This window comes from Marmota monax, unplaced genomic scaffold, assembly GCF_021218885.2.
Source record: "Marmota monax isolate L192 unplaced genomic scaffold, Marmota_monax_Labrador192_F-V1.1 WCK01_AAM20220418_F8-fsc00126, whole genome shotgun sequence".
NCBI lineage: Eukaryota > Metazoa > Chordata > Mammalia > Rodentia > Sciuridae > Marmota > Marmota monax.
Genome location: NW_026695245.1, coordinates 5098677 through 5220572, shown reverse-complemented (window position 1 = coordinate 5220572; position 121896 = coordinate 5098677). Strand labels below are relative to the sequence as shown.

The 121896-nt window shown below is 42.6% G+C and overlaps 1 protein-coding gene and 1 long non-coding RNA gene across 7 annotated transcripts; one reads left to right on the top strand and one right to left on the bottom strand.

Annotated features, from left to right (window-relative positions):
* Positions 1–288: 288 nt before the first annotated feature.
* On the bottom strand, positions 289–11577 carry LOC124085848 (uncharacterized). 5 transcript variants are annotated; one of them, XR_006849597.2, is made up of 7 exons: positions 11454–11577; positions 10228–10316; positions 9179–9230; positions 7423–8540; positions 7025–7297; positions 5446–5568; positions 289–1014 (listed from the first exon to the last, which is right to left on the bottom strand). It is a non-coding gene; the product is annotated as an uncharacterized LOC124085848 (long non-coding RNA). The 5 variants fall into 5 exon arrangements; XR_006849599.2 differs by lacking the exon at positions 11454–11577 and adding an exon at positions 10626–11282; XR_009226482.1 differs by lacking the exon at positions 11454–11577 and adding an exon at positions 9541–9769 and having other exon boundaries at positions 10228–10600.
* A 23-nt stretch (positions 11578–11600) lies between these two features.
* Gata6 (GATA binding protein 6) lies at positions 11601–41384 on the top strand. Of its 2 annotated transcripts, none has more exons than XM_046433845.2 (7): positions 11601–11726; positions 13070–14235; positions 18777–18943; positions 22377–22502; positions 23394–23481; positions 23576–23679; positions 40028–41384. In XM_046433845.2, exons 2-7 carry the CDS (start codon positions 13107–13109, stop codon positions 40193–40195), a joined length of 1782 nt encoding a protein of 593 aa, XP_046289801.1. In that variant the 5' UTR covers positions 11601–11726; positions 13070–13106; the 3' UTR covers positions 40196–41384. The 2 variants fall into 2 exon arrangements, with proteins under 2 accessions (XP_046289801.1, XP_046289809.1); XM_046433853.2 differs by lacking the exon at positions 11601–11726 and adding an exon at positions 11982–12388.
* The last annotated feature ends 80512 nt before the right edge of the window (positions 41385–121896 follow it).

The following is a 121896-nucleotide window of genomic DNA, read 5'->3' as shown; positions in this document are numbered from 1 at the left end:
AAGACCACAGTAATGTCATCCCCATTACCAAAAACACATTAAATGCTCGAATGTTCAGGATGTACAGGACTTTGTACTAGCTGTTGCCCACCAGACCCCCTGAGCTGTCTATCAGGAAGAAAACAAAGAAATCAACGCATTGATTACTGCTGGCTGTTGGGTTAGCAAGAGGGAAATGATCAGAGACACGCACATAGAGCCTTCAAAGATATTGATAATATTTTATTTCTTAAATTGGATGATGGCTACACTTTGTTTCAGTATCATAGACCACACATCATAGTCAGATAGACTCATATATATATTCATATTTATTAATATAGTTTCAGGCTGTTACATGAGACAGAAATGACTTCCAACTTGTTTTGATAACAATTATTTTGATCTGAGACAAAGTGATCCTCTTCTAAAGCTCCATGGTCTCTGAGACCGAAACTCTCTATTTTGCTGTCATTTGGTGCAACATGTGGCTGTTGTCCCCTCGTAGTACATGACTGCTTCAGTACCTGCCATCACATCTAAATTCTATCCCACAGTTTGAGAAACAGAGTCAGGCATGGTGGTGTACGCCTGTAATCTCAGCAGCTCAGGAGGCTTAGGTAGGAGGATTGCAAGTTGGAGGCCAGCTTCAGCAACTCCACTCAGTGAGAACCTGTCTCAAAATAAAATAAGGAAAAAAAAAAAAAAAGAAAAGAAAAGAAAAGAAGGGCCCAGAAGGTAGCTCAGTGGTTGAGCATTTGCCTAACATGTGCCTGGGTTGAAATTGCAGCACCCTCACCCCTACATGAAAAAGAAAGAACGAACAAATGAATGAACAGGTGGGACAGTGAGGAGGATTGGGGTGAGAATCAGGCCTCAGGAGATAGAGAGAGGGACTTCCAAAGTAGAGGTGATGACTCATCAGTCAAGTCTGAATGCCAGGTAGATTTACTTGCTGCTCCAACATCAGGATCCTGCACTCAAATCTCTGCTTTCTGGGAGGCCTGCATAGTCCAGGGAAGAGATGGCCAGGGACTGGAGAGATAAACAAAAGTAAGGTAAACAAAAGTAAGCAACAGTGGCTTGGGATTGATTTGTCAATGGCCTGGGTGTGCAGAGCAGGGCTGCTGGTAAGTGAGAATTACTATTAGTGGCAGTCTTCGTTTGTTTTCTGTGGCTATAACTGAATGCTGGAGATGGAATACTTTTTAATGAATAAAAGTTTGTCTGGCTCAGGGTTCTGGAGGCTGCGAGGTCTAAGAACTCAGGCTTGCATCTGCTAAGGGACCCTGCAGATGACATCTGACACAAGGTTGTCACATGTCCAGACAAGAGCCAGCCGCTAGCTCTGTTCTCTTTTGCATGAGCTCATGGAATCCTAATTACCCCTCAAAGCCCCACCTCTGAAACTCATCAACATATGCATTTTGGGATCAAGTTTCCAACAGGTAAATTTCGATACACACCCAAACCATAGCTGATGGCACATCCAGGAGGCTGGTGATGTTTCTAGGTCAGAGAAGTGAGGGGCAAGTTTACGGAGAATGTTCCATGAGTTCTCATGGCCATGCATGAGTCTTCACATATGTGAATGAGGCCCTAAGAAACTCAGTACCAAAAAGAAAAGAAAAATTCCAGCTTTGTAGAGCTTACACTCTAGTATTCTGTACTAGTTTTATTAGTTTTGGGTCCACTTTAATGCCTAAAATCTCACTTTCATTTGCTTTGAGAGATTCAGTCATTACTTGGCCCTCGTACTACCCAACAGTGATCTCTTTGTTGGAAAAGGTTTTCATCCTTGAGGCCCATCTTCTAGTGAATGTACTCAGGGATAATTTCCTTCCTCATTGGCAATTCTCAGGACCACCTTCCTACCTCACAGTTTTGAACCCTTGATGCCTTCCCTATTCTCCTTACTTCCCTCTCCTTAACAAATGACCTGAAATAGAAGTTCATGTTTTTGCTGGGTGTGGTGTCACATGCCTATAATCCCAGTGGTCTGGGAGGCTGAGGCAGGAGGATCTCAAGTTCAAACACAGCCTCAGCAATTTAGAGAGGCCCTAAGCAACTAAGCAAGCCTGGTCTCAAAATTCAAAAAATGAAAAGGGCTAGGGATGTGGCTCGGGTGGTTAGGTGCCTCTGGGTTCAATCCCAGGTACACCCCCCCCCCCAAAAAAAAAAACCCAAAACCAAAAACAAGAAAAAGAAGAAAAGAAATTTATGTTTTTACCTATCAAATACTTCAAATGGCCTGCCAATCCTATGAATCAGCTACTGTTACTACCACCCTCTTTTTTACAGATGAGGAAAATGAGAAGTAGGGAGATTAAGGATTTGCATAAGGTTGCATAAACTAAAGAGGGACAGGGAGATGCATGGCTGAGATTTGAACTCATGCCTGCAGGCTGCCTATTTCATTGATGCCAGAGAATGTTGAGGGTTTTTTTGGTTTGTTTTGTTTTTTGTGGTGCTGGGGATGGAACCCAGCACCACTGAGCCACGCCCCCAATCAGAATGTTGAGCTCTGACAGAAAGATGCCTTTGAAATGGAAAGGTGGACAGCTTTACTAGTGTATCCACAGGGTGGTTTTTGGCTGGACTTTGCTGGGCCCAAGCTCCAAGGTGGTCAGTCTTTTAAAAGGATGGAATATTCACACTGTTTTTGTTGGATAATTGCATGCCTTTAATTTGTGGTAGTATAAACAGAGTAGTAATCTAGCTTAGAAGTAGCCAGAAAAAGTTATTGGATATTATTTGCTTAGGTAGAAATGAATAATATTATGATCAGGAAAAGGTAACTTTGTAATATATTCTAATGGGCATCTCCTGACCAGACAGGTTTAAAAAAAAAAATGCCTTATGGAACAGGTGACAACTGCTTCCTTCCCTGATTAATATACTTGTTCCCTTAGATATTATGACAGTTAACATCTTAAGAGGAGATTGTAATTTTTTTTTAAATTTACAGACTTGAAACAGTGATATCTCTCTCTCTCTCTCTCACACACACACACACATACACACACACACAGAGAGATAAATGCTACTACTTAAGGTGTCTACCTTAATCAGAAAATTCTTCTCCTTCTTTTGGTGGTTCTGGGGATTGAACTCAGGGCCTTGCATGTGCTAAACATGCATTCTACCACTGAGCTACAGACCGGAAAATTCTAATACTTCAAGATACATGCAAATGTCAACTCATGCAAAAGAATGACTTACTTAGTAAATATGAAGTTCTCATATAGGATCCATATTGAGAATAAAGTTGTCCATCCTTGGTGGTGGCTTTTGGTCAGTGTAATGTGATTTAGTGTATTTCTATATGTACAAGCACAGGATAAATTATTTAAGATAGCATTTTCCATCAGGAGATATTTCAGTGGCTTGAAAACGTGAGTCTAAGTTAACTGTTCGGCCTTTGGAGATGAATCATTCCATTTGTTTGGCCCACTGGTAGAGTATTTAGATTAATGACTAAGTTTGTATTTAACCTGACAGAAACCAAAGAGCCAGATCAGATAGATGCACATGGTCTTCCTGAAACCCTGACAGAGGACAGAGTATGGGAAGGAGCACCCGAGTCATTAGTTTGTGATGAATGTTTGCAGAAAGTAATATTTCTGCCATTTTATGGATGGAGCAACTGAGGCACAAGAGGTTAAGTGCCTTGCCCTAGATCACAGGCGGTTTGGTAGATCCAGCAAAATCCAGCACTCATGCAGGCCCTGATTTTGCACTTGATTTTAAACATTTGTAAATGTTGCAAGTTACAGTTCTTGTATTTGCCCACAGGTAGGTTATAAACTAGATGCTGACAATCTGCCTAGGGGAAGGAAGCTACCAAGGTTTGCTGTGGAGAACAGCAAATAGGAGCTCAGGCTTCCTGTCCCATGAGCATGACCCTCCTGGACCGGCTGGCTCTTTGCTGATCCCCAGTGGCTTCTGTCCATGAGGATTCAATCAGCCTCAGGGGCCGGCTGGCCAGGGTGGGGGGCAGGAGGACTGTGACTCTGGGAGAGCTGCAAGTATTCAAGGTCTTGAACTTTATCAGGTTTGAATGTGTGATTGTGAAAGTAAAGAGCAGAGAAATGACAGCACTCTGTAAATCAAACGTAGAGAAGATCAAGACTGTCAAAGAGAGAAAAACAGGCTCTGTGCACAAACCCGGCTGGAAATCTACAGCGGGGAGAAGACTTTTATGTTCCCTCCAGATTTTGCTTTCTGGAAAACAAATCTCTTTCTCTGTCGTTTTTTCTAGAGAAACAGTATTCTTTGTTATGTTTCACAGATTTCTCTTTTAAAGTATTCATTGTTGAGGTTTAGATCTTGTTTTAGAAGACAAAGTAGAAGGAGAGGAGGAAGAAACCAGAAAGAAAAATAAGATGGAAAATATCTGAAGTGGTCTAGATTTTTCCCTATCAATAATGTGTTCTGGCTCAGAGGGTGTAGCTTCGTGGTAGAACATTTGCCTAGTATGGAAAAGGCCCTGGGTTCAATCACCAGCACCAAACAATAAATTAAATAAATAAGTTAGGATCAGATCAATTTACTTAGTTCTTTTTCTTCTTTTTTCCCCCTAATGTCAAATGCTAGTCATCAAGGCTGCCCTCCTTAATGACTTTCAGTTAATTCCATCCTATCTACTCCCAGTGAAGGTACTGCAGAGGGCTGGGATTCTTCTGTTGGAGCAAGAAGAAGCCTCAAGATTACTATCTTTGTCCTATGGAAGACACTGGAGTCTGCTGCTGGTATTTGCCAGAAACAGCAAGGAATGTTTCCTTGTTTCCTCTTCAAAGGAAGCAAAAACAAGTAAAGGACTTATGCCCCCACCCCTGTGCTTTCCTACCAGAATGTAATAAATGAAACCTTCACTACTGCTACTCAGAGGAGGCTTAAAGTCTCGTGGATGGTGGGTCCCAAAATTAAATAGGCACTCGAAGAAGTTCTTTCCCAGGAACTATTTTAACTCAGGGAACAGTTAGGTTATACGTGACATTGCATTGGGCATAGCATGCAAGTCTATTAGTCATAACAGATCCCACTAATACAGTGTTTACTATGTGCCAGGTACTGTGAGTGCCTTCCATTGAAGACATTTTTTTTTTTAAATCTTGTCAACAATCCTGTGAAAGAGGTACTTTAATTATCCTCATTTTACAGAGGAGGAAACTGTGGTACAAAAAATTAGGCAACTTGAATTGATCACAAAGCAAGTGGTAACATTCAAACCCAGGTAGGCTGGCCCAGAGTCCTGTGCTGATCCAGTGGCACCTAGAAATTTCATCAATACATGAGCCAGAGTGAATGCCATCTTTTCAAAACCACCATGAAGCCTAGAAAAAAATCAGTACTCGAGTGTTTTTCTAGCCTTCCATCTTGGAAGCTGTCTGTGGAACTTTGCCTAATAGGCTTTATAGAGGTGCCAACCTTCTAGACTGTAAACACTTCAAAACTAGGACCTACCTCTTATTTTTTTTCTTCATGCAATGCATACTCAGTGAATGTCAGGCAAGTGGCAGGAAGCTGGGGGCCTTTATAATGGTAGACAAGTCTTCAGTCCTAATTCTCTGCATATTTGCAACATAGCTGAAAAGAGAGGTCATATTTCTGAGTGTCCAATGTAGCAACTTTTAAGAATTTCTTGGGTACTTTTTCCTTCTAAGATCAACTTAAAGAGGGGTATATGCAATGTAACAAATCTCCAAAAGCTCATTTCCTCTACTTTTCTGCTTCTCTTTAGCAATTACTGCTGCTTCTTTGAAAACAAAAATGAAAACAAAAACACTACCAAATGGCAAGGAAGATCTCTGAGCCAAGAGCTCTGGGGCAGTGGTAGCTGGACCCTGACCTTAGACTTGGCATGACTGTAGCAAATTCCAAGAAGGGCCCAGTTCCTACCTGCCTAGGGTGTTGGGAATTTCTGTCTCTTTCACCTTCTTAGGAATATAAATGGTACTTTTTCTTCTGATGCCCTGATTGTTCCCATCCCTAGAAGCTGTATTAGGGGTACAGATTAGATAAAGGGGATGATTGTGGAGTTCACCTTATTTGGAGGGGACCAGGAGAGAAGAGGGGCATCTTTAACTTCCTGTCTCAGCATGAGGTGACAGACATCCTGGATTGCCTTTTGGAATTAAAAGTCCTGTCTCCAACATTTTCCAGAGAACTGTTTTGGAGAGTAGAGGAGTGGGAAGGAGTCACTGGCAGGGACCCCAAGGGGTCTCAGCTGCACCTCCATGCTCCCCTAACTTCTCATCTGTCCTATTTCAAGGAGGCAGAATAGGCTTCTGCTTTTAGTGGCCTGGAGTATGGGGGAATTCTCCATCTACAGAAAGGGAGGAGAAAATATCAAAAATACTGGAATCTGATCCCCCAAGTCCACTTTCAGAGTCCTTGAATCAGGAAACTTAACTGGATATTCCCTCCCTTTGGTGAGGAAAGCCATTGCTCCAGGAGCAGGGCCTCCACCCAGCTGGCAGCCCCAGGCTTTATGTAGCCATGCCAGTGGTAATTAATAATGATAATAAATACCACACTTCATAACCAAACCCAACCTGAGCATGACTGAATGATTGGACCTCTGCCTCCCACCTGCACGCTGTTAGCCTGCGAGTCCACACCCTTAGTCTCTGGCGAATCCAACTGCCCAGTTCCACCCACAAGGTCCTGCGTGGGGTTCAAAGGACAATCTATTCACCACCACCACCACCACCGCGAGATGCGGGGCACCATAGTGCTCCTACGCAGAACCCCAGGGAGTGGGATGGGGACTTAGGGGGTGCTCTGGCTTTGTCTTTACTTAATTTTGGAACATAATCAAAATAGGACAGTAATTTAGGGCCCGATAACCTCGCTTTAGTTTTTCAGCCAAATGCAGGAGGGGAGGACGTTTGATTCAACAACCCCAGCTCGGACCTGGAGTCCGCAGCTCCCAGGGGACCCCAATGTCCGTCCCGCCCCCAAGTCCTGGCATTCCTGATCGAGGTGGCCCGGGCGTCTCCACTCCCCCTCCTCCAGCGGCCACTAGTCCCCCTGGGCCTACCCGAGCTCTGCGGTCGCCGAAGTCGGGATCGCAGGGTCTCTGGACTCAAGCAGGCCGCGGGGAGGGAGGCCGGCGCCGGTGTGGAATTTCTTTATCGGACTTTGAGAGCTGCAAGCTTCTCCTTCGCTTCTTTAAGCGATCACAGAAAGACACCTTTCGATCTTTTGTCAGACATCTTGGCCCTTAATAGCTAAATTTATTTGGTTTAAGCGGCCACGGGAGAAGCAGGGAGGGAAGATCTTTCGTCGGTCATTGGGTGGCCTAGATAACAAGCTTTAAGGGAGAGGGGAAGAAGAAAGTAAAAAGGTTAATGGATGCGGGGTGGGCGAGCGGCGCCCAGCGTGGGGCTTTTATAGCGACCCTCCCCCGGTCGCCCCCTTATCGCGGCCCTAACTTACCCGCGGCGTATGAAGTACATTAAGTCACGTAAACAGCGCGCGGAGAGGAATGCCACCGCGGTGACCTTTCGTGCGCCGCTGCAGTGAGCCCACCTCCGCGCCGTGCTGGCGGCCGCCGGCGGCGCGCGGGGTCGGCCCCGGGCAGCGCCGGGAGAGGGGCCGCCGGGTCCCGCGCACCCTGGGACGTGATTCCCACCGCCTTGGGGACCTCGGCGTTGGATCTGCGTGGTCTTTACCCCAAGCCACACGCGGGGAAGGGGGGGGGGCGGAGAGCCGGGACAGGGAGTTGGGGCGACCTTCGCGCTTCCGCCACCACCTGACATTTCTAGAATATGTTGGATTTTTTTTTTTTTGAGAATTAAAAATAAAAGGAGGGAAGGAAAAGAGGAAAGAAACAAAAGGAAGGAAGAGAGGGAGAGAGAAGAAAGAATAAGATCAGAAGGAAGGAAGGGAGGTAAGAAGGGAGCAACGAAGGAAAAGAGAACTCTTTGCCTGTGGGGACTCTGGCCTGCGCTAGACTGAAGGTCGCTGAGAGTAGGGGGACAAGCCGTCCGGACCCGGCGACTGGCGCCTGACGCTGGGGGTTGGGGGCGCGCCAAGGTGACCCTGTGTCTTTGGACGAAAAGCGTCCCAGGGACAAAATGGATTATGGCATAAGCGAGAGGCCCCATAAAACCGGTTTAAAAAAAATCTTTAGTTAGAACCATGTTTTCTTTTCTCTCTTTTTTTTTTCTTTCTCTCTTTTTCTTTCTGAAAAGGCGCTGGAACGACAATGAAATGACAATATAAGGCACTTGATTTTGCGGGGGTAAAGGTGACGCAAGTCTTTGCCTGGGTCTCGCCGCTCCTCCGGAAGCAGCGCACCACAAAGTCCCCAAACACCCCTTCCGTTTTGGCAGCAGAGCCCCCGCCCCCTGCCCAATTGGCTCTTGTGTTCTGGTTGGATTCGAATCGCGTCTAGTGGCGTGGCGCGGCCCAAATAAATCAGCCCTCGGGACCGGCCGCGCCCCAGGGCCAGCCCTCTCCAAGGGTGAGGAGTACGGCTCGTTTTTGGAATGGTCGCTTTTGGGGTCTAAATAGTCTTGAGATAAACGGTTTCGTTCAATATTAGCAGGTTCCTAAAGAGGAGACAGGAGAAGCGAAAAGAAAAAAATATATTTTTTTTAAAGAAAAAATAGGAGGAAAAAAAAACAAGAAGAAAAAAGAAATTCTTAAGAGAATTATCTGTTTATGTGGGCACTATTGGGTTTTATACAGCTCTTGGGTTCCTCCTTAGTTTGGGGTGTGCCTCTTTCCTCTGCACCCCGGATTCTGCTGACATTTCAGACCGGATTAGAGGAATCTCAGTGCCCGGGGCCTGGAGCCCATGGGGGCTGGCTCTGAAAACCCGCCTCTGTCGGTGGTTGTTTGTCCCCAGCGCCAAAGTCTTTGCCTCGGAAAAAGGCAAATTGGGGCGGCCAGACAACCTGGTTTTCTGTCTTAATCGACTGTTCAGGTTTAATAGTTTTGTTTTATTTTAAAAATAACTTATATGGAAAGCATTTCTTTATCCATTCCCTCGTTTGATTGGAAAACCAATGTTTATTATAAAAAGGTATAACTTGTGGCCTGAAAAGGAACAATTACTTATTTTTCCCTTTGGTTTGGGCATTCTTAAGTGATGGGGAATATTAAGGTTAAAATGCTGGGTTCTCTCTCGAACCCTTACAGCAGCCCGAACATTGTTGAATTGGTCAATATCCGTCCAGCAGCTCACCTCTGTCGCATGGGCGCCGAGGTCAGTGCGCCCTCCTAATGCTGCAGGGGAGCTGCAAGAAAGGCAGGACAGTGGGGGTTAGCTATCTCCCAGGAAATCCACACCGATATCATCATATTTGCAAATATAAAGAATCATAGAGGATAGGTAGGAATCAAGCTCGTGCCAGGGCTTGATCTCCTCCAGGGCTCAGCTTGGAGGCCATTCACAGCATGGATGCAAACCTAACCAAAGCATTTATTTTTTTTTAGCAAGCATGGACTTTAAAAAAATTTACTTTTAATAGTAAATCTGAGAAACATTTCAAAAACAATTGGACTCAAAGGAAAATAAATGTCCAGAACATTAAAATAACCGCTCACAAAAGAACTCTGCAAAACCCAGTCCATTTGGTCGGAACTCAGCAAAGAACCGAGTGCAAGACATCTGAAGCCATGGTGGGAATTGAGCGGCCGGCCAACGTTACTCCGGTAGTTGCATTCGATCGAACTCAGGTTAAACTTTAAAGGCCCTGGATCCTGCTCCGGTCACCAATCTCTCCATTCCAGAGTTTTCTACCTTCAGCGTTTCCGAAATGCGGCCACGCTGAAACTGGGAGCCGAAGTAGTGATTGGGGGAGGCAAAGAGGAATGTAATAAAAGTGACTAAATTGAACGAGAACGGTTTATGGACCTTCTCTGTAGCAATTTAAAATTCAGAAGTGTTTAGCAACAGTTTACAACGAAGAATTTAAAAAATGGAGAATTTTACCCAACTTCCTAGAGTCCGCGCCCCCCCCCCTCCGGGTCAACGCGAAACTCTTTCCCCCTCCCCCGTCCCCTAGGGATCCACAGGTTCACCACTCACTGTTATATTGCCAGGAAACCTACCCTTCGCAACCAGATCTCACAATCAATCGAAACCATATTTTACAATGCACCTATCTATCCCTGTTCAACTCTGATTAGGTTCCTCTTCCTTCCCCAATGAAAAACAAAACAAAACAAAAACACACAGCCCAAACGCTTTCAGGGAGACTGACCTTTGGAAAATCATTTATTTTGATTTACCTCGGGGGTGTGTGTGTAAAAATCCAATCCCACAAGACAACTCCTTCTGCTTAGTTAAATGCTCTCTCCGCAGCCTTCTGGGGTCACGCCTGTCGGAAGAAATCCGTTTTGTGAGCGAAAGGGAGCGAGACATATATCACGGCTCCTGCCGCGGACGAGCCTGCGGCCGTGCGACTCGCTGCTGACAGATCGGCACTGATAACCCCGCGATGTTCATTTCCAGTCCCTTGGCTGAGGACCGTATCAGTTTGTACATAGTTGTGATAATCTTTTAGAGGGAGAGAAGGTGTGTGTGTGCCTGCGCGTGTGTGAGGATGGGGGTGGGGAACCAATATTTTGCGCTGTGTCCAGGGAAGGTACCACCCCACCCCCTTTCCAACTACTTATTTGCAACCTACCTGATGCCCAGGAAAAGCTCTGAGTAAACATGACAACAAAACTGAACGTGCGCCCTAGGACACGACTGGAAGGGAACCCCTCTTCCATCCTGCGCATCGCACAGCCTAACCTTGCCTTACTTGACAACTCCAGGGTTAAAAGTTCCCTAAGGTTGGCTAGAGAGTATCCTCGAAAACTTCCCGAAACTTCTCAGGAATTTAGTATATATTTTAAGAACTGGGGAGAGGTAGGGAGTTGGACATCCAGGCCCCTTCTTTCCCAAGTCCTAGGAGCCCGGATCCCCAAAGGCCACTACGACCTGAACTCTAGCATCCCGAAATAGGGTCGGGGAAAGTTTAAGGTCAGTTACACACAACTGCGGAGCAAAAACTTATTTAACGTGGAGGGAGGAGTGAGGAGCGCCAGAGAAGCAAAGCACTTTCCCGGCTCATTTTGGGGGCGCGCTGACCCAGGAGCTGGCGCGCCCCTCCCTCAGCGGTGGCGGCGCGAGACAGGTTCTCCGTGCCAAGGTTCCCTCCCCTACTCCAGGGTGTGTGTGTGTGTGTAACTGGGGGCGCGAGAGGGTGCTCTGTGGCAGGATGGGTGTGGGTCGCCAGCCAGGTCAGGCGTTCTGTCGCCTCCGCCCCTCCCCCGGCTCCCTAGGCTCGGCGCCCCCTGGGTGGAATCTCCCCAGCTACGGGGACGGTGCTAGCCACTCAGCCCACGCCAGTAGGCTGCGCGGCGCTTATTGTCTGCCGGGGCGGCGCGCTCCCCTCCCCCCCCTCCCCACCCTCTTTTCTCTCCTCCCCTCGATCCCTCCTCCTCCTCCTCCTCCTCCTCCTCTTCACCTCCGCGCCCAGCTGCTTCCAGAGCGCAGTTCCGACCCACAGCCTGGCACCCTCCGGCGAGCGCTGTTTGTTTAGGGCTCGGTGAGTCCAATCAGGAGCGCAGGCTGCAGTTTTCCGGCAGAGCAGTAAGAGGCGCCTCCTCTCTCCTTTTTATTCACCAGCAGCGCCGCGCAGACCCCGGACTCGTGCTCTCTCACCGGCGCCCTCGGCCTCTCTCTGAGCCCGGGAGCACCCTCCGCCGCGGCCGTTCTCCATGCTCAGCGCTCGCCCGAGGTTCGGCTGCTTCCTCCTTTGCTTGTTGTCTCCCTACTTTCCTCCCTTCTACCCCTACCAGTCGCGGGCCTCTCGGCCTCCGGCCCTCTCCCGCCCGCGGTCGGCTCCGAGGGTGTCTCCCTCCTCCTCTCTGGGAGGGCTGCAGCGGCTCCCAGGTTCCCGGGACACCACGGACCAACTTCTGGTGTCTTTTCCTCTCCCCTAAGTGCTTATCTGCGCGCAGCCTTATCTCCGAGTTATCTCAGTGCAAAGGGGCGGGAGCCGGTAGTCAGGCTGGTAGAGAAACTTCTGGCTATCTTGCCCGGGTCTGTGTGTGGGCATTATAATTTTTAGTGTGGTTATCTCTGATGAGCCGAAGCGATTTGGAAAAGCAGCCTCGAGGAGGCCCGCCTGGCAGCTTTTTGCTTCCTTCCCCACCCCCTCTAAGTCTCCCTGTCATTCTTCCTGCTCTCCCCTTTGGGGTGGCCTCGACTGCGGGGCGGTCTCCCGCCCCCTCCCTTGCGTTTCCCCCTCCTTTTCTCGGCTCTCTGCTCCACCCCGCTACGTCCTATTCCGGAACGGTCTGGCCTTTCCCTGGCTGGGGATAACCGCGGGGTGGGCCCGGGTGGCCCGGCCGGCGTGAGATCGCTCGCTGGTGGCTGCAGACGCGGGCTGTGGCTAAGGTGTGCGGGCCCGCAGGGACGCCTGTGGGGCGTGAGGCTCCTGCCCCATAGTTTTTCCTTACTATTCCTGCCAGGAAGATCTTGAACTGCCATCCCAGCCCTGACACCCCAGTTTCCCTAGGCTGAGTGCATTTCTCTGGGGTTTGTGTTGGGTCTGGTCAGCACGGTTCGGAAAGCTCTGGGGACAAGCGGCGGTTTCGTTTTCAGGAGCAGGTTGCCTTCCTTGAGCTAGCGATTTCCACTTGGAGAACAGGGAGGCATTCCCGGAGAAGGGCACCCTGAGTGAGGCGGGATGAGACACGCAAAGCTACTATTCTTTTGTGTGTCATCAGCCCGGAGGGAGCCACTCTGGGGCGGAAGGAAAACCTCGGCCAGTTTGGCGGTCACTCCTAGCAACTGGCGCGCGTGCAGAGGAAGGATGCTGCGGAGAGGGTGGGCAGAGAGGGCTAGGGGGACCAAAGCCGTGCGGGTGAAAGAAGGAGGGTATCCTTGGAGGACCCTGTGGCTGCTGCGCAGGCTCCATTCTCCCTCCTCGACGCCGGGGTCCAGAGTAGAAAGGGACCTTTGAGGGATCTAGAAGAGCTAGAAGAAGGAGTGGAGGTGAGGTGGTGCACTGCCTAAACCTTTAGTAAGGCCTCTTTAATCTCTTTTACCGTCCCTGCCCTCCCAACCCCGCCTCAGGAGCTAAAAGCTAGCTAGAAGCAGCGCCGGACCGTGGATGGCCTTGACTGACGGCGGCTGGTGTCTGCCGAAGCGCTTTGGAGCCGCGACTGCGGACGCGGGCGACTCCGGGACCTTTCCATCGCGGGACCTCTCCACGCCGCCTTCCCCCATCTCTTCCTCGTCCTCGTCCTCCTGCTCCCGCGGCGGGGATCGTGGCCCCGGCGGCGCCAGCAACTGCAGGACGCCACAACTCGACACACAGGCGGTGGCGGGACCTGCGGCCCGCTCGTTGCTGCTCAGCCCCTACGCCTCGCACCCTTTCGGGGCTCCCCACGGACCTTCGGCTCCCGGGGTCGCTGGCCCCGGGAGTGCCTTGTCGAGCTGGGAGGACCTGTTGCTCTTCACTGACCTCGACCAGGCCGCGACCGCCAGCAAGTTGCTGTGGTCCAGCCGTGGCGCCAAGCTGAGCCCCTTTACACCCGAGCAGCCCGAGGAGATGTACCAGACCCTCGCCGCCCTCTCCAGCCAGGGACCCGCCGCTTATGATGGCGCGCCCGGGGGCTTCGTACATTCTGCAGCAGCTGCAGCTGCAGCCGCGGCGGCAGCCAGTTCCCCAGTCTACGTGCCCACCACCCGCGTGGGTTCCATGCTGCCAGGCCTGCCGTACCTGCAAGGCGCGGGCAGCGGGCCCTCCAACCATGCGGGTAGCACGGGGGCGCACCCTGGCTGGCCCCAGGCCTCAGCCGACAGTCCCCCATACGGCAGCGGAGGCGGCGCGGCGGGCGGTGGGGCCGGGGGCCCTGGCAGCGCCGGCTCCGCCTCGGCGCATGCCTCTGCGCGCTTCCCCTACTCGCCGAGCCCTCCCATGGCCAACGGCGCAGCGCGGGAGCCTGGGGGCTACACTGCAGCGGGCAGCGGGGGAGCGGGCAGCGTGAGCGGCGGCGGCGGGGGCAGCCTGGCGGCCATGGGCGGCCGGGAGCACCAGTACAGCTCGCTGACGGCGGCGCGGCCGCTGAACGGGACGTACCACCATCACCACCACCACCATCCGAGTCCTTACTCGCCCTACATGGGAGCGCCATTGACGCCTGCCTGGCCGGCTGGACCCTTTGAGACTCCGGTGCTGCACAGCCTGCAGAGCCGCGCCGGAGCTCCGCTCCCGGTGCCTCGGGGCCCCAGTACAGGTAAGGGTCGCGCCGCAGTGTAGGGGTGCGTGACCGAGGTGCTGGAACACAAGGGGGTCTGGAGCAGCTACTTGACTGGTGTCCCGGAATGGATTTGCAGGACTGTGGCAGAATGACCAGAGACTAGTGTTTTTTATTGTGCGAACTATCCCAGTTTCTTTCTAGGAAAAAGACTAACTTGCACTTACGTGTCTCTGAGTCTTGCAGAAGTTGGGGGGTCTTTGATGAATATTGAGTGGGCAATTGGGAAAAATTGAAGTTGGGAGGGAACTGCCAGAGCCTTGCCTTGAGTTTTACCGCATACCCCAGTTTGGACAAACGGAATAGTGAGATTCTGCTCTGGGATAAGTTTGGAGGAAATGTTAGGTGCTTGATTTACTCTCTCCCCAAATACACACGTATTTATGTACAAGCACTCGTGTGGTGTATTTTCCTCTTGGGAATGGGGATTGAATCCAGGGGCGCTTTACCACTAAGCTACACTCCCTGCCCGCTTAAAAATATTATTTAAAAATAACATTGCTTAGTTGCTGAGGCTGGCCTCAAACCTGGCTGCCCTCCTGCCTAAGCCTCCCAAGTGGCTGGGATTACAGGCCTACACTATGGGACTAGGGAAGAAGGTATTTAAACAAGTTCCAGGAGAGTAAAGGAACCCGGGATCCAGTGGACATTCCTGCCCCCTCAAGTGAGAGGAAAAAGATGAGAGGACACCTAGATTAGACAGCCTTGTGACTTTATACTGATGGTCGGCTAGTGGATATGTGTTAGGGTGGGTGGGGGTCTGGGGCTGCTACTTCCACGTGGCCAGGCTGGGATCCAGGGATCCAGGAGCAGGGCCACCTATTTTATTCTTCCTCCAGAGTTTAGCCCACCATTTTTGCAGTTGTTCCATTCATATTCTCATTCCTGTGTCTGGGGACCATTTTAGGATAAAGTGGGAAAACAAAATTGTCAAATACGGAGAAATAGAGAAATACCTTATTTTGGAAAGTGTTTGGTTCTGCCCTAGCAGGAGAAGGTCTGAGTCAGATTGTTTGACTGCTTTTCTCAGCCCCAGCATTCTGAGTCCTTGGTGCATTCACGGGTCTTTTTGGTTTCACCTGTTGTTTCTAAAGAAAAGCAGAACTTTTACTGTTTGTTGGAGGTGAGTTGTGGGGAGAACTCAGCAACAGAAGTGACAAGAAAGGAGGCATATCAGTCCAAAGTGTCCTATCTTGGTGTCTTTTGTGCCCCAAGTCTGGGCTTCTCCTAGGAGCTTCCATTTAAGGATATGGAGGACTTTTAGGGATTCTAATTAGGTAAAAAGGGGCCTGAAAGTGAAAGAAGGGATTTGAACAGCCCCCCTTGTAACATTAGGGACAGGGCAAGACTTTTTGGTAACAAGTGCTTTCTCTTTTCCTTGAGGTGCTGGAGATTGAACCCGCAGCCTCAAACATGCCGGGCAAGCACTGCTCTCCTCTAAACCACATCCCCAGCCTTTTTTTTTTTTTTTTTTAACATATAGGCTTTTTCATTTTAATTTAATTAATTTGCCAGGTACTGGGATTGAACCCAGAGCCTGGCGTGTGCTAGGCTAGTGCTGTACCACTGCACATCCCCAGCCACTCTTTTCACTTCTTTCAAGACTGACCTAACTTCTCCAGTCCTGCAACGATGGCCCTAGGGACCATCTTTACCAACAGTATGCGGAGCAGAGGCAGAGGACTCTGCTGAGATTTGCCCTGTTGGGTTAGGTCTTGAGAGATCCAAAGATTGTCACCCTTTCTTCCAAAGAGGAACCCATGTTTGGCTCCCAGAAACAGAGAGACTGCATGTAAGGGATCTTCAAAGAATGAGAAGCGGGTGGTGGTTAGGTTGTGAAGCTGCGGTCCTGTTGAGAAAGCGGTAACTGCAGTTTGAGCAGGATCCTGCAACTCTGCCTGTTGATTGACATACCCTAACTTGATCTCCAGATTCCTTTCCTCCAGGCTTCTAACAGGTCTCGTCAAGGTGGGGGGGGGGGAGAGAAAGAGAGAGAGAGAGAGAGAGAGAGAGAGAGAGAGAGAGAGAACACAAACACTCTAGTCTTCAGATGTTGACAATAACTTGATTCTGTATGAAAAATCATTTTTAGAGTATAATGTGGTCACAGGCAAGTTAGAGGTTTCTTTTGGTTTTAAACTTAGCCTATTCTTTTCCTAATTTTTACACCTTCTGGGCTTGACACTATAAAGAAATCTGCAGACAGAATGTTTAAAAAAAAAAATCAGGGTTGGAGGTGAAGGGATTTGAAACACCCAGATTTTGCAGTCTTCTAAGAAAGTAGGAAGCGTCAGGGACCAAGTCAGTATTTGAGGTGAGAGGGTGAGTGGCCCTAACTTTGCTTGTCCTCACAGGTGTTCTAATGCCAGCTTCTATCTAGATTTCCTGTTCTCTTTTAATTGACTTGAGCAAACATCAGGGCTAAAACCTGAGTGCTGAGCTTTATCAAGCTGTACAGTTTAGAGGCTTTTGGAAACCCACTCCCCCTACACCTTTCCCTGATTGTTGGTGGATGGGTTGGGCTCATTCTGGGATGAGCTCTGAGTACTCACAGCCCCTCTTTCCCTGGTTCTCAATTCCCCAGAACTGTGCTCCATTTGCTGGGTGATGGAATCTGTCACTTCCCAAGAGCATCTCAAACAGCCATCTCAGGAGAGCAGATGCAAGCTTCCAGCACAATTAGATTTTTGCAAAATTTAGGCAGTGTCCCGCCTCTCATTTAGAGTTAGAAAAGTCTACCTGCCTGGGTGTGAGTAAGAGGTAGAAAGGGAAGGAAAGAGAGAAATTTTATTTAATTTTTAAAAAGCAAATTTCCTAGATTTTATTTTTCCAAAAAGGACTTTAAATTTTTGTTTTTGGATTTTCAGGTAACTAAAGAGGTCTACCTGGGGAGTTCACACTCTTTTCCAGGGAATCTGTTTTTATTGTTCCCAGGAGAGGGGAAGAGGCCAGGCACCTAGCAAGTCGGGTTTTCCAGGGAATGCCCCACTCTTCTATGGAGAGGGGCTCTGATAGGTAACATTTTAAAGTCAACAACAAAGACAAATACCTTGTTTAACTTCAGCGTCCTTGAAGTCCTGAGGATTTTACTGATTACCGCAGTCAATAGTGGCTTTTAGGGCGGAGAAGAATAAATCTTTGTGTTGTGTTGTAAGTTGCAGTATCCCAACGACAACTTTGAACTCGGCTGGTGTAGGATGCTAGTTTAAACCTAAGAAATAACTTGAAATGAGGAAGGCCACTTGTTTTGTAGGGTAAATATTACTAATGGATTAAAGCATTTTAATGCTAAAGTCATGCTCAAATGTCTTTACTGCACAATCGCTGGTAGAAGCAAACTATCAGCTGCAGGAGAATGAGAAGGAATAGAAAGGTTTGCTAGCACACTTCATCTTCAAATAAAACCTCAAGTGTAATATTTATTTACTTTAAACAGTAATTCAGAAACATGCTTCACGAATGCAAAATTAGAACATTTGAACCCTCTATAACATAAAGAGCCCTAAACAGTAGGAAACATTTGTTTTTCAAGAGTATATTTAGTAAGTACTTATCTAATTTTAGAGGATATTTATTATTTCATATTTAACCTTCTCAAAGGGAAGTAATAAATGTACAACCATTTACCCTTAATTCAGATTTGTTTTTAATTAGCAGATCTAGGGTACTGCAAATTCCAAAATCCAATCAATGATTAATTAATGTAAAGTAATCACATTTAAAATAGATTGCATAAATTAAAATTTTAGTGTAGAAAAAAAGGTGGTTTTATTTATCGCTGAGAAGTTCTTAGTAGTTTCTCAACCAGTAAAGTATTGACCTTTTGTAAAAAAAATTTCAGAATGGAATAAAAATATTTTAGCGTTTGATCTTTGTGGCAAGTGAATAAAACTTTTGTCTCAGCGCCTTTCCCCCCTTGAGAAGACCTGAGTTACTTTCTCATTGACGTTAAGTGTCTTCAGAACGGTACTTGTACTTTAACTCATCTATTTTTTATTGGGGAAAAGCCGTGTAAGAAGGAAAGGTTGTAGACTTAGAAAATACTTTAAAAATTACTTGATAAATATAAGGCAGCGTGTCCTGGGGCATTTGTGGGTTGCAGCAGGGGTGAGTAATCATTGTTAACACTGCGGCTTGCTCGGTTTGGCAAGCGGGAAATTGTAATTATGATGAATTTTAGTTTTAAAAATCGAGGGGACAGCCTGAGAGTTAGGGGTCAGGCTGACCTTCCCGTAGCTCATCTCAGACTCTAGCACTGCCCACGACTTTCCCGGGAATTTCTACCGGGGGCACCGCGAGGGTACAGAAGTGTGGGACTAATGGTCAGCAAATCCAGGGCGACACCATCAAGTTCCCGGCTTGGCCGCCGAGGGGAAAACCGCGATCCCCAAGGGCGCGGGCGGGGATGGTGGCAGCGCACCTCCCGCGCTGGATGTGGGGTCCCGGGGGCGTTCGGGTGTTTGGGGAGGCGCGGGCCCCGCGCGGCCTCACGGTGCTTCTTGTCCCCGCTCTCGCCGCAGACCTGCTGGAGGACCTGCCCGATAGCCGCGAGTGCGTGAACTGCGGCTCCATCCAGACGCCGCTGTGGCGGCGGGACGGCACCGGCCACTACCTGTGCAACGCCTGCGGCCTCTACAGCAAGATGAACGGCCTCAGCCGGCCCCTCATCAAGCCGCAGAAGCGCGTGGTGAGTGTGAGCGCCGGGCGCGCCCCGCGGGGACAGGTGCGGACTCCGAGGCGGGAGCCGAGCGCACAGTCCCATACGCACCAGTCATTCCCCGGCCTCCAACCCTCGCCCGCCGGCGCCCCCGCGGAGGTGACCCCGAAGCCACCAGGGAAGCCAAGACAGGCTTTCCTCCTTTGCCTATTGAAAATGACATTTCTAAATGGCAAGAAAGGAAGGTGTTGCTAGTTTTTTTTTTTTTTTTTAAGTGCAAAAAGTATTTACATATCTCGCTACTTGCCAAAGCAGCGAATTAATTCTCGAGGGATACACAAGACATTGGGAATGGCTAACATAGGGGGTGGAAAACGGAGTAGACCTACCCAGGCCAGGAGAAGGAAGCTTGGATCTGGTTTGGATTTTATTCTGGGGAGACCATGCTCTCTTCCAACACCCCCTCCGCCAGTACCCGCTTCCCTCTGCTCCTTACAGAGCGCTCTGGCTCCCTTTTACTTTGTTCTTTATACCTCTTTACCCGTCTGCCGCTCATCCTGGGAAAAAGGTTTATCCCTCTAGGTTCCTGATGTCTTTGGATTGCCCTGTACTCCAGTGAAAATTGATTTACCCAATCCTTAGTAATTTTGAAAAAACAAAACAAAAAAACCTACCCATACATAGTACTTGAGAATATGTATGTTCTCAGATTAAGGATTTTCACCAAATGTGATCACGTTTTAATCATCTTTTAAAGTATGGCGATGCCTGATTTTCTTCAGGCATTAATCTCGCATTGTCATTGTTATGCGTGCGTAGTAAGAGAGGGTATGCATTATTATAGTGATCAGAGAAAATAAATTAAATCTTCCAGGAACCCCACTTTAAAGCTAACATTTGTTTAGCCCAAATGCTCAATAGTATAAATGCCTTTAAAAGTAAAATATTTTACAGTTAGATGTCAGTCATCTTAAGTATCCAAGTAATTTATTTAATTGTTATACTCTAATTAGCAGAACAAATGCTACACATGTTGTTTGTGTTAAATAGATTAGAGTGAAATTGCATCACAATGTAAGTCTGACACCTTAAAGAGAAGTAATTAGCTTTACGGTTGGTTTGTTTTTAATGCATTTAAAATAAAGTGGCTGGCATTAATTTAATGAGTGTATGTGCCTTAAACTTGTTAAAGCCTCCCACAGCTTAGAATTTTAAGGGGTCCCTTTCAGTGTGTGACTCTCTAAGGTTATTTTTCTTATATGCATCCTATTTAAAATGTAGTCACTGGAAAATATTCCAAGGAAGTTCCTTGTTTTCACATATTAGACAACACATGAACAATGAAACTATTATTAATTCTGTAAAGCTACATTGAGCTAAGCACTAGTTGAGCTCTGAAGGGTAACATTTTGTCAAGATTGAGAAAAAAAAAACCTTGTTAAGAGTAGCCAATTTGGGTTCTAGTTGAAGTATGAATTTGATCTAGTGACTTTCCTATGTAGATAGTGCCATTTATTTTTGCACATGTAGCAGTAAAAATAACTGTTACTAGCAAGAAACCCGTTTTTAACATTTTTGAATCGGTTTTCTTGCTTTGTGGCAGGTGTTTTGATGGTAACCAAGGTCAGCCTGTATGCTTTGTAAATGAGTTATAAATGATACCAATTGTAGGGTGTGTCATTATCAATTAGTTCTCCTTATGGGCTTCTTATATATGGTTTTGATGGATCTGACTTCATTCTCAGAAACAGAATGTTGAACCCAAGTTTGTTTAGCCAGCAATACAGAACCAATCACTGTGAATTTGAACTTGCAATACATTGCAAAATAAGAGATTTATGGTGTAACTTGAATTCCTTGTCAGTGAGGAATATAACTGAGATCACTTGTTACAAGGAACTTTTATAACCCATTCACCTTCATTTCACATGTTTATGAGGACTGGCTTCACTTATGATCTGCAGTTGACAGTCATAAAGTTCTTTGTTATAATGGCAAATTCTGATAACAAGTTTGCTTCACATTGGCTCCAAATTCCACTGGAAACTGTCATAAATGGCCTGTTTGTAAAATGAATCTTGCCATCCTTCGTTTACTGATTCACATTTATGGAGAAAAAAATAGTGCTTGCCTAGAAAATGGTTTTCTTTTAACCATAAAGCAGCTCCAATGTGTAAGGTTTTGTAATGTTCTCAACGTTCAAAAAAAGCAATTCCCCTATAGTTTTCCTATCCGCCAAATATGATCATTTTAACCATATTCTAAGAAATCAGTGCTATCAGTGCTAATTTTTATAGTGCTAAAAGGCTCACTAGTATCTGTTTTTACAAAATAACTGTAAAGAATGTTACTAAAGTAATACAACAGGATGCAAAATGTAAATGCTAAATTAAATGTCATTATTTAAATTTTCCAGCAGAGAGTTAGACATCTCTGTTTTCTAATCTGGGAATATTTGATACAAGCTCAATTAATATTTTTGTTGTCCATTGTTTAAAAGAAGATTAAAAGAAGAAATTACACAGTATTTCTAGCTCCCCAAATCTTGTTAAGCTTTAAGAGTAATTTAAGACAAGTTTTAATGGCATTTTAAATTTGATAATTGAAAAACAAATTTTATGTTTTTTCATTCTGGGGAGGAGATTATACTAGTTTAAATTCTCCTTTATAATTCATTTGTAGTAATTTACAGGAAATGGAGCATATTTCTTTCCAAACGTTTTAGACTTTTTTGCTAAGATCTGCTTTTGTTCATGTATACAGGTCTTTTTAAAGTTTCTGGTTGATTTCCCTACACATGAATGAAAAATTGACTTGGTTATCTCAGTTTTTCAGGTGGACACTACCCAAAGCCATTTAGTACATGTAGCTGCTTTATGATTGTATTTCATGACTGATGTCTCAACCTATGATAGTAGAGCATGACTCTCCATGGTGGGGGGGGGGGACTCTCACCTTAATGTCCAGTTGTATTGATACTTTTGGTGCATTTCAGAATATAACTCTTACTTGGTAACTTAGGAAGTCTTCTAGTTTCCCTTTAAAAAACAGCAGTAAGTGGAAAACTAAATTCTTGGAGAGGCAACTACTGTTGAAACTCTCTGTGTGTGATGCTGGGGAGAGCTTTGCATGGAGTAATTGTGTGACTGCTTCCCAGTTATTCATTCTGTAGTTTACAAGGACAGGCTGGAAGAGCAAATCAAAGGTATGGCATCTAGCACCCTGTGCAAACCTAGTTTCTTGGTTCAGGGAACTCAACCTAATTATATTCCAAAATTTTTTCTCAAGTGATATTTCATTTATAAATATCATTATAAATATTCATTAATACATTAGGAACATGCAGAGCAAAGATGGGCATGATATACAGGTGTATATATGGGACACAACATTACAGTTAAAATTCTTCAACGTCATGTATATATTTCCATATTTCCACTTACTTTCTTTTGTTCTTTTATAGCCTTCATCACGGCGGTTGGGGCTGTCCTGTGCCAACTGTCACACCACAACCACCACCTTATGGCGAAGAAATGCTGAGGGTGAACCTGTGTGCAACGCTTGTGGACTCTACATGAAACTCCATGGGGTACGCCCTTTATTCTGTATATCCCTTTAGTCTGGTTTCCATTACAAAACATAATCAGCAAATGAAAGGTGCCAAAGTGAGAAATTTGAATGTGTAGATAGATGTACCTCTTTGAATCTAAGAGGCTTTCAATTACAATATGTACCAGTAAAAAACAAATTGCTGCCTGTTAATCACGAACACTCATCATGAGACACATTCCAATTTTAGAAATATGAAAATGTGAAATGTGCATTTTAAGAGTTGATGACGTGTTAGTAACTGTTTAAGCTTGTGAGCGAGAAAGCCAATGAGAAATGCACAATAACTAGTTTACATCTTAAATTTTTTAATGCAACCAGAGACATTTGTACAAAGGAGGAATACACTTGATATTTTAGTTAGAATGACTTTGTCCTTCATTTTCAAGGACTACACAAAATATTACCTCAATCACACAAAGAAAAATGACTTACCTTGTAGGAGGAAGAGTACATGCTCTCTTTTTAAAATAAAAAACCCAATAAATTTCTATTGTATAATTAATAACATCATTTCAAACAATAATCTTTAAGTTGAAACAATTAAATTCTCCTTGGTATCCTCCCCCCCATTCCAGCATTTTTCGAAGCTGGGGATCAAACCCTTGTGCCAGGATGTAGGCAGGCACTCCATCACTGAGCTGTCTACCATTTGGGCTTCATCCCTTAGCCCAGTCATCCCCTTTTCTCTGAAGGAATCTTTACATTTGATGGGGAAAGTGTAGTCTTGTGTTCTTGGATCTATGGAGTATATACAAAAATGGTTGATGCCAAGTTCTTTTGCATGAAGGCTTGTAGTACCAATGTTGGGTGTTTAGTTTGGTTTTCCTTCCATATAATACTTATTAAGGCCTATGTGGACATTTTTTAGGTGCCTCGACCACTTGCTATGAAAAAAGAGGGGATTCAAACCAGGAAACGAAAACCTAAAAACATAAATAAGTCAAAGACTTGCTCTGGTAAATATAATAAAATGCCCTTTGATTGTAAAGTATTTGCCTGCTGTCACAGTAAGTATGTGTGTGTTTATAAAGTTCATTTTGACTCTTGCAGGTAATAGTAATAATTCTGTTCCCATGACTCCAACTTCCACCTCTTCTAACTCAGACGATTGCAGCAAAAATACTTCCCCTCCAACACAACCAACAGCCTCAGGGGTAAGTGTTAAAACAGAATAGACTCCTTCAACTTCGTGGGTTGCTCTCTAGTAAATTATCTCAAACTTTATCTTATCTGGCAGTACAATAACCTAAACCAACAGTTTAGTTAGTTGATACCTAAGAATAGTTTTTAGAGGAAGTTACATTTAAATGTCAACAAAATGACAAACTTAAGTACTTTACAAACCTCTTAATTAAGATCTCTATCATTTTTTTTTATGGTTAAATTAACCCAAAGAAAAGAACTTTTGAAGAGCTTTAAACTGTTTTATTTCTAGGGTTTTTTTTTTTTTTCTAATCAGAGTTGCTTCGCTCGCTATGTGTATTTCTAATATAGATCAGGAAAATTGCCAGGCCTGTGGTTCCACAGGTCCTGGGCCCATGACATTGAAGTTGCTTTTGCTTATGTCAACTCTGGCTGTCTTTCTTTTTGTTTCTACCCAAAGTGAAACTCTTCTTAATGTGTTCTGGGCTTCTGCATTCACGGATCTTACTTCCCCCAACCTTCTTGCTGGGAGACCTTTCTGCCTTCATTGTACACAGGCCTAATTCAGCAGCAGCGGTGGGGGCTGCCTGGGACAGGAGATCAAGGGGTCTTTGTGAATATCACAGAGTTAGTTTCTGTGGAGCTATGATCAAAATTGCCGTCCATAAGTAAAGAGCATTGTCCTACCTTAATGTTTCCCAGATTCACCTGGAAAAAACCACCTGGCTTTACCTGAGACCTCAGTGAGGTCAAGGGCAAGAACTCAGACAAGCAGAACTTTACTTTTTTTTTTTTCTTTTACTTTCTGTGATCTCAGGAATGAACCCAGGGCCTCGAGCATGCTAGGGAAGTGCTCTTCCACTAAGCTATATTCCCAGTTCTCCCGCAGGACTTTAAAATGTGCCCTAGTGATGATTCTTAGGTTTACTCTAAGATTAGTTTAATTGTTTTCTACTTTTAGTTTTCTTCTAAAATTGTTCGGGGGCACTTAAAAATACTACAGATTCCTGGGCCCTGCCCTGGATTTTTGAATCTTAAGTCTCTAGGGGTGGGGCTTGGAAATTTGTGTCTTTGAACAAGCTCCCCAGGTGAAATTGAAACTGCTACCCTGGAGTCCTTGGGGAACCAGGAATCTAAGGACCTCTCCGCCTCCCCCACTCTCCCCTCCCGTCATATTTTTAGCTGACTTTAACAAACAAAAATGATGCTTAAAATTATATTTGCTTTTTCTTTTTGTTCACCAATACAAATTCTCTTGAGCTTTTTCTTTAATGAAATAAAATATCTAATTAATTTCACAAGGGAAAAAACTTTTCATTTGTCACAGACATATGTTAAAGAACCTTTCTAGAATTGATAAAGTGTATTTTTTTTTTTTAGCAGGAGGATTAGATGTCACTTTGAGGATCTAAGGGGTAAATAGAATTAGTTACTTGTGGGAAACTAAAAGGTCAAAATTATTTAATCCTTGGAGGCAATTGCACAACTGAATGAGGCAAAATGGTGTTTCAGAAACTAAGGTATTGAAGGAGGCTAGGTTTTTGGCCTTAGTGTCTGTGTCCTATCTCCTATGAGCATGCTGCCATCTCCAAATCTCTGTAGAGTGTAGAAAGAGCCTAATTTAAATGATAAATGGCAAAGACACATATTTGACCAAGAATGGGCTTTGGGTTCTGGATGACTTTGTAGGTGGAGTCTGGTTTGTTCTTGTGGTTTTGTGATGCAAAATTTCAAAATTGGCTTTCAGCAAGTTCAATCAGTTGCCCTCCAGGGAAAGGAGGGTGAAAGGCACCCAAAGGAGCCCTAGTCCCTTTGGTGTCCAGGACTCTAACCTGGGACTGAATTCCTAGAGGTAGCTTGCAGGTCAGTGCCCTCCCGGATGAAAGATTAACTCCTCACTAGAGACCAGGAGGCAAAGCAATTGGATTTTTCAGGTTGGGGGAGTTTTGAGAGTAGTTTTACACAAGGTCTTTTACTGCAATCTTCATTCCTCCCACAGCCCAGGCAGCCTCCATGAGACCCTGGAAGCTAGCGGTGGCTGGTGTAGGCTGCAGGCTGGGGGGCAGTGCCTGAAGATGAAGCTGGGCTGTAGAATTTCCTGGCAGCATTTCCCAGGGTAGGGGTGGGGTTGCCCTCCCACCTGCCCATGCCCCTGGACTTCTCTTCTCATTCAGAGGGCACAGGGCTGACACCCGGGCTTGCAGGTTTTCCTCTGATGGTGTTGTCTTATCGTGGATGTCTCCAGATTACTACCTTACTTGGTGTTGTGTGTGTGGGGGACCAGGCCTATTTAGCAGATGCTCATCTGCTGGCTTCATTTGGAAACCCTGTCCCCCTCTATGAATAATTGCAGTGGGTGGAGTGGTTTTGCCAGAATGCCTGAATGTGCCTGTATCTGATGTCAAAGGGCAGCTGGGTTTGACTGGTCACCTATAATTGTGTAAAACACTATAGGTAAGGAAAATCACAGAACCCCACAGCAAGGTTGAATCTGGGGTTTAGAAAGTGAGTGCATCATACAGCGCTTTCATTGGCTTAGGGTTTAAACCCTGGATCCATCCCACTGACTTCCAGTGCTCTGTGTGACTGTGGTAGAAATAGTAGTGCCGATGCCCCAGTTTTATGGGTCTACCAGGCTGCCAACAAAGGACAATCAAAGGCACACGGTCAGTAGAAGATGGGGACCAGGGACCACGCATCTCACCACTGAAGGATGTACATGGCAATACAACTGCCTTTCCTAAGTGACTGTGAGTTACTGTAAGGAAGTTGAAGAAAATGGTTCCAGAGGCCTATGTCAAACCCTGTGTTCACGTAAATCCCCACTTTGAGAAACAAGTTGCAGGAGATCCCTAGTTGGCATTCTCAGCAGGCTTCTTGCTTGTGGGCCATTTAACATGTAGGCACAGGTTTGTGGGTTCTGTTGGCCCAGGTAAAAGGGGCCCCAGCAGCTGAGTGTCCTGGAGGGAGACTGTTCTAATTGTCTGTTGCCATGAGCAGTTGGCACTGAGAGAAGCAGGAATGGAGGTGTGGGCAGGATTCCTAGCACAGGGCAGGTAAACTTTGAAGTGTCCTAGAAATCATTTTTGCCCATCTCTGACACTATTTCTCTGACTAATTTTTGGGTCTTGGCTTTATGTACTTGCTGCTGATTTGTGCTTCAACAGACCTCTGCTTGGGAGAAAAGGAGACATTCCTTCTGATAAGTCACCTGGTTGATGACCTGGTCACCTTGACTCAGTTTCTCGTTGTTGCTGTGCGTGTGAGGTGTGTATGCATTCGAGGTAGAGAGAGAACAAGTTATTTTCTGCTTGAGATCAGGAAGACTCACTGCCAGGTAGCCTAGTATTAAAATATTGCTGTTTTTGTTCCTTAAATATGTTAAACTTAATTTTTGATAGATGGCTGGTTAATTCTGTGAAAAAAAAAAATCTAGTCTTTCTTTCTGGCTAAAATTTTCATATTGATATGGATTTACTGAAAAACATAATTGACTGACATAAATAGACATCAGATTTCCTATGGCATTTATTCACTATGGAATATAAGGATATTAAAGTATTTTGAGTTCCCTTTTTTTTGGTTATTGTTATTTAGGAGAAAAACTTGATAATGTATTCTATGTTAGCCATTCTCAAATGAGATTTAATAAGCATTCTATAAGTTTTCTCATCCGTCTATGGCTTAAAACTCTAAAACTGTAGGATATTTTATGTAAACTTTATAGCTCAGTCTCCTCCCATCCCGTTTTCTTGAGGTACTGAGTAATGAATCCTGAGGCATTTTACAACATCCCCAGCCCTCTTTTTTTTAATTTTTATTTTTAATTTATTTTTTTTAAATTTTGAGACAGGATGTCTCTAAGTAACTAAGCCTGGCCTCTAACTTGTGATCCTTCTGCCTTAGTAGTTAGGATTCTCCCAAGTAGTTAGGATTTACAGGAGTATACTACAGCACTTGGCACTCCCCAGATTTTGTAGATTAAAAATGTCTTTCTTTATTTCCTTTGGGATAGGAGAGAGTAATTTAGGGATGAAATTATCACTAAGACTTAATAACAAAGAATAGGTAGTCACTGAACATACTTTGCCTAAAAATAGTTTATATAAATAATTACTTAAAAAAAATAAAACCTTCTTAGGTTGATGTTAAAACTGCAAATATAATTGAAGTCATCATAATGTGTAATACTGAAATAAATTTGGAGATGAAAAATATGTGACTAGCCTTTGCTTGTAGTTGTTAAGCATTACTGTATGGAAAGCAGTTTTTTTTGGGGGGGGAGAGGGATACCAGGAATTGGACCTAGGGGCACTCAGCCACTGAGCCACATCCCTAATCCTCTTTTTAATATTTTATTTTGAGACAGGATCTCACTAACTTGTTCAGGGCTTTGCCAAATTGCTGAGACTGGCTTTGTGACCCTCCTGCCTCAGTCTCTGGAGTGGCTAGGATTATAGGTGTGCCCCTCGCTGGGAGGCACTGTCTACAAATGAGGAAACGAGGTCCCATAGGTCCCATGCCTGGGATTGGTCATAGGTGGGGGCAGGTGTAGACAGATCTCACTGCTGGTCAGATTTGGATATGCTGAAATACTGGAGGAGGCAGTGAATTCTGGTTGTAGACTGTTCCCCCACCAGTGCTGATATTGAACCTAGGGCCTCCTATCTAAGTTAGGCAAGTGCACTACCTCTGAGCCACATCTCTGGCCCTTGACTACAGAGGTGGAAATGCCTTAACAGGAGTAGAAGGTATCTGAACTAATTGGGTGGGACTTGTTCAGGGAAAAGTGAAGATAGAGTGTGCAGTACAGTAGGTGTAGGAATCCATGGTACTAAAGGGTGTAGGTTCAGGGTGGCTGGAGTGCAGGGTATAAGAAGCCAAAGGCAGGACATGAGTTTGCTCAGTGAAACAGGTGGAAAGAAGATGTATGGCAATATTTCAATCCCATTCAAGTCTCCTGAAAGCAGGAGCCAGACTCTGCTCATTTCAAGTTGATGGGCTTTGTCTAACCCCAACTTTGGTGATAAATGCTTTTTCTGTCTGTTGGAATTCAACAATGAAAACATCCTTAATTGTACCCAGGGGCTCTCTACCACTGAGCTATATCCCCTTTTATTTTTTTTGAGACAGGGTTTCACTAAATTGCTGGGGCTAGCCTTGAACTTGCAATCGTCCTGCCTCAGCCTCCTGAGTTACTGGGATTACAGGTGTGTGCCACTGTGCCTGGCTTAATTGAGAGTATTTTGATAATTGACTTAGTAAGCTCCTGCTTGTTCCTTTCACAAAGAAGGTTTTTCTTTTCACGTCAGTGGAGAAAAATGTTTCTCCAGTGTTGATTATATGCACTGACCTCACGCAGAAATTTTTCTCTCCATGGGCAGAATGGCTTGGGTGGCTGCCTGGGTCACTTCTTCTACTGGAAACATAAGGCCTGGTGTGTTGGTGAGAAGAAATAGGTTTCCTCACTTTTGTGTTTTTTATTGTTAACAGTTGGGATTACAGGTGCTTTATAAGGTCTTATGAAGAAAGCTTAGGCACTTTGTAGGCTAATTAGGAAAATTGCTTTTTAGATTTTATTTTCTGTATGAACATTTGCATCCCAAAGAGGAAATTAGAAAATATCCACTTTGGTCCTATAGCTTACTATTCATTTCTTCCTGAAAAAAAGCATTCAATTTGGGCTGGGATTGTGGCTCAGTGGTAGAGTGCTCGCCTAGTACCTGTGAGGCCCTGGGTTCAATCTTCAGCACCACATAAAAATAAAATAAGGTATTGTGTCCAACTATAACTAAAAAATAAATTAAAAAAAATGCATTCAATTAGTAATCAAAATTAGGAAGGTTTTTTTTTTTTTTTTCTTAGCAAATTTTTATTTCACTTTCTTTCTTACGCTTTGGCATATCCTAGATTTACCAGGGCATTACGATTGGTCACAAGATAAAGACCCTTAAAGGGCTGAAAGGTAAATTCAGGAAGGATTTAGGTTGCACTGACAGTGTGAGTTGCTTTGCCTGGGCTGGGGCGGAAAATTACTGCTTTACTCGTTGCTCTTTTGCAGTGCTGGGCATTGAATCCAGGGCCTCACACATGCTAGGCAAGGGCTTTAACACTGAACTACTCTCCCAGCCCTGCTTTACTCTTTTTTTGTTGTTATTTAATTGATACTGGGAATTGAACTGAGGGGTGCTTAACCACTGAGCCACATCCCTAACCCTTTTTTATATTTAGAGACAGGGTCTTGCTAAATTGCCTAGGGCTTTGCTAAATTGCTGAGGGGGCTTTGAATTTCCTGCCTCAGTCTCCGGAATCCTGGGATTATATGTGTGTGCCACTAAGACGGTTCTGTTTCACTCTTCATTTGAATATTCTGCAAAACTCTTTGGAGAAGCCAACCACTCCTGGATTAGTCTTTTATCATCGACTCACTTATAAGATAGTAGGGAGGTGGGAAACTAGTTTCTATCAAGTACCTTTTATGTGCCAAATGCTTTAGGTGCATTTTTCTCTTTTAACCTTTCTTCTGAGTAAGGTACTGATCAGGCCCAAGTACTGTGTCAAATTAAGAGACAATGCTTCCATTTGGACCCAGGTCAGACTGATGCAGAGTTAGCATTGTTCCCACTAGAACATAGAGATTACTGTGATCTTAATGCATCTCTTTGAAATCTTTAGAGAGAAGAAATAATGTTTTCTTAAAAAAATTTGACTAATTTGATTACTAACTTCAGGATCAAATATCCTCCCAGTAAAGCAGATGGGAAAACAGTGACCAAGTATGTAAAGCCCTTAATACAAATTTTCTTATCAATATTATACTTAGAAATAAAATGTAGTGTAGGACTAAGAATATGGCAGGTAGATGATAGGTGGAAAAATGCTGTTTATTATTAGTAAAATTAGTAAAATTATTAGTATTAAATAGTAAAAATTCTGTTGTCGATGTACCTGATATGGTTATAACAAGGTTCTTTTAAAATACAAGATTGCAATAATAACATCCTCCTAGTGGTGTGATTTAAATTTAGACATAAGTTTTGTAATTTAGGCTAAGTTGTGTAACTTTTCAGAATGTTTGAATTGCCTTCAGTTTTTGTGGACTCATTAAACAAGTATTCCTTAACAGGCAAGTATCCCTAACCCCCCGCCCCCCCGCCACCCTTTCCAGAATGTTATGGTCCAAAACACTCTTTTCTAAATGAATAATAACAGTAAAAAAAAAAAAAAAAAGAGTTAAAAAATCATTAATCTCTGACAAGGGTCTGAGAAAGAGTTGCGGTTAGGTATTATTATTGCCTCATTTATAAACCAGGATCCCGAGTGACTCCATAAGGTCACAAAACAAGCCCGGGTTGAAGCCGGGACTGGAACCGACGTCTCCTGCCTCCCAGTCCCCGTCCAGGGCTGTTACCCTTCCCTGGGAGTTGACCAGTCATCACAGTTATTAATATCCCACTTGCCACATGCTACAAGCCATGAACATAAATATTTTTTTGGCATTTTATCTTCATGCTCCTCGTGTGTCAGGCTCCCTTTCTGTCTCCATTCACACCCCCTTCTAAAAACTCACATTCCTGTTTGAACACATTGGCCTTCACATGAAAGTCACACGTCACCCTAGCAAGGAACGTTTCAGCATGCAGGCTTTGTATACTTTCATTTTTCATTTTGATCTCAAGGCTTTTTTTGGACGTGTGTGTGTGTGTGTGTGTACGCACATGTACTAAGGAGAATGATAAGAAGTAGTAATACATTGTACCATATTAATAGCTAATGGCTTGGTCTATATGTTAGGAAACAGTAAAACTATATTGCTATTTAGCTTGTAATATAATATATATGCTCCCCAGATGTAACACAGAACTATGGTTTATATAAGTGACTCATTATTACAATTTGGAAGTCAGAGTACTAGGTAAGGAGTAAGTGTAAGCAGAAGTTATTTGCCTTTTCATTTGGCTTCATCTCTGATATTCTTTTCTTTGAAACTTACAGATTTTTATTTTTATTTTTTGCAGTTTCCCCCGCCTCTGTAAAAATATACAAAATTGTCACAAAACATGAAATAATGTTACGGGAAAACATGACCAAATTTAAGAAATCTGGCTTAGGATGCTCTGAAATGTTATTGCTAAATGAATCTTCGAAGAAAATGAATTCCCTTACTGGAACCAAAGTAATTTATTATGCATTTCATGGGTGTCTGCCAAAAGAGTTACTAGCAATATGAAGATCTAATGGATATGAATTAAGTACAAACTGGTAGCTCTCTTTACGTTTGGAGCTACCTGTTAATTTTCTCTGAAACTTCAATAATTTAGAAAGGCACCTCCAGGTGTTGTCAATAGACAACACGTAGTTCAGCTGCTTACCATATGGGGCTTTATCAAGGTCCAGTTCTCAGAATTTTTGAGAACGAGCACCAAAAGGTTATTTTGACCTCAGAATTTTAAGAACCATTTAAGCAAATAAACAACAAGGCCTTGATATCCATGTCGTGGTGGGGGTAAACAGAACCACAGGTGAGTAACTGCTGGGGTTTCACTGATCACCAATGGCTTGGTGGCGTGCTGTCTGCTTGGGTTGCTGGCATCACAGGGTTTTACCTGAGCCAGGCCACACGCTCCAGAATCTTATTATTATTATTTTTTTAATTGAACACAAAGACTTTACGTTTAAAACACTCAATAAATTTAGTTGCTCGATTTGTAGCGGTGCCTGTCTTGTGGCCTGAAGTTCAATCTGGGGTCCGTGGATTAGCTGCTGAAAGGAAACAGATTCAGGCAGCCAGGAGATAGCTCCGCCTCGGTCCGTGCCATGATATGCCATGATAGCGAACTGCCAAGGTTTTCTGAAGCCTCTGTTTTCCTTCTATGGCAGTGGGGGTAGGGAGGGGGTGGGGGGTGAGTAATTCCTGTTCTCTGGCCCTTAGAAGTATTGTGTGGTATAATCAGGAGATGCCTTCAGACCTCTTTGAAGAGCAGAAAGAGTAGCACTACTTAAATTTGATCATGAATTAATAGTGAATTAATCATGAATTAATAATGATGTGTTTTATTTGTATGGCTTTTTTTTTGTCATCCCAAGACATTAGAAATAAATCCTTACCTTCCTAAAGGAGAAATTTAGAGATGTAGAGTTACTGTGTTAAGAAGGAACCATATTTTAAAGCTTTTTATTTCTCTGATGCTTGGTACTCTCCCAATGCTTTCTGTGGTGAGAGAGTGCTTTGTGAGTGCTACTTGGTCCTTTGACCATGGTTGTGTTTTCTGTCATTGTGATGGGAAAGATGAAAATACTCAGCCAATCTTCTGAAAAGCCAGCTTTGTTACAAAACTAAAGATTATAATTCACCAGGTTGCCTCAGGATTCTTGACCATTTCATTTGAGGACTAAAATAAGAGTACTCCATTCTGGTCATTTCAGAAGATAAGCCTTGAGCCGTGGGACAGACCCTCCCCCTGGCCATCTATCTATATTTGAACATCAGCATTTTGCTGATAATTACAGTGGACTGGTAAATTTGGAGTGCCCCTAATGCTTGCTATTTTTTTTTTTTTGGTCTGGGTATTGAACCTAGGGGTGCTTAACCACTGGACCTATTTTCCCTCTATCCAAACTGAAATGAGCCTCATTTTTGTAGTGGAAGTGAAGATCTCCATAAAAGCCTTGTCCCTGTGCTGGAATTCATAGGCAGCTTTTGAGGAAGGCAGCTATAAAGCCCTGCAGGAGCCTAACATCCCTAGCCCTTTTAAAAACATTTTTATTTACTATATTTTATTTAGTGTCAGGGTCAGACTAAGTTGCTTGGGGCCTCACTAAGTTGCTGCGGCTGGCTTGTCACTTGCAATCCTCCTGTCTCAGCCTCCCAAGCCACTGGGATTACAGGCGTGCAACACAGTGCCTGGTCATCCTTGCTGTCTGAGTGTGCACACGTGCATAAAACACTCTGTTCCTTTGCCCAGAACGACTTGTGGGTAAAGCGTCGAGCCCCCCTCCTTGAAAAGGGGCACCATCCTGTGGCCGAGATATAACTTGGCCCCGGGGGTGAAGGGCAGCCAGAGAAATCCCCAGTAAGGAATCTGCTAAACTACAAAAACATCATGAAACTGTTCTGCTGAAAACTGAGTCACATCATCAGCTAAAGGTGTCAGATTCTTTTGTGAGAAAAGGTGCTCAAGTTCTCTTCCTTTATTCAACTGTAATGGGAGAATCCGAGGATCTTGTTGTGATTGACGATTTTCACATGTCCTTATTCCTGTAGCTTTCCTGTTACATCTGTGTCTGGACCTGTTTCCCCCTCATCCATAGAAACTGAAATGAGCCTCATTTTTGTAGTGGAAGTGAAGATTTCCACGGAAGTGTTCCCCTCTGCTGGAATTCACACGAAGCTTTTATTTTGAGGAAGGCCGCAGGAGTCTAACCTAGAGGTTACAAAAGCAGAGGAGATTTGTCTGGCAGGCAGGGATGACTGGCTTCCCCTCCCACCAAAAAAACCTGTGGGCTGGGGGTGTAGCTCAGTGAAGGGTGCTTCTCCCAGCACGCACAAGGCCCAGGGCTTGATTCCCAGCACAAGGAAAAAGCTAGAACCTCAAACTCACTTAGATCCGTGTAAGAAGGGCCATTTAGTGGCCATAGCCTGCTGGGAGTTCTGGAGGCAGTGTGATCTCCATCAGGGTCTTAGCCCTGAGAATGACCACACACTTACCTGTACACAAGCCGGAGAACCCACTTTATCCTTCTGGAAAGGATATGCCTGTAAAAAAAGAAGAGGGCCTACGGTTTCCCTTTTCTGTCTCTATGAATCCCCACAGAGGCCGAACTTCAGTCCATCTTTCAGGGAGAAGTCAAGGAAAAGAAAGAGGAATAATATTGTTGAGTAGCCTGTTAGAAACATTTTTTTGGGGTACCAGGGATTGAACTCAGGGGCACTCAACCACTGAGCCACATCCCCAGTCGTATTTTGTATTTTATTTAGAGACTGAGGCTGGCTTTGAACTCACAATCCTCCTTGCCTCAGCCTCTGGAGCCGCTTGGATTACAGGCAGGAGCCAGAAACTTTTTTAATATTTATTTTTTAGTTCTAGGTGGACCCAATATCTTTATATTTATGTGGTGCTGAGGATCAAACCCAGGGCCTCACGCATGCTAGGCAAGCACTCTACCTCTGAGCCACATCCCCAGCCCAACCAGAAACTTCTGTTGGACTTTTAACTACATGTGTATCAAATCAGAAGTTTGCTTTTTAGAGAAGTGTCCAAAGTCAGTGAAGGCTTATTCTCATAGGAGGCAATCTGGGTGACCTACAGATAACTGTGCCTGCTTCACAGGCTGGGGCATATTTTCCCAATCTATAGCAGCCCAGCTTCTCCCTGGAGTCATTTCTTCCTTTGGGAGGGAGTTTTCCAGCCCAGTGGCGCTGCCTGTCTCCCACCTACCCTGGCCTGCATGCAGTGCTAAGCCCAGGCTGGGTCTGGTGCTGATAACACATTCTTTCAACAGGAAGTGCCTCCATTTTCAGTTGTCTGTGGGAGGGTGGAGGGCAGATAAGCTGTGAATGGAAACACAGAACAGATTTCTGCTCCACCCTCATATTCCACTTTGATCGGGAGGGAGCAAGGCCCTCTGCCTGGCCCGAGCTGCCTGCCCAGCCTCGGGAGGAAGGATGGGTCAGCTGCTGGGCATTCTGTAGAGCTCTTCTCTACTTTTGTTCAGGAACATTTGTTTAGGTTTGATTAGGTTTGTGGTGTGTCTGCTTTTGCTATGTTGAGATGTCTGCCATCTGAAGTCCTTTGAAGGGTTTAATTAGATGTGGAAAAACACTGACCAACTGAAATTCTTACGTTGTTTTTTTTTTTACTGTGTGTGTGTGTGTGCGCGCGCGCGCGCATGCATGCATTTGTGTGTACGTGTACTGGCTGCAGAGCATAACGAGCCAGGTTTCTTCAGGAGAGTTGCTGTAGTAACATAGACCAGTTCTGATCCCATGTTCCTCTGATGCATGGATGTAGTGTTTTCCGTGTTTTGACTTGGCTGCAGTGTGTTTCACATGTGCATACTTAGCCAGTTCCCACATGGAGAGATTTCAGGGGTTCCTGGGGCAGCTTCTGTCACTCCATTCCCTCTGTGAGTCCCCTCACTCTGATTCCTCCCTAGTTTTTCAAGTTAGTTTATGACCCTGCCCTGGTTGGGTTGACCCTTAAGTGCTTATGCATATTTCTGGTACGAATATCATTTAATTTTCCCTGAAGTTAGATTGTCTTAGCTGCATGTGATAGTACATGCCTAAATCCCAGCAAGTCAGAAGGCTGAGGCAGGAGGATTGCAAGTTTGAGGCCAGCCTCAGCAATTTACAAAGCCTGAAGCAATTTAGTGAGACTCCTGACTCAGAATAAAGAAAATAAAAAGTACTGGCGATGTAGCTCAGTGCCTTGGTACAAAAACAAACAAACAAACAAAAAAACCCAAACAAACAAGCAAAACAAAAACAACAAAAAAAACCTCCAAGATAAGGTAAGCCGTAGATTTGGCTCCCTAGTTGTTGTGCCTCCCGCTTCTCAGCCTCTAGAGCCGCTGGGATTACAGGCTCCTGGCACTGCTGCTCATGGATTCCCTTGTAGTACTTGACGCTTGTGCATGGGACAAAGAATTCATATCCTGCTGTTTTTCATTTAACATTCTATGATTGGATTTTTCCATTTTGTTACATGATCTTATTATTTTTAATAATTGCATAATCGTTCATTGAGAGTGTACCCTGCTTTTCCAAATCATTTCCATGTTATTAGACATTAGATTGTGTCCATGGCTTCCACTACCAGGAGAAGCCTGGCAGTGGCTGGCTTCCTTTGTGGAGATTTTCCTTTCTCTTAAATGATTTCCTTATAAGGGATTTCCATAAGTGAAGTTACAGGGTTAAGCCGTGTTTAACTTCTTGATGGCCCTGGGCACTACTGCTAACTGCCACCCTCTGTAAGGCTTGTACCAGACTCTATAGCCCCACTAGCTATGGACAAGGGGACTGGGGTACTCACCTTACAGTAATATTTCACATTTAAATATTATTATATCATCATTTTAAGGTTATCAAGTCATGGACACAAGTTCTCTTTCCATTTTCCCCCCCAATTCTGGGCATCCAACCCAGGGCCTTGAGCGTGCTAGAAAAACTCTCTACCACTGAGCTATAGCCCCAGAGATCACTCACATAATTTGTGGTTTGTTGGCCCATTGACCATATGTCTGACCATGGTTCTGCTGTAGAGCTTAACTTTTAATCTGAAGAAAGAAAACAGTAGTTATTTCAACAGGTGGCTTTTGGGATAGTTGCTTAGGTGAAAGAATAATATCCTATGTTAATAAGGGCTTTATACGTCAGGTATTTAGCTCATTCTTGTAACGACCTTATAATGTAGGGCCTCTTATTTCCATTTTGTGAGGGCACTGAGGCACAGAATGCTTGATGCCAGTCCTGCTCAGTTACCTCTCCGACCTGATCACTTTCCATGTCCTTGCTGAACCCTTCTGTTCCAGCTGGCTTCTCTGCTGAATAGGCCAGGTGCCCGCTGCCCCACATCCTGCATGTCCTCTTATTAGAACAATCTTTTTCTCACCAGTCACATTAACTTCCTCTTTGGCTTGTTCAGCACAATAGGGATCCTGCTGAGGATGTCACAAACATGAGCTCAGTTAATTGCTGCAGTCATACCTGTGGCAGGTAACACGAGGACCCACATGTAGAGGAGGCTGCTGCAGGAGGGGACTGCACTCAGCAGGTGACCTATCCAGGGCATGACTTTGGAGCTCAGGTTCATTGCCTTCGCCCATCACGGAGGAAGCCTCTGCAGTTCCTTTTCTGACTCTTGTGCTACTACTTCCTTGTCTTAGTGACTCACTGGCCACGATAGGCCACTGAGTGGTCTTGCTCTGTCTAGTGTGGAAGTGTCCTGGCTCTCCCCGAAGCCAGGAGCTCCTAGTTCAAGTGCAGGGCTCTCAGTGAGGGCTTTGCTAACAGTGTTCCTGGTTGCTGACTGTGTGGTGAAGTCAGCCCTCTACTGTCTTAGTACCTCTGGCTGTTTCTGGTGGGCTACTTCCAAAATAGCACTTGCAGTCATTTAGTCAGAGACCTGCAGATGTGCTTTTATGAAAGAGGTAGATCTATGCAAGGCTGGGTCTGACATCAATCATTATAAGGGAATTTTCTTTCTTTTAATCCATAGTTCCCTTTTTTTTTTTTTAAATAGTACTAGTACCAACGCAGGAAAAGTGCTCTCCAGACAAGCTACATCCCCAGCCCTTTCTTTTCTTTTTCTTTTTTTCTATTTTGAGACAGGGTCTCTCTAAATTGCCCAGGATGACCTCAAACTTGCTATTCTCCTGCATCACTCTCCCATGTTGCTGGGATTACAGGCATGCACCACTGTGCCCGGCTTGATAGTTCCTTTTAAAAACAAACCATTCTTTTGTAATTGAATATCATCCTTTGGTTTATTTCTTTGGGGGTTAAATCTGGTCCTGCATTGGATTTGCTCATAGTGGGAGATTCTGGAATTAAGAGCTAACATTAATCATGTTTATAAGTATAACCAAATCCTGTGGGTTCTGTTTGTTTGACAGGATTTTGCAGTTATTTCAAAGTTTTTGCAAGAATCTATTTTAAATTTCAGACATCTCAATAACTTGGTGAAAATCGCCTTTTTTCATGAATCCAAAGCCCTTGCTCAGTTTTTGTTTCTACATTTGTGTTATTTAAAGTTTGGGTGTGGGGTACCATTGTTCTTAATTTTCATAAACCCTAGTTTTGCTAGGAAAGGGGAGGATCAATTGGTACCTGTGGAGGACGTTTGGGTGGGCATAGAGCGAGTTGGGGGACTAGAACTGCCAGGCTTCTCTCCTACACTGTGCCTCTGCTTCATAGAGGTGTTGTGAGAAGCAAAAAGCCAACCAGATCTTGCTTGGAAAAAGGAGTCCAGTAGGACTACATTTGCTTCTTAGGCACGAAGGCTCATCCCAAGTGCATTATTCAGCTCTCCCGTGTCTGGTGTTCTGGGTTTCTCTGAAGTGGTTGTAACAATCAGGTAGCAGAGAAATCTGTTTGCAGGATTTAATTGGATTATGTATGCAAAAATGTAAAAAAAAGTTCGAAAAGTGAATGAAACATTCTATTTGTCTAATAAATATTCTATAAGGTATGAAACGGAACCCTAAAAACTTGGAAGCAAATTAGGAGCTTCTGAGCACTTAGAAGGAAAAATATGTGATTAAAAAGTACATAGTTCTGGCTAGATTTTTGAGAAACTCTTTCAAATGCAACTGTTTCTCAAACTGCAGCCTAAACCGATTCCAGTTATTTTGGTTTGATTTTACTCAATTATGGAATGTTTAATATTTGGCTCTTCTCTATTGGATGGGAGGAATGAATGAAATGGGAAAGGTGAACTTTTGCCTCAAGAAATAATGGCCGTACTCATGACAGATAGAGGATGTTAGCATTTTCTTTACGACGTGGTCTGCTGCAAATATGGCCTGTTCTTGTAAAGACTTAAGGTAAATGAGGTCGATATTAAAATCTGTCTATGCATGGGTTTATTTCCATGAAGTCAGTGCACAAAAATTTCATGTATCAGGGAATGTTGAGCTGTGTAGCTTTCCTTTTTAGACTTTGACATAATCTCTGTGTGTGTGTGTGTGTATGTATGTGTGTGTCTCTGTGTCCGCAGTGCTCTGCATTTTGTCTTTCAAAGTGATTAGATTGTGTGAGCATCATTTAGGCCATGCAGTGTTTACCTGTGTGGTTTGGTTTGTTTCACTGTCAGAGATCTTTGAGTTTGGCACGTTTATAAATAGGATTCCTTCAGTTCCCCTTTTCCTTGCCTAGTTCTGCAGCTTGCTGAGTGGTTAGTTACTGAGTGCTCTGAAGTGAACAGGATCAAAGCTTAAGTTGCCAGGGTCAGGTCATTGGCACAGTGAAGCATCTTGTGACATGGTGACAAGCTCCTGCTTGTTCCGGGTAGGGATGAGAGAGGCAGACTTTCTTTCTTTGTCCTGGGATGCTCCCGAGAACAGCCCTCATCCTGGCTGCAATGACTTCTCCTTTGTTTTGTTTTCTTACTTTTTTTTTGGGGGGGGGGGAATAAATTGAACCCAGGATCCTTAACTACTGAGCCACATCCCTACCTCTTTTAATTTTTTATTTTTGAGACAGGGCCTCGCCAAGTTGCTGAGGCTGGCCTGGATCCTCCTGCCTCAGCCTCCCTGGAATTACCCTGCTCATAGGTGTTGAACTAGCAGGATTGGGCCAGCTGACAAAGTGATGCATAATAACCATTTCTCCTTCTCTCTGTCCCCCTGTTTTGCCAGGCGGGTGCCCCAGTGATGTCTGGTGCAGGAGAGGGCACCAACCCTGAGAACAGCGAGCTCAAGTATTCAGGTCAAGATGGGCTCTACATAGGCGTCAGTCTGGCCTCACCAGCCGAAGTCACATCCTCAGTGCGACAGGATTCCTGGTGTGCTCTGGCCCTGGCCTGAGCCCCTCCCGCCAAGAGTCAGGGAGGGCTCCACCGAAGTCCTTGCATCTCTTATGTCTGATTTTTGTCCAGCAGCCCAGATGGTGACAACGATGCAGACAGAACATTCCTCCAATGTGTGATTTCTGTGCCTTTGTTTTGAAAGAGATATATTTCCCCATGAAGCTTGCTAAAAGAATAGAAGATGCGACTCTTCCAGGGAAGGGCTGGTGCAGCAGGAATATGGCCTGCTTCTTCTAGCCAGGGCCACCTCCAGCCAGCCTTTCTTTGGGTCAGCTCCTGCATAGCTTGCAAAAACTGGGACGAGGGCCAGGGCCTTGCCTGCTAAGGAAGATGGACAGAGAGTCTTGAAAACAAGGTTTTACGTGCATTGCCCCCATGTGTTTCTTCTAATCGATTTTGGTTATTCCAGAATTTATTCATACCCGTTCCACACGCAGATTTCACAAATGTTCATGGAGAAGATCATTGGAGGCCATTTGGTACACATCCTGGAGGCTGAGTGGGTTCCTGGAACTCTTTGTCAAAATTCCTCAATTTGCAAGGCTGCATAGTAAACTCTAATGTACACTGTGACTGACATTTCTCGAAGTTCATCTTGTGTGACTGATCTGAGGTCAGTCGGAATTTGTAAACAGGGTAGCAAACAAGATATTTTTCTTCCATGTATACAATAATTTTTTTAAAATGTGCAATTTGCGTTGCAGCAATCAGTGTTAAATCATTTGCATAAGATTTAACAGCATTTTTATAATGAATGTAAACATTTTAACTTAATGGTACTTAAAATAATTTAAAAGAAAAATGTTAACTTAGACATTCTTATGCTTCTTGTACATCCACATCCCATTTCTATATTCCCAATAGAAAAACTATTTCAAGAACAAATCTTCTCTCAGGAAAATTTGCCTTTCTCCATTTGTTAAGAATTTTTATACAAGAACACCTACATACACCCTTTCTTTTACTGTGGAATACGTGCTGGAAAAAATTGCAACAAAACTTTACTACCTAACAAATAGCATTTGTAAATATTCTAGGCATCTGTAAACACTCTGATGAAGTCTGTATAGTGTGACTAACCCACAGGTTGGTTTACATTAATTTTTTTAAAAAATGGGATGTCATATTGAAAACTATTTCACCAGAGTTTAAAAAAAAAAATAAAAGGGTATTGTTTTTGTCCTGTACAGCGAGTACTTTCCCTTTTACTTCATTTGGATGCTGCATATGGTTATAGAACTTCATATAAAACAAAGGCACGTGGTGTCTGCAAGCTGTCTTTTTTTTTTTTTCCAAAAATTGTCCTTTGGAAGCTATTGTGTACTTTGGTTTACTTGAAGTTGGCACATGGAGTTAGTTGTCACTTTCCAATTGCACTGGAGACAATTTTATAGGTGAAGAGGACCCACTATTGAATGACATTGTCTGAGATATCAGCATTTTGTTTAGAATCAATGCTTGAAAAACATTTTCCCAAGTCCGGGGTGTTTTTTCCTTGTGAATGAAATAGACTCCGTGACCCAAGAACAGAATGGGTTCCTTTATGGTTCCGCTGTTTTGTAGAGAGCCATGAAGTCTCAAAGCTCATGTAAGCTCACAAATGGTCTGAACGGCCTGTTTGTTTTTTCATTGTTGGGTGGATTTCAGGAAATCAGAAGTCAGTTCCATAATACGAAATGGTGGTATTTAACTTGGGCTCTTTTGAATGTGAGGCATTTTGAACTTTTTTTTTCCCCATGTATTTATTAGAGCCATTCTGTGAGGTTCAGTCTGAATCTTTAAGGGAATCTTCCTTAATGGGAGATGCCTCTCTATGTTAAGGAATGGTAGGTGATGCTGGTGGCCAGACTTGGGCTGGTGTATGTGCTTGTGTGTGGATCTGGGGATTTCACGGAAATCCACAGACACCCTGCTCTAACCCCAAGGACTAGAACAGTGGTTCATAGTGCTGAGAATGGAATTAGACCTTCAAATCTCTTCAGGGCAATGAACCAGCTCTGTGAACTTGGGCCAGTTGTCCAACTTTCATTTTTCTAATGTTGTAGAATAAGGCAAATGGAGTATAACTCATGGGCTAACCTGAGATAATCCATATAAAGTACACAGTGCCTGGTACATAGTAAGCATGAAGTGTTAACTTGACTTTGGAAGGCAGTGGCAAGAGCTCTCACAATGCGGGTGCTTTGAATAATATCTTAGTCTCAGAAGTTTATGGTCTCTCAGAGTCTAATGTCCCTTAGGTCACCCGCACTTCTTGAATAAGGCTGAGGAGAGAGAAATGAAGGATTCTCTCAACCCAGGGGGTTGGCAGAGTTGGAGGGAGGTTGCCTGAGAGATTCCAGTCTGCCTGGGGCTGATAGTTTTATAGAACAGGGCTGCTCTGACAGCAAAAGAAAATTATTACCCTCATGAACTGATTTTTTTTTTCTTTTCTCTTACGGTTCTTATTACTTTGAGTGCTTTCTGGTGGGTTGGGAGTTGTTAAAGTTAATGTGCTTTGATAAAATTAATATGCTTTGACTGAAAAATGAATTTTTCTGATTGTGGCTTCCAAATAATCCTTTTTTGGGGGGGGGCTGGGGGTGGTCTTAACTATTGCTCTTTTCCAATCCTAAGATGTCATTAAATTGCTAAGTCCCCTTCCTTTCTTTTAGAATACAAAGTGAGAAAAATTCTAGTTGTCATGAAATAAATTACAAGAGGCAGAAGAAAGGGAAGGGGCTCTTTTTGTTGTCTGTCCTAACAACAAACTCTCCTAATCTGGGCCTTTTAAATGACGACTTTCTTACCTGTGGTTGCATAAAGCAAAAGTTCCATAATTGGTTCCAAATATACAATCTCCACACGCCTCCCTTAAAGTATGTCATACAGAAATAAAAACCAATGATCTCTTATGGTGCTCCTTAGCTTAAGAGATCCTTAGACCCATTAGTGTGGGTTACAGAATTTATGTCCTTTGTCACCCTTGGGCTGATGTTAGGCCATCTTATATAAGTGAAGGCTCTGTCTGGAGTCTCTCTCTTCAGGGCCACTTAATGTTGCTTCCTGGTTCCTATGGGAGGGTCAGGAAAGCAAAGGGAGCCATTCATTTCCCCCTGCAAATAAATTAACTTCTTGCTCATGGGAAATGTTTTCCTGAGGCCTTGGAAATTTGATGTAATTTCAGATCATAGATAAATTAGCTGCTGGGAGGGCAACTCAGTGGTGGCTCTGCTGGATTCCAGTTTGGGGCCTTGTGGTGGCTTTGGAGTATTAAGTTTTACGGGCCCACATTGTCTACGGGTTCTTGCATCCCAGTGACTCAGAAGAAAATATGAGGGGCTGAGTGTGAGGGAAAGAGGAGGCAGAGAGCAGACTATCATTCACAATCAGGCAGCTCTGGCGAATTTTTGTTTCTGGATTGAATAATAAATCAGTCTGGCAATACTAGTTATCTCTTGTTGCTTGGAGGCCCTAATTAGCAGTCAGGAATTTGATTATTTTATTTTTTTTGATACTGATGATTGAAACCAGGGGCCCTTTACCCCTGAGCTAATCCCAGGTCCCCTTTTTTATTTTTTATTTTGAGACAGAGTCTCAATAAGTTGTTGAGGCTGTCCTCAAACTTTTGATCCTCCTGTCTCAGCTTCCTGAATTGCTAAGATCACAGGAGTGTACCACTATGCCCAGCAGAGTTTGATTATTTAAGTGGGAAACAAATATAGAATAATTTGTTAGACAAAATTTTTTGAAATAGGATCTGTGGGTCAACCTCTGGTACCTCTGGCTGTGGCTACCTGAGGCCTTGCCCTGGATCCTGTGTGGCTGAACCTTTAGCAGCTGGGCTCTGAGCAGGCCGCCTTTGACTGTGACCTGCAAGAAGATGATAGACATTATAGGACACGGAAGAGAGGAAATAGGAAGTTTTTGTTGGTTTAGCTACAAGATATAGGTAGGCTGAAGGCCTACGTAAGTTCATAGGGACCTGGTATATATCATTTCTAGTCTTCTCAAACAGATCCTAAAGGACAGTTGTTAGCATGCTGCAGATGCATGTTGAACCTCTGAAACTCACATCTGAGTGAGTATCCATGTTCCCCCAAGTATCCTACAGCATCTCCCACATCTGCAGGAGCCAGATGACAGCTGGTACTATACTGTTCTCAGCAGCTGTCATAGGGAAGTAAGTGACTGTTACATAGGTGATATTGCTATTTTAGTTAAAGAGAGATGTATTGGGCTTGGTGGCTTGCTTTGTTTTTTTTTTTTGGTACTGGAGAATGAAACCAGGGTCCCTTTACCACTGAGATGCCACATCCATAGTCCTTTTTATTTTGAGACGGGGTCTTGCTAAGTTGCCCAGACTGGCCTCAAACTTTCGATCCTCCTGCCTCATCCTCCCGGGTTGCTAGGATTACAGGTGTGCACCTCCATGCCTGGTACTTATTTTTTTTTTAAAGAATGAACGTTTTAAAAATGGTTAAATTATAACAATTACAAATGAAATAATGTTTGCTTAGTAGGAGTGTTTGCATTTCAGTTATCAGTGGTCCCCTCTGTTAAGATAATTATCTAGATATCTAGTGACTTTTGGACAAAGTGTTTCCTCTCTCTGGACCTCCAGACATCCAGCAGTGTTGTCTCAGAAGTTCCCGCCACCTTCCTTTGCATCCCATGGTCCCAAGGCAAATTCTGTGTTTAGTGATGGTGTGTCAAGTGATGTGGTCTGAATTTGAGGTGCCTCATGAGTAGGAGGGAACTGGAGTCTCCTATCTCTCTTCTTGCTGCCTCACCTCCTCAAGAGATGGTCTGTGGAGACCAAGGCCACAGAGGATGAGAGTCCTGGTCATATTCATGAACACGGGGATGGTAAGAAGTGCCATTGCCTCAACACCCAGCCTGTTCGGTCTGAGGCTCCTGATACAAAACATACAGCGATACAAACCCAGACCGGAAAATGGAAAAGTCTAGTAGCACCACAGTCCGTAGAACAAGGAAAAAACAGTTTTGCTTTGCTTGGCCCATTGCTTCAATATCTTGTGGTGGGTTTTTTTATTTCTTGGAAACACCAACTTTTCGTTGCTTGCTTTCTGTGCCTTCTCTTTAGCTATTCCAAATTTTTCCTCTCTCTTTCCTCCCACTTCCGCAGACTTTACTCATTTTTTTTGTGAATTCTTGTCCTTTAACACTCCAACACTGAGACAATAATGGTAAATATTTAGATAGCACTTCCGATGTGCCAGTTTCTATACAGGGTACTCCACCTGCTTCCATGGGTTTTAACCAATATTTTTTTGGTGAATTCTATTCCTTTAATGCTCCAAAGACTGGTCTGAGATAATAGTAGCAAATATTGACATAGTACGTCCCATGTGCTGGTTTCCATACAAAATGTTTCACATATACCAACTGATCTAATTTTTACACTGAGTAAACAAGGCAGCACTCTCCCCATTTTACAGATGTATCTACTGAGCACAGAGAAGTAAAGTAACTTGTCCAAGGTTCTACAGCGGCAGAGCTGTGATTGGAACCCTGAAGACTGGCTCCTGAGCTATTCTTAATCACTACAGAATATTGTCTTTTCATTTTTATTGAAAGATGATGAAATGGAAGAAAGAACACAGAGAGAAAGCTAGCCCTGCTTGGGATTTGAGGCTATGGTTCTCTCTTCTAACATCTCAGAAATGCACAGTGGTGATTTGCTGACACAGGTATGCCTAGATTGAAGAAAATTAGGACACATGCATATTTCCTCCAGTTAGCTATAATGTTTAACCCCTGTTTTATTTTGTTTGTTTGTTTGTTTGTATTTGAGTCAGGGTATTGCTACATTGCCCAGGCTGGCCTCAAATTCCTGGGCCCAAGTAATCTTCCTGCCTCTCCTGAGTAGTTGGGATTACAGGTGTGTGTTCCCATCTCTGGCCTAGGTATTTGCTTTCTAAGTGCCTGGTTGTTAGCTGGATAATGGTGAGTTTGGAGGTTTTCTCTATCTCTGGAGCAATTCCCTTCTCTTTTTCATGTAACTTCAAGTAAAGCTTGTGATCTTCTTATCTAGCTTAAAAAATTAGGGGAGAACATTTTGCAAAATATAGAAAGATGGAGGAATTATTACTAGTGGCTAAAACAGCACCAGAGAGCATGAGGAATACCTCATCGTGGTGTAAAATCTTTCTGTGCTCAGCTGTGCCAAAGAATTTTTTTTTTTTTTTTCAGGAAAACTTGCGTAAGATTTTGGCAGTGGTGTCTTTGGCTTTATCTTCTTTGGTGAGTTTTCATTACTGCTTACATCATTGTTGCTATTATTACTTTGATAAGTGTGCATTACCAGTGATGCTCTGCGCCAGGGGTTCACCAACTCCTGTGTGCACAAGAATCACACACAGTGCTTATTTAAAATTGCATGTCCTTCAGTCCTTCCCCAGAGAATCTGGTTTTATAGGCTCTGTGTCATGGTGATGAAATTGCACATTTTGGCTTTCACATTCATCAAATTTCTTGGCTAGTACAAAATTCAAAAGTCAAAGATTGGAATGCAGTGGAAAATAATTGTCTTTTCCACCCTGGTTCTCCAGCCATTCAGTTCCTCTCCCAGATGGAACTTCAACTTCTTGCATAGGTTATTGTTGTTAACTGGCAGTGCACACATAAGTGTATACAGTTATCCATATTTCACTCTATTTTTACATGTGTGGTAGCATGTTATAAACATTGCTTTGCAGTTTGCTTTTCTTTCTCTTAGTACACCTGTGTTCATTATTTAGATCAGCGCCTGGTGCTGATCTGTTCAAATGATGCTGCAATAAATATGTGGTGTCTGTGTCATTTTGCACATATGTAACATATCTAAAAGGTGAATTTTTAGAAATGGCATTCATTACTGGGTCAAGGGGATGTCCTTTCCATTTAGATAGTTATTGCTAAATAGCTTTTCAGAGATTGTCTCCTTTGTACTCCCCCTGGCAATGTGACACTGTCTGTTTTCTCTTAGTCAAATGAATTTCTTATCAAACAGATCTTTGTCAGTCTTGTATCTCTGATTTTTGTTTTGCATTTATCTTATTGTGAATGAGAGTGAACAACTTTTCCTGTGACTAAGAGCCAGGGGTAGTTCCTGTTCCTTTTGGTGAACTCTTTGCCCATCTCTGTTTATATCTTCTGCCTCTCTTTTTTTTTTTTTGATTGGGTTATTGGCCTTATTGACTTGTGAAGTTCTTTGAATGTTAAGGAAAGTAGACTTTTGTTTAAAATATATTTTAAAGATATGTTTCTTTTCCTGGTTTTTCCATTTGACTTTATACTTTTAAAAAATTATGTTATTTTATTTTTTTAAGGTAATTCAATTTGTCAGTCTTTATGGCTTCAAACTTCTGTGAAATATTTATGAAGGCCTTTCCCATTCTTCAGATTATTTTTATTTTAAAGAGAAAGAGAGAGAGAGAGAGAGAGAGAGAGAGAGAGAGAGAGAGAGAGAGAGAATGAGAATTTCAATATTTATTTTTCAGTTTTCGGCGGACACAACACCTTTGTTTGTATGTGGTGCTGGGGATCGAACCCGGGCCGCACGCATGCCAGGCGAGCGCGTTACCGCTTGAGCCACATCCCCAGCCCCCCAGATTATTTTTAAAGATCTGTTTTCTTTTAGTATTTTTATGGTTTTATTTTGGAGGTTTGCAATTTTTCCATATGGAATTTTTGTTGTTGGTTGTTATGATGTGTAGACTATATATTCAATCTTATATTTTTGCAAATGGCCACCTAATTATCTCAGCATTATTTCTTGAATAATGCATTTCCCTTCTATTAATTAAAAAAAGGGAATAAAAATATGAAAAATCTCATATGAATATGTATTCTTATGTAACTTCTTATGTGAATATACATATATATATACATATATATATATATATATATTTAAGAGAGAGAGAGAGAGAGAGAGAGAGAGAGAGAGAATTTTTTTTTAATATTTATTTTTTAGTTTTCGGTGGACACAACATCTTTGTTTGTATGTGGTGCTGAGGATTGAACCTGGGCCGCACGCATGCCAGGCGAGCACGCTACCGCTTGAGCCACATCCCCAGCCCATGTGAATATATATTTACTACAACTATATTCACTATTTTTGGATATTCTATTCTGTACCAATGATCCATTTATTTAATGCTTCAATACCATGTTTTTTATTATATTTTATAATGAATCTTAATATTTAGAGGATTTGTCATTTCTCATTAATCTTACTTAAATTTTTGGTCATTATTCTTATTTACTTTTTAATACAAATTTTCTTTTCTTTTCACAGTGCTGGAGATTGAACCAGGGACCTTATTCACAACAGACAAGGGCTCTACCACTGAGCTACGCCCCCAGCCCTCCACATGAACTTCAGAATCATCTTGTTCAGTTTTAAAAAGTCCTGTTGGTATTTTCATTGGAATAATATTAAAGTTTTAGATTAGCTCATGGAGGATTAGTATCTTTATTTTGTTAAATCTTCCTGTCCAAGATAAAGTATGACTTTTCATTTGTTTAAATCTTTTCCTGTGTCCACTAATATTTTAAATATTTTTTCATACATGTCTTCTGCATGTTTCTGGTTTTATAAAGTTTTTATAAAGTTTTTTTCTAGGTGTTTGATGTCAGTATAACTTCTAACTCATTGTTGTGTCCATTAAGACTATTATTAAGCTTCTTCCTCAGAAACATTCTGAATTCCCATATCTTTCTTCAGCCAATTCTCTTGTGTTTTCTGAGGGAATTGGCAGTTTATTTGTATGGCTGGTGGTTCAGGTGTTGGTGGAAACTGTGCTCTTGATGTTTGATTAAGGAAATAAATGTACACCTTATACTGCAATTACTCAATTAAATTATGGATTTATATAACTTTAGAGATTGACCCTTTCATCCTTTCTGAGGTCCAGATGAGAAAATTGAGCCTCAGAGAGGTTAAGTCTTGGATGATCAGTGTAGAACCTGGGTTTCTAGACTTTGTGACTCAATAGCTTGGGCTCTGGGTTAGGCTAAGAGGTCAGTATATGAAACTTAAGAACCAAGCACCATGAGCAAAAGCTTCGACTTTGGCAAAGACTGGTAGCTTCTCACTACTCTGAGCTATGCTTCTTTATTAATCGGTTTAGGAATTAACACAATCCTGAAACTTGGGCCAGAGTTGATTTTCAGAGATTGCAATGTCTCCAAACGCTAGCTCCAAGTTTCCTCAAGGGAGTAGCGCAAATGACCATTGGTCTCCAATGAATCATCAGGCTGCATTTGCTGGAATGAATGAACCCACTGTGAGAGAAGGAAATCAGGACAAACACCTACACTTGCTAAATCAAACAGCTTCCCTTTCTGAGTCCCTGGAGATTATTTGTCACCAAATGGACAGATCTGCTCTGCAAAGTTCTTACAGGCTTCACAGCTTGTAAATAAGAGGGTGCATTCCTCATGCTCCCCTTTTGTTTGAAGCTGGCAGAGGGAGGACCTCTGGCTCCAATCAGCAGGGATGACCAGTAGCTGGGCCACCTGGGAGAGAGTGGTGACTTCATTTGAATAAGCTTGGTCGTCCGCTATACTTTATTCAGAGGACCCTAGATGTTGAAAACACAAGGCATCTTATACATGGAAAACCATGTTGGAAGCACCTTCATGTTACCTGTGGTATATTGGTATAGATTGCTATGTATTTAACACTTCTCATAATTCATTATTTATATATGCCTTTTTGGTACTCTTTTTTTTTCCTTTTTAATTTGGTGGTGCTAAGATTGAACCTAGGATCTCATCTGCAGTTCTTTCTTGTACTCTTACTATCGTTTGTTTTTATACCAGGACTTCCTTTTTGTGGCTTTGTTTGATCTATTCTTCCATTTAAGTTTTGTTGGTTGTTTGAATCTCCAACAAAAATCTCTTACTTTTTGATACTACTCAATTCAGTGGTATAATTTCCATTTGGGTCCTTCCAGGAAATACCTCCTTTCCTTTATAAATGGATTAAAGATACTTTTATTTTAGAAGTGACCATGAGAAGTCTTTGGCCAGTGTTTATATCTTGAATGAGGGCATCTGATGGATCTGCTGCCCCCCAGTTCAAACTTGTTTTTCCTTGATTGCTTTGTGGGACATTTGACACTGTGGCCCACTCTGTCTTTCCTGAAACCCTTTCTCCATTTGACTTTCAGGATGCTATAGATATATCAGGAGTATGAGGAGGTGGAAAGACCATGAATTTGCAGTCATGAAAATGTGGGTTTGAATCTTGATTCTGTACACCAACCCTGAGGCTTGAACAAGTTACTCAATCTCCCCAGGGTACAGGGTTCCCTCCTTCCCTTTTTTTATCCTTCCTTTCCTTTATGCAATCCTCCTGCCTCAGCCTTCCCAGTCTCTGGGATTGCGGGAGTGTACCACTGTACCCAGCTCACAGGGTTCTCACCTCAAAAAGAGGGCAACATTGCCCATCTCACATCCTGGTCATCAGCCTTGATGCTCTACCCAGCTTCAGCTTTGTGAATGTTGGAGCAGGGGTTGAAATCCTGGGCATGATGCTAGGATAGACATTCACTGAATAAATGATGTCATGTGCACCTGCCATGACATCATTTATTCATGTACAAAGTATGAGTGTTCTCTAGGGAGACAAAACCAAGGGGAAACACACACACATACACACACACACACAGCCACATATGTTTACAAATATGTAGATAGACATATATTTTGAGGAATTGGCTTATGTAATTGTGGAGGTTGGTAAGTCTGAAATCTGTCATTCAGGCCAGCACGAATCTGGTGACTCAGCTAAGAGCTGATGTTGGAGTCTTAAGTCCAAATTCTTCAGGGCAATAGTTTGGGGAATCAGGGAGAATTTCCATCTTGCGGTCTGGAGAATTTCTTCTTTGGGAAACCGGTCTTTGCTCTTATGACCTTCCACTGACTGATGAGGCTCACCATCACCATGGAGGGTAATCTTCTTTGCTCTAAGTCTATAATAGAAATATGAACCTCTTCTAAAAAATATCTTCACTGAAGCTTTTAGATTGGTGGTTTTGGACTAAACAATGTGGCACCATAGCCTTGCCAAATGGATACCTAAAATTAACCATCACATTCCATAAGCTGGGTCACTGATCCTTAGCAACTGGATTCCAGTTCAAAGTTAAAGGACGTTGAGGTGATACAACATGATGTGTGTGTGTGTGTGTGGGGGGCTTAGGAATCTCTGTTAGAATTCTCTTAGGATCAGAGTTCTGTGCTATTTCTTGAAGCCTCCCTTGGGGTGCTTACTTAGGGGAAGTTAGGTAGAGGGTGCCATCCTGAAGCCCAGGAGCTTTCTTTGGCTCAGGTCTGGGTTTAGTTCTGCCTTGTGTGACCCTGGACAAGTCACTGGGTTCTTCTGGACCTCAGCTCATCCATCTTTAAAGGGGAACATTTAGGACTTGGTGCATTTTCTCTTTTCCTCTTTTAACACTGCTTTTCTCTGTTCCTCTTTTAGTACCAGGTTTGCAGAGACTTGTTAGGAATTTCTGGCTTGTGATTGCTTCACTTTTTTGGAAATAGCTCCATATTTTTAAGCAACATTAAGAATTGACATCACATGTTTATTGAGAGGAAAAGTGATACCTTTTTATCAGTGATGTGATGCTATCATTCATCTAGTAGTGCTTGATACATGTTTTTTGGATTAAAATTTTTTTAATGTATATCTCATTGTTTATATTCATAGCAGAAGCTCCTCAGCAATGGTAGATAGACCCTTTCTCTGCATCAGCTGTCTTGGTGTGTTAGCTTTGAGTCCCTATTACAAAATGCCTGAGATAATCAAATTAATAGTAGAAAAGTCTTATTTTGGCTCATGGTTCAGAGATTTCAGTTCCTGGTCATTTGGTCCTGTTGGTTTGGGCCTGTGGCAGCCCAGTACATTATGGTAGGAGCATGTGATAGAGGAAGCCTGTTCACCTCACAGTGGCCAGGAAGCAAATCCAAGGACAGGAAGGGGTTTGTGCCAATGTACTTCCAGGGCATGCTCCAAATGACCTAATTTCCTCCCACTAGCTGTTACCTCCTAAAGAGTCCACCACCTCTCAGTAGTGCCCCAGGCTGGAGACCAAGCCTTTAACATAGCAACCTTTGGGCAACATTGAAGATCCAAACTATAGCATTTGGAAAGAACCAAAGCTCTTCAATGAGATAGATCTGGATTTCCATTGTGGCTCTTCTACTTATCAGCTCTGTGAACTTGGCCAGAATTGTTAATTCCTCTGAGTTTCAGTTTACTCATCTGCAAATGGAAGTAATAGGATATCTCACAGAGTGGCTGTGAAGTTAAATGAAATGCTGTCTGTCAACTGCCAAGCATAATCCTTGACACAGAGTTAACTCAAAATAAAAATGAGTTCCTTTCTCTCCCCTTGGGTAGTTTCTGGAGTCCTAGAGCACTGTGGTGCCAGTAGGAAGTTCAAGAAAAGGGGCTTGGGCTGGGGTTGTGGCTCAGTGGTGGAGCGCTTGCCTAGCATGTGGGAGGCACTGGGTTTGATCCTCAGCATCACATAAAAATACATGCTATATTTTCAATTCCCAGCACCACAATAAAATAAAATAAATAAGTGAAGAATAAACTATGCCATTTCATTAAATAAATAAATAAAGGTGTTGTGTCTGTCTACAACTAAAAAGAAATATTAAAAAAAAAGAAACTCACTTTCCCAGGTGTCCAAGTGTCAAGGAACTTATCTGACTCTTTTTTTTTTTAAACCACATCAGGGTGTGGTCACCAGTGGAGCATGTCACATCTGAAAGGGAGGGTCAAGCCCTAAAGTGCTTTACTTAACTTTTAAAACAGGCAGTCTGTACTCTAGGAAATCAGTGGTTCTTCCCTTCTAGGAAGAAATGATGAATCATTACAGGAAATATTGTTTTTTCCCTCAAGTATGTTACCATTAAAAATAGAACTGTCCGTTGAGAACAATTTTGGGAGGAGCCAAAGTAGAGGTGGGTTTACTAGAGTTGAAGTCACCAGTTTTGAAAGTGTCAATTCCAGGCTTTAATCCATGTCAGAGTCTCTCCAAGACCTCAAAAGACTTGAACAGTATATTGAAAAACATTAATTAAAATGCAAGTTTATAGCATGTACCAGGCCCTGGGTTTAATCCCAACACGACAAAAGCAAAATATTAATCCAAACAAAATATCTGCCCCTCCCCTGCATAATACTTTAAGACTTGAAATACTATCAATAATATGTGCGGAACATGGTAAATAATTTTCTCTCCATAACTAACTAAAAGCATAAAAGAAAAATCCTTTCAGTTTCCAAAGATAGCATGGTACAGGTGATAATGGATGTGTTGATTTATTTGTAGTAATCATTATATGGTGTATAGATATATCAAATCATCATGTTATACACCTTGAATATGTTCAATCTTTGTCAATTGCATATTAAAAAAAAAAAAAAGTGACGGTGTAAGAATTGGCTGGGCTGCTTGGGAGGCTGAGGCTGGTCCATACTGCTCTCTGTAGGACTGAGCCTGAGGATTTTTTCCTCCTTTTTCTAGAGAATCATTTGGGTTGGGCCAGTATGTACTCACCCCTTCTCTTCATTGGTTTCTTTCAAACCCCAAATGGCTGTTAATAACCATTAACCAATTTTCCCAAGTGGTGGTAAATTACCATTCATTAGTTTCTTTCAATTATTTCATTCTTTAAAGAGCTAGGCTCTCTCTTTTTCTTTCCTTTGAAACTGTTGGAGGTCACTTCAATATAGTCTTCATGCTGTTTATTTATTTATTGCAGTGTTGGGGTTCAAACTCAGAGCCTCATGCATGCTAGACCAGCATTGTACCACTGGGCCACACCTCTAGCTCTCTGAGTGTTATTTTTTTATTTTGGGGGTACCAGGGAATGAACCCAGAGACACTTACCCACTGATCCACATTCCCAGCCCGTTTTTAAATTTTTTTTAATTTTAAGACAAGTTCTTGCTAAGTTGCTTAGGGCCTCACTAAGTTGCTGAGGCTGTCTTTGAATTTGCTATCCTCTTGTCTCAGCCTCCAGAGCCATTGGGATTATACATGTGTTCCACCACACTCAGTCTCTGCGTGTTATTTAATTGGCACTCTCCAAATGCCTGAAGTTGGGAGTCAAGATGCCCTTGGTTCCTCTTTTCTGAGTTGGTTACTGCTGCAAATCAGCAAAGCTAACATGGCCACTGGGCTCAACTCCCCTTTTGTGTGGAATAAGCAAAGCTGTTTCATCAGGGCTGATTTCATCCAAGGGCCAGTGGACTTGGCTACCGTGCTCTTGTTTTCCAGAGGGGGAAGGCCAGCTTCCTCTTCCCTCTGGGTCTCTCCCTGTACTGAATGCTTTCCCACTCTGAGGCCTAAGCAACTTCTTTAAGACTGACATGTATGTGGCGAGGGAAGGAGATGAGGGAGGGAGAGAAAAAACACAAAAGAGAACTCAGTCTGCTCTGGGGGTACCCCTTTAGTGAGGGATGGGACAAAAGGGACTGTCACTTGCTGCCTGTCCATGGGTTCTTTATGCTGAGCAAAGCCACTTCTTGTCTCTGGGCCTCTGAGGTGGACCCAAGGGAGGGATTGCTCTGTTCTTCTCATCTGATCTCTCTCTCCTTGGGGCACTTCAGGGAAAGGGTCTCTGGGCCAGCGTCACTCCTGAACACACAAAGGTTGAGTCCTTTTGGCAGACAAGGGCTGTTCACAAATTCTGTTCTTGGAGGTTTGTGCTCACATTCCAGCAGGGTCAGGAAACAGGAAGCCAAACAAAGGACAGAAGCACAGAGGAAGAGACCAAGAGAGAGCTTGACAAGGAAAGAGCGAGGTACTTTCAAATCGGATCCAACAGGCTCATCCTGCTGACTCTGTGTAGAGGAGGCAATGGGAATCGAGGAGTTTTCTTAATTTAATATTTTCATTTTAATGAGATACACAAACAAAACGATACATATCATCCATATGCACAGTTTAAAGATAATAACAATACAAATACCCAGGTCCCACCATGCAGCTTCAGAGTAGAGTAGCATCAGTCTTTGAACTCTTCTTCGTGGGGCTGGGGTCAGTTTTCAGGTGCCCATGGCTATTTAGTGTACTGCCAAATGTCTGAATCCACCACACCTTTACATTTAAATATGTCCACTTATCACCTCTTTGGCATCCTCCAGATAACTACTGGTCTTGGTGATTTGAAGGATTTCTTTCCTCCCCAAAACCTTCCCACCAGCTTCCCCACAATCCTGGCCACCGCTGAGGACTTTCCCCAGTTTTGACTACAAAAAAGGATTGAAAGTGCACACAGGGAGACCTCTTCCTGTTAATAACATGTTTTGCTCCCCCATTCTTAATTTCTGTGGATACTAGGGCCAGGAATCTTTATAGGCTTAAGGCAGAGCAACTCCCCCTACCCCCAACCCCCAACAGCGCAGATAAGATGTTATCTAGTTTAGGGGTTGGGGTGGGGAAGGGATAGGTAGGTTGCCAAAAATGATTTTTCTTTCCCTTCTCCTCCTCCTCTTCCTCCTTCTTCTATATAACCTTTTTGTATTCGTTATTATTGATAGACAGTGTCTGGGAAGAAGAGAAGCTGCTCCTTCTTGTTTCTCTTTATGGAGATACAGGTTTCTTTAGGGATATGCGTTCTGCCAACTCTAGGGCCTGAGCAGAGGACCTGGTCCTGAGTCCCCTATAGCTGGTAGAGGACCTCAGAGCTATTAACAAGGCCCAGAGGATGAAGTCACTGATCAGTCTGGTGGAAGTGAAATCATCAGGTAGCAGCAGGTGACCTTGACCTGGGGCCTGCAATTGTTTGGACTTATTGGTGGAATTTTGTCTGTGTACAGGTCCATGCATTTTTCTGGGGAAAACTCCATTGATTTCATTAGATTCTCAAAGCCACTGGTAACCCAAAGTAGGTAAGAACCAGTAATCACTTCTGATTGCTAGTTGGTAATAAAATGAGAAAATAAGGATATACTGTTTTTTTTTTAATAAGCCTAAAATTAATCCCTTAATTTTGGGATTGTCTCTTTTTTTGGTATTAAAATATTCTTTCCTTTTATGGGATAATGGAGCTAATGAATGATAATTTTAAGAAAGGTTGTCTCCCTCTCTCTCTCTCCATACTGGGGATTGAACACAGGGTTCTCTACCTACTACTGAGCTACATTCTCAGCCCTTTTTTATTTCATTTTATTTATTTATTCTTGAGACAGGGTATCACTAAGTTGACATGGGTAGCCTTGAACTTGTGATCCTCCTGCCTCAGCCTCCTGAGTAGCTGCAATGACAGGTGGGTGCCACTGCCCCCGGCTAAGGCTTTCTCTTGACAAAGTCAAAAGACAGTTCCACTGGCTGGGGTTGTAGCTCAGCGATAGAGTGCTTGCCTAGCATGAGTGAGGCCCTGGGTTTGATTCTCAGCACCACATAAAAATAAATAAATAAAATAAAGGTATTGTGTCCAACTACATCTAAAAAATAATACTTAAAAAAAGATGGTTCCATCTTTAATTACAATTTCTTCTTTTTTATTTATTTGTTATTCTAGTTTGTTATATATAACAGCAGAATACATTACAATTCATATTACACATATACAGCACAATTTTTCATATGGTTGTATATAAACTAATTCAAACCAATCGTGTCTTCATACATAGGGTAATGGTATCCATCTCATTCCACCATCTTCTTTATCCCCATACCCCTGACCTTCCCCACCCACCCCTTTGCCCTATCCAGAGTTCGTCTATTCCTCCCATGCTCCCCCTCCCTACTCCACTATGAATCAGCCTCAATATATCAGAGAAAACATGGCATTTGGTTTTTTGGGATTGGCTAACTTAACTTAGCGTTATCTTCTCCAACGCCATCCATTTACCTGCAAATGCCATGATTTTATTCTCTTTTGTTGCTGAGTAATATTCCATTGTGTATATATGCCACATTTTTTTTCCATTTCTCTACTGAAAGGCATCTAGTTGGTTCCACAGTTTAGCTATTGTGAATTGTGCTACTATAAACATTGATGTGGCTGTGTCCCTGTAGTATGCTGTTTTTAAGTCCTTTGAGTATAGATTGAAGAGAGGGATAGCGGGGTCAAATGGTGGTTTCATTCCTAGTTTTCCAAGGAATCTCCATACTGCTTTCCAGATTGGCTGCTCCAATTTGTGGTCCCACCAGCAATATATGAGAGTGCTTTTTCCCTCACATCCTCACTAACACTTGTTGTTTGTATTCATAATAGCTGCCATCCTGACTGGAGTGAGATGAAATCTTAGAATAGTTTTGATTTGCATTTCTCTAATTGCTAGAGATGTTGAACATTTTTTCATATGTTTGTTGATTGATTGTATATCCTCTTCTGAGAAGTGTCTGTTCAGGTCCCTGGCCCATTTATTGATCTGGTTATTTGTTTTTTTGGTGCTTAGCTTTTTGAGTTCTTTATATACCCTAGAGATTAGTGCTCTATCTGATGTGTGAGGGGTAAAAATTTGTTCCCAAGATGTAGGCTCTCTGTTCACCTCACTGATTGTTTCTTTTGCTGAGAAGAAACTTTTTAGTTTAATACATCCCATTTATTGATTCTTGACTTTAATTCTTGTGCTATAGGAATCTTATTAAGGAAGTTGGGGCCTAATTCAACATGATGGAGATTTAGGCCTACTTTTTCTTCTAATAGGTGCAGTGTCTCTGGTTTAATTAGGTCCTTGATCCACTTTGAGTTGAATTTTGTGCATGGTGAGAGATAGGGGTTTATTTTCATTTTGTTACATGTAGATTTCCAGTTTTCTTAGCACCATTTGTTGAAGAGGCTATCTTTTCTCTAGTGTAGTTTAAGGTCTGGTATAGCGATGCTGCCTGCTTTACTCTTCTTGCTAAGGATTGCTTTAGCTATTCTGGGTCTCTTATTTTTCCAAATGAATTTCATGACTGCTTTTTTGTATTTCTATGAGGAATGTCATTGGGATTTTGATTGGAATTGCATTAAATCTGTGTAGTGCTTTGGGTAGTATGGTCATTTTGATAATATTTATTCTGCCTATCCAAGAGCAAAGTAGATCTTTCCATCTTCTAAGGTCTTCTTTGACGTCTTTCTTTAGGGTTCTGTAGTTTTAATTGTACAGATCTTTCACCTCTTTCGTTAAGTTGATTCCCAAGTATTTTATTTTATTTTTTGAGGTTATTATAAATGGGGTAGTTTTCCTCATTTCCTTCTCAGAGGATTTGTCACTGATATACAGAAATGCCTTTGATTTATGGGTGTTGATTTTTTATCCTATTACTTTGCTGAATTCATTTACTAGTTCTGTAAGTTTTCTCATGGAATTTTTTGGGTCTTCTAGGTATAGAATCATATCATCGGCAAGTATTGCTAATTTGAATTCTTTTTGTCCTTTCTGTCTCCCTTTAATTTCTTTCTTCTGTCTAATTGCTCTGGCCAGTGTTTCAAGAACTATGTTAAATAGAAGTGGTGAAAAAGGGCATCCCTGTCTTGTTCCAGTTTTTAGAGGGAATGCCTTCAATTTTTCTCCATTTAGAATGATGTTGACCTGGGGCTTACCATAGATAGCTTTTATGATGTTGAGATATGTTCTTGTTATCCCTAGTTTTTCTAGTGTTTTGAACATGAAGGGGTGCTGTATTTTGTCAAATGCTTTCTCTGTATCAATTGTTATAATCATTTGATTCTTATCTTTAAGTCTATTGATGTTATGAATTATATTTATTTTTTTGAGAGAGAGAGAATTTATATATATATATATATATATATATATATATATATATATATATATATATTTTTTTTTTAGTTTTCGGCCGACACAACATCTTTGTTTGTATGTGGTGATGAGGATCGAACCCAGGCCACACGCATGCCAGGCGAGCATGCTACCGCTTGAGCCACATCCCCAGCCCCATGAATTATGTTTCTTGTCCCCCTTTTTTCTTTTCCTGAACTGTGAAACCCCAGACTCCGAGAACCGCTAATTCAGAAGGTTACCTTTATATTTGCACATTATTTAGCAATGTTCTATTGTGAATTATTTTTCCCACTCTCTCCTGGACATGAATTTATTATGTGCAAAAGAAAAGTGATGTAAACTCAAGGACACACTGTCACAATGGGCAAATCATCGAATCTTCTTGGGCCTTAATTTTCTTATTAAAATGAGGGATTTGAGCCAGGATATCTTAAGGTTCCATCCAAATCTAACATTGTGTAATTAAAGTGAACACATGTGAGGTCAGATAGGAAAGGCTGAAGTACACATCAGAACCTTGAAAGAGAAAGACAAGGGCAGAGGGGGAACCCTATCTCTTGACTGACTTCAAAAGTCAGAGCAGAAGAAATGTTTTGGAATGTGTAGCATTTAAAATTCTGGATGGTTCTATTAACTCATATGCTATCTTTGTTTTATGAAGGGTTCTTGGTGAGATTGAATGTGAAATTTTTGCAAAGTGTAAGGCTTTTGCCCAAAAGTAGGTAAAATGATTTTTTTATGGAGTGGGGTACTGGGGATTGAATCTAGAGGCACTTTACCCTTGAGTCACACCCCCTGTCCTTTAATTTTTTATTTTGAGATGAGGGTCCCACTAACTTGCTGAGGCTGCCCTTGAATTTACGATCCTCCTACCTCATCTTCCTAAATAGTTGGGATTACAGGTGGTAACATGCTTTTATAAAAAAATGGGTATGGGAGAAACTGACCATAATCAAATATAACAAAAACAACATAATAGTGACAAAAAGGAAACAATAATAGTTACTGTTTAGCTCATTGAGTGCCAGCTCTGATCTGAATTTCACGTTCATTATCCTGCTGAATCTGGCAAGGTAGGTTTGATCATTACATTTCCTGGATTCCGTTGTGGCTGAGCTCCAGTTTGACTAAATCCACTTACCTGGGAAGCTTCCTGTCCTGGGGCTGCTACTGGGAAGCAGAGCCTCATCCTCAAAGTGTGCTCTCATGACCAGCATCATGGGCAATGCCTAGGAGCTTGCTGGAGCATCTCAGTCCCTACCCCAGACACATTAAAGCCAAATCTGGATTTAACAGGACTCTCTAGGGACTTATATTCATGAGGAAGTTTGAGAAGCACTGAATTAGATGACTCTTTATTTATTTATTTTAAACTTGTCCCACATGTTAGTATATCATGTTCCCTGGCTTTATGGTTGAAGGAGGGTGTCATAATAAAGATGGAGAGAAGAATGTTCTGGTTGGGGAGAGTAGGATCCTTGCTCTCCTGATGTTTGTGAATTTCTGATTCCCCTTGCCTGTTTCCTTCCTTGAAAACCGAATTTCAAAGAATGCACACAACTGAGACGTGAACACTAATGTATGCAGACTGTGCAGTTTGGGTAGAAAGATGTGTCAATGTAGGGTCATCGGTTGTCACAACTGTCCCACTCTGGCGTGGGATGCTGGGATGTTGGTAGCGGGAGAGGCTGGGTGGGTGGTGACAGGGTCTATGGGAATTCTGTACTTCTGTCCAAATTTGCTGTGAAGCTACATGGCTGCCAGATACGAAGTCTATTCAAAACCTAATACGGCACCACACAGACCTTGCCGTGTGGGACAGCCGGTAAGATAATTCCTGTTAGGATCTTTTTTTGAATCATCTGGATAAAAGGTGCTTTTGAAAGAAAGGGTTTTGTTAAGTGCCATGAGCTCATCATCTGGCAGCACCTGTGGGAGAGGAGTCCCAGGGAAGCCCAGGGTGCTGACATGTGGGTGACTCAGGTGCTGCCTGGGTTGGAATGGGCGGGAGAAACCAGGAGAAGTGCCCAGCTCTTTTTGGTGCCTGCTCTGTCACCAGAGCCTGGAGGCGAAGGCTGGACTCTCCTGCTGCTCTTTTTATTTTTTATCTTATTTTTTGCTTCTCTCTGGGCTGCATTTCTCTCTTTGTTCTTAAATGGATGGTCGTGACCTGCGGTGGCTTTTTCAAGGGCTCTGCTAACCCCAGGCAGCCCTGGACCTCGGTTTACTGCAATGTTGTGTCCTAACTGTCAGTTCCTAGAGTCGGCACCCTCTGTTCTCTATTGTGCTTTTGCTTTTTCCTTTTTAAAATAATACTATCTAAAATCCATGCAGATAATATACACAGATAATATATCTAATATCCTTTTTCTTTTTTCTTCCTGCTCTCTCCTTTGATTCTCAAGTCAGTGTCTGGTCAATGGACAGCTGATAGTGTAGGGAGACAGACTGGATGTCCCTCATTCTCTGCACAAAGCAGAAATGGAGTAAGTGAAGTGACTTGCCTACGGTCACACAGCTTTGTGGCGAAGGCTGAGGGGATTCTTCCTCTCAATTCTTAAGATCTTCTAAGCCCTGGGGTCTCACTTGCACTGCATGCATAGTAACTAGGTCAGTGAAATATGCAATGTTTTACTTGTTCTCCATAGAGGGACAACGTTAACCCTGTGTGTTTGCAGTTATGGGATTCTTCCAAAGTTGGCCTTTTCATGGGGATTTTAGGATCAGGGATGGAAACCAATAGGCCAAAGCCATTCTTTCTTCTTCTCCTCTTCCCACCCACCACCTCCTCCTCCTATTTCTTCTCCTTCTCCTTGTTTTAAAAAAATTGACAAAGCCATTCTTTCAAAAGTCATTTTTTTCCTACTGGGCTATGCTGTTATTGCTGAGTACTAAATGAGCCTTTCTTATTTTTATCCATGGTGCTAAGTTTTGGGATTGAACCGAGGGGCACTCAACCACTAAGCCACCTCCCCAGCCCTATTTTGTATTTTATCTAGAGACAGGGTCTCACTGAGTTACTTAGTGCCTCGCTTTTGCTGAGGCTGGCTTTGAACTCACGATCCTCCTGCCTTAGCCTCCCAAGTTGCTGGGATTATAGGCATGCACCACCACGCCTGGCTTCCATGGTGCTAAATTTTAAGAAATAAACTATCCAAGAAAATAATGGAGCAGAATGGCTAGGCTTGGCTTAACAATGCCAAGCTCAGGTCACATCCGAATAAAAAGAAAACCTGGTAAAACCACGGTGCCCTCAGTGAGTTGAGTCCCTTGGTCTTGGCTAACAAAATGGATTATCAGAATTTGAGGTAATGGTCCCAGGAGCTGTCTTTGGTTTTCACAGCTTCTATTGTAAGCCAATAACTCACTTCTGGTTCCCCCAAGTGACTTGTATTCCCCCATCATTCTCCCCCACCCCCAGGTGGCTTATTCATCAGTGATGTGAGAAACTACTAATTAGCACCCTTCAACCATGTTGAAGCAGTCTGAATTATTGGTGGGTGTTTAAAAAGGAAAACAGCTTCTCCTCCCAACCTCTTCTCTTCTGAGATACTTGAATCAACATGGGAAGGCTATCTCCATATCTCCTGATTGTTAAAGACATTATAAGTGGAAAACATGGCTATAAGAACAATGCTAAGAAGTTTTTTAAAAAATTAAGACCTATAACACTTCCATCCACATATGATTCTAGTATTTTTACATTTTCATATCTTCTAGGCTTTGGCCATTAAAAAATGTACATTTATTTGACATTGTGGTAAACACATTGTAACATACCATTTAATATTATGCTTTCTTTGCTTTATGATATCATATATCTTTATATTCATACATTGCCTTCATGATGACCCTTCTCAGCATCTGAATAATATTTACCATGTTGACATCTTAAATGTACTAACCAATTTCTTCTTTTATACTATTAAAATATGAGATTTATTGTAAATAATGGCTATAATATATGTTGGTAAAGATGAGAAGGTAGGCAAAATTAAATATAGAGAGAGGTGTTATGTGTTCTTTCTCTTTTCCAAACTTTTCCTCTTTTTAAAATTTGTATATTCTTAAGATAGATCACATGATGTATCTTGAGATACTTACATATTGAAGTGATTATTAGAGTCAAACAAATTAGCATACCCATCATCCCACACAATTGCCTTTCTTTCCCTCTCTTCCTCCCTCCCTCCCTCCTTCCTTCCTCCCTCCCTCCCTCTTTTCTTTCCTCTTCCTTTTAGTAAGAGCACCTAAAATCTATTCTCTTGGCAAATTACCAATATAGTTATTGGTATTAACTATCATTTTCATGCTGTACATCAAATCTCTTAGACGTCTTTACCCTACATAACTGCAACTTGGTACCCTTTGAGAAGACACATGAAATCACCATTTCTCAAAGGCATCTGCCCTCCCTTGTTCACTGTAGCATTATTCACAATAGTTAAGACATGGAGCAAAACAAAGTGTGCATCAACAGTTGAATGCATAAAGAAATTGCAATTGTGCATACCCACATACCCACACCATAGATATTATTCAGTCTTAAAAAAGAAGGAAATTCTATTATTAAAAAAAAAAAAAAACACACAGTTAAAGACAGGCATGGTGGTGCACCAGGTAAACTCTGGAGGCTGAGGCAAGAGGATCACAAAGTTGAGGCCAGCCTGGAGATGTAGCTCAGAGGTGGAATGCTCCTGGGTTCAATCACTAATGCCACAAAGAAGAAAGAAAAAGAAAGAAAGGAAGAAAGAAAGGATGGATAAACCTAGAGGCATATATAAACCAGACACAAAAAGGAAAAGAGTGCATGATCTCACATGTGGATTAATAATGATTGAATATATAGAAACAAAGAACACAATGGTGGCTACCAGGGTTGGGGTCGGGGTTCCAGGCAGGTGGGAATGGGAAGATGTAGTTCTAACCAGTCCCTTTGATGACATTTTAGTTGTTTCTAGATCTTCTGTTTTTGAAATGGCCAGGAACCGTGTGTGTGGTGTGTGTGTGTGTGTGTGTGCAGATATTTTGAAACTGTGTCCTTATAGAGATCTTAGCAATGACAATTGAAAAAGGGACTTAGGGGGAGACCATGCCACTCTTCTGCCTCTGTACCCTCCAAGGGAGATGCACAGTGCTTCCAGGCCACCCCATGGGGCTGCTCTGTGAAGTACATTCTCAGCCCCTTTAAAATGTCCTCCTCCGTTCCTTCTATGCGTCTGCCTTCAGTTTCTCCTGCTTTCCATCTCACGATCTTCTCTCAGACCAGAGCTGCCCCCTGGGCTCCTCCTGAACTTCTCTCTCCCACCTCTGGCTGGATCTCATCTTCTCTCTTCACTCCTGGCTCCTTTCAAAAGATCTGCCCTGGAAAGGAGGGGGAGGAGGAGGACAGCATGCATTTGAATCTTATCGGCCTCTTGATCTGGTGACTTGTCTAAATATTATTTCTTGTGCTACTTACATCACAAGCCCTCCAGGCACGGGCCATGCCTTTACATGTGCCGTGGAGAACACATTTGCTGCTGGCACTTGGCAAGCGTGTAATGTTGTTGTAGGGTGTGAATAACAGGGAAGATGGGAATCGATGTTCTGGGGAGGTGAAACCAGTGCTAGAAAAGAGGGGGGCTTCCTGGGAAGACCATTAACCAATGGGGATACTGACGCTGACGTGAGCGCTTGAATGGGGTGCTGTCCAATGCAACAGAACCTCACGGAGCACTTTGAGTCCTGCCAAGTTAAATTGGGGGCCATGGACGAGACAGTGACAAATGCCTCTGAGATAATCCTTCAGTGACATTAGGTGATGGGACTGGAACACCCTGACAATATCTCTATTTTAATATGTGTAGCTTGGGAATGGGAGGTGAACTATAGAAAGGATTTTTCAAGTATAAAAATGGTCATATTGGGGGCTGGGGATATAGCTCAGTTGGTGGAGTGCTTGCCTTGAATGCACAAGGCCCTGGGTTCAATCTCCAGCACCACAAAAATAAATAAATAAATAAATAAATAAATGAGAAAAGGTCAAATTGGGTTCTGGGGTCCTGGTTCAGAGGTAGAGCTCTCACTTAGCATGCGTGAGGCACTAGATTCAATCCTCAGTACCACATAAAAATAAAATAAAGTAAGATGCTTCTATAAATGGGTCCTCTTTCTTTTTCCACATTTTTTAATTGGTGCGCTGTAGTCGTAGGTATTGATGGGGTTTGTTGTTACGTATTTGTACACACACACACACACACACAATGTAACAAAATAATTTGACCAATATCCCTCCCCAGCACTTCCCCCTTTCCTCCCCACTGCCACCCTTTGTCCTTTTCTTCTATTGATCTCCCTTTGATTTTAGGAGATCCACCCCTGAGCTTTTTTTTTTCCTAAATGGATTCTTTCTTTCTTTCTTTTTAATTTTTATTTTGGTACCAGGGATTGAACCCAGGGGTGCTTAACCACTGAGCCACATCCCTAGCCCTTTTTATTTTTTATTTTGAGACAGGGTCTTGCTAAGTTGCTCAATACCTCACTAAGTTGCTGAGGCTGGCTTTGAACTCACGATCCTCCTGCCTCAGCCTTGCAAGTTGCTGGGATTATAGGTGTACGCCACTGCCCCCGGCTAAATGGGTTCTTTTCTAATGTACCTGGATTCTGTTCCTATATTTGAAGTAGGGTGATGCTTATTCACTACTTGTTATTTTTTATACAAATTGCATAGGAGGGATCCCTATAACCATTCGCTTGCTGTTCTATATACGCTTTGTTTTTTATTCTCCTAACAATACCTATAGTAGTAATAAGTCTGCTTCTGCTTTGCAGAGCAGGCAAAAGAAAGTAGCCAATATGGGCTGTGCATTTGTAGAGTCAGAATTCAGACTCAGCCTGAACTATTTGTCCAGTGTCATGAGTGTCTCTCTGACATGGGAAATGATGGCCATTTCAGCCTTTTCTTTTATTGGCTCCCATTGGGCCCTTCATATTATTTCTGTTTGTCGGGTGGACATCATTCTTGGGCTGTTAAAATTCCAGAGAAACGACTGGACTTTGGAATAGTCAATAAATGAGGCCCAGAAATGGCAGCCTCAGGTATTTTTGTGGAACACAGAGATGGAAGAGGGGAAGGAGAAAGGGCCTAGTCAGCTAAAAACACCCATTAGACACCACGTGAAGCCCATGAGGCGTTTGTGCGGAAATGTTCTGATGGGTGGTTAGAAGGGAGTTGTCTCTTTTAAACTGTTTTTGAATTGCTGTAATTGCTCCAGAAATACTGAGAAGCTGTGGTCAGAACGTTGATTCGAGTTTCCAGGAGATTGAGGCTCTCCTTGATGTCAAGGAGAGACTCTGAACCTTTTGTAGCCTGACAGTGGATAAGTGTTTACATTTTTTATTTTATTTTTTTGTGGTACTGAGGATTGCACCCAGGGCCTTGTGCATGGTAGGCAAGTGCTTTACCACTGAGCTATATCTCCAGCCCTTAAACTACATTTTTTTGGGGGGTAGGGTATCAGGGATTGAACTCAGAAGCATTCAGCCACTGAGCCACATTCCCAGCCCTGTTTTCTATTTTATTTAGGGACAGGGTCTCATGGAGTTGCTTAGCACCTCGCTTTTGCTGAGGCTGAATTTGAACTTGCAATCCTCCTGCCTCAGCCTTCTGAGCCACTGGGATTACAGCCATGCACCACCGCGCCTGGCTTAAACTGCATTTTAATTGAATCACCTACATTCCTTCTCTATGTCTTTAGGGTTTGGGGGCTTCATCTACTATTACTACTATGTGACTTTGGGCAAATGAATTCATCTCTCTAGGTTTCAACTTCCTCCTTTATTTAATGGGGATAATATTAGTATCTATCACATAAAGTAATCCCATGGATTGAATTGATTGAATGTTTAAATGAGAACTCTACTGAGAGCTCAATAAATGTTAACTATTATTGTCATTATTGTTATTCTAAAGGTTAACTTGTCCTCTAAAGACACTAGGTTTGCTCTTCATCTGGTAATGAATACATGCCTTTGCTTTTTTTATTATGGTAAAATAGACATAATGTAAAATTTATCATTTTAGCCATTTTTTAGATGTATAATTCAGTGGCACCAGGCCATTCACATTGTTGTGTGGAATATGTCAGGGGAGCAAACCCAGAAAGGGATGGGTGCGGGCTGAGCCTGCGTGTTCAGAGGGTGAGTCTTGGCTCTGTGTCGAGCTGGCACGGCTGGCCTGGCACAGAGCAGGAGTGAGGGGTGAGTGGTCATTGGAGGAGAGCCACGCGAGGGTCTTGGGTATTCCATGAGCCGCTGAGAAGTACACACTCCCACATTTAGCTAGTGTCACCTCTCTGCTTTGATTTTTATCCACTTCACTGACTTTTATCTTCATCAATTCTTTGTTCCTGGAAAGGAAAGGCCTGGGTGCTCATCCATTTTGTTGATGTCTTCTGTGATAGCAGTAGATTAGTACCTGAGGGAACCATCTAGAAGTCTCAGGTAGTGTGTTCAGAGGTTCATACTGCAGGTCTTCTAGGACACCTAGATTAAGCGTGGGCCTGAAGTCACCGATTTTACTGCATTCCTTCAGGTAGATAAGGTCAGAAGTTTCATAGGTCTGAAAGTCATAAGGAGATGGGAACAAATAGAATTTAATAACAATGAAAACCCTACACTCCAGGCTTTCTGAGACTGTTTCTTCAAACTGTTGGTGGCATTTGTCATTAACGACATCTTTGCCATGGAGCTAGTAAGCATGAGAATAGCAGAAAAGTGACTGACCCAAAGTTTGGTACCTGTGTCTGCAAATTCAACCTCAGAGAGATGGTTTGAAATTCACTTATTCATTAATTCATGTTTTCAAAGAATATTTAGTATTGAGAATGTGCCAGAAAGTGTAGCAGTCACTGGAGGATGTCATCATCCCTCAGAGAAGGTTTACTGTAAGGAGTTTCTAATGTGTAACTTTTCAGAAAATGCCTGTCTTCCTCATTCTGAATTTTTTAAAAAAATATATTTAGTTGTCAATGAAACTTTATTTAATTTATTTATTTATGTGTGGTGTTGAGAATCGAGCCTAGTGCCTCACACCTGCCAGGCAAGTGCTCTACCACTGAGCCGCAACCCCAGCTCCTGAATTTTTTATTTAACTCTTCTGGTCTTGTTTAGCTTGCAGGAGTCAAACAGATACAAGCACTTAAAAATATCCAAAAGCATGTATGAAAATGTAACAACAAATCCCACAATAATATACAATTATAATGCACCAATAAAAATAGGAAAAATAAATAAATCCAAAAGATCATAGGCTGGCTGACTATCAAACTAAGGTGGCTGCATCAGTAAGTTACTTACGGCTCATAAAGTAAACTTAGAGGTTTCAGGTGGGCATACCTACATGCAACTATCTTGGGGCCAGTGATTTAACTTAGTCACCCACACATTTACCCACCCACCTACCCATGTGCCAATTCATCCACCCATTTATCCATCCATCTATTCACCCACCCACCTTCCCATCCATCCATCTATTCATCATCTATTCACTTATCCATTCATCTATACATCCATATATCCCTTTACTTGCCATTCACCCATGTACCCTTCATCAATCCATCCATCCAACCACTCACCCATTCTCATATCCATCCACCCATCCATTTATCCAATAGCTTTTGACAATGCTCACAGGCACGAGGAATTTTTATAAGGAGGAACCATTTATAGCATATCCCAGTCCAGTCTGACTATGGAACTCCATGTATTGTGTGGAACAGAGACTTTGAAACACTAAAAGAAAATTCTGAACAATACTCTTGCAGTTTCTTTAGGACCCCTCACCTTATTAGCCTTTATATTTCCTGGGGTATTCTGGGAAGAGTAGGATTTTCATAAACTGCAGCTAAAGTGTGTTATATCCACAAGATGTTTCCAAGACCACCTTTCTTCAGAGACTGAGGAGTTGAGTTTTAGTTTTGAGCAAAAGAATAGGGACACAGTATGCCAACCTTCCCCTTCTGCATTTTCTAGACAAACAAAAACTGCCACTTTTCTTTCATGCGGAGTCACCTGGCCTCTGGCCTCACACCTGGGATGTTTCATCTCAGGCAAGGTCTAAGTATCTGATTGACCTGACTTTCTACTCTCTGCCTCCCACTCCCAATTGGCATCCAGTGGTTGCAAATGTACGTGTCTGGGGAGAAGGCAGGAATCACCCTACCACCTGGAGGTTCGGCACACCCGTGCGGTGTTTGTTTGTGTGAGGGTGTCCAGGTCCTGGTTGGAACCTTGTCACTTGGGTTGGGTTTAGGATGTTGGCAATACCCATTTATTTTCTTGGATTCTCACCTCCTTCCCCAAATCACTCCTCTCATCTTATCCTAAATGGGCTAATAAGGTGGGGGTGGGGAGGGATCAAGGGAGGGTAGGTCCCTTTATGTGTTCCTTGAGGGTCAAAGAGCCAAAAGGTCTCCTCTGCAGAGGAGCACTGCTTCCTGACATGCTGGTGGCCTTGCTATCAGATTTCTTAGCAGGAAGTAGTGGCTACTTCTTCCCTCTCACAGACATACAGAGGTGCGGAGATGCCCCTGCTATGGAGCTACAGAAAAGAGATGTGATGAGATTGGCTTCAGGCCCTTGTTATTTCTCCAGAGGACATAGAATGATGAACCTACAAACTGCAGTTCCCCATAATGTGTAAAAGTTGCCTTAAAAATACAAATGCCTCAAAGTTCTCACCGGATAACTTGCTGAGCCCCATGTTTAAAGCTACTGGATTTCAAGGTTGTGTTTCCATCCGTGTGATGTATCATCATTATCAAAATAAGATCATATATGTGAAAGTGCTTTGTAAACAGTAAAGGAAGCATGTGTATGAAATTGAGTATTACTGTTGTCGCCCTGTTATTATCTATTAAAATTCTGTTTTATTTTTTTGAGGGTACCATGGTGGGTTCCTTTTTTGGGGGGCACTGTGGATTGAACTCAGGGGCATTTGACCACTGAGCCACATCCCCAGCCCTATTTTGTATTTTATTTAGAGACAGGGTCTCACTGAGTGGCTTAGCACCTCGCTTTTGCTGAGGCTGGCTTTGAACTCACGATCCTCCTGCCTCAGCCTTGCAAACTGCTGGGATTACAGGCATGCACTACTGCACCCTGCTCATGGTGAGTTATTTTCTAAGGCTGCCTTTAACACCTAAGCCATGTAGAAAGATGCTCACACCATGGAACTCTGCAGGCTCCTAGAGCCAAAATGCCTCTTTGTTATGTTACTTAAAATTCCCATCATTTATCGTGCTATGATATCTACTAGATGGAATAACATAGAAAGACATATCAAGTATCATGTAACTTAATAAAAAATGTAGCAGAGAGCAGAGCTTTGAGGTTCCAAGACAAAGGACAGGTGTGTTTTGAAATAGGGAAGAGGAGATGGGAAACATAAGACCAGAGGCCAGTGGTATTCTGTGGCACTAGATGTTGGCAAAGCAGAATGCCAAAATAAAGAGGGAATGGAGGGGCTGGGGATGTGGCTCAAGTGGTAGTGCACTCGCCTGGCATGCGTGTGGCCCCGGGTTCGATCCTCAGCACCACATACAAACAAAGATGTTGTGTTCGCCGAAAACTAAATATTAAAAATTAAAAAAAAAGAGGGAATGGAATGTGAACCTCTGAGTGCTCTGTGGGTTTCCCTATTGTTTAATTTGAATGACTCTGACCAGATACTTGCCCTTTAGAAGCTTATGATCGATGGTTATCTGTTTTGGACATTAACAAATACCTATGTTAAATAAAGTATTCCCATTATGGTCAATGGAGTCTGTGGGTTGTCGAGTGATGGGGAATTCTATGAAGTTCATTTTCAGAGAACCTGCATCCAAATTTCCCTGTCCTCAGGGGAATCAAGGATGCCTCAGGGAAGCGGTGGACTCCAGGGGCCTGGGAATGACATCAGGGAAGATGTTCTGGATGAGGGTAGGAGATTCTAGATACAGGATGAAGTCCAAGGGAAGACTTGGGGCTTAGAGTGGAAATTCGTAGGTTGATCACTAATAGATAGGGTAATCTTACCTAAATTACTGAGATACTGCACTGTGCTAAATACAGAAGAATGGTGAAATGTTGCAAGACAGCCTAATAAGTATATCCTACCTTTCTTAAAAATTACGAATATCAGGTCCTTTGGGGGCACCTAGGGCTCAAGAGAAGGTATGGGGCTTCTGAGCAGGATTTATACAGATATAAAAATATATTTGCTAAAGTTCTAAGCCAACAGGTCGTGTATGAGTAGATACAGTGCTCTTATGTTCTGTGATTTTGGAAAAGGCTCTGGGTGCTTCTGAATATTTTGTTTGCCATGTAGTTCTGGAACCAGGATAGTTTCCACCCTGGGGTACAGGGGCTGCCACTCACTGGTTGGTTGCTGAAGCTAGTTTTTATCTCTCTTGGATTTTGGATAATATTCACCTGATTTTACTTGTAAGGGTTCTTCCTTTCCTTCCTACCTTCTTTTTCTTTTTTTTTTTTTTTTTTTTGTGTGCTAGGAATTGAACCCAGCATCTTGTTCATGCTGAGCATGTGCTGCTCTACCACTGAGCTATAATCCTCAGCCTCTAGGTTATTTTTTTTTTAAGTTTATGAACATGTTCATTAAGGCTATGCCTATAAATTCAACACAATTATTAAAAACTGCCAAGATTCTACAAATTTGGAGGTTTGGCCAGATCCTGCCTGTGAGTAAGTCAATTTTTTGGAACACAGAAGACAAGATAGAGAATGTCAAATTCCAAGACTAAGAGTTGAAGTTTATAACCCACAAATGGTTACAATTTAAGACTATCCAAAGCCATTACTTTCATTAACCTATAATTGCTTATTAGTAGGTATTTGGGGTCAAATTAAGAATTCAGGATAAATGTATAGAAACCAAGGAAGACTTAGCTCTTGCTTTGAGAATCTCATAACCAATCAGCCCCATGGATACTCCTTGAACTCCTTTTTTTTTTTCTAATTTTGTTTTTTAGTTGTAGGTGAACACAGTTTATTTATTAATTTATTTATTTGGTGCTGAGGATTGAACCCAGTCCCTCCAACATGCTAGGCAAGTGCTCTTCCACTGAGCCACAACCCCAGCACCTTGAACTCTTGTTATGTATGCAACATTGTCCCAAGTGCTGTGGGAAATACCCAAGCGATCTAAGTCTCTGTCCTCTAAGAATCTGTAGTTTAGTTGGCTATGAAGATCAGTGCATAGGAAACAACGGGACTGTACCAGTTAGAATGCTTTTGACTGTAAGAAACAAAATCTGAACTGAAACCAGCTTAATCAAGTGGCTGGTCCTCAGAGGTAGACTTCATCTCAGAGGTAGGACTGGTTTTAGGATAGTAGGTCGAGAAGCTCAAACTTTCATGTAAGTCCCAGGTTCTTTCAGTCATTTCCCTCTGCCCATACCAAGGCTGCTTTGTCAATGGGGGAAGTTGGGTGAAATTGGAAAGGGACAAATGAATACTGAGTTGACAAACAAGTATGCTCACCATGGCGTTCAGGCACAATGGTAAGATGCAATAAGGAGAATTTTGCTGTCTGTTACCACAGTTGCCTTCTAACAATGATGGATATTGTTAGATGCAAATTGTCTTGGTGGTGCCATCATTGGAAATGTGCTGGTTGGAATATGAGGTCATGAAGCATGACAATCCGTACAAAGTAGAGGCCAGAATTTGAAATTGAGGGGTTGGAAGAAGAAAAGTCCAACAGAGAATGAGAAAAAACAGTGGGACCAGGCATTTTATGGGGCAGGAGAAAAGATAGAAATGTCTGGTTAGGTGGAGGTGGAGTAGTTGATAAAAAGGTAGTGGAAAAGTGTCTAATAAAAACTTTTTTCTGGAGCTGGGGTTGTAATTCCGTGGTAGCTCAGTAGTAGAGCACTTGTCTAGCACATGTGAGGCACTGGGTTCAATCCTCAGCACGACATAAAAATAAATAAATAAATAAATAAAATAAAGGTATTGTATCCATCTACACCAAAAAAACAAAAACAAAAACAAAAACAAAAAACCAACCAAACAAAAAAATACCTTTTTTCTTTTGTAGCATTGGGGATTGAACCCAGGCTCTCACATATGATAGGAACTACATCCCCAGCTCCCCTCCCCTTTTGAGACATGGTCTTGCTAAGTTGCCCAGGCTGGCCTTGAACTTGAGATCTTCCTGCCTCAGTCTTCTGAGGAACCAAGAGTTTAGGCATGTGTCACTGCACCTAGCTTTAGTGAAGATCTTTGAAGTTGCCATGGGTAAGTTCCATAGAAACTCAACTACCTGTGAAAGCCTATGAGTAAATTCTCCTTCAATACTCTGCAAAGTCTCCATTCTTCAATGATTCTTTTGTGAGAAGGGATTCTTGGGAAATCTGATCAGATCCTTAGTGTTCCATTCTGGTTGATGTATCTCAGAGGCCACTGCTGATTAGTGGACAATAATTTTGGAATTGGGGTTGGTGAAATGGAAAGATTTAAACCTCTCTTTGCGTCTTTAAGTTTAGGAATATCCTGCAAATTATGTTCTCCGTCTCCAGTTTACTGTCCTTCACTTTGGGGAGGAGTGTCATTTTTTCCCTCTCCTAGACAGGCTTCTATAGCAGGGAGACCTAGAGAGACAGAACCATTGCCCATCCTCTCCAACTCTTAGCTTTTTTCCTCCCAGAGGGACAACTAGTGGGCGGGGATGCCCAGCAGAGGGGCCTCTTCCATTAGCAGACAGTGATTCTGACCTCTCTTACATACTGATGGCTTCTATGAGGGTTATGATCCCTTCCCTGTGTGCCAGGGGCTCCAAAGGTCCTGGGCTGTCCTGGATCGCACCTATTGTACAACCTATCATTATGCAGAAATCATCTTTCTCATCTTGGCTGCACAGAGACAGTGGAATCACACACTTGCCCTCAATCACTTCTGACAACAGTACTCTGCAGTAGGTACTATTATTACCTTCATTTTACAGGCGAGAAACAGGCTGGGAAACATTCGGGCTGCACAGTCACAGTAAATCCCCAATTCACCCTGAGTCCATGGTCCTAACCAGCACATGACATCAGCATCTGTTTCTTCTGAGGAGTTTCTTTATAGCTGTGACTTCTGATGAATCTATAGTGACTGAGCTTGGGACTAATAAGTTAACTTCACAGACCAAGATGAAATTCTACTTTTTAAATAGCCACATGGTGTGTTTTAGGTCCACTCTTCCAAAATCAATGAAATTTGCATGTCTCCTAATTCTATGTGCTGAGAATTCAGAAGTGTCCAAAGCAGACAAACCCCTCCCACCCTCAGTCTATCCTGGTTAACTTGATTTTCCAAAAGAAATATACACAAAAGTCTGTTTTATTTTATTTTGTTTTGTTTTGAGATGGGGTCTCCCTATATTTCCCAGGCCGGCCTTGAATTCCTGGGCCCAAGCTGTCCTTCTGCCTCAGTCTCCCAAGTCCTGGGAGGCTACTGGGGTGCCTGTAGTCTCAGTTACTTGGCCAGGTACTCCACTTGCCCCTTCCTTTGGGGCAAGGAAGCAAAAGTTTCCCCTTGTTAGCATTCTTTCTCTGCCAACCCTACTGGACTGATTCTTTTGTTCTTGGGGGTGGGTGGGAGAGGTCAACACCTTGTTTGTCCTCGTTTACTTATTTTGCTCCGTCACATGAGAACCTGAACTGGAAACAGGAGAATCCACCTGCCACCCTGCTTTCCTTAAAGGAAGTACATAGCAACACATTCCAGTTCTTGGGAATGTTGAGAAAGATGGCGGGAAAGATAGCAGAGCGCCCCCTGCAGGCAACTCGCACAGTCCGGCATACGGTCTATTTGGCAGAAGCGAATGGCTGTACTTGTGACTGAATGATGTGGCCTTCCAGAAAGTAGGTGATGGCAAAACACACCGTTTTAAACAACTGAAAATATTTCACAAATCTTTATATCTTCTCATGTTTCTTGGAAATTTCAACTCTTTTGAAATTTGGCATGCATGGAGCAAAGATAAAAATGAATGATGTCTTAGTATATGTAGCTTTACTGTTGAAAGTTTTCCATTCACATTCTCTCCTTTATGCTTTGGAATCACATGATACAATCTAAACCTGTAAGCAACCCATTCCTTCCAATAGTCAATTTACTTTATAGAACTTATATTAGCAGATTCCAAGTAACCTTAAGGAGGAGAGACATACATGAATTTGAATCGTTTGCTACTTTATTTCTTCCGGCTTGATACCCAGACAACTTTATGCTAGCAACAAACTTCAACTGTTTTCTGAAATGTCAGTAAATCAACCTGACACATGTGTTCTTGCATCTTTCTTTTGTTTAATCCAAATATTGACACATTCTCCCTTAAATATTTAAGATGCCTTGTAGAAAGCCAAATAGTATTACTCAAATTCCTTAAATCAATGATTAAAGATTTTTAATCTTGTCTTTCAAACGGCATACTGAAAATGTCACTTGTAAGAAGAGCTGCCAAGCCTAGTATAAATATGAGTTGTAGAATAACTTAAAAAAAAATCTTTCTACAAAAAAGAAAGTGAATCCTTGCCTGATGTCAATTCATAATTGATCTGTTTAATCTCTTTTGTTAGTTAACATATAACTTATAAAACTATCCTGAAGTCAACCACTCACTATTATTGAATTTATTTCCTTGTTGCCCGATAGGAAATAATAGGAGTTTAGTGCTGTAAAAACTTAGGAAACCTATGGTTTACCTCACAGCTAAAGATAGTCAAAAGGGACTAAATAACTTTAGACTGTCCCATTTTATGATGGGGCCAGATAGACTGAGGCTGCCTGCAGTCTCAGTTGTACTGGGTGTCCACCTGAGGGTGTTTCCTTTAACTATGGGCTAATTAAGATGTCAATTTCCTTTTCTTCACCACAATGTAAAACCAACTCATTCTGGAGTAGGGGTTGATAGCATATTTCTTCTTCACCCTCCTTTTTTTTTTTGCTACTGGGGATTAAACTCAGGTGCACTTAACAACTGAGCTACATCCCCAGGCCTTTTTATATTTTATTTAGAGACAGGGTCTCGCCAAATTGCTTAGGGCTTTACTAAGTTGCTGAGGCTGGCTTAGAACTTGCAGTCCTCCTGCCTCAGCCTCCTGAGCTGCTGGTATGTAACAAATTACAGGTATGCACCACCGCACCCAGATTCCTCTCCCTCTTTTTTTCTCTTTCTTTCTTGGATTGAACCAAGGGCCTCATCTCATGCATGCTAAACATATACTAGATCTACCTCTGGGTTACACCCTCAGCCCAATAGTGTATTTCAAAAGTATTTATCATGGCCATCATCACCATAGTAGTAATGAAAATATTTTTCATTCAAAGCACTAACTACGTAGTCATTTGTTTCCCACATTTTTTATTGGTACCATTTTTTATTGGTTTTATATAATGATGGTGTTTGTTGTTACATATTTGTACATGCACACAATATCTTCATGGCCCTTTCACATGCACAATTTTATCCTGATTGTTCCTCTGAGTGGCAAGTATTACTGTCCCCATATTACTCCTGGTGTGTTGTTCACTAAAGATCACATAACCAGTAAGTAGGTATGGGCTCTTCCTAGACCCTGGGTTTTTAGATTCCTCTTCTGTATATTATTTATATTACAACTTCTGATACTGAGGTGACAACTAATTCTGAAACTGCGAGTGAGGAATTTAAACCTCCTGTGATTTATATTGAAAAAAAAAATATATTAATGCATTCTTATTAGCCACTTTCTTTGGTCTCTTTCAAAAGTCCTTAGCAAAAGGATAGTCATGACTGGGTCCCTGTTCAGAATTTTCTCCTGTGAAGTAAATACTATGTGGCCCTGGCTTCATCTGAGCCTAGTCCCACATAAGGGTGACTGTAAGCCACGCTTAATTCCCAGAAGGCATTAGTGCTGGCAAAATTCCAAATTGCTACCAAGGCACCTGCCTCAGATTTTTTGTGTGCACATTTCCAAATCTATGGTTTTCTAGAAGTTTCTGCTGAGCTCTCAAGAACTTGTTCTAATGGTTACAAAGGGCTGTTTGGGCTAATTTCCTTAGGGCATGACCTCTCTCTCAGGAAGAATTCTGTACCCACAAATCACGGATGGAACAAGGAAGTATTTTTATGCATGTGCCCGATTCCCCTTTTTTCTTTTGGGTAATCTACTAAAGGCTTTAGGATTACCCCTCTTGCCTGCTCCTCGCCTCGAGTGTAAACAAATCATAAATTCTGCAGTAAAGCAGTGCAGAGGTTTTAAAGACTGTGTTTACAACCAGGCTGGATTTCTAAAAACTGAACTTTACTCAAGGTAGAGAAAAATCCATGGAAAAAAGAAAAGGGTGGGGAGGGAGAGAGGCACGGGGTAGGGTGGGGTGGGGGTGGGCGGATGCGTGCTTGCACTGCACAAATCTCTTTTTCACTTCAACATCCTCCAACCCAAGAGATGCACGTTCCTGGTGATCAGAACCTGGAGTTCTCACCTCTCCACATCTGCCATCCAGGTTAATGGCAGTGGGTGTTTGTACGGGAGTGCTGCCCGCAAACCTGTTTCTCATGATGAATGACCAGTTAGTTCAGAGTTTCAGATCTACGGGATGGCTTCTGTGGAGGGGAGAGAACATTCTCAGTTTTGAACATGTTTGCTCTTTCAAGATGTCTCTCCAGCTACTCAAAGTCCCCCTGAGAAATGATGGTGACTCTTGAGAGGCTGGAACCTGAGGTTTGTGACCTGGTCCTACAACCACAAACCCCAAGTGTAGATGCACCGTAATCATTGGAGGTAGCCTGCCATCAGGTCCGTTTGCCCAAACCTGCAAAATCCTGGTTTTCCTGACTCCATTCTTGGTGAAAAGATCTTCCTAGAGACAGGCAAGTGGCTACTAGTAGATCTTATAAAGAAGACAGGGCTGCATCTGGGAATTTAGGGAGTGGCTCAACACTTTGGGCGATTTGGGGAGATGCTATCAATTAAGAAAAAGAATTAAACCAGGCTCAGTGGCATATGCCTATAATCTCAGTTCTCAGGAGGCTGAGGGAGGAAGAATGCAAGTTTGAAGCTAGTCTCAGCAACTTAGTGATACCTGTCTCAAAATAAAAAATATCAAGGACTGGGGATGTGGTTCAGTGGTCAAGTGCCCCTGGATTCAATCCCTGGTACCAAACAAAAACAAAAACAAAAACGAAAAAGACAGTTTCCCATGACCATTTCAATCATCTATGTTGTCCAGAGGATCTGAAATAATATTCACTTTTCTTTTGTTTTCAATTAGCGGAAAACAACAAGGAGAGCTTGGACCTTCCCCTTGCCCAGATGTCTTCTAGGTTAATCCCAGTTGGCCCCATCCCTTGTCCCTGATTCCAGCATCCTACTCCACCCAGGATGACACATTGTGATTAGTTGTACCTTGTTTGGGTTACGTTCGTCTTTATTTCCCATGTGTGCTTGCCTCATCTCCTGCTTTGGATTGCAGAAGTTTAGGATTGTAAGAATCTCAGGACAGAACAGTGTTAGAGTCTGTAAACAAGTCAGGATGGCGCCTGGCATTTTGCCAGAGGGAGTGGTTTGTGAAGTAATGCCAGCGAGCCATTAAGTGTGGAGATTCCTTATTGGTTGACTGCTGTATCGAGTTTATGTTAATTAGATAAGCTGTGTGGAATGTATATATACCGCTCCTGTCCTACAATAAACGGCTCCCACTCCTGCTGTATCAACGTACACAAGTTGTTCGTCACCCCCCCGTTATTTTGCTGCAGCCGGACTGCGGCAGAACAGTACCTCCCGGCACAGTCAAGGCCTGTGATTGACTTTATCTTGTCTTCGATTGAAATCCGGATCTAAAAGTCTCTAAGTCTCAGCTGGCAAGACAGGGATGGTGAGCATGAGAGTCTGCTCATTGCCACGTGCTGAGCTGAGGACAGTGGCAAAATCCAAAAGGATTTGTCATCCCTGGTGGGCTCCATCAGTCCCTGCTAAAGCTACCCAGTAATAATGACAAGTTTAATAATGCTATTTGATCTGGACAATTGCTGTTTCTCAAATCTATATAAAGTTCTGAAGAACAGTATTTTTAGCCAGGCAGTCAGGAGGATGGTAATTTTGAGCCAACTTTGGCAACTGAGTGAGAACCTGGCTCAAAATAATAAAGGACTGGGGATGTAGTTCAGTGGCAAAGCACCCCTGGGCTCAATCCCCAGTGCCAAAATAAATAATTAAACAAATAAATACTATATTAGACTTGCTTCATAAGTATGCTTAATATGAAAAATGCTCCTTTTAATATAAGTTCCTTATTTCTCCCTCTTTAACCTTATCCAAACCCATATAAAGATTCTGGACTCACTCTGAGCCACATCTCTGTGGGTTACAAAGATGGAATTTTAGGGTCTCACAGTCAAGAAAACTGATAGGGTCATTACCGGGCAAATACTGAAACCCTATGGCAAGGTCAGCCAAAGTCAGAAACAGACTTTTTATTTGGAATGTTATATTTCATATATTGTATATAATAGGCTGTGACTGACGAATACTTTCAGAAGTAGGTGAGGATATTTTGCTGTGCACATTCTGCCAAGTAATACTCAATGAATACTACTCAGCAAGTTATAAATTGAAACAGTGATTATCTCAACTGGGTACCAGAATTGTAAGTGTGCCTGAGATATACTATGCTCTGGCTATAACCATCCCAATCCCTAATGTCATCATTTTTTGGATGACTTTAAACACAAACTGTCAAGTGATAGGTTTAGGAGTGACAATTCAGCTTAATCAAAAAGTTTCTAATGCACCCATGGAAGCTCCAAATAAAGTGAATTTTCAACTCTGCTTCTCCATCTTACCCCGTGTGGACTGCTTTTAGGTGAACTGGTGCGTCTTATAAGTAATCTCCCCCAATCTTTATAACAACCTGTGGGGTATGTGTGTTTATCCCCATTTCACAGCTAAGAATACTGAGGGTCAGGAAGCAGACAGTGTACCCAAGAGCACAGAGCTGTGAGGGCCTCAGCAGCATCTGCATCCAGGTTCCTCTGTCAGCAAAGCCCATGTTATTTCTACTGCCCAATAATTAACACACAGACTAGGGTCCAGCATGCGAGGGAACCAGCTAGGGTTATATTCCCCAATTAATTTATTTTTAAAAAAGGGACAAGGTCACAGATTGCTCTATTGCTTTCTTCTCTTCTCCCATTTCCTTAGCTCCCCCTGTCCCCATTTCTAGTTCTTTCTTGGTCATAGAATCTAGGCAGGTCCTGAAGGCTTGCCTAGTTTTTTGTTTAAAAAATAATAATTTATTTCAGAGATGGGGGTGCAGTTCAGTGGTGGAGAGTGTGCTTAGCATGTATCAGGCCTGGGTTCAATCCCCAGAATCCCCCAAAGTCTTAAACTTGCAGAAGTTGAAGGAACCTTGTTCTCTCACTCGGATTCCCCAATTGTTAATATTTTATTTTTGAAGGCTCTCTTGTCCCCTCTCTCCATCAATATAGTTTAGTTATGCATATTAAACATTTACAAATGATAAATACATCATCTTTTTCTGGATGAGTTGAGAAGTTGCTGACCTGCTGACGCATCCCTGGCTTGTCTTACCCCCCCGCCCCCAGTCCTCTGCAAAAACATCAGGTGATCGTCCATATACCTCATTTCATCCATAGACTCCATTTTACCAACTATCCCAACAATGTTACTTCTTTCTTTCTTTCTAGTCCAAGATACAATTCAGGGTTATATGTAATGAGTTGTCAAGTCTCTGGTCTTTTTTTGAGTTAAAATGGTTCCTTGGCCTTTCCCTAATTTGCAGGACCTTGATAGGAATGAGTACTGGTCTTTCATTCTAGGGTGACCCCATCCTGGGTCTGTCTGATACTTCCTCATGCATTCTTGGCAGGAATACTATGGAAATGACATGTGCTCTGAGAATGTACTTGTTGTCCACTTTTTCTCACCACTGCAGATATTAGGTTAGCTTCCCCCATCACCTTGTTTTTTCTACCTGAAGTTTCCGTTTCCTCTTCACAACTGGTAGGTATTCTGTAAGGAGACCACAGCAACCTCCTGTTCCTCATTAAATCTGCATCTACCATCCTGAGTCTGTTGGTGATCCCCCTCTGAATCAACCATCACTGTGCTGCTTCCCAAGTGATGGTTCTGTATTTTTATCATTCCATCTGCCTTCCACTGACCTTCTTCTGTAAACAGATCTTTGCCTTCACTATATATTTGAATATATTATTTGCATACTCGAATGGGGGCGTTATTTAGTGATGGTTACTCTTCTGTTTTGATGCTCAAAGTGACTTATATTTGACCATGGGGATCCTTTTAAACTGGCTCTTGCATTATATCTATCTTTATTTTAGCTTTTCCTTACTTTCTGGAACAACACATTCTAATTTTATTGCCTGAGTCTAGGAATCTGCTGTTCCTTCTGGTTCATTTTGCTGGAGAATGGTATTTAAAAACCCAAGGTCTGGCTCACATATTGACATACACACAGGCATATCGATATCTGTTTCTCTGTATGTATTATTAAATCATGAGCTCACACTGACACATTTCTGATAAATAACACTGTGCTGTTAGCATATATTAATAACCATGTTAAAATTTAATAATAATCATGCAACATATTTTGAGTTTGGTTTTTAAAGGTAGCTACCATTTCCTTATAGCCAGAAAAGCTGGTGGTCATCTCTCCCACTCCTTCACTCTTTTATAAGTGTAACAAAAACATTTCTATAAAAATTCTTACATTTTTTTTTGGGGGGGAAGGCAAATGGAAAGAAGGTAAAACTCACATATAACTAGAGAAAAAGTGGATTTTATAAAGTTATGAAGTTTAAATCAAACAACCGTAGAGGCCTCAGATCTATTTTTTACCTATATCTTTTGTGGTCTGTGTATGGACTCTATGATCTTAAAACAAAATTAGAGCTGAGGCTTAGCTTAGAGACAGTACACTGGCCTAGTATGTGCAAGGCCCTGGGTTCAATCCCCAGAACAGCAAGACAAAAAACAACAAACAAACAAACAACAACAATAACCCCAACTGTTTTTAATGCTCTTTCCTCTCCCGGCAGATTAAGATTTTAGTAACAGGCTATTTTGCTTTGCAATCTTCTTAGCACTTTCTGGTTAATTTTAGGGTCTCCCTATCAGTGCATTAGTGAAGGGTTTGAGCAAACTTCATCTTTTAGGTCTTGTGGTGGATTTGGGAGGGAGCAATGCAGAGAGCCTAGAATCATGGCCAAACATGCATATGATGGGGGAATGCAAGCAGGCTCCCTGCTGCATATCAGTGGGCAAATTACTTCATTTCTCAGAGACTCAGTTTCCTAACTATAAAATAGATGCTGTTCTGATGGGAAAAAAAATGAATGAGCACAGTGTGTGACACACAGTGAGGGGACAGTGAGTGGTAGTTATGATTGCACGTGAAGTCTAATATTTGGCCCTTGACCTTGGCTGCTCATAGTCCAGTTTAGTCAACAAGCTGTAAGCACAATGGGAGGTCAACTTACCATCTGTCAGCTTGTGTCTCCTAGTGTTGCCATCACTCCCAAGGGACAAAGAAACTTGGATATTTTAGGAAATTAAAACAAAACAAAACACGTGCTGTGTATAGTGTTGCACGCCTGTAATCCCAGCGATTCAGGAGGCTGAGGCAGGAGGATTGCAAGTTCAAAGCCAGCCTCAGCAACTTAGTGAGGCCCTACACAACTTAACGAGAACCTGTCTCAAAATGAAATAAACATAAAAAAGGCTAGGGATTTGGCTCAGTGGTTAAGCACCTCTGGGTTCAATCCCTGGTACCAAAACAACAACAACAAAAAACTAAAACAAAAAAGACAATCTACCCCAGAGGGTTACTACAGCCTGATTTTGCAGGACAGTCCTGAAACATAAGTGATTCTACAGATTGTTATTATTCTACAGAATTATCCCAGCACCTGCCAGTCATAGGCCCTGTCCTGGGGAAGGAATTCCCATTCCCTATGGTTCTCTGCTGTTTGGGCAGAGAGGTTCAAGTAGCCTGAGGGCATCCTCCAGAAAAGAACCTCAGCCGGTGCACCTGAAAGCACATTGAACTTGGGTGTTGTTTCGGGGAAGCACCAACATTTCTGCCATTAGACTCCACTCTGGTGCTCAGGGTCACAGAGCTGCAATGAGGTTCAAGAGAATGCATGGCAGCCGTGGCTCACAGCACCTGCTGTCCTTCTCTCTCCCCTTCCCTCATCTCCACAGTTCTCATCCATCAACAGGGCAGCAGTGAAAAGGCCCTGGAGTTTCTGAACTGACTCCCCTCTTCTCTGTCAGGCTGGACATTTTAAGAAGTCACAAAATATTATATTCTCTAACATTGACATAGTGTAAGTTGTATGATCTGTTTCAGTTATTTGACAGATATGGAGAAAACTTGTTGGGCAAATTCTTAGAATATTGACCTGGTTTGCTTCTCCTGATCCTTTGTCTTATCAGCACATCCATCCAGTCACTCTCTCACTCATTGTTTATTTATTAATTCATTCAGCTCCAAAGCCTGTTCCATGCTCGCACATCATTTTGAGTTCTTGACTAATTTAAATCTGTTTTTTTTTAAATGCAGTATGATTTTGCAAATTGAGGAAGACTTGGTTCAACTAAATGAGAATGTTAAAGGCCATCTTGTCTATTCCCTCTTTTTCCCCTGGACCATCATCATCTATCCCAATCAGCTGAGAGGGCTTTGAGCCTGTAAAGAAGAACACATCCGGGTGCCTCTGAGTCCTTTTAGTCACCCGCCATCCTCCTGTGCATTTCCACCCAAACCCCATCCGTCCACCTTGCCCATGAATGAATTTGGCAGTGGCTGGGAAGCCAGTCAATTGTGCTCCGAGTGAGTGCCAGATGAGTAGGAGAGAGGTCTCATCCCAGCCAGCCAGTAGGTAAGTATTAGTCACACAGGGGCACAAACAAGTCTCGAAAACCACATCTAGCCAGCTGTGGCCAGCGGTATCCCATGGTTGGCTGCCTGTAGACACCTCTGTGCTACATTAAGAAAGAGTTCCCACTTGTTGTGGCAACAAAGCCAGCTGCTGGGAATTAAGTGGTAAAGATCAGAGGGAGAGGGGGTGGCTACAGGGACTGGAAGGGAAGGCCCAGCCTCTCCCTGCACAAACAATTCCTTGTGACTCTCCTCCAGATGGGAGTTGGCACCAGAAGAAAAGGTGGGTCCAAGGAAAGGAAGGGAGCTCTCCACACCCTTGCCCCTTCTTCAACGAAAAGAGTTAGCCAGGGACAAGAGAGGGTCCTGGTAATAGAAACCCATGCCCCAGTGGGATGAGCCAGAAGGGCCTGTTGCAAATACAAAAATGCCTGAATTCTTTTCTTTTGCATGTAAGACTGGAAGGGGTTTTCTAACATAAATGCTCACTTCAGAAAATATTACATCAGAAATGTGTCTTTGCTGCCTTTAACATTCTCATTTAGTTGAACCAAGTCTTCAATTTGCAAAATGATGGGGGCACAGCTAGGGAAGAATAGAGGTACTTTGGATTAGGCAGGGGGTATGAAGGGAGGGGAGGGGGTAAAGAGGCAGGAAGGATAGTAGAATGAATCAGACATTATTACCCTATGTACATATATGACTACATGACAGGTGTGATCCTACATTATGTACAACCAGAAGAATGAGAAGTTATACTCCATTTATGTATGATGTGTCAACAAGCATTTGACTGTCATGTGTAACTAAATAGAACTGATAATAAGAATTGTGTCTTCACCGAGATCCTGAGGTTCAGAGGTGAAAGTGTTAATTTCTATCAACCAGAAGAATAAGTTATGATTATTCTTTGCTTTGGATGTGATTTTCATATTTAAATCTCAGAATGCAATCTTTATTTATTCCTAGTCTTTGGGAAGTGAATTATGGTATGCTCTACAGAAAGGTGGTTTCCTTGGTATAGACTTCGAGAGTGGATAAATATTTCCAAAGCATTTATGAAGACTGAGCTTTCATCTTGTACACAATTCTCATGTCTTTCATCTATCCACTTATTCATTGGTTTAATAATCCATTAAGTAAACATTTATGTGCCAGGCTAAACTTTCTAGATGTTTTATTTCCTCTTAGAATAATTCCTTTAAGCAAGATCCATGCATAAGAGTCAAAGTAGGGACTTTGACTCTTTTACTCACTGTTTTGTCTTTAGTACCTAAACATGTGCATGGCATACAAATATCTGTTTAAAAAGATGAATGAGGGCCTGGGGTTGTGGTTCAGTGGTACAGCGTTTGCCTAGCACGTGTGAGGCCCTGGGTTCGATCCACAGCACCACATATAAATAAATAAAATAAAGGTATTATGTCCAACTACAGCTAAAAAATAAATATTTTTTTTTTTAAAAAAGATGAATGAGGTAGGTAATATCATTATGTCCCCTTCGCAGATGATAAAACTGAGCCTTCTATAGGTTAAGGAACTTGCTTAAGGCATTAGAGCTCAAAAGAGGCTGAGTTGCAATTTAATTTCATCTGACTCCAAAGGCAATGTTTCAGATGGACATGGAAAATGTGGTGAGGTCACAAATGATGATGATTTTATTGGGGAATCCAGGGAGGGCTCAAAGAGGATGCAGCATTTGGATCTGGGCTGTGAGGGAAGAACTTCCACATTTGATATCAGAGTTTTATTGTTGACAAAATAAGATTGGACCAAGGCCTATTTCTTGGGGAAACAAGAACCTATTGCTGATTGCCCTACTATGTTAAGACTTCTTCAATGTAAATTTCTACCTGAGAACCTCCAGTACTTGGTTGTATGTGGTATTTAATTTCTAATGTTTAGGAAGTGAATTATGATGTGGCTCTATAGAAAGGTTGTCCCTTAGGATTTATAGTAGATAAGCATTTCCGAAGCATTTATAAAATAAGGGCTGAGCTCAACCTTCAAAAAACGTGTCCACAATTCTCACATCTTTTCCCCCTATTTTTCTTATTGGTACATTATAGTTGTACATAATGGTGGAGTTTGTTGTTACATATTTGTACATGCATACAATATAACATAAAATTTGCACAGTATAATTCTCAGATCTTTCATCCATCCACTTGTAGTTTTGTAAGTTTTGATAGAAACCCTGTTTTCAATGTCTTCTTCCTGAGAAATATTCCTAAACTATTTTTCATTGCTTTCTAAGTTTTTTGTTTTTAATTCCTGAGTCACTATTTGAATTAGGTTATTCAGATCAGCTAATGCCTGTAAAAATCCCAAGCATTACTAACGGTGGAAAACAGCTCTGAGAGAATGCTTTCCCTCTCACTCCAGCCGGCCCATCCTTAATAATGGAAAAGGTAGATTGAGCATTCTTTGCTTTTGATCAAGACTCATCTCCTGCCAGGAGCAAGGAAGGATGTGTAGGAGGGAATGCCTCTGTTAATAACAATAACAAGAGTAATGAGTAAAAGTTTTCAACAGGATCTTGGGCAACTAAGTTACCCGGGCCATTTAGACATGTTTATAGTGTGAGTGTTTTTTTCTCCACCTAACAATGGTTCTCGAATGCCTTCCTTCCCTAGGCCCCCTCCCAGACACGCTGAATGGTCCTGTTGTGAGCTCTAGAGGAACAGCTTTCAAAATCCGACTTCTTCCTGCGTGCTTTTGGCAGCACCTAACCCAAGCGGGGCGTCGGTCGTCGTCGCCTTTGGTTAGAGGAGGCCAGTGGCTCCCACGGTGCCTGGTTTTTGCATTTTGTGGCTGACAGCCCCACGTGACCTTCTTAAACCAATAGCAGGGCAGGCCGATGACGTAGCCGCTGTTCCAAGGGATTGAGGAAAACCATGCTCTCCGCTCCCCTCCCCTTTCCCAGCTTGAATGTAATCAGAGTGGCGGTCCCGTGTTTAAGAAACAGACTGTGACATCTGCAACAATGAACTTACTTCCTATATATCCCTCTTGGATTATTTAAAAAAGGAAACAAGATTTCCTCCTCCTGGGCTGTGCTGGACAGAGCCTGCTCCAGCGCGGGTCCGCCCAGCCTGGGCTCCCTGGCTGCAGGAAGTCTCTCATCCTCCTCACCCCATTCACATCCTGGTGACTGGAGGATGAGCAGGAAGTGGAAAGTGTCAGGCTGTCTTTCAAGCTCACAGTCGGCTCCCAGCAGCGCGTGGGCCTTTAGGAAAACAATACCAAACTTTCCAAATGGTCCTGTGAATAGCTCTCTGCAAACTCTTTGCACAGTTCTGTTGAAAACGATTAGTCACGAAGGCTCTGGATTATATACGTTTTCTTTTCATTTTGCTGGGAGGGTTAAAAAAAAAAAGTCAAGGGCGAGGGTTGATCTCAATAAGTCTCTTCCCAGTTGTTGGCAGTACCTTTGACAGTAATGGGACAGGCCACCCCCAAACCTTTTCTACATGGGAGGAACCCATGGCAGCCCCCTTTGCTCAGGACCTGGAAGATGGATTTGATCAAATTGGTGCTTTATCTTTGGGAGCACATCTTCATACCCTGGGTACCCCCTGCCAGCTGTCTTGCACCTTTGGGTGTGTCATGTCAATTTTTCCCAGAGTTCTCATTTGTAAAAGGAAGGGGCTGGAGCCAGTAAGTGATCAGATTGAATGTTCTTTGAGTCGGAGCCTTTCTGTAGTCTCTTGGGCAATAAATCTCAGGTGTGCTTAGAGCCCCTTTGCCAGAGGTCATTTCTCTGAGTCTTCTGCCCTCCTTTTCTTTCCTCACTTGGAGGCCTTCTTCCTGCTGGGACTTTCTCAGCATTCTGTGACATGGCAAATAAACTCTCACAAAGCCATCGAAGCCAAAGAAGCCATCGTCCAGAGTCTTTGTCAGGGCAATTAATTTTAGTCTGAGAATCACAGATGGGGCCCAAAGATGACACCTACTTGTAATAACTTTGCTTTGTTCCCAAACTTTGCTTTGTTTCTTTTGTTTAAGTTCTCCAGTCCTCCTTGGATCCAGTCAGAGCACAAAGCCCAGTTGGAATATAATCTGGCATGTTTCTCTTTGCCCTCCCTTAATTGCTCATTTCTTCTCTTCTTTAGCTGTTGTGATAGTAGTAGGGAAAATGGGCTTTTTTAAATTGAGAGGTTGGCATTTTCCAAAAATTACTTTTTCCCTGACTAATTTCCAGGTACTGCCTACCAACTCCCTTGAAACGTCAATAATTTTTTAAAAGAAGACTGGTACTTAGGCACCTCCCAAGTCCTATGATTGCAGATTTGAGGGTAATGTCTCTTTTACTCTGGTAGGAGATTGGCATCAGAAGCTCCATATGAGATGCAAAAGCTAAAGGCAAAGCTACTTCTATACAGATTCCCCCAATTAAAAAAATAATGGACCATAAAGAGAGAATGTATTAAAATAGCCAGGTCTCTGAATTCCTAGAGCAGCCTTCATGGAGAAGGGACAGTCTGAGAGTTATCTGAAGGGACCAAATTTGACCTGCCTGATTCACTCTTGTGGCCTAAATGACTTTATACTTATATGCATAGAGTTCCTTTTTATAGCATCAATTGGATGAATTCTTCCCTGTGCCCTGAGTCACATATATTTGAGGGCTTCCGTAAGTGCGAACCATGAGTTTTTGCAAGGTAGTATGAAGTCTTGGTCTCTAAAAATTCATACATTGGAGGCCTGTTGGGCAACCAATGACTTGAGACTGGAGGCCTGAAAGATTCAACTGTGGGCAGTCACAGGAAGGGCTGTAAAATCAGGCTCAGCTGATGACTCATTCCACTTCAAGTTATTTATCCTTTAACAGCACTGAGGTGGGAGTCTGTCACTCAGAAATTTGGTAACCCAAATTGAGAAGGACCAAAGGAAACTGGAGCATGCTGAAGTGGCATCTGCTAGGAGAGTTGAAGGTGGTATCTGCATCACTTGGGAACCAGCGAGAATGCTCAGCTATTCTAGCTCTGGGTTTTCCTTTATGTCACTCCCTCCATGGCTTGTGCACCAGTCCTTGATGAACTTGATCTTTTCCCATGACTATTGCATGGCTAGAATTTGGCTAGATACAGGGGCATGTTAGTGTTTGAAATGTGTCCAGTTTCCTACCTTAATTGCTCCTGTGCTCCTGCAGCTGTTATCTTTATTGCAATAGCACATTCAGGCATTTCTCTATCTTATGGAGGACATCTCTCTCTCTCTGTGCTCAGGAAAGCCATGTTCTGGTCCCATTCCTAGATCTCTAAGGAGGCTTCTCCTTGGCTGTGGTTGCTTGCTGTCCAGGAGCCACACCATCAGACATGGTGCAGAAGCCTCCACAGCCTCCCTGAGTCTATTTGGATGCCATGCCCCATGCTTTCTTTGGTCTCCACTGATGTTGGGTGCCAATGAATCCTCTGTTTATTCCCAATCACAGGAAATGACACTCATCCTACCCTTGGTTTTGGATGTGCAGTAGCTACTGCTAAGTAAGGTATGGTCGGGAAGTCTGTCTTCTAGGTCAGGGAGGGCCAAGATAGATTTGCTGCATACCCACCCTGCAATGGGTACTCTGTTAGGCATCTGGGGTCAGAGATGAGAAATGGTCTCTTCTTTGAGGAAATCTCTGTTCAGAGGGAGAGTGAGGTACAAATACATTAAGTTAATTTCTTTCACTGTTACAAAATACCTGGAATCATCAATGTATGAATAAGAAAGGTTTATTTTGGCTCATAGTTTTGGGAGTTTCAGTCCATTATCAATTGTCCCTGTTGATTTGGGCCTGCAACGAGGCAACACATCATGGTGGGGAGTGCATGATACAGGAAGCTTCTCACCTCATGGTGGCTGGGAAGCAAGAGAAGAAATAGAAGAGCCAAGGTCCCCATATCCCCTTCAAGGGTGTGCCCACGAGACCTAATTCCTCCCATTAGGCTCCACCTGCCAATTGTTCTACTGACTCCCAATAGTGCCACATACTGGGAACCAAGCCATTGATACATGGACCCTGGGGGAATGTTCAAGATTCAAATTAAAGCACATATCATTTCACAATGGTGTGAGGCAAATTGAGGGTAGAAAAAGTGGGTACCGAGATTCACTCAAAATCTTTGGTTCAGTGAAAATGGGTGCTTGTGCCCAGCCTTCTTTCTGATCGTGTGGGATCCTCTTCTGCTTGAATGGTGCTCAGACGGAATGGGCTCTTCCATATTTTGAGCATCCTCTGGACAGAAGCAAGCAGAGCACCAAGGAGGAGGACTTATCTCCACTGCAGGACAGGGGAGGATAGGCACCCAAGGTCTCAGTTACCTGATGACTGGAAGGAGGAGGAGGGGTTAGGTGCCGCACCACACGAGCTCTTCAGGAATTCCCTCAGAGCCCAACTGCCACCACCGGCTTCCCACAAGCCTCTCAACCCCGCCCCCCCCCCCCCACTCCTCCTGCTCTTGAGGCGGATTGGCTGGGTTGTGTGGGCAGAGCCAAAAGAGTCCCCCAGTGAGCAGCTCCGTGGTCTGAAAGGGTGGGGAAACAGCCCAATGAGCACCACCGCAGAGGAGCCAATCAGCTAGAAGTTGTTGGGGCCGCTGTGAGCCAATCATCAGCTGGCAGCTGGAAGTTTGCTGGGGCTCCTTCGGCTGTGGCTCTCAACAGTTAGGGAAAGAGGGAAAGGATATACCAGGCAGTGGTTCCGACATGCGCCAAATGAGAATCAGTGTGAGAAGGGTGGGTGGCAGGTGTTTCCCAATGGCTGAGCTGGTGGGAGATGAAGAGCAGGGGGAGGTACTGTTCTACTGCCTCCCAATAGTGTCACATACTGGGAACCAAGCCATCAACACATGGACCCTGGGGGGGGGGGGGCGTTCTGTTGTGAAGCTTGAGAGAGACTTGGCCATTTAATACTGGGGATTGAACTCAAGGGTACTCTACCACTGGGCTACAGGCCCAGTTCTTTTTATTTTATTTTGAGACAGGATCTTGCTAAGTTGCTCAGGCTGGCAATCCTCCTGCCTCAGTCTCTAGAGTTGCTGTGGTTAAAAGTGTGCACCTCAACACCTGGGGACTTAGTCAAAATTTAAAAATATGTATCTGGAGGCCAAGAGATGGACAGAGTTGGGGAAGGGGAGACTAGAAAAGTCCAAAGTCTAGTAAGGGACTTAATGTGACTGTCCAGGAAATAGGCGACCACTCCTCATGCGATTTTCCTTTGTTCCCATTCACAGGCATGTCCCTCTTCTGCCAAGGCTTGGAGGCTAGTGACTGAAGAGCCAGCTTCTTCCTTTTTACCTCATTCCCCCCCTCTTCATGTTCCTCCTCTTCTTCTTCCTCCATCTTTTCTCCACCTTTTCTTTTGTTCTGCACTTTAATTTTTTTTTAGTTATACATGGACACAAAATCTTTATTTAATTTATTTATTTTTATGTGGTGCTGAGGATCGAACCCAGTGCCTCACATGTACGAGGCAAGCGCTCTGCCACTGAGCCCCAGCCCCAGCCCATTGTTCTGCACTTTTTATTTTAAAATATTATAGACCTACAAGAAATTGCATCTGTAGTACAGAGTTTCCTTGAACTTCCACACAGCTTTGATCTTTGCTACAGTATCAAAATCAGTAGAATAACGTCAGTCAAAAAATGTTAATCCGGCTGCAGGCTTTATTCAGATTTTGCCATTTTCTATGTGTGTGTGATTGTATGCAATTTTATCACACATGTAGATTTGGGTGATCAACACCCTAATCAAAACAACTATGCCATCTCCTCCAGGGACCCCCTCATGCTGACTTCCAGCTGCACCCAACCACCCTGTCCTGAAGGGCCATTCTAATGCTAAAGCGTGGATTCAGAACTGCTGCCAACTCAGAAAGGAAAAGAAAAAAACAAACCCTTTCCTGGCACATTTCCACCTCTGACATTTTCTCACTCACTCGGTCTAGGTCACCCTTCTCCCTGGAGAACGTGACTATGATGGTGGTCACTGTGTTTTGGCCCAAAGCAGGATGCCTTGTGGTTCCTTGGTAGTGTCAGCACTGGATGAGATTTATTTATTTATTTATTTATTTATTTATTTATTTATTTATTTATTTATTTTTGAGGTGCTGTGGATAAAGCCCAGGGCCTTGCACATGCTAGATGAGGGCTCTACCACTGAGCTATACCCCCAGCTACACCCCTGGATATGGATGATTCTAAACATATCATAGAGGTGCACAAGAAGTTTACATTACGTGAGCCTCATAAACAATTATTTTATAGACTTCTTTTCCCCGTTTCTTCAAAGAGGCCCATTCTTTCCCAAATAAGGAATCATTTGTTCAAAAAACAGCCTCTCCAGCCTTTCTTAGTCTATTGTGTACTTGAAGTTCATAAATATCACTTACAAGTAGACTGACCTCACCGTAAGTACATTTCTGAAATTTAAATAAAAAGCACATATTTCAATAGCCAATTCAAAGTGTGATGAATCAGAATGATTATACTTTTGAGTGAGGTGCGGTGGTACATGCCTGTAACCCCAGCGGCTCAGAAGTGCTGAGGCAGGAGGTCTGCGAGTTCAGAGCCAGCCTCAGCAATTTAGCAAGGCCCTAAGCAACTCAGGGAGACCCTGACTGTAAATAAAATACCAAAAAAAAAAAAGGGGCTGGGGATGTGGCTCAGTGGTTGAGTGCCCTCGAATTCAATCTTAGGTAATCCCTGCACCCCCACCAAAAAAAAAAAAGATGATAATTCTGGAGAAGTCAAAATAACAGGTTAAAAAAATGAAAAAAAAATAGCAGGTTAGATTTGGGATAGACTTGTGACATCATCTAATTACACACACACACATACACGCACACACATGCACACACATTTGCTTGCTTTATTTAGGAATCACTTCTCCAAAGCTCTGATGTTCTTGGACAACCAGGGACAAGAGGTTATGATTTTCAGGGTCATAGCTTACTCCCTGTTAGAGAGCTTGGACCATTTTAGTCTTTGTTCTTCTGAACGACTCAGAAAAAGTGAAGCCCTTTTCCTCCACATGCCGTTGCCTGCAGTTCTCGTGTTCCCTGGAAGCCTTCTCTTTCTAGTATAAACACCTCGGCTTCCTTTGACGGTTCCTTCGGGGCCCTCATTTCCCAGACTCTGCCATCCCTGTCACTTCCTCAGGATGTACTCTTCGTTTACACATGTCACTCAGACAATGTGGCATCCCCATTTTCTCAGTTATCACAGACAGAAAAACAACAACGGAGTCGTTCCACTGACCTCACTGTATAAACCACATGTAGGATTTAGAGACTTGAAACAGTGTCCTGCTTTTGTGCTGTGACATCTCTTTATTTCCTGCTCCCTAGAGTGCACGTAAGAAAGATGTCATAGGAACACTTCATCCACAGAGTGAGCACTCGATAGAGGTTCAATTTTATTATTACTACTAATTTAAAATGACTAATACTAGATACACATGCATACTTAAAAACGGCACAAGCAAGGCCTCTGGAGAGAACAGCTGGCTAGGGTAGAGAAAGTGAATCACCAAGGACAGTAGGGCCATTTCCCCCCTATGAACTTCCTCTAGGTCACCTGGTCAGATAGGCTCTGCCCTCCAAGGAGCGAACAGTCAAAATCAATTCATTGTTGACAATCTTATTTCTTTGTCTTTCTGAGATAAAGCTTAATTGGGCACGATTTTTGTTTTGCTTTATTTTTATCTTTAAGAAAAAAAAGGAGTAAAGTGCTGTTTCTGCATTTTACAAATAGTTCTTAAATATTAAGACTTTTTTAAAATTAAGAAACACTGGTATCAAGAATCAGCTATTCCTGATTGAAGCTACAGTGGTCTTTTTAATAAATATAATTACATTTCTATTTATATTTAAAATAGTCTATTTTGAAATAAAAACTTACGGAGAAGTTTCTAGAAGAATACATGGGAGGATGAGGAAGGAGGATAGCAAGTTTAAGGCCAGCCTCAGCAATGGTGAGGCACTAAGCAACTCAGTGAGACTCTGTCTCTAAATAAAATACAAAATAGGGCTGGGGGTGTGGATCAGTGGTAGAGTGCCCCTGAGTTCAATCCTCAGTTTCCCCCCCCCCAAAAAAAAGAGTTCAAAAACTCCTTTATCTCCCCAGCCAGATCCCCCAATTATCAGTATTTCATTGCATCTGCATGTACCACCCCCTTCCCTCCCATTTAGCTCTCTCTCCCTCTTTCTCTTTCTTTCCCTTCCTCCAATCATTACCATCTGTTTTTTTTCTAAACCTTTTAAGGATAAAGTACAGACACAATGCCTTATCACTCCTAAATATTCTAGGGTGTATTTCCCCTCAATTTTCTAGACATTCACTAAACGACTTCTCCACTTCACACTGAAATGAGTACTGATGCCAGACACTGCTGTTCTGTCAGCAGACTCCCCTGTTCTGATTGGGCCAACCATCACATCAATGTCTTTTCCATTTCTGGTCCAGAATCCCATCCAGATGTGCAGGATGCATTGAGTTGTGCTGTTTCCGTGTCCTTCAGTCTGGGAAAATTCCTTAGTCTTTCCCTTCCTTTAAGATCCCAGCCTTGACGGTCTTAAAAAGAGGCCAGGCCTTAACATTTCTCAGGACCATTTCCTTTCCCCCTGTTCTCTCTTTGGTTGTGTCCAGACTAGAGTTTATCCCGTTGATTTGGTTTTTCTGTGGCGGAATCAGGTCTTCCCTCTCTGGCTTGCCCCTCTCTCATGGCTTTGAGAACTCCTTTACCAGTTCCCAGGACCCGTAGGCCTGAGCCACGGTCACAAGGATTTTTAGAATTTTGGTCCTACCAAGATTTGGGGGTCTCATGGACGCAGTCACAGAGCTGGCTGGTTGCTAGACCCATCCCTGGTTGGGGAGGCTCCATCTGTGTCCTTTTGTCCTCAGAGCCAGTAATTTTCTCAAAGCTTTGGCCTCACACCAAAGTGAGCACTGGTTATTATTATGATTTTTCCCTCTCTATTCCTTTCACTTAGTACAGTCAAGCAGTCCTAGTCTAACCTTTGTCTTCCATAATGGAGCACAGCAGCTGGATTTCCTGTCCAGGAAAACAGTGGCTCCCAGGGCCAACAGAGGGACAATGTACCGCAGCAGTGTCGACAGACTCTTAGGCCCAGAGTCTGTTGTTTTAGCTCCGTTCACTCCATTTGCATTTGTGATCCATTTCTAGCTGCAGTGACATTGAACTTTTTTTTTTTGAGAATAGGCTCTTGGCTTTCCATTTTTATATCTCACCCATCATTGCCTTGTGCTTTGCATATGGAAGACTTTTCAGAGCCTCACCACTGCCTCCACCCACCTGCTGACCCTCTCATCCACACTTTCAGTGAGAGCAGATTCTCACCCGGGGCCTGCCTGCAAGGCCTCTTCTGATTCATGTTTGCCATTAAAAGTAGGATGAAAAAAATGATGTCCCTTCTAACTTAGACTCCTTCTGGTATCCCTTTGCTCTACAGTTCAGGATCTCTTTTCAGAGTTTACAAGGCCCTGTGACATCTGGCCTGGACTCTGTTCAGATGCCTTTGAGTCACATGCCTCTGGATCCCAAATCTTGCACCTCTAGCCACATTGTCCCTCTTTTGGCCTTGGGAGCCACTGTTCTCCTGAACTGCACGCCTGCACCCCTCTGCCTGCAATCAGCTCTCCTCCTTTTTCTCCTCATCCCTGTTCCCCTGGATAAGCCCTGGTTACACTCCAGATCCCAGCACGATATCTTGTTCTCAGGGAGGGAGAAGCTTCCTAGTGCCTCTCCACCTCACTCCAGCTTGAGTGACCTTGTTTTATACCTTCAAGGGGCCCTGGGATTTTATTCAAAAGCTTAGCATATTTATTGATATATCTTTTTCACCTTTATTGATGGGATTATTTGTTTTTGTCTGAGGAGTGTGTTCACTAGGCCCTGGTGCTATATGGATTCTCCAGCTCGTTCTAGATTTTGTGAGTGAAGAATGAGCTTTCTGAGGCCTCGTGAACTCAGCCTGTCTCCTCTCTGCTCTCCCGCGGCTCATTCTGCTGGAGCTCCATGGACCTCTAGGTCCAATATGCACACTCAAGTGTGCTGGCCTTTCTAGTTTCTGACCCTCTGCTAAGAGGCCAGGCAGCTGACTCCCTGCAGAATGCCCAGTGCCCCTCCCCATGGAGACCTTCCTCCACTACCCTATTCCAAATGTCAGGCATTGGCATACCCAGATGAGAGGGTCTGTTTTCATAGCTACCCCCCATGGTCCAGGGTTGAAGTTCAGCCAGAAGTGTATCCCTGAATATAAAAGCCAAACTTCTTTTGTTATAAATAATAATAAAAATGAGTCTCTACTTCCAAATACTAAATAGATTGTAGAACATTTGACACATTTTTTTGGTTGGGGGAGGGGTACCAGGGATTGAACCCAGAGGCGCTTAACCACTGAACCACTGAGCCACGTCTCCAGTACTTTTTATTCTTTTTGTTTTGAGACAGGGTCTCACTGAGTTGCTTAGGGCCTTGCTAAGTTGCTGAGGTTGGCCTTGAATTTGCCATCCTCCTGCCTCAGCCTCCTGAGCTGCTAGGATTACTGGAATGGGCCACCATGCCCAGCCATTTGACACTTTTGAACTGAAAGAATGCCCTTATCTCCCACTATCACAGTGGAACTTTCTTCCTGTTCCAGACAGAAACTGACAACAGTAACAGTAATTTCCTTCTCTGCTTAACTCTTCTTGGTGGCATTTAGTACTGCAAAATGTTCCTCAACAGCCTCCCCTGTAAGGAACAAGCCCATGACAACAGAAAGTTGTGTGTGGTTCACTTAGAACAGGACTGGCACGTGGAACACACCAAATAGGTATTTATGTAGTGAAGGAGTGAGTTGTCTGTCCCCCTTCTACATTTTGTGGGTCAAAATAAAGAATATTAATGAAAATTGACTTTGCTCTCACTGATGAGGAAAGAAGACCTGGTTATACCTGCTCTTACCTAAAGTGTCTTTCCTCTTCTTCCTCATGCTTTAAAAATATCTCTCCTTGCCTGCCGCAGTGGTGCATCCCAGAAGGCTCTGGAGGCTGAGATAGGAGAACAGCGAGTTCAAAGTCAGCCTCAGCAACGGTGAGGTGCAAACAACTCAGTGAGACCCTGTCTCTAAATAAAATACAAATAGGGCTGGGGATGTGGCTCAGTGGTCTAGTGCCCATGGGTTCAATCCCCAGTACCAAAGAGGAAAAAAAAAATTCCTGTTCTTGTTTTTATTCCTTATGTCTCACAGGCATTTCACCCTGGTGTGTGTTTGGTGGTCTGTTCTTGAGGCGTTTCTCGAGAAAACACACGTTCCCGTTTCTCTCATTGTATATTTTATAATGGCAACTGAAGGCGTGAGAGGTGTGTCCCAGCAGCAAGGACATTCACATCCTGGAGACTTCTCACTGCAGGTGGCAGGTAGAACTCTCCTGTTCTCTTCCTGTAACTGTATATATTCAGTTAAAAGAATAATGACAAATCGGGGGTCTGGGGGAAGAGAAGACCCCCCTGCCCCTGCGCCAGGCCAGAAGCATCTGTAGTCAAGCCCCTGCTGTGTTGGAGGCTCCCTTCTGGGTGCCAGAGAAGCCACCTCAGCCCCAGCTGTGGGCAGATGCTCACCCTGGGCCTGCCTGCACCTCTCCCTCCCACACGCCATGGGATGGTGACAGCCGCACACGCTGCAGGCATTGGCAGGTCCAGGTGGGAGAGTCTGTTTTCACAGGTGTGCCCTGCAGCCTGAGGTTGAAATCTGGCTCAGAGAGAGTCTTTGAGTATAAAAGCTAATTTTTTTTTTACATAAAACAACAACAACAACAACAACAGTAATAGGTATTCCCTTCAAATACTGAATGGGTTGCAGGGCATTTGATACTTTGGGCCCAAAGACATTCTTGCCTTCCATTGTCCCAGGGATTATCTTTCTGTTCCAGAGAGAAACTGACCATTGTGATAATTCCCCCCAAAACAATTGTTTAGTTTGAAATATTTAAGGGTTGAGAAAAAAAGACTTTTTTCTTTCCTCCCAAGCTTTCTTTTAGAAGAGCACCCCAGATCACATGTATTTTTTGCCTTTTGATCTTTAGAAAGTGGGAAGCTGCCTCAATATTCTAACCCTATCTGGGCAGGTCAGGGTCCGCCTTTGTTAGTTTTTGACTTTTTTTTTTAATTGGATTTTGAGAAAGTATTTTGTTTCTGGCAAACATCAACATGTATTATTTCTCTCTTTCTGTGGTGTGTGTTTTGTTTTTGCAGTGCTGAGGATTGAGCCCAGAGCTTGCCCAGGCTAAGCACAGGCTCTACCACTGAGCTACACTCCCAGCCCCTTTTGGCCATGTTAAAATTGTCACCACTCCCAGTATCTTAACAGGAGGAGATGCACAAAGGGATGCCTGGTTTCCGAGGCCCAAGGCTTTATCCACCCAGGAATGAATCCGGGTGTGATGGCTATCCTAAAATCCTCCTGGAGTCAGGGTGGCAGGCTAAAATTTTAAATTTTGTTACAAATACTTATGGGCCACTTATTATGTGCCATTTTAAAATGTATATTTTTAAAAGGTCTAAAACGTTCATATCAATTCACTTATTCCTTGTAACAATCTACATGATAGATAGTAACAGAGTTGGGTCTGGTTTAGGGGCCTGGAAGACACGTTGCTAAGAAATGGCAGAATTACACAGCCTTTTTTCTGAAAGCTGCAATCACAGCCTTTGATTAGTAAAACATTTTAAAGCATAGTGGCCAGCAAGCAAACTGACCAGGCCAGTCCTGGTTGGATGTGAGATCTCAGCCCTGCAGCTGGGTCTTTCACTGTCCAGTTTCCTGCAATCACTAGGTGATTCTAACATCTAAATAAACTTTTTTTTTTTTTCCATAGGAAAAAATAAATAGCAGAATTAGGACTTCGAGTCTGGCTCTTACACTTCACTTTGCTGCCTCAAAGACTCCGCTTTACTTCCATTTGGTGGTCTCAGGCCACATCCATTCTCCCCCTGGTGAGGTCAGACACTGCACTCTTACTCTTGGCATAGAGGCTAAGGGCTGCGCAACTCCTTCTTCCCTCTGTCGCCTGTCCCCTGCTGAAGGGAGAGGCCTCTCTTGCCTTGGGAGTGAGCCTCCTTCCTCAGCTGTTCCAGGGCAGCTGGATGCCCCGCAAGTGTCAGGGATCTGGTGCCTCCTGCTACCCTGTGTCATGGGAATGCCTGCCCTCTGCATTGAATGTTTTTGAATCTCCCTCCCTTGAGGTTGAAGGTGAAACTCCTATCTTTTGCCAAGATGGCAATCCTGGCCCCAGCTGACGCAGGAACCATAGTGAAGTAGGCTTAGGGAACCAGCACTTCAGAAAAGCATCCCTTTGTGATGGGAACAGATAAAGTGATGTAACCCGCTGGCATTCAAAACAGAACAGGCTGTACTTTTTAGAAATAGCATCCACCACTTAATCAGTTATTTTAGGGTCTGTGCACCACGAGCTGTCATCAGGAACCTCCTGAGTCTCTGGGACGACTGAAGGTGTCCAGCGGGCCAACGTCATCCTGTGTTCTCAGCACACAGGGTCAGGTGGCCAGGAGGCACTCAGAGGCCAGGCAGCCATCAGGGTCTCTAAATAGCACCAGCCAGTCTCCTGTTCTCTTCCTTGAATGTGTCCTGGCATTTGTAATCTGCTCAAAACAGGAGGAGACATTCTCATGGAGTGAACCCCAGGCTGGGCTGGGGACAAGCTCATGGGGGTTTTTATCACAGGCCCACATCTTCAAATGAGAATCGGACTCCTCCAGCCAGTGCTCTGCTGGCCACGGGTGCTCATTCTGTGCCTGGGCCAAAACCCTTCTGCCCTCTACCTCCAAATGGGCCGTTCTTCCATTGTTCAGTGTGGGCACAAGGTGTCTCGTGGCTTCTTGTAGGTACTGGAGTCCTATGCTCCCAGGGAACTGAAATGATGGGATTAGAATAATATGGGTCTTGATAGCAGAACAAATGGGAGCTGTGGTGATGGAAGGTGGGGAGAGAAAGCTGGAATCCCAGCCCCACCCTGCTACTTCCTGCTGGGAGGCTTTGGGAGGTGCCCAGTGTTCACTGCACAACAGGGAAGAGCCTTGGCTTGCTAAGGGTCCTCTGTGGAGTAGGTGCTCTACCAGGCCCTTCACTTAGGGTTCCTAGCAGCCTCTCTGGCAACCTTACATGCTCAAATGAAATGATGTTTAGGAAGGACAAAGGGAACACAGGGCAGTATCTACATGCATGTGGGAGAGGATGTTCCTAAAATTTGGTTACTTGAGTTTAGGATTATTCTCTTCCACTTTGACATTGCCTTCCTGGCTTATTGCCTAAATTTTTCTTTTCCTTAGTTGAAAATAAATATAATCATGCATGTTCCATTTGGCTTAAGACTATCCTCTCACTTTTTGTTCAGCTCATTTATTCCTTCATTGGATTTAACTGGTGACAAGGCAGGTTATGAGAAGGGGAGGGCCCTAGAAGATTTTATAACTCAAAGGGGAGAAATATAAAAATAATAATAAAGCAAACAATGTTATAATGGAGTTTTGTGCTAAATTCTGTGGGACACAGAAAATGTATACACAGATGTTCATAGTAGTATAATTCATAATAACCAAAGAGTGGGAAAAAACCCAGTTTGCCACTAACTGAGGGGTGGATGACCAAAATTCAGCACACCTATACGATGGAATATTTTTCAGCAACTAAAATGAATGAAGTGCTGACACATGTATTACATGGACAGATTTTAAAAATATGCTAAGGGAAAGAAACTAGTTACAAAAGACCCCATATTGTATGAGTCCATCTCTATGGACCATCCACATGAGACAAGTGGATAGAGAGAAATATTTGTGGTTGCCTAGGGCTGGGACTTGGGGAAGAGGAGTGACTGTGAATGAGTAGAAGGTTTCTTTTAGGGGCAATGGAAATGTTTTCAAATTAGTTTGTGGTCACAGTTGTACAACTCTGAATATACTGGAAACCACTGAGGTACACTTTAATGGGCAAGTTTATGCTCTGTGAATTGTATTTCATTAGTGTTGTTAGAAAATGTCATGCAAATATATTGAAGGAAAGATTAATTTTGATCCAGATATGAAAGACTTCAAAATAGAGGAGTGTTTGAATCAGCTCTTGAGAGGCAAATTGGCCAAGTCGAATGGTACAGGAAAATCATTTTAAACAGAGGGGCTATTATTTGCAAAGGCTTGGAGGAATGAAGGGGAACAGCATATCTGAGGATAGGTGGGCATGGCTGGAGTGGAGATGTGTGGTGGCGAGTGACAGCAGACAAGGGTAGCAAGGGGCTAGATTGTGAAAAGCATTTTGAGTGTGCTTAGGAGTGGGGCACTCTCTGGTCAATAGTGGAAAGTAGCTGAAGGGCTTTGTCACCAAAGAGATTATTGTGACTGATTTCAGTTGCAGAATGTAATGAAAAGAATGGTTTGTAGTGAGGTGGAAATAGATGAATTAGGTGGCTTTTGATGTTGTCCAAGAGAAAATAATAAATTCTGAGCTTGAATAGTGTAGAGGAGGAGAAGAAAGTGGAGGAGAAAAGGAAGAGAAGTGGAGGAGAAGAGGAAGACATGCAGAATGTAGCTTGGGTATCTGGTGGACGGTAATATCATTAGACCAAAGGATAATACAGCAGAGAGGGCACAGATTTGGGTTTACAGACAGTGAGTGTAGTTTTAGCCACATCAAGCTGGAGGATTCTTTGAGACATCTAGGTATACAGATATCAGAAGACAGCTGGGAATGATCAAAATCATACTAATCGCAAAACCAACCACATATTGAGTATGCACGATGTGTCAGTCACTATGCTGGGTACTTATATAAATATTTCTGATCAGTATAAGCAGGTGTCTATAGAAAGATATGAAACATTATCTTTATTTTATGAATAAACAGAAAAATAGGGAGATATTCTGGTACTCCCCAAACAGTGGACATATTGATTTGTTTTCTGAAGACTTGGGAGACAATCTGCCATTAAAAAGCCATTTCTAAGCTCATCTCTGATAGCCTGACTGTCACAGGTTGAGAAAGAACTTGAGTAGTAGATGGTGGGGGCCACTGGTGTGATATTGCTTTTTATTTTTTTGGCAATGCTAGGGATCATATCAAGGCCTCACACACACTATGAAAGTGTGCGAAACTATACCCTCTGCCCAATATATATATATTTATATATATTATTTTTTTTCAGGACTTGGGATGGAACCTAGGGATTAAATACACACACTAGGCAAGTACTCTACCACTGAGTTACATCCCCAGCCTGTTTTATTTTGAGACAGAGTCTTGCTAAGTTTCCCAGGCTGACCCTGAACTTGAGATTCTCTTGCCTCAGTCTCTCAAGTCACTGGGATTACAGTTGTGCACCACTGTGCCTGGCTCATGATTGATAATTTTTTTCCCCAGAACTATAAAGCCACCTCCACTGAGTATTTAGCCTCCTAGGACTAGCAAAAAAAGCAATTTTTAAGTCTCCACACTGAGCTGGTTGTCTTGGGAGGTTGCATCTGCAAGATGGACAGCAGAAGATGAAATATGGAGAGCTAGAAACACAAAACCTTCCCTTCTGTTTTTGGATCAGCATCCAAAAGATACTCTCATTGTTAAATGAATGGCTCATTCTTTTATTTGTCTAGATCTTTAACTAGGCAGGTTTTCCTTTGGCAAGTCTACCTTGTGGGGCAATACTTGGAAGTTTGGAGGGCAGACTCCATGGATTTATTATTGTGGTCCTCATAGCTCATAGCCCATAGCCGTGTCCACACAGGGAGAGAGACCATACTCAAGGAGGATCTGTGGGGTGACTGGATTGCTAATTGTCAACACTTTTACACTTGGGTGGGGTACATGCAATTTTCTGGGATCCACTACAGTACCTTCCCTGCCCTGTTGCTCTGGGGCAACAGCATGAGAGCTACAATCTCTATAATATTCTTGCCAGATTCTGAGCCAATTGATTATATTTTAGTGATCTGTGCCAAGATTTCCTGCAATGAGTGAATCCCTTTAGTACCTGTGCCTAGCACATGTAGGAAGTCTTCAATAAATGTTTCATTCAATTAAAAGCTTGAATATCCTCAAGCATATTCTTCCTTGACCTGGAAAGAGCCCTTCGATGAAATATAGAAGGAGGAATATGAGATTTGACATTTCAGGATGCCCCTGAAACTTTTCATAAGCCCTCTTTACTTCAACTTTATTTTAAGTTAAATCAACATCAAGGGAAAGACGGGATTTGAGTAGGGAGAATGAAACCTTCAAAAATAACTTTACCCCTTGCAAATACTATTTCTTTGTTAGCTATTGTGACTGCTTTTAAGAAGATAAATTGAATTTGGCTGAGACTGTGACCTGGAGGAAAGCTGATAGAAAAAGGGAAACATTTATGGAAGAAGTTGGAAAATGAGCTCATGTCTAAAAGAACAGAGAGCCATGGGAGAGTTTCTAGAAGGCTGAGGGAGGATGGTACCCTCCATTCTGACCAAGATGCCATGCCATGAGGCTATTTGATGTAACAATTAGCAGCACTTTCAATCTGAAAAAAATCTGGTACCTATTGGTCAAAAGCAGAAAAACTCATATAGTCATTCCTTGGTATAAGACCCTTACAAAAAACGATATCTGCAAATGCTCAAGTCCCTTATATAAAATAGCATTGTATTTGCATGGAACCTATGCACAATCTCCCAGGTACAGTCATTCCCTGCATAATATTGTTTTGGTCAGTAATAAAACATATACATATACAACTATCTTATGGATTCATAGATTCTATCACCTAGAGTCACTATAGCTGCCTCAGTTGGTGTAAGCATGCCCTATGATATTCTCACAATGAGACTGACATTTTTATGTATCCCTGTTGTTAAGTGATGCATGACTATAAATCATCTCTAGATTACTTATGATATCGGATACAATGCTAATGCAATGTAAGTAGTTGTCATACTGTATAGTTTAGGGAGTAATAACAAGAAAAAAAGTGTTTGTACATGTTCAGTATAGATGCAATTTTTTTTCCTCCCTAGATATTACTCATCTGTGGTTGGTGGAATCTACAGTTGCAGAATCTGAGGATAATGGTATCTAGAAAGATACAATCTCTCTTTCTTAGGTATCAGAAGAGGATGCCTTCACAATCTCTTAGGTCTCTGATATTGTGAGTGACCAGACTGGAACTTGAAAAGGTGGTTGGTGGCTACTTAGAGAGCACCAGCCTGAAATTTTGTCCTCGTTGTTTTTTTCTTCACAGTTTTGCCTTGATTTTTTCCCCCTTTTTCTCTGTTTGTCTTTGTTTGATACCACGATTCATCTTTGACAACTATAAAGTTTTCTATTGCTGCTCTTTTGCAAATAAGCACAAACTTGAGGGCTTCAAACTACACCCACTTATTATCTCACAGTTCTGAAGGTCAGAGTCAAGGTGGGCTCTGCGGGGCTTTGCTCAGGATCTCACAAGGCAGAGATCATGGATGTTACCTGGGGGCTCTGGGTGATGAAGCTGATTCTAAGCTCATTAAGGCTGTTGGTAGGGTCCAGTTCCTTGTGGTTGTGGGATAGAGCTCCCTGTTTCCTGCTGGCTGTCAACCTATGCCACTACCTCCTCTTAGATGGGGCTCACCTTCTTTCCATGTAACCACCTTCTCCTCCTCCTCCTCCTCCTCCTCCTCCTCCTCCTCCTTCTCCTCCAGGGATTGAACTCAGGAACACTTAACCACTGAGCCACATCCCCAGCCTTTTTTTTTTTTTTTGTATTTTATTTAGAGACAGGGTCTCACTGAGTTGCTTAGGGCCTCACTAAGTTGCTGAGGCTGGCTTTGAACACGTGATTCTCCTGCCTCAGCTGCTCAAGCTGCTGGGATTACAGGTATGAGCCATCATGCCTGGCCTTGTGGTCTTCTTCATCTTCAAGCCAAGTGTGGTGTATTCTTATACTTCCATTCCTCTCACCTCTTTAACCTTCCTCTTCTGCCACAAGCTGATAAAGCTCTCTGCTTTTAAGGTTCATAAGATTAGCTTAGACCCACCTGGATATCCTCCCTTCTGAAGGTCAATGGTGCTCTCTAACAGCATGATGTGCTATTTCATAACATTCCAGCACCTGGGCATTAGGATGTGGAATCTTGGGGGCCATTCCTAGAAATCCTGCCTGCTACACCAACCATCAGATGAGACATCAGATGAAAAGAGCAGTCAGAGCTGCTGGGAAGGAGGGCCCCTTTGAGCTACAGCCATTAGGCAGGAAAACAAGAGACTCATCTCTGTTCATTGGCTGACCCAGTGAAAGCATTGACCCCAGGTCTCTCTTTTTAAATGCTTATTTAGTTTAGCAATTCAGGAACGTTTAGTAGTTCTTACAAATTTTTAAAAAGGCAAATGCCCCAGAGGTGGATTTTTCCTTCTTTCTGGCTTATTTGCTTATTTATTTGTTTTATGCTAAGCTCTCCTTTGAATCATTTTTTTAAAAAAAACAACAACATTGTTTTTGCCTAGAGTAAGTAATGTTATGGAAAGTTTTTGTTTTTTTTAATTAATTTTAGTTCACCAATATGGAACTAGACAGTACAATTCAGAAAAGGAGCCTGTTGTCAAAAACTATAGTCTTGTCTAAGTCATACTGGTCAATAAATGCTTCCATGGAAGCTATGGAAGTCCACCGCTGGCTGGGGACCGGAGAGCCTGGAGTACATGCAGAGGGCTGCGGGTATCTTGGCTCCATAGTGACATTACATTAATGCCTCATTAGACCCAGTTCTTCAAGCCCTTGTCCCTACATGTTATGTGCTTGGTGAGGGGAGAGGCAGATGCCAGTTTCCCAAGGGGGTGGGGAGAAACAACTGGAAAAAAGGAAATGGCAGATTGTCAAAGAGATAGCTTTTGTTTCAACTTTCCCTCCTTTGTTTTCCTTTCAGTCCTCTGTGAATTACCGTACTTTCCCTTTTCGTATTTTGGGCCGTGGATCTGTACATTATTAACCTCAACTCTTTTTTTTTTTCCTTTCCCCTTTAATACTCATCTGGAAAATACCCCCACGCCTACTGCCCTGTTCTAGTGAGGTCCACTGTCTACCTCTGGGTTTTTTACTGGGGGGGATGTGGTGTGGTCCTGTGGCTGGAGTCCCAGTATGGAAGCCAGGAAACCTGGGTCCCCTTTCCAAGCCTGTCCACTAGGCCTCTGCAGAGGATTTGAGGTCTCTGCTCGAATGCATGAGGCCTTCAATGTGCCTGTGAGATAGGCGGAAATCACAAAAGATCAGCCTTTGTTGCAACGGAATCCGGCCATGACCCAGCCAGGGGACCTTGGGCACCATCAGCATGCCTGTCTCTGAGTCTCAGTTTTCTCTTCTGCAATCTGGGGGAAAGGGTATGTACCCCTTTATGGGAGAAGCCAGCAGATGATGGATAGTATGTGAAGTTTTGTGTGTCATCCTTGGTTAGCCTCCCCAGGCAGATGGAGTGTGACCGGTCGTGGTGGGGTGCTGGGCAAGAGTAGAGAGTGGCCAAGTTGCGCTACCTGGGATCAGTCATCGTGCTCTGTTCCTGCTTTCTTATGGTTTGGGGGCGATACAAGGGGACTCTATGTGTAGCCCATGTGAGTTCTGATGCCAGCAGGCCTACTGAGGAGAGTGGCTGACAGAACAGCCAAGTTACAGCTGCGGGCATGGTGGAGCAGGCACAGTGGGTCGGAAGGTCTGCTCATTGCCCACTATAGGGCTGTGACCTGGGGTCTTTGAATGGGACAGTGAGTCACTCTAACACCTGTCCTGTGCTTTCTCAAATTTTATCTACGAATTTTCCCTTCTAGTACTGGTGGCTGTGATTAAAACACGCACACACACACACACACATACATTTATATATGTGTACATATATACATATATACACATATATGTACAAATATAAAAATACACACATAGATATACACTATGTATATATGTATATTTGTACATATGTGTGTGTGTGTATATATATATATATATATATATAGAGAGAGAGAGAGAGAGAGAGAGAGAGACATGGACAGACAGAATAGAACACTGGACTTAGAATTAGACCAATGGACCCTGAATTTGAGTTTTGATTCAACCAGTTCCATGACCTTGGCTAAATTGACTTTACTACTGTGCCTCAGTTTTTTTATCTATAAAATGAGCCTAGGAATATATATATCTACTCCTCTGACCTCTCCAGTTTGCTGTGAAGAGCATATAAATCACGAGTGTATCTTGTAGACCTTAATGTGTACGCCATCATAATTTGGCTTTTATAGTCTCTCAGGACATTCAAGGACAAACTAAATGAAAGTGGCAGTTGGGTTTGGACCTGGAAAGATCCTTGGCATTCTGTCCTATAGGGGACAAGTTCAATTTCTCATACTAATTGACAGCCATATTTCCACACAGAATTCACACTCATTCGTCAGGTCCAAGGCCAAGATACCAAAATAGCCCTTGTGTAAGACTGAAACTTTTAAAGCTCTGTTGTTCCTGGGCTTGATTTTTTTTTTTTTTTCTGCTCAACTCCACCACTCTCAAAGTACCTTTGGACGTGTTGAGGACGTAACCCAGGCTGGTCAGTGGTGCTCAGAAACAGTCCAAACATTACATGTGGAGAGAAGAATTTTAGAGATGTTTCAGGGGATGTGCATGAGACCTGGCTTCCTGGCAGGCCCATCGCCCAGTGCCTGCAACATTGATGGGGCCCAAAACATTTCCCAAGGACTAAAGGTTCCAAGCTAGTACAGGAGAAGGGATCCAAGAGGACACAGGTTCAACTTTAAATGAAGAATTTAGAACACAACTTTGTACACACAGATGGGTGTCATGGCTTAGCAGTTAGAAATTCATCACCTCCATTAACCAGCAAATTCTTTTGAATTAGTTCACAGAGATTTTCTTCTAGACATGGTCATTGAGTTTGGAAATAATTGCATTTAAATAAACATTGAAAGCTGGGCCTGGTGGCACCTGCTTGTAATCCCACCTATGCAGGAGGCTGAGGCAGGAGGATTTCTTAAGCTTTGGAGTTCGGAGCCAGCCAATGCAACATAATGTAATCCTGCCTCTAAAATGTAAGTAAGTCAATAAATAGACACTGAAAGATGTTGAGGGCCACAACCAAGTTAAGATGGCGCCTGGCAGTATGCCAGGAGGAGTGGTTTGTGAGCCAACGCCAGCGAGCCATTAAGATGATGAAGATTCCTTAATGACTGACTGCTGTATCTAGATGATGTTAATTAAGTTAAGCTGTGTGTAATTAGTTGGGTATATGTACCTCTGCGGTCTGGCAGAGAAGCGGCTCCTGCTACCTTGGGTGCCCGCTACTTTGAGTTCTCACTCAGTTCCCGCTGAGTTCACTCGTAATAAAGTAGTTCCTGCTTCAACCTTCAAGTTGCTTGTCACCTCTCAGTTATTTTGCCCAGCCGGACATTGGCAGAAAATATCATTTAGAAGGCTCAGTGAACCTGCAGAACAGACAAAGACTTTAGGGCCAACCTCTTCCTGACATTCCTACAGCTCCAAGTTCCCTTATGAGTTTCACTTTCCTCATTTTCAAAGTGGAAGAAGTTATAATGAATGCAAGACATTGTGAAGAGTGAAAAGACTGTACGAGAAAGGCTGAGCCCAGGCCTAATGGTGGTAAAAACTCAAAACCTGGAAACTTTTGTTATTGGAAAAGTAAATCATATGGTATTTATAATTGAGCATCTTAAGCTGTTGTCAGAATTTCCCCCCCTGCCTTCTTATCTGGTGTCTGATGGACAGATTAAGTAGAACTTTTATTATTGTGTTTGCTCAGTATCTTAGCTGATTTCCCCTTGGTAGATAATCTTAGAAGATAGAGATAAAAACAATAGAATTTATGTTATGTGCCAAATAGCAGGCTGCATACTCTACATGTATAAACAATTCATAGTCCAAACCGCCTTAGGCACTGGGTACCATTATTGTCTCTACTTTGCAGATGAATGAATTGGATCTTCTTGTAGAGTTTGGGTCACTCCCTCAAGGTCACAAGGCAAGAATTAGGACTCGAATTGAAGTTTTTATGATATCAGAGGCCACATTCTTAGTCACTAAAGTATCTGGAGTTTGCTCAAAAGCAGCCTGTTGTTGTAACTTCATGCGTCAGAGCAGTTGTGAAGGTCGCCATGGTTACCCAAGGCATAGGGGAAAACTTTGGGGAGGTGAGAAAAGAGTGGGAGCTGTTAGTTTTGTGGGATACACCCTTGGCCATTTTGGTACTGGGGATTGAACCCAGAGGCGCTTTACCATGGGAGCGACATTTCCAGTGCTTTTTATTTTATTTTTTATTTTGAGACACAGTCTCTGCAAGTTGTCAAGGGACTTTCTAAGTCGAAGAAGTTGGCCCGCACTTGTGATTCTCTTGCTTCAGCCTCCTGAGTCAAAATGAATGAATACTGGATGTTGGGAACACAATAAATAATCAGGCACAACTCTGCCCTGGAGAACTTAACAACTTAGTAGAGGAGACAGACTTGAAAAGGAAGGATTGAAGTTCAGTGGGATAAGTCTGAGGAGTAGCATCCCTATGGGAACTGAGAAGGATGAGTAGAGAAGAGGGAGGCTTAGGTGGAGGGAATATCACCCATTAAAAAAAAAAAAATTCAGAGGCCAGTGGGAGCTGGTGTCCTCATTGAAATACATGCGAAGCAGTGTGGCTAGAACATTCTGACTGGGGGGAGAAGGGTCAAACAAACCCCACCCAGGCCGATGGACTTGTCAGCCCCAGACCCAATTCATACTCAGTGCTTCCTTGAGAAGAGTGAACGGCTTTCCTTACATAGGTATGGGCAAGGATAGAAGAAACTGGAAAGGGCTGGGGATGCACCCTGGAGGCAGCAGGAGAAGAAGGAGGAGCTCTAACCACTCCTGGAACTGAAGGGGCACAACCCTGGCATTGAAGGGTCCACAAGAAGGGAATAGTTATATGAATCCTAAGAAAGCTATAGCTCCAAGTGTTGGAGAAGGCTGAAGGACAGGATTGGGGGAGTTTGGTAAGAGGACCTAGCCACTGCCACCCAATAGCCTGGCCAGGAAGTGCAGAGCAGGGTGGGGGAGGGAGTAGGGTATATTTGAAGGAAGCAGAAAAACACCCAGCTTGGCAGATGCCCTTCTAGTCTCCTAGCTCTACCTGTGCTGTCATTCACCATCTGTATCACAGACCAAAAATCTCATTCGACAACGGATTGGGGTAGTATGCAGCTGAGACACACCGTGAAGGAATCACTCCAAATTCAAAACCAGAAATAGAGGAAAATAGACTGGGTGAGAAAACCAAAGGGGGCAGACACTTCGACTGAACATATTTGCCATTACCGAGCCAGAAACAGCACTGAGCTTCCTGGTGGTCAAGTTTTAAAGGAAGATGAGGTCAGTTACAGAGATTTCCTTGTGGAAGAAATGAAAGCATGTCCGTTTGTTTTGGATGCCAGACTTTTCCAGACTAGCATGAAGAGGAATTCTTCCATGGGGCAGTATCAGTTAAACAGACTGTGACCCTAAGAAAATTCCTCCAGTAAATTCAGGCCTGTGCCACATACTTGGCTCCTCTGTGAGCTGTTCACAGGCCATGCTCCCTGATGGTGTCCAAGAACTGCTTCTCCCTCATGATTTCATGTTCCTCGAGATCAGGGAACATGTTTTTTTTTTCTATCTTGGCATGTGTATTACCATACTATTTTAAAGCTGAACCTGCTGAAAATATTTTGGAAATTACAACACTGCAGGTCATTTCTTACAAGCTGTGAAAAATAATTAGCAGAAGCACAGTTGCATCCGTAAATCCCTGAACAAGGAAGAAGTGGGAAGCAATCACTCTGCAAATTCAAGGCCCCGGGCAGGGGCACTATCCATCATGGAATTGTTCCAAAGAAGCATTCTCATGGAACTTCATGCCATGAAGGAAGGGAACATGAGCCATTTATCCCAGTTCTCCATTCAACCTTAATGACATGTAGATATGACCAGTGATGCTTAGCCCTGGGGATCAAAGACCCTTAAGAAAAGATAGTAAGAAGCAAAGGGGGCTGGGGTTGTAGTTCAGTGGTTGAGCATTTTTGTCTCTCACATGTGAGGCACTGGGTTTGATTCTCAGTATTGCATATAAATAAATGAATAAAATAAAAAGGTCTATCAATATCTAAAAAATATATTAGAAAAAAAAAAGAAAGAAGCAAAGGCACACAATTTTGATTTCAGTTTTAGGTAGTTCACAAACTTCTCAAAGCCCAACTATGGACCTGTTAAGGATCCATGGATTCCATTTTAGCATTTCTAGTTGAGTCCATGGTCCTCAAAACATATTGTATAAGGGATTTCTCTTCTGGATTTATTTGGTCCTATTTGTGAGAGAAGCAAGGTCACATCCCAAGTATCAAGTTTATTCCATAGGGTAGGAGAAGAATGGAAATATTCCTTAATTGGCCTCTTACTGCCCTCCCTTCACAAAAATAATCTACAGATAGTACAGAATAATTATGAAACATGGACTATTACTCAGGACTTTAAAAAAAAAAGGAAATTCTGACACATGCTGCATCATGGATGAACCTTGAGGACATTATGATAATTGAGATCAGCCAGACCCAAAAGGATAAATGCTATGTGATTCCACCTACATGAAGAAGCTAGAAAATGCAAATTCATAGAGACAGAAAGTAGAATGGCAGTTGTCAGGGGCTCCAGGGAAGGAAGGGGGAGTTGGTGTTTAATGTGTAGAATTTCTGTTTTGCAAGATTAAGAGAGTTCTGGAGATTGGTTGTACAATATGAATACTAAACTGTGTCCACTAAACTGTACACTTAAAATGGTTAACATGGTGTGTTAGCTTTCTATCACTGGGACAAAATACCTAAGATCATCAACTTAAAAAGAAGAAGTCTTTATTTTGGCCCATGATTTCAAAGTTTTCACTCCATTGGTTCCACTGTTTTTGGGCCTGTGGTGGTAAGACAGAACATCATGGCATGGAGCACATGGAGAGCCAAGTTCCTGCCTCACAGTGATCAGGAAGCAAAAGAAGAGAGAGTGAGCGTGGTGTGGGAGGGGCCAGGGTCCCAGTATCTCTCCCAATGCCACGCCCCCAATGACCTAACTTCCTCCCACTAGGCCCAGCCTCTTAAAGGTTCTACTACCTCCCTGAGCACCATAGGCTAGTGAGTAAACAAACCTTCAACATATGACCTTGGGGAGTCATTTAAGATCCAAATCATAACAGATCATAAATTTGGTGTCATATGTATTTTATCACAATCTTTAAAACCCTCCCACCTGCACATTTAAGCATTTAGGACAATGGAGTCTGAGGGATGCAGCAGGCTGCCCCAGGAGAGTATAGGAGAAGGAGGCATTGTCCCAAGTGCTAGCTTTGGTGAATTGTGGCTGAACCCAGATGAAACCCATTCTACTGAGCTTTTCTCCCTGAGCCGTGAGGGGCAACTCTGACACCAACGACCAACCCCAGGAATACCTGGATTGCCTTTGGAATGCTTCTTCTAGAATCTTCGGACTTGTCATTGGGGCATTTTTTTCATTTCTATTCTCAATCTTGTTATTGACATATTTTTTCCTGTAGGAGAATGACATGTGATCATCTTCTAGGACTCTACACAATTTCTAAAGGAGCACTGTAGCCTCACATATGATATATCATGCAGGAACTCTTCATTTGATAGGATCCATATTTTTTTTTATAGCAGGAAGTAAAAACATGCGGCTAGGTTACTATGTCCACCTAAAAAATAAAATCATATAGTAGATTCCATTGTATTCTTTGTGCTCTGTGAGTGTTGATAATTTCTCAATGTCAATCTAGCCCTTTTGTTCTTGACCTTCTTTACCTAAAGTTAATTAGAGCATAATGTACTTGATGTAAGCAGAAAAAAAATAAAACATCAAAAATCAAAGGTCTGAATCATAATTTATCATAAGAAAATTGTGGGCTTCCCTATATTTTCTCAAATAAATTTGATTGTCCCATATTTTCGGTTCTGCATCTGTCTGTCTATATATCTACCTATGGTGTAAGGGCCCTACAAATATCAGATTTAACTTATTGAGAAGGAAAGAAATGCAGACCACACAGGTAAGTTTTAAGAGTTGCAGGTAACTCTTTTGACTTCCTGGGGTTGGGATATCAGTTCTCCACCTCTGAAAAGAATAAGGAATGGAGAAGGAGGATCAGTTGAACCCAGGAGTTTGAAACTCACGTGGGCAACATAGTGAGACTAATTTAAAAAAAAAAAAGGGCAGAGATTATTTTAAACCCTGTGTTAAAGATTTAGGCCAGAGGAAAGGAAGAACTAACTTCACTGTGTGTCAACAGTCAATTATGTACATTTCTCCAAAAGAGAGATCTCAAAATAAATCTTTGCCTGCATCATATGCCCTGACCCCCAGGGAAATGGGGAGAATCCTGAAGCAATGGAATCAATTGTGTGCATATTTAGCATACAGGGACTCCAATAGGTACACACGAGTGAGTAGGGAGTCATTTGATGGGAGCTGGCAGCGAGACTTATCATTCAACCCAAGGTCTCACAAGACTGGGATGCGGATACAAAAGTTTTCCATTCCCACAACTGGGCTTTCTCATGTGCTGAGTGTGATTGTGGTAGTTCCTTTTTCCATGGAGAATGGCTCCCATGTGCAAATCACAGCTTTCATCTAATACTCAGTGATTAGTTTCCACTCAAGTACAAGAACTGGCTGTGCTGAGTTTCCTGAGAGATGGTTTGTTTGTCTCCAGCATGGTTCACTGCTATGACCTTGCTCAGTCTAACAGGATCATAAAGATTTATAAGAGACACCGGGTGTGGTAGTACATGCCTGTAATCCCAGCAGCTCGGAGGCTGAGGCAGGAGGATCTCAAGTTCAAAGCCAGCCTCAGCCACAGTGAGGCGCTAAGCAACTCGGTGAGACCCTGTCTCTAAATAAAGTACAAAATAGGACTGGGAATGTAGCTCAGTGGTCGAGTGCCTCTGAGTTCAATCCCTGGTACCCCAAACAACAACAGACAGACAAAAAGATTTGCAAAAGAAAAAAAAATCATGAAGCTATGACATCAATTGCATAATGAAGACAAGTTCAACACATGTAAGATTTTAGTCAAGAAATGACATTTGACTTGTAACCAGAGAACTCAGACTATGAGTATGAATGTGTGTGTGTGTGCACGCATGTGCATGTATGCAAGCTAGGGGTTGGACTCAGGGCCTCATGAATGCCAGGCATGTGCTCTACCTCTGAGCTATACCCCTAGCCCCACCTATGAATTTTAATGTGTTCCGACTTCCTGCCAAAGAGGTAAAGATTTCTGATGAAAAGGAATTTCCAAAACTATTTTTAACTCTACATTCTTCCACCAGTGTGGTTGCTACCTTCTGACCCTGTCTCCCATGGAAACTGGAATGGTTAAGAGCATGAATATTGGTTCAGATGCCAGATTCCAAAATCCCAGTTCTACAAACAAGTAACATTTTTACCAAGCCTCAGTTTCTTCAAATGCAACAGCACTTCTTGCCTAATAGAGTAGTGCTGTGGATTAAATGAGACAATCCTTGTGCAGCACGGAGCACCTGCATTTAATAAGCAATGCAATAGATGTTTACTCTGATTATTCAGGAAGCAAAAGCAATCCAGTACTTTGGCTCCACGCCACTGATTTGTGGGAAGAACAAAAGGCTGGTTCTGTGCTCTGGATCCAAAGTTATGAAAATGTTTGAAAAACATATTTGTTTTCTACTCTTTCACATGTTGTGTTTTATATACCTAACTTCTAAAATATTTAAATTTACATGTTACTTATGCAACTATTCATTCATTGTATTTGGTGACTATTTGTTGACCATCTGCTGTGGGTCAAGCCAGGTACTGGTGATGCAGATGTTCTTACCAGTCCCTGCGTCATGGAGGAGATAGACACATAGCTTGCCAGGTTCCAGCCACATGGGGGGTGTGGGATGATGGGGGACCCTGGAAGAACATAGGTACCGAAAATAGTAAATGGGCCAGGGAGAGCTCCTGGAATGAGAAAGTCAAGGAGGTGAGAAGCACCAGGGGGCATTGGGCAATTCCAAGCATGTCAGGTTCCCAGATTGGACCTGGGATTAGTGGGCAAAGAGGCTGGGAAGAGAGATTGATTGATCTTGGAGCCCTTGCATGCTCCACAAGGACCTTTGATCTCCAGCTTGAGGGCCATGGGACACTGCTGATTGCATTAATATTCTCACTGGAGATCATTTTGTATGAAAGACAGGTTGGAGGTAGAGATTGGAGGCAAGTATCTGTTCAGCAGCCATTGGAGTGAGGCTGGGTAGAGCTGGACATGGGCAGTTCCCCTGGGGAAGGATAGGGGGTAGACATTGTGAAAAAATAACTGTTGGCTAACTTCAGCAGCACCTGTGATTACTGAGGGTACAAAGCAAGGGGCAGGGAGGAGTCGAAGCTGACCCCCAGGTATCCAGGGTAGGCAACTGAGTGGATGGAGATTCTGCTGGAAGATTTTTTCCCCCTTAAAAATAAAAGAGGAAGAGCAGGTTTTGAGAGGAGAAAATAATTTGTTCCTGTAGAAAAAATTTTAGACACAGGCTTATAATCTAGGAAGATAAAGATTCAAACATGCTTTTCTTTCATCCCATCTGGAATTCAGGAATCCAAGAAGTTATTTGTAATAACCAAATCCTCAGAAAGCCAAGCCTAAACAGGAAGCAGGCAACCCCTGAGCCCAAATTACTCTCATAATTTAAAATAAGGAGGCGAGTTTTAAAAACTCGAGAAAGAGGAAGGCTGGATAAAGCCCTCATGATAATACTAATAAGAATAATAAAACACCTCTGGGGTCGTCTTCAGTTATTAGTTACTGTATCTTCCCTGACATTGAGTTAACTGCATTTTAATCTTCCCCTCCAACCCCCACTATCCTCTGATGAAGATTCTAGAATCAAAAGGGAATAGCAAAAAATGAAGCGAATAGAAAGAAGGAGAAATAGAGACTTGGATCATCCACAGATTGATCACCCACCTAAGTCAGAGAGAGCTTTGAGAACCAAGAAGGCAAGACTGGGAGAAATTAAGAACAAATTAGGGGAGAGAGCCACAAGATTGGTCAATCTATGAACTTCAAATTCTTTTGCCTTCTTGTGTGGGTTAGTAGCATAAAATGCCTCCTTGTTTTCCAAATTTTATTTCTTTTACAGTTAGTTTTATCTTACTGGGGGGGGGCAGGGTTCTGGATAGTAGAGAGAAATAGTGTTTGGTTTATACCCCAGGTTTAGTTCAATAAGAGATTGAAAGTAAGAAGAAGATATAAATATTTTTTCCTTGCTGAAAATGGATGAGTAGTACCATCCAGGCACACACAGGGCTTCTTAGAGTTATCATTTGACAAAGTGCCCAGGAAGAGGGCTGATGTCAGCAGGAGAGGGCTGTAGGTGGGTGTCCCTCGACTGACTTCCTCTCTTTTCTCTTCCCGCCAGGGCCTCCTCCTCCAAACCTGTAATCCCTACCCAGGCAATTCCAGTTCTGGGTGTTTCTTAAGCAAATAGAGCAAATCATGCCAGCATTAGAGGTTGGCACCTTTTAGAAGTTGTAGTCCTGGGCAAGTAATCTTGACTTCTGTGACTCAGTGTCACCAACCTCTTCGATGCCTTTGATTTCTTCTTCCTCCAACTCCTTAAACACTTCCATCTCCGTGTACAATCACATCTTTATGTACAAAGAACACCTGTAACACCTGTCATGGCATCTAATGATCTTCTTTTTTTATCCACTGTCATATTCTACAGGAGTTTCTCAGGCTGTGTCTTACTGCTCACCTCACTGGGAAGCTTTTAGTGATGGGGAGGAAAACTGTCAGCTTCTTCCTATATAAAACCCCCCCTCACTTTGTCTCCCTGTCCCCCAAACTGAGGCCAGCAAATGTCAGGCAGGAATTTAACAAATGCTATGGGTTGAGAAGAAAGCACATTCAATATGGATAGCTGTAAGTGGAAAAAAAAAGCTATATGTCAATGTGCTGAGCATAAATAAGGTTTCTACACAAAATGGTAGCAGTTACCTCCTTCTTAAAGGAAGGATGATGATAGTCCTTCTTGATAGACTCCTGCTGTGTGTTGGCTACTGTTATTTACATGCATTATTATATTTCATGCTCACAATAGATCTTTACTTATTGCTATCAGCACTTTACAGACGAGAGAACTGAGGCACAGAATGATTAAATAACACCAGAGTGTGGATTCAGATTTCATACTGAGGCAGTTTCACTTCAGAACTCACACTCTTACCTCTAGACTACTTTTCTCTCTGGGTCCCATTAAATGTTTCTGCCTTCAAGATCGTTCTCCTAAACATTTTTTTTTCCTAGAAGCTTTATTGTTTTATTGTACATTGAAGTCTATTACCATTGGGAATAGATTTCTGTGGCTCTTCTGAGGTCAAAATTAATTTTTCCATTTTTATTCTCAATTGACAGCACATTTCCTATAGTACTGTAGTATCATCTTTGTCATAACTCAGGTGACCTGATATATGTATATATTATATATATAAAATATATATATATATATAATATAATATATATATAATATATATATATATATAATATATATATAATCAGTTTCAAATTCTCTATTTTGTTCTATTGCTGCCCAAAACACATTGTATATAGCTTAATAATATTTCTTGGTATCTAGAAACATAAATCTTCCAACTTTTTTCTTTACTTTCAAAATTTCCTTGATCATCCTTGGTCCTTGTATTTTTGTAAACATTTTAGAATTGTTTTGCCAACCTTATGCATGCTATGCCCCCGTGTGTGCATGCATGCCCGAGCACATACACACACACACACACACATGCACACACACACACATGCACACACACTTATGTTGGGGCTTTGGTTGGTATTACATTAAATTTATAGATAAATTTAGTAATTTGATCATGCTTCTGCTTTTCATGGACATGGTATACCCATCCATTTTTTTTCAAAAGTTATTTATCTTTCATAAGAATAATATATAGTTTTCTCTGTGGATGTCTTATTCACATTTGTTATATTTACTTTAGTTTTTTAATGAGATTATAAATTTTATCATCTGAAACATTCATTTTCTAATTTTTGGTTATCATGTATAAGATTTTTATATATTGTTCTTGTAAGTGGAGACCTTGCTTTTAACTTAGTAATTCTAATTGTAAAATACTTTACCTTCCTTTTTTCAGTATCACAATGTGTATTGATATATACAAGTATATAAAATCCTAAAATTAAGTAGATTTAATTTCAATACTATGATAAGAAGGATAAATTCAAATCTCATTATTTGGTTCACACCCACCAAAATCCCTTCAAGGGCATGAGTGCTCTCTTAAAATTGATCAGTTTTGTGCAAGTAAATCATGTTTCTTTTAAAAAGACTTGTGCATTTGCCCCATGCTCACAGATATTAAAATATAGCACATAAAGCTGATTAGTAGAGGTAGAATTACAGGCAATATATAATGATAATAACAAACATCAATTAAAGTTAAGAATTTTTCTGTAGCAACCAATTAGATAATCAAATATTGCAATAACACAAATATTACTTTCCACAGTATTTACTATTGCCAGTCATTCTTCCAACTTTAAACAGCCTATGATAACTGGCAGCAAAGAAGGTCCTTGCAATAGATGGTGTTCTCAATGTATGAGGTAATTGATACATGCTGCTAATGTACCAAATGAGCATTAAAGATACTCCTAAAATATTTGACAGAAGTCTATGATCAAGACACTACTCTACAAAAAGCCTCAGAATGAAATGCTAACTGAGGTGCTTCTCCTTCAAATATTGTGAAAACATTACAGCAGAATGAATCTTAGCAGTGGTTAAGTCACATGCAGTTATACTATAGCAATAGTATGTTCTTCACAATTTAAGGCTTTGGCAAGTTCTTTAGCCAGCTCCCCTGCTGACTACTGCTACTATCCCTCTCCCTCTCCTCCTCCTCCTCCTCCTCCTCCTCCTCCTCCTCTTCCTCCTCTTCCTCCTCTACCTTCTGCAGTTCTTAGACAGGTAAGCCACAGATTTGCCTGGAATAAACCTTTGCCTTTTCCCAGAAACTCTTAGGTTATATCTTCTTTCCAAGCCAAGAAAGTTTGTTCTTCAATCATTTTCTTATAGAAGCAAACAAAAAAAGGGGGGTTAACATGCCTTTTGCACAGTTTCTGTGGTTGCACTGCACCTGCAGAGCAGACAGGGCACTGGCTGGAAGATCAATGTGACCATGGAGGAATTTCTGCATCACTGGAGGAAGCATTGTTTTTCTTGTTCTCATTATTCCCTGGAAAGAGCAGAGGAAGAATTGATTGCATGACAGGGTGTGTTTCCTTCACTAGAAACGCACTGTAAGAAGCTGGTCATTAAGATGTTTCCAAATTCTAGCCAGGCACAGTGGACCATGCCTGTAAGCCCAGTGGCTCAGGAGGCTGAGGCAGGAGGATTCTAAGTTCAAAGCTAGCTGCAGCAACTTAGTGAGGTCCTATGGAACTTAGTGAGACCCTTCTTAAAATAAAAATATAAAAGAAGTGGGGATATAGCTCAGTATTAAAGTGTCTCTGGGTTCAATCCTCAGTAAATCCCCCTCAAAAAAAAATAAAAAATAAAAAGGATGTTCCTAAATTCTTTACATGATTTTGGGAGAGTTCTATCTTGAATTCCTTTACACAGGGTTTGAAGGGATAGATATCACTTTATACAATATATTTCAACGGTTCTTTTCTTCAACATGAGGACCAGAATAAAAAACTTAGTTTTATTCCTTACAAAATCTCCAACATGCTCAGAAGCCTGAGGCAGGGGAATTGAAAGTTCAAGGCCAGCCTCAGTAGCTTAGCAGGACCCTATCTCAAAATAAAGGGCTGAGGATGTAGTTTAGTGTCCTTGGGTGCAATCCCAACTACAATAAACAAGCAAATAAAGAATTAAAACCCAAATATCCAGCATGGGGATTCTTATTCTGATCAGTTTCTGGAAGCATTTTCCAACACATTGACCTTGTTTTGTAGAAAAAGTTCTGTTAACCATTCTTGATGGTATAATTTAGCTAATTGAAGAAGACAAGAAAGAGAGGAAAGTGGGTACCACTTTCCAGTGGTTGAACTTGTTCTGAAATGCTCACCAGCTCTGAGTGGATTTCTTATGGATCAATCTTGTCATCTGCAAATAATGCTGGTTTTATTTCTTTACTCCAATTCCTATAACTTTTGTTTCTTTTTCTTGATTTATAGGTATTCCAGAACATTGTTGCTTAGAAGGAGTGGGAGTGGGCATTCCAAGTCTTAGAGGGGGAAATGTTAAATATTTTGCTATCAAGCATGACATTTGCTGTAGTTGTTGCTTTTTGTTGTTTTGTTTTGTTTTAAACACTCTAAGGGATAGGGATGTAGTTACAGCACTTAGCTGACATGCTTGAGGTCCTGGATTTGATCCCCCAGTACTCCAAAAAACAAACCAACCAACAAAATATATTCTATTTAGTTAAGGGAGTTTGTTTTTGTTCCTAGAAAACAAGAATTTAAAACAAAATCACAAAGGAGTATTGAATCAATTTATTTATTTATTTATTTATTGTAGTGTGAGGGTAAAACCCAGGGGTTTGTGCAAAAGCTCTACATCCAAAAAAGCTCTACCATCCAGCTATACCCCTAGCCCTTGGGTTTTGAATTTTATCAAATAATTTTACTTATCTATTCTATTATTATACATGAATATAATTGAATATGATGGAGTTACATTGATTACTTTGTGTAACTTTTTTATTGTGGTCAATTTTCTTAGTCTGTTTTGGGCTGCTTTAACAGAATGCCTGAGACTAGGTATAATGGATAAAGAATAGAAATTTATTCTCTGACAGTTCTGCAGGTTGGTAAGTTCAAGATCAAGATGGCCACTTCTAGTATGGGCCTTCTTACATCCTCACAGAGTGGAAAGAGGAAAGGCCAGAGAGAGTAAGAGTTCCAGTTTCTCCGTATCTTCACCAACACTTTCAATTTTCTGTTTTTTTTAATAGTAACTATCTTAAAGGGTATGAAGTGGTGGTATCTCATGGTTTTGATTTGCATTTCCTAATGATTAGTGAAGTTGAGCATCTTTGCATGTGCGTACTACTGGCTAGTTGCTTATTTTCTTTAAAGAAATATTTATTCAGATATTTTGTTCATTTTCTTGTTGAATTGTAGGAGTTCTTTATATATTCTGGATATTAACCCCTTATCAGATACGTGATTTCCAATTATTTTTTCCTCATTCTGTGTTTTAGTCAGCTTTTTTTTTTTGTCATTGTGGACAAAAAACTGAGCACATTGAACAATTAGGGGAGGAAAAGTTTATTTGGTTCACAGTTTTAGAAGTCTCAGTTTATAGATGGCCAACTCCATAGCTCTGAACCTGAAGAGTGGGGGGTGGGGAGAGAAAGAGAGGGAGAGGGAGGAAGGGAGGGGGAGTGCACACACTAGCTCTGCTCTCTGCTTACTAGGGACAGAATATATACCCCAAAGACATGCCCTTAATGACCTACCTCCTCCAGCCACACCTTGCCTGCCTATGATTACCACCCAGTTAATCCCTATCAGCAGAATGATGCACTGGTTAGGTGAAGACTCTCATAACCTGGTAATTTTACCTCTAAGCTTTCTTGCAATGCTCCACACATGAGCTTTTAGAGGACACCTCACATCTAACCCATAACACTGGGGGTAGTCTTTTCACTCTTTTGATAGTGTCTTTTGATGTACAGTTTCATTTTATGGCCCCTTCAAGAACTCATTTCCATATCCAATGTCTTGAAGCTGTAATGTTTTATGCCTCAAAGTCCACTTTGCTTGATATTAATATAAAACTTTTTTGTTAGCATCTGCATGGTTTATATTTTCCATCTTTCACTTATACTTCACTTCACATCCTAATATTAGGCTTGTATCTTGTA

What these genes read in the sequence shown, in the direction of transcription:
- Gata6 (XM_046433845.2), top strand. Translation starts at nt 13,107, where the DNA reads ATGGCCTTGACTGACGGCGGCTGGTGTCTGCCGAAGCGCTTTGGAGCC. An exon ending in TCAAGCCGCAGAAGCGCGTG is followed by an intron (nt 18,944 to 22,376) that starts GTGAGTGTGAGC and finishes GTTCTTTTATAG; the next exon opens with CCTTCATCACGGCGGTTGGG. An exon ending in TAAGTCAAAGACTTGCTCTG is followed by an intron (nt 23,482 to 23,575) that starts GTAAATATAATA and finishes TGACTCTTGCAG; the next exon opens with GTAATAGTAATAATTCTGTT.